At 44.5% G+C, this 115,276-nt stretch overlaps 2 protein-coding genes across 2 annotated transcripts; one reads left to right on the forward strand and one right to left on the reverse strand.

The window, feature by feature from the left end:
* Positions 1 to 10,358: 10,358 nt before the first annotated feature.
* On the reverse strand, positions 10,359 to 46,393 carry fsd1 (fibronectin type III and SPRY domain containing 1). The gene is made up of 13 exons (XM_078423835.1): positions 46,222 to 46,393; positions 37,620 to 37,715; positions 35,153 to 35,284; positions 32,619 to 32,720; positions 29,409 to 29,431; positions 27,366 to 27,487; positions 24,496 to 24,705; positions 23,064 to 23,162; positions 22,676 to 22,835; positions 21,611 to 21,693; positions 18,494 to 18,745; positions 14,300 to 14,388; positions 10,359 to 12,611 (listed from the first exon to the last, which is right to left on the reverse strand). Exons 1-13 carry the CDS (start codon positions 46,237 to 46,239, stop codon positions 12,501 to 12,503), a joined length of 1,497 nt encoding a protein of 498 aa, XP_078279961.1. The 5' UTR covers positions 46,240 to 46,393; the 3' UTR covers positions 10,359 to 12,500.
* A 13,102-nt stretch (positions 46,394 to 59,495) lies between these two features.
* On the forward strand, positions 59,496 to 111,960 carry LOC144607457 (uncharacterized). Its single transcript, XM_078424320.1, has 7 exons — positions 59,496 to 59,554; positions 74,701 to 74,879; positions 76,644 to 76,748; positions 92,793 to 93,149; positions 96,717 to 96,758; positions 108,866 to 108,967; positions 111,800 to 111,960. The coding sequence occupies exons 1-7, from the start codon at positions 59,496 to 59,498 to the stop codon at positions 111,958 to 111,960; spliced, it is 1,005 nt and encodes a 334-aa protein (XP_078280446.1).
* The last annotated feature ends 3,316 nt before the right edge of the window (positions 111,961 to 115,276 follow it).

A 115,276-nucleotide genomic window follows, 5' to 3' on the forward strand; every position in this document is an offset into this window, starting at 1 on the left:
CTGATCACTGCCTGACCAGTTCTCACAATTCACTGGCATGACTTCCAACTAGTAATGCCCTCAATAGGAATGTTTCCTGCAAAGGGTCAAAGCAAGGCAACAATAAATTGAAATTAAATGTTCAGTACTTTTCTTTTGATTTTAACTAGTAAAAAGTGGAGTGCCAATTCATTGGATGTTCTCTAACTCGAGGGAGTTAGATTTAGCTCAAGGGATATGGGAAAAAAAAGCAGGAATGGGGTACTGATTTTAGATGATCAGCCACGATCATATTGAATAGTGGTCCTGGCTTGAAGGGCCGAATGACCTACTCCTGCACCTATTTTTCTATGTTTCTAAAACTCTCCCAAAAGCTTTACTGCATTTGTTTTTCCACTCAGAACTTCAAGTCTGGTTTTAATGCAAATAATGAAGGTGGTCATGTCTAGTTCATTTCATCTTAGTCTAGATACAGCATGAAAGCAGGCCCATCGACCCACCAAGTCCACGCCGACCAGTGATCCCTGTACACTAGGGACATTTCACAATTTTTACCAAAGCCAATTGACCTGTGCATCTTTGGAGTGTGGGAGGAAGCTGGAGCACCCGGTGGAAACCCATGCAGTCACAGGGAGAATGGACAAACTCCACATAGACAGCAACCATAGTCGGGATCAAACCCGGGTCTCTGGTGATGCGCCAACTTAAACTTAAGTTGATTTCAAATGCTCATGTTCAAATTCACTAACATTAGGTGTAAAGTTCAGCTAATTTAATATATTTGGAATGGAAGGGACCATAAAACGACTCTATCAGCACTGGGTCCAGTTCCTTTGATGGGAGAACTGAACCTGGCCAAAGCTTTCGACTAATTTGTGGAAAGCTCACAGATCAGGCATATTTCTCCCTGGAAGTATCTCTTTTTGACCTGCTGGGCCTATCACAAAGGCATCAGTTATACATATAAGCTGGAGGGACTGCAAGAATTCCCACTTCAAAGTGACAGATTTATTGTCTTGTTTCAATTCCTCAGTCAGCAAGGCAGTTAGATTTCCAAGTTTTCTTTAGAAGATTTTTTTTTGACGCCAAAGAAACTCAAAGCTTCATTAAAGCCAATCACTAGCAGAATGTAAAAACATTGCATCATGGAATCATGTCTTATCTAATCGATTGGTTGGTAGATCATCTGAATGAACAGTCAGAGCCACTTGCTCCATGGATACCAATATTAAATACTGAACCTTGGATAAATCATGTCCATTTGCACGCTGATCTCAGATACAAGAATGAGAACAAAGAGGGACCTAGCATAGGGGCACCAACAACATAGAGGGACCATTGGGGACTGTAATGAATACTTTGTAACTTTGCTGGCACCCTATAGGTGGCAACTCTTTAACCTTGTCTATAGTATGCAAAACAAAGAGTTTCACTGATGTGTCAAAACTAAATTGCAAAGCTTCAAGAATACAGCAAGGGATAGGTAGAGTGCCTAAACATGCTTATAACACTCATGCAATGACACTTACTGCAGTCTACTTTTGTCAGATTCTGTTCTCTGTTGTAAAAGGATAAATGACATCGTAAAACAATAAAATAAGGTCGAAAGGGTAACAGGACATTTACTTATCTGTAATGGGGTGGAATTGGGCTGTGTTGCTTCTTTCGGAGGTGCATGATTCATAATTGTTGTAAGGCTATTCGGAAGAAGGAAAAATGCTTAAGTGCTTGCTACAATAAACAACACAAAGTAAAATTCCATATAGATATTCTTGCTATTGAGGGCGTGCAGCGTAGGTTTACTAGGTTAATTCCCGGAATGGCGGGACTGTCATATGTTGAAAGACTGGAGTGACTAGGCTTGTATACACTGGAATTTAGAAGGATGAATAGAGATCTTATCGAAACGTATAAGATTATTAAGGGGTTGGACACGTTAGAGGCAGGAAACATGTTCCCAATGTTGGGGGAGTCCAGAACAAAGGACCACAGTTTAAGAATAAGGGGTAGGCCATTTAGAACTGAGATGAGGAAAAACTTTTTCAGTCAAAGAGTTGTAAATCTGTGGAATTCTCTGCCTCAGAAGGCAGTGGAGGCCAATTCTCTGAATGTATTCAAGAGAGAGCTAGATAGAGCTCTTAAGGATAGCGGAGTCAGGGGGTATGGGGAGAAGGCAGGAACGGGGTACTGATTGAGAATGATCAGCCATGATCACATTGAATGGCGGTGCTGGCTCGAAGGGCCGAATGGCCTCCTTCTGCACCTATTGTCTATTGTCTATAAGTAGATGAATCATTGTTCGTTGAGCAATCTCCTAGATTGTTCTCAGTGATCACTGTATTTGACGCTCTGAAATAAAGTTTTGATTGTCTTGCCCGATCGTATTTTTTAGGTTTTCTTCAACACATGTTACATGGGATAATAAAATATCTATCCATTTTGACATCAATTGCATGAGGTATGTCTTAGTTTGCAGAAATATGGAAAAGTGACATGCTCGCCAAGTTGAGACACAGTCTGTTCTTGTTGATGCAGAACCCCTTACATTACAAACAATTGGGATGGATATTTATTTCCTTTTGAACAAAAATCTTCAAGATCTCCCACGAAAAAGAAAGGATACTATCCAAAATAGGAAGAAAATTCTAAATTTCAAGACGGCTAAAATAGGGGGGGGAAAAAACCTTATAGAAACTGTGGATGTTGGAATCTGAAACAAACAGAAATGCTGGAACAACATAGTCAGACAGCATCTGTGGAAAGAAAACCCAGTCAACCTTTTGGGTTAGTGACTGGAAACCTTAACTAGTTTCACTTACCATTTAGGCTGCTTGACTGGATGAGTTCTTCCAGCATTTCCGTTTTTGTTTTCGATTCCGACATCTAAACTTCAATTATCCAAAACAATAGTTTGCATTTTCCAAGTAATAAATTGACAACTCGACTACCGCCATATAATAGAATGCAAATTTAATGTAAATTCGCGATTTTGCTGCTTTAGAAACAGAACTTCCCATCAATGATAACTTGGTTCTTTTGAGGAACAAAGAGGAGCCAGTAAAAGTTAATTCTCTAACACCGTACCTTGTTAATTCCACAGATCAAAGCCTCCGAAATAGCTTTGTTTTTGCTAGAAAGATAGACTACTTTAGTTCCCCAACCCATTACCTTCTTCCCAACCTGAAAGCTTTTTTAATCATCAATAACAGATGAACTAATTCTCGTTTGAATACTGATCAATTTTCTTTCCTCTTTTTAATCAATGATTCGGGAGCGCTGATTCAACAGATCCCAGATGGTAAATCTAACCCACATGGGTCTCCTTCACCAGGCTTGTCACTGAGTGATGGCAACTTATTCAATTAGTGTCATGGCTCTCAAGCTCCACCTTTCACTCATTATATTATGTCCTCAAAATTCCATTCCTGCGCACAATAGATTGGGGTTTTTTCCACCAGACTATTTAGTTAAATATCACTGGAACAGTAGTAGGTCAGACTATCACTCAAACACGATTCGCAATCTAAATAGAATTTTACTTCCCTGACAATTGCTTTGCATCGTTCCTCCTCAACTCTTGTGTGACTCGCATTTTCAGGTCAGACCCATTTTACGAGAGGTAGACTTTCTGAACACAATGCTTTGTTTTAGTTGGAGCTGGAGTCCGCACAGATTGATACGTTGGCTTACAATAGACAATAGACAATAGGTGCAGGAGTAGGCCATTCAGCCCTTCGAGCCAGCACCGCCATTCAATGCGATCATGGCCGATCACTATCAATCAGTACCCCGTTCCTGCCTTCTCCCCATACCCCCTCACTCCGCTATCCTTAAGAGCTCTATCCAGCTCTCTCTTGAAAGCATCCAACGAACTGGCCTCCACTGCCTTCTGAGGCAGAGAATTCCACACCTTCACCACCCTCTGACTGAAAAAGTTCTTCCTCATCTCCGTTCTAAATGGCCTACCCCTTATTCTCAAACTGTGGCCCCTTGTTCTGGACTCCCCCAACATTGGGAACATGTTATCTGCCTCTAATGTGTCCAATCCCCTAATTATCTTATATGTTTCAATAAGATCCCCCCTCATCCTTCTAAATTCCAGTGTATACAAGCCCAATCGCTCCAGCCTTTCAACATACGACAGTCCCGCCATTCCGGGAATTAATCTAGTGAACCTACGCTGCACGCCCTCCATAGCAAGAATATCCTTCCTCAAATTTGGAGACCAAAACTGCACACAGTACTCCAGGTGCGGTCTCACCAGGGCCCGGTACAACGGTAGAAGGACCTCTTTGCTCCTATACTCAACTCCTCTTGTTACGAAGGCCAACATTCCATTGGCTTTCTTCACTGCCTGCTGAACCTGCATGCTTCCTTTCATTGACTGATGCACTAGGACACCCAGATCTCGTTGAACTCCCCCTCCTCCTAACTTGACACCATTCAGATAATAATCTGCCTTTCTATTCTTACTTCCAAAGTGAATAACCTCACACTTATCTACATTAAACTGCATCTGCCATTTATCCGCCCACTCACACAACCTGTCCAGGTCACCCTGCAGCCTTATTGCATCTTCCTCACAATTCATGGGCACTAATGGTTTTAGAAGACAACTAGACCCGTTGGGCCCAAACGTCTCCTGCATTGGTGCAGCACCCTCTCCTCCTCCCTCCCTCCTCCTCCTCCCCCCTCTCTCCAACCCCCTCAATCCCCCTTATCCTCTGTCCTCCCCCTCCCCCTCCCCCCCTCATCCTCCGTCCTCCCCCCCTCATCCTCCGTCCTCCCCCCCTCTCACTCCAACTCCCTCAATCCCCCTTATCCTCTGTCCTCCCCCTCCACCCCTCCCTCCCTCCCCCTCATCCTCCGTCCTCCCCCCCTTCCCTCCCTAGGGGATAGATTTAAACTTTAAAATGTGAATAACTTTAAAAATATAACACCGATTTCAATGAAACTTCTTCCATTAGCACCAGTCAGTGAGTAAGGTGGGCCTAAAATTGTCATGCTATCGTGTACCGTTTTGGCTGTAGTTCAGGAACAAACAAACAAACGTGCAGCACGGTGGCGCAACGGTAGAGTTGCTGCTTTACAGCGAATGCAGCGCCGGAGACTCAGGTTCGATCCTGACTACGGGTGCTGCACTGTAAGGAGTTTGTACGTTCTCCCCGTGACCTGCGTGGGTTTTCTCTGAGATCTTCGGTTTCCTCCCACACTCCAAAGACGTACAGGTATGTAGGTTAATTGACTGGGTAAATGTAAAAATTGTCCCTAGTGTGTGTAGGATAGTGTTAATGTGCAGGGATCGCTGGGCGGCGCGGACTTGGTGGGCCGAAAAGGCCTGTTTCCGCGCTGTATCTAAAATATGAAAAAATAAAAAATGAATATGAAACGAGAGTTTTAGTATATAGATTATGCAGTTTATTGTATATTCCAGTTTGAGGGATGTCTCCAGCAGTACATTTCTCCCTCTAACCAAATGTGTAAAAGGACAGACTGCAACCATGGGATTCTAGATTTGACATGATTGAAGACTGATGAAGCGAAGCATTACAACCCTAAAGAATCAAGCTGCTATACGGCAGAGAATACCTTGGCTGCCTTCAATTTGTAACAAAGATGAAATGTCCTGCTATAGATCAAATCACATTCAAACTGTGAATGGACTCAGATTATCTGTTCCGTCATTTCAACACGTTAGAGGGTCCACATAACTGCAAGTTGTTAAAGATTTTAAGCGTGATAGAAATAGTGGTGCACTAATATCTCAATAACCAATGTCAAGCAAATGGTGAACAATATCTCTGAAGACTTCAAGATTATATTACAATGCTTTTTACATTTACATTGTTTTGCAAAGAGTAGCCGTTTGAGCAAGATTCAAGATAGCTTTATTTGTCATCCAAATTGGACGAAATTCAGTCACCCACAGTCCAACAACAAAAGCATTAAAATAGGCATTAAAATTACACAACCCCAAAAACACACAAAAAAAGAAACATCCATCAAAGAAACATCCATCACAGTGAGTCTCCTCCAGTCCTCTCCTCACTGTGATGGAAGGCCACAATGTCTTTTCCCTTCTCCTGCCGTCTTCTCTCGCGGTCAGGTTGTTGTGGTTGCAGGCCGTGCCGGACGGTCCGCAGCGTTAACAAACTTGCAAGCTTTTTGCGAAGTAACAAGCAAATTAAAATCTTGCTTTGTGGCAAGATCTGAGCAAGCAATCTTACCAAGATCGCTTAGCTATCTCAACAAAAGTCATATTTCTGGAGTTTTCCTTCAACACAACAATGCCACAGAAGGCTGTGGAGGCCAAGTCAATGGATATCTTTAAGGCAATAGATTCTTAATTAGTACGGGTGTCAGGGGTTATGGGGAGAAGGCAGGAGAATGGGGTTGAGAGGGAAAGATAGATCAACCATGATTGAATGGCAGAGTAGACTTGATGGGCCGAATGGCCTAATTCTGCTCCTAACACATGAACTTACGCCCTTGAGCACTTCAAATCAATCAATAATAGAACAAATAATGGCTAAAGAAAGTTATGGCCAAATGAGAATTTTCAGAATTGGCTTACTGCTGGGCCATGTAGGAGGAAGCAGTTCAAATAATAGCTGTACTCTGCAGAATGTATTGTACTGCAGTGGTATTTGTCCTGCTGGTGGGAAAATAGTATTTTCTTAAAATGCAACAGCATGACGTTCAATGCCTGGCAAATAAATGTGTTTACAAATTGACTATTAAATTATACAGTTCTTTAAAAACATAGTACTCTCTTTTTAAGCCCAAATTAGATAATAGGACAGGCAGACTAACTCCCACCAAGAGAACTGACACCAACAGACAACTTGATTGTTAATTGCAAGAATTTGGCGAGGAGTCAGGTCACTCCAGCTGCGCCCAGTTCCCTGAAAACTCTACTCATCGTGCCTGGTATCCCCATATGATTTACTCATCCAGTAATTGGAAAATTACTAACTGCATCCACATAAAACAATAGAAGATTAAGGTCCCCTTTAATTTTACAAGGAGGAATTTTCTCTTTCCCTCAAAACACTTTCTACAACTAATGATGGGCCTCAGTCGCTGGTTTGCACTTGCATTAAAAAAACTGGTTTACACTTGATTTTAAATAAAATGCAGATTTTGTTTTCAATCTAACTCCATGAATTCAAATAACAGTATATTTAATCAAGTGTGGAGTCTTGAACTCGATTTTCAGCTTGAGGGTGCAATTTTTCCTGCGCACAGACATCTCAGGCTAGGAACACCAGAATTAGATAAGAGTGAGAACAAAGTGCTGGAGCAACTCAGCAGGTCAGGCAGCATGTCTGGAGAAAAGGAATAGGTGCATTTCAGGCCAATGCCCTTCCTCAGACCGAGTCCAAAGAACGGTCTCGACCCTAAACATCACCGATTCCTTTTCTCCAGAGATGCTGCCTGACCCGCTGGGTTACTCCAGCAATTTGTGTCTACGGTGTAAACCAGCATCTGCAGTTCCTTCTAACACAGAGCGAGACCAATTTTAGCTGGCGTCTTCTACAGATGATTGACAGGATTGTTCGGATTTACTTATAAGCCCCACGAAGCAAGATCTGAATTTGACCACAAAGCAGGAGGAAAGAACATGGTGCATTTCTTTGGCAGTTTAAAAATAATTGGTGAATCCTCAGTCTATTCCTAATTATATCTTAGTATACCAATAGGACTGAGGGGTTTGTGATGTCCATTCAAATTTAATAAATAACACACCTGTACAGATGGAGACAGAGCCATGGATATTGGGGGGGGTTGGCAGCGAGGAAATAGAATCTACAAAAGGGAAACCAACAAGTTTGAAAACATTAAGTAATTGTCAATAGTTTGCAACTTCATTTCTATTGCTTCACCATCTCGTCTGTTTTCAAAATGCCCTCAAGTTTGAAAACCTGTGAATCCAATTGACACACCATGCCAGACAGCATCTTAATGCCTTTAGACTTAGTCAGTGTTGTAGATGTGGGTCAAGCTTCCCAATCAGTTACGATGTCAGCACTTGTTATCACCTGGCAGGACTCAATTCAGGTCAGCTAATGATAAGTGTTTGTGGTCTTTACTACTCCAAGCGGGCAACAAATTTGCACCCAGGAACAGCAATAATGAAGAAAAGCAATGAGCAAGTCATTCAGGCATTGAGACGTCAGGTTGGTTTTCACTTCCTTTCACTGCCCATATTAAAGTGACACAGCTGCATCACAGAACATTGCTCCCAGTTGTAGCCACACAAGATAATATTCTACCTGATAAATGTCAACCTCTTTGGCAATTCAGCTGCTTCCCTCCTGCTGCATCTATAATTTAAGAGCCACAATTGTAATCAGGAAGAGGGCCTGAGCTACAGCGAAGGTGAGGACTTTATTCCTTGGAGGGTAGGTGGATGAGGGGTGATCTTATAAAGGTGTACAAGATCATGAGAGGAAGAGAGTTAACGCAGTCTTTTATCCAGAGTAAGGGAATAGGTTTAAAGGTGCGGGGGGGGGAGATATTTAATAGGAACCCGAGGGGCAATTCATAAATATATACACAGTAGATGGTAGGTACATGGAACGAGCTGCCAGAGCAGGCAGTTGAAGCAGGCACTATCACATTTAAGAAACATTTGGACAGGTACATGGATAGGATAGATCTAGTGGGAAAGGAGCCAAACGCAGGCAGGTGGGGCTAGTGTAGATGGGACATGTTTGTCGGCAAGGGCAAGGTGGACCAAAGTGCCTGTTTCCATGCTCTATGAGTCCACAGTCACCAGCTCTCCATTAAAAAACATGCATAAAATTGAGGGCATTTTGAAAACAGACGAGATGGTGAAGCAATAGAAATGAAGTTGCAAACTATTGACAATTACTCACTTAGCTGAGTCGCAACTGGTATTTCAGATGAGAAACTTACTTTGGATCTACCATTGTCTGATAGAACCACATGGAACAAAATGGAAAATGCAATAAACCAGTAGCCCTCAACATAGCAGCAGTCTGTTGTCATGAAATATCATCATTAAGTGAATAAACCATAAGACTTTCAGAGATACAAAGAAAGGGACTTCAAAGTAATTTTAGCAATTCAATAAGAGGCCATGAGTGGGAGTCTTTAATGTTTCCACTCAATGTTGGTCAGTTTCAAAAGTATTTTTTTGTCACGTGCAGTGACAAGTATGGTGATTTTTTTTGCATATAGTTCAGCAGCAATCCTACTATACATTAGGCACAATCATAGCACAAGAGTGTAAGACAGTAGACCACACTGAGTCAGTATGCAATAGTAACCACATTTCAGGTGTCATCTTGTACTCTTCAAGACCAACGTTTAAAAAAAAATGTTGGGAGCTTTAATTTGGCAGTAAAGTTCAATTATGCTGAAGCAGCCAACGTTTCCTCAGTTAGCCAACTGCACGATTGGGGAATGCCAAGAGTTGGGTGGTATCAGTCTCTCTCTCTCTCTCTATGTGGAGTTTGCCCAGTCTCAGATCACATGGGAATCCTCCAGATGCTTATGAAAGCCTGCTCCTCTACAAAAATGCTTGATAGTGTAACTGATAAATTGTAGCCAGTTTTTGGTGGGTGGAAATGGAAAAACATACAGTCGATGCAAGTGAGCGAATGGCAAGGATGTGGAAGAATTCGACTTTTGGGAATGCTGAGGGCCAGTACAGACTTGTGGAACCGAATGGCCTTCTATACTGTATGAAAATATCAGGATATACTGGGGCATGGAGGAAATGTATCAATTATTCCCATAATTATTTATTCACAAAATGCTGGAGTAACTCAGCAGGTCAGGCAGCATCTCGGGAGAGAAGGAATGGGTGACGTTTCGGGTCGAGACCCTTCTTCAGACTGATGTCAGGGGGGCGGGACAAAGGAAGGATATAGATGGAGACAGGAAGATAGAGGGAGATCTGGGAAGGAGGAGGGGAAGAGAGGGACAGAGGAACTATCTAAAGTTGGAGAAGTCGATGTTCATACCACTGGGCTGCAAGCTGCCCAGGCGAAATATGAGGTGCTGTTCCTCCAATTCCCATAAAGTAACTTACGAACACTTACTTTAAAAAAAGTAGAACAGAAAGTATTGGAGTAACTCAGCAGATAAGGCAGCATCTCTGGAGGGAATGGACAGGCAGTGTTTCTGATCTGGACTCTGTTTTTTTTTTCCAAAAGTGCTGATTTCGGCAAGAATAAATCTCCACATGCGCAAGCAAATGCCTTGTATGTCAGCAAGCCATTACTAATTAATGCATGATGCATCACTTGCCAAGGGATCGAGGCAAACTCCTATGTACAAAACACCTGAGTAAATGGTGACTCCGGCCAAAGCAGTAAAGATACCCCAAGAGTCAAGAGACAAGTAACCACTGTGAACTATCATGTCTTTATTATGTGTTGGGCCTTGCACAAACACAAGACGCAAAAAAAACAAAACCTGGTGCAATTAATTTTTAATAGTAAACGTTTAACTCGCGAAATGCTGACTTTTATGTACATTCTACAATCAGATGTTGATGCAAACATATTACACAGAAACCCAAAATGGAATTTTTACAAGTAAAAATAAATACTGATGACTGCGTCTGGTTTCATTTCTCTCTAAAAGATTTAAACACTTAAATTTAATCCTGCAGATTACTTTCAAAGGTCAGTACAATCCTCAAGAATGAAGTTCTCTGACAATTAGCATCTCTCAATTACCCTCTGCATTTACTACCGTTAGTTAGAGGGGCCTTCAGTGTCTCGCGACATGTGTTCCACATTCAAGTTAGCCCCTCGGTGACACGCGTTAGCCCAGCTAAAGCACAACGGGAGAACTCACATCAATACAAGCACAGATCCGACAGAAAGGTCAGGCCTAACACAGCTTTATTTCTATTCATATCACACAGAGCAAGTGCGTCACAAATACCTGTTCCAACAACCGAGGTAGTAAAATGCAGAGAGCGCATTAAAAAGCCATTTGAAAAATACCAACATATTAACCTCCTTTTAACTTGGCCTCAGCTCTGCCATCTGCGGAGATCTGGTACCCAGATGCACAGGTGGCAAATGCCAAGAGTTCAAATCACAACATCATTCACCAAGTGATTCATTTAAAAAAAACCATCTGTATGAAAACCTGTATTATGTTTATACATCGCCAGAATAGATCTTCATATCCAGAGAAACTGTTTTGTTCATTAATGGTCTGAAAAGACGAATCCCAAAAGACTCTGCAGCATGGTTCCCGGCCATTATGGGGGGAGGGGGGGGGGGGGGGGGGGGGGGAGGAACGCATTCCTCGGGTTTAAGCGATCTTGAGAGAGTTTCCCAGTCTGCGACGTGTATGTGCACAAGCCACAACCTGGAAATATCCCCTTGCTCCACTCACCGCTTAACCTTTCTCCTCAAAACAACCATTTCACAGAATAGAATGCATTTTGCTTCAGTAGTAAAAAGCAGCCAGCAGCAGAAGAGCTTAAAGCTTCAAAGGATGAAGCATTCGTTATCTTGCTCAGGAGAGGGGATAAAAAGGGGGCAGAGTAATCCTCCGCAGGCCTCATTGTTCTCAGTCAAGGCGAGTGTTATTTACCATTGGACAATTTTGGAAGTTGTTTTTAAATCGGCTATTTACTGTGAAACTTCAATTTTATAAAATCAAAGTGAATGCAGAGGTTTTATTTGGCTCCTAACTGTAATAAAGGCCAAAGGGAAATGCAAGGCTATACAATCTTGCTTTCCCAGCTACAGAGCAGTTGTATATGAAAAGCAAAATCAGCAAAACGTAGTTAAGTGGGTTTAGAATTTCCTTAGTGATCATGGCTACTCAGGTTCAGCAGTCCAGTCATTATCTGATGCATAATTCACTGTAGGTAACATTCAGTCAGGGGAAGCCAGTGGGCAGAGGTGGGAAATGCTTCTGATCTGTTCTGTTGAGGAATTTTACCGTGACGCCCATTACCTTTCACTGCCTCAGTTCTATAATCCAATTTCCAGGTGGCCATTCCCAGTACCTCGACTTTAAATGAACAGAAGGCACAAGTACAGAATTAGCTACAGTAATTGTATTTAGATCCCAGCTCTGGAGATTTGCTCCTCTCCATTGAATGTAGAGAAACTTGGGCCATGGGACCATCTGTTTTACAATAGGATGCTTCCCAAGGTCAAAATATTTCAAAATGCCAAGTTACCTTTAGAGGAAGATCACAAACTATCCTAATAGCCTGTCCAATGATTGACTGCTACGAGTTTGTCCAGCTTGTCAGTTTTAAAACCATTTCAAAATTTACATCTTACATCAATTTTCTAGTAATTGTTCTCATCAGAAATGAAAGACCAATCACAATATTCAATTTCTGAAGACAGTGCCAGACTCGATAACGTCAAATTTAAGAAGGCCAACTTCCACGCAGTGGTTTGCAGAATCCAAATTTTGAGTCTTCGGTTTTCTTCAAGGCAAGTTTCGAGGTACAGCCTTCGATTTGCATGATACGGTGCAGTTAAATGGAGGCTCGGTGATGATCTCTAGGTTAGGCTAGCATTGGAGCTACTGGTGCCACTGTTACGTTTTTGCAGCGATTTGACAGCACTTGGTACCTGAATTCCTGTTTGCACAATAAAGCTACCGCACCAAACCTGAAGAAAGAGGAAACACACAGGCACAGTCAGTACAAAACATGCAGTAAGAAGAAGTCAATCACGTGTGTTTGAGTGAGTGTGTGTGCGAAGAGATGCAACCCAAAGAAATAGGAAGGGGCGATAGACAGGAGAAAGGCAAGACCGGGCCACCACATAGGACAAAATGGAGAGATAGAGTCAGGGCTGGAGAGATTTCGTTTAGTTTAGAGATACAGCGTGGAAACAGGCCCTTCGGCCCACCGAGTCTGTGCCATCCAGTGATCCCCATCATTAACACTATCTTACACGTACTATGGACAAGTTACAATTTTTCCAAGCTGATTAACCTACAAACCTGTACATCTTTGGAGTGTGTGGGAGGAAACCGGAGCACCTGGAAAAAAACTCACGCAGGTCACGGGAGAATGTACAAACTCCATAGAAACAGCAGCCGTGGTCAGGATCGAACCTGTGTCTCTGGCCCTGTAAGGCAGCAATTCTACCACTGTGCCACCGTACCGATACAGCAAGGAACCCAGGCATTCAGCCTACTGAGCCCGCACCGAGCTACAAACACCTCATTTACACTAAGCCTTCATTCCATCAACTCCCTCACAGCCTCCTCCTCCTCCTCCTCTCACCTACACACTGGAGGCTAATTACAACGGTCAATTGAGTGACTGTCTGTCACATATTTGGGATGTGGGAGGAAACCTACACAGTCATGGGGAGAACGTGCAAACTCCACACAAAGTGCAATCTAATTCAGGGTTGAACCTGGCTTTCTGACACCACGAGACAGTGGCTTTGCTAGCTGCACCACTGTGCCACCTGCTGGTCAACTTAGAGTCAAGTCAAGTCAAGTCAATTTTATTTGTATAGCACATTTAAAAACAACCCACGTTGACCAAAGTGCTGTACATCAGTTCAGGTACTAAGAACGAACATACAATGGCACACAAACATAACAGCACATACATAAACAATTCACAGCGCCCCCTCAGAGGGCCTCAAACGCTAGTGAGTCAGAGTGATACAGTGTGAAAACAGGCCCTTTGGTCCAACTTGCCCATACTAGTCCCATCTGCCAGCATATGGTCCATATCCTTCCAAACCTGTCCTATCCATGTGCCTGTCTAACCGTTTCTTAAATGTTGGGATGGTCCTTGCCTCAACTACCTCCTCTGGCAGCTTGCTCCATACATCCGCCACCCTTTGTGTGAAAAGGCTACCCCTCAGATTCCTATTAAATCTTTTCCTCTTCACCCTAAACCTATGTCCTCTGGTCCTTGGTTCACCTACTCTGGGCAAGAGACTCTGTGCATCTCAACTTGTCAAAGTAATCTGATGATTCAGATAATTTCTGTTTATAACTGGAAGTGAATTTGTATAAATAAAACATCAAATCCAAACTGATGTGCTCCTCTTCTTTAAGAAACATCGTTTTAACAATCACCAAGTTACAGTGGATCAATTGTCAATCATGCCATTATTGGTCTTGCTATAATTTGTCGTAGTGTTTAGCGACAGGGAAGGGAGCTTCTTGATTTCAATTTGGGTCACATCTTCAGATCAACTGGCAATGCAGTAATAGATTACCCACACAATATACAAAGCAGTAATGGGCTTGATTGTGCAAATAATCAGGAGGAACGTGTCCCATGCGTGGTCCAGTAACGCGTTGAAAGACAGTGAGACGCGCTTACCATGAAGGCAGGAAGGACGGGCTGTGTGAACTTCGTCCTAAAGGAATGAATCAGCTGCTTCGTTTTGGCATTGTAGAATGACAGATGACCTAAAACAATGCATAATAAAAATGGTTACAAATTATCCAAGGAACATTTAAAATAACAAAATCTTCTCAACTTAAATTTCAAATTATCACTGACGTTATTCCTCTAAATGCCCTGACCATTGACCTGACATTAAATCGACAATTTTCTATTCCACTGTTTAGGGCCTTATGCTTTCTTTCCTCTACTAAAACATCCTCTATCCCAAGTGTTCCCAACCTGGGGGTAAATTTTGCCTACCATTATTGTTATTTGAGTAAACCAGAGCAAATAAGAGACTACAGGCTCAATGAACCAAAATCTGTAGTCTTCTTTTTGCTCTGGTTTATTTTCACCCACATGTTTAGACCGTAATGTTGTGTCCTTATTGTTTTGATGTGGTTTATACTTTAATCTTAATTGGTAACTTTATGTTTGTGTTGTCATTTGTGAGCGGAGCACCAACGAACATTCCTTGTATATGCACATACTTGGCCAATAAACTTATTCATTCATTCATTCAACTTAAAATAATAATGTTAAAAACAGTATTTTAAAATTTCCCCTTTGTCGGTTGCTTTATTACGGTAGAAGTGTAAACTCAAATTACTGAACAAAGCAGGGTGGGGGTAAATTTACTTTCAAAATGTTGCTAGGGGTAAACGGGGCGTAAAAGGTTGGGAACACCTGCTCTACCCTGTAATCTTTCAAAAGGGGGAAAATGGGCACAAAATTGCATCTCATCGTCTACTTCCATTCACACTGTGACACGGCGGCAAAAATAAACTTCTCGAATACTCATCCATGTTGTGTACTTAAACTGCTGGCATCATTTTATTCCCTCCAGACCCCCCAGTTTCATTACTGTTACAATCCAACTGATATTAGGCAAAATGCAACAAAGAATGGCCACTTTTGAATTTCACGTCTTTAGCATCAATTCTTTGTCACCACTGTTAATCACTCTTTTTAATCATCCCAAGTGCCCTTAGATATATCAACATGCGAGTTACCCATCTTCTTAAGATTACTACTAATTACAAACACAAGAAAATAGGAGTTGGTCGCCAGGTTTCTTACGCCAGCCCTGCCATTCAACATTATCAGGGCTAATTTATGCTGGTGTCAACTCCTCTTCTGTTCCAGTTGCTCATAAGGACATTATGTGTAGAATTAAGCTCTAGAACATGGTGCAGAGTTTTAGGAGTAGAAATGGAAAAAATACATTTTGTTGGATTGAAGCATTTATTGGATGAGGAAGCTGTACACTGGATCTGACTAAGTGATATCTGATTTCTACAACACTGGCAATTGGTGCCCAAAATGAAAATATCTCCAATGTTCAACACTGATATTTCTCACCAAGGTCAGTACAAGATCACATTTCTTTGGCTAAGCAGTAAGATTGCCTTCATCGCCAGCAAAAGCATAGATAGGATGGGACAAGAGGGGTTTAAACGGCAAACAAATTCAGTGGCCCATACAAGGTCCAAATATGGACACATGACAGAGGTAATTGAGTGTGCCTCAGAATTAAAGAGGATTGGCCTTGTATCTTGCTCAAATCTGATTGATCGTTAGACCTCGACAGCAACAGTGCATCTGGTTTTATTTCAGTATGTTTGTACACTTCCACCATGCAACAAATTCACCAGGCATCACATATACCCAACTAAAAATGGCAGCACTGACAGGCCCATCTGTCTTATTACCAAGAAAGGACAGGGAGAGAAAGGCAGAGCATTTGACATTAGACAAGAGTGAAATGCTATCCTCCCAGGTGTTTCACCAAAGCAAGCTGCTTCACAGCATCCAACACAATTAAAGATATTAAAGAACATAAATAATAGTGGGCCGTAGCTAGGCCTTTTATTCATGAATTCCAAATTAAATTGAATTAATAATTGTGTAAAGAAATGAGATTCAGTAGAAAACTGAGGAAATGTGTGTTGTGTGGAGTGATGACCAGTCTCTAATCTAATCTAGAGATCTTGGGATATCTGAAGAACATTTTATTCATGGGTTGAGTTTTTATTTAACTCCTATTAACTCAATCTAATGCCATCCGGTATATTGGTTTATTGTCATTTGTACTGAGAGGTACAGCGAACCTGTTTGTGTGCTATCTGTCAAGTGAAACTACGCACAAGTGCAATCCTGTCACCTACAAGTACAACAGGTAGTACAGAGAATAGAGATATAAAAGCGTGTAAGGATTGTAGTGGATGATAGTCGATCATTTGTAAGTGTATTCTATGCAAGTGTATCCGGTTTTATGCGAGGTTGATATTTGTGGCGCTACGACTGTTTAATGATTGGGTAGGATAAGTGTGAGACAGGATGCGAGGGTGTAGCATTTGTTTGAGTGAACTAATCGTCTGTAGTTTCCTTTATTTAGTAGATACTGCTAGCATAGGTGGTGAGAGCAGGTATCGTGGGGGGTGGCTCTGGGACGCCAGAACCAACTGTTGAGCCTTCCCTTGGTGTTGTGGGCCTAACTCACCGAAATACCAGTGAAGGGAGGAGTCCACTTGATAACTCCAATGATATACTTACATCAACGCAATTAGTTTAGCTTGTTAACATGTAGATAGCTTATTATTACATATGCAATTAGTATTTGTCCTTAGCATGTGTGTGTATAAGCAGTTTAGATACTACTTTGGCTATGGGTTCGGCTTTCTTCGTTGAGTGTTTACCCTATAACTTCTGCTGCCTCAAACGCAAGAAGAAGTGCTTACCCTAGTTTTAAAACACAAGTACTTTGTGTTTTAATAGTAATTTGTGTAAAGGAATAAGATTCAGTAGAAAACCGAGGAAATTATGTCTGTTGTGCAATACCCTGGAGTGATTACCGGTCTCTAATCTAATCTAGAGAAGGATTGATCTTGGGATATCTGAAGAACATTTTATTCATGGGTTGAGATTTTACTTAACTCTTTATTAACTCAATTTAATGCCATCGGGGTATATTGGTATAATACTGTCACATGTACAGTGATGCAGTGAAAAGCTTCATTTTCGTGCTATCCAGTCGTCATATTACGCACGTGTACATCAGGTACAACAGGCAGTACAGAGAATAGAGATTTAAAAGCATGCAAAGATTGTAGTGGATGGTAGTGGAACCCCTTCTATGACCAGCACATAAAGATTCGCTCTGACATCATTCTTGCAATCACAAAACATCAAGTTTGTCTGCATTTTAAACATAATCTAGGTAACTGATTTTGGACGATAGCAAGACATTTAGGAAAATGTAATAAACTAAAGAAAAACTGAAGAGGCACAAAAAAAAAATCATCCATGGAATACACAAACATAATAGTTTAAAGATTTACAATTTATCATTTCAGTTCTCCAAATAATTTTTGGAGGCCATCTATTATAACAACGTGGGAGGGGAGAAGAATTTCTACCTTTTTGCAAATGATGGCCAAAATTATTCTGGAAGAGATGCTCAACATTCAGCCAGCAATATTTAAGTCAGAATTAGACACAAGGAACTGCAAAAGCAGGTTTACAAAAAAAACAAAAAGACACAAAGTGCTGGAATAACTTAGCAGGTCAGGCAGCATCTCTGGAGAACATGGACAGGTGATGTTTCAGGTCTGGAGCCTTCTTCAGATTGAATATTTAAGTCAGATTGAGTAATACATCAGAGTAAATAACCCATCGGAAGAATCATCATGCTTTACCTAACGAAGGTTGAATAAACAAATTCCTCATCAATCAAGATCAGGGGGAAAAAGAAACATTAACTTCTTTTTGCTTTATTTAGAAACATAGAAAATAGGTGCAGGAGTAGGCCATTCGGCCCTTCGAGCCTGCACCGCCATTCAATATGATCATGGCTGATCATCCAGCTCAGTAACCCGTACCTGCCTTCTCTCCATACCCCCTGATCCCATTAGCCACAAGGGCCACATCTAACTGCCTCTTAAATATAGCCAATGAACTGGCCTCAACTACCTTCTGTGGCAGAGAATTCCACAGACTCACCACTCTCTGTGTGAAGAAATGTTTTCTCATCTCGGTCCTAAAAGACTTCCCCCTTATCCTTAAGCTGTGACCCCTGGTTCTGGACTTCCAGCAAGCAAGCCAGCTAGAGATGAGGAATCACAATACCTTCGTTGTAGTTGCAATAAACTCCGACTCTGTCCGGCACGGTGACGTCCAGCACTTTGGCCTTGTTGTTGTGCTTGGCGGTGAAGCTGACTTGCAGCCAGTTATTGAGGTGAAGGCACCAGGAAGCATTGGTCTTTCCCAATTGATCAAATTTGCCCAAGGTCCTGTAGGCTACACCTACAAGGAACGCCTTGCTGTCCTTTTCAAACACAACCTCCCAGTAATGCTGTCCACCATCAATTAGAGTATCCCCTGGCAGAAACAAGGAGGAAAATAACAACTAAATCATCTTTATTGACCTGTAAAAAAATTAAATAATCTGCCTCTTCTCATTTCCACTTAAGTTTTCACAGCATACATAAGCGGTCCATAAGCAAACACCACACAATTCACTATTATCACGGATCACACCGGACACGGATTGCTGCTGTGAAGTTTTCATTACAACATCCTTCTAAATATCCAATAGCATACTTAATTTAAAATAATGCTCCACTTCACTCTACATTACAACAACTTGCTCTGGAAATAATATGAACAATTTGAAATAAAAACAACATTTCAACCTAGACCACAAAGGAGATATACAGCATCAGAGTTGAAGTTGTCAGCATTCAGGCATCTATAACATCAGCAAGTCTGAGACTTGACGTTATCAAGCACAGCTCCACAGCTGGGGTTGGCTGGGGAAGGGGCAGCACTAAATCGCCTTGGATATGAAAGCCTCAATCATTTCAATGGGGATTTGAGGGAGATGGCAAAGGGGAAAGGGCTATTGTTTTTCTGTTAAACCACTGCATTTACTCCAGCACCCTTGGGATAAGATTGGTACAGGACCACAGAGACACAGAGAGAGGGACACAGACGGAGAGAGGGAGACACAGACAGAAGAGGGGGAGAGGGAGAGAGGGCAAGAGAGAGAGGGCGAGAGAGAGAGGGCGAGAGAGAGAGGGCGAGAGAGAGAGGGCGAGAGAGAGAGGGCGAGAGAGAGAGGGCGAGAGAGAGAGGGCGAGAGAGAGAGGGCGAGAGAGAGAGGGCGAGAGAGAGAGGGCGAGAGAGAGAGGGCGAGAGAGAGAGGGCGAGAGAGAGAGGGCGAGAGAGAGAGGGCGAGAGAGAGGGCGAGAGAGAGAGGGCGAGAGAGAGAGGGCGAGAGAGAGAGGGCGAGAGAGAGAGGGCGAGAGAGAGAGAGGGCGAGAGAGAGAGAGGGCGAGAGAGAGAGAGGGCGAGAGAGAGAGAGAGGGCGAGAGAGAGAGAGCGAGAGAGAGAAAGAAGAAAGGACGAAAAAAAAACCTGTGATCAACTTTGCTGGAGAATTGTTCTTTTTAAGTACGGACCACTCTCAAATCATGAAAGGACTGAGAACCATCCACATTTCCCAGTTACCGGAGAGCTCGCTACACTGTAACTGCACAGTTGCCATTGATCTGTTTTGTCCTGGGATTCAATCACTGTCGACCAACGTTAATAAGTTCAAGTCTCTCTGGGACATTCTCAGAAATGCCGCTACTTTACTGTGACAGCTTAAAGAGGGAAATAGAGGAAGTCCTTCCACATGGAATGCATTTGCAAACCTTGGTTGTTTGCAAATGTCTGTCAAAGTATTGACTGCGGATGAGAATTGTCATGTCCCAAGAAATAACCTACTGGGAACAATGGAATAACAAAGGATCTAGTCTACAAGTTGTTACATTGATGATGATCTGGTAAAGGGTTTATATCTAGAGCCACAGGGAAAACATTCCAGTGGAGTTGCTTGAGCAAAAACATTTAAGGAAAATGTGGATAAACATTTAGAAACATAGAAAATTAGGTGCAGTAGGAGGCCATTCACCTTCATTCATTGTGATCATGGCTGGTCATCCCCAATCAATACCCTGTGCCTGCCTTCTCCCCATATCCCTTGATTCCACTAGCCCCTAGAGCTCTATCTAACTCTCTCTTAAATCCATCCAGTGATTTGGCTTCCACTGTCCTCTGTGGCAGAGAATTCCACAACTCTCTGGGTGAAAAAGTTTTTTCTCACCTCAGTTTTAAATGACCTCCCCTTTATTCTAAGACTGTGGCCCCTAGTTCTGGACTCGCCCAACATTGGGAACATTTTTCCTGCTTCTAGCTTGTCCAGTCCTTTTATAATTTTATATGTCTCTATATGATCCTCTCTCAACCTTCTAAACTCCAGTGATCTAAAGAGCTGGGCTGTGTGGAGAATTACTATAGGAACAGCACCGATTTTCAGGCAACTGATGGTCTGGCAAACTTCCTTTAATCCGGACAAAATTACGAGAGTATTGTGTGTAGCACACACTCTCTTGGGATGTGTGCCTCCATCTTGAAAGAGTTAATTGTTTACTTTTGTTCATTGTTCATTCTTTATTTAAGTTTCTGGCAGCCCATGGCACCTTCGAGATACGGGAACGGTATAATTAGTGGGTCGGAGATGAATTGTTGAAATATTATTATGTGACCTGTGTTGGTCCGGCAAAATGGATGATCCTGAAAGGCTCTGGAACGCAAGGGGGCCGGAAAATCGCTGGTGGACCTGCATGGCACTGATCATTAATGATGGGCCAGAGCTCCTCCTTCCAGAAGTTCCATAGGTCACTGGAATTTCTTCAGATGCAAATTTTGTAACAGATTTCTCTCAATGATCGATTTGATTTTCTGAGTCAAATTTAATCAAGGGGATCTAATTGAGCTGAGGAAATCCAAAAACTGGATTACGATTTCCACAAGCAAGCAAGTTTTCTTTGCATTTACCAGGCTCTCCCCCCGAACCATCATTAAATTTGAAAGGGTTCTATACACAGCTAGAAATGGTCCCAATATGCTATGATATATAGGAAAATAACTGCAGGTGTTGGTTCAAATTGAAGGTAGACACAAAATGCTGGGGTAACTCAGTGGGTCAGGCAGCTTCTCGGGAGGGAAGGAATCGGTGACGTTTCGGGTCAAGACCCTTCTTCAGACTATATTATAGCTTTATAACATAAAACTCCTTATTACAAAGAATAAGGATTCTTTATGCTCCAAGAATGGAGCATAGAGGGCTGCCTTTCACTTAGACATTACAACCATCTGGTCTTATAAAACATTAAGTTTAACAATTCATGAACGTACCCAGAACAGTGTACGACTCTGCGGTGAATCGATCCCTGCCACTCCTCGCCGAAGGCATTCTCTTTGGGGACTGAATGATGCTTCTAAATAAAATGTTTTTAAAAAATGGTCGTCAGAAACCCACTGCCAGCATTTGACTTGCATATTGAACCACCACATTCAGCGCTACTCCAACATTACCACGGTATTTAAGATTATTCAGAGTAAAAATTAAATAAACGCAGAGAGCTAATAATCCTCTGCAAATAGAGGTGCTTAAAACTTGACAGTCATGGAGAGTTCCACATTTTGATGCGAGTGGAAACAAGTATCACAACTTGATGGGAATTTTTTTTAAATTGTTCAAAACCTTGAGCAAATTAAAGGAACCTTTAGTATATAAATCGTCATTGGTTGGATTGTTTCTAATAAATATATATTTTTTAAATCACCAAATTTAAGGAGTACACACAAATAACTGTAGAAAAAAGGAATTGCAGATGCTGGTTTATAAAAAAATAAAAATAAAGTGCTGGAACAACTCAGCAGGGTCAGGCACCACCATTGGAGAACATGGATAGGTGATATTTCGGCTCTGGACCCTTCTTCAGATTGACATTTTCAGGTCAGTACCATTCTTAAGACTGGGTCAAATAGCTACCTCCCTCCCCGAGTTACGTCCCAAACTATGACCTTTTCCCCTCCATTTGAACAATTGGTCATTCCACAGTTTGAAGGATGTAGCCAGACTCCCAGAAATGGTCATATTTGCCTTCAATGGAGTCGTGTCTCTCTCTCTCTCCCCGTCCCTCTCCCTCCCTCTCCCGCTTCCCCCTCCCTCCCCGTCCCTCCATCTCTTTCCCCCTCCCTCCCTCTCTTTCCCTCTCCCTCCCTCCCTCCCTCCCTCTCTCTCTCCCTCCGTCTCTCTCCCTCCCCGTCCCTCCCTCTCTTTCCTCATCCCTCCCTCTCTTTCCCCCTCCCTCCCTCCCTCTCTTTCCCCCTCCCTCCCTCCATCTCTCTCTCCCTCCATCCCTCTCCCTCCCCGTCCCTCCGTGTATAGAGGAATATTAATATCTAGTTGCGTACCTTGCAGGGGAATGTGCAGGTGAGGCCGTCCGACTTCGATTTTCCTTTCCTCTAACTTTGATCTCTTGCACCTTTCCCCCTGACGCATCCCATTCCACTTTGTGGTCTTCCACTTTCAAGTTCTGATGAGCAGTCAAGGCGTCTAAACTGAAATTAAACGCTGCGCAGAAAGATAAGCGTGGCGTTAATTGTCAGAAGCAATTACTGCCAAACACTGCAAACCCTATAGGATATATTATCATACATTTCCTAAGCTGGTATTTTGAATGAAAGAGTTTTTTCTCTCCCCATATCTGCATTCTCCACAATGCCTTCCATTTCCCTTGTGGGGGGGGGGGGGGGGGAGATCCATTTAGTATTGCAGGCGAGGATGTGTTGCTATACAAACCATTTGTTTCCAGTGTGACGGTCTCAGAGAACTCTCCAGCCACTGCCTTGTTGCAACCTTTCACCCGAAAGTTGATGAATTTTGTGTCAAATTTCAAACCTGGGATAAGAAATAAAGTGAAACCATGGGTTATAAATGTACTGGCCATGTTCCACTATTCGAAAATTGGAACTGCAAATAACTTAGGGTATACTATCGTATATCTCTCTGGCTAGCATTTTGAATTGTATAATTTATGTCCTTTCTCTGCGATGCCTCATTTTTCACTAGTGTGATTACATTTACGAGTCATTTTTATTAAGAGTCAGGAGAGTTTTATTGTCATGTGCCACAAAACAATGACATTCTTACTTGCTGCAAGAAGATATGTTGTGCACTACTGAAACACAGTAAATAAAAAGTAATTCCTAGCCTGGGTTTGGACTGAAGACCTCAAGGCTCCAGTTGTTGATTATAGTTTGGGTCAAGTTAGCACATTTTACCAGTCAGAAATGAGATTTTTTTTCTCAATTTCCTTGCGCCATATGTCAGAGTCACATAGCACCGAAGCAGGCCCATTAGTCCCCCACGTCCATGCTATCTACTGTACACATCGACACTAAGTCCCTGACATTCTAAGCCTTGGTGGTTAGAGTGCTTGTCTAAATGCTTCTTAAATGCTGCGAGGATATCTGCCTCCACAATCTCTTCAGGCACTGTGTTCAAGATTCCAACCACAGTATGCAAAAAATTTCCCCCTCAGATCCCCTCCCCAAACCAAAGATAACAGAGCAGAGCAAGATAGGCCACTCGACCCTAAAAACTGTAGTATGTCATGGAACCATTTTAGTAGGCAGAAACTTGCAGAATCATTTTAAAAGAAAAATAACAAAAATCTGTGAATTGATAGATGAGATATATTCTGTATCTTTTATGGTATCATCATACATACTGTTCCCCCAAAACACTGATTACACTGTGAGAGGCATAACGGACGGCGGGTTTTGCCTACTAAAATGGCGGCAGTTCCACTCCTTTGCGTACTACACTTCAGTACAGGCGATTTTGACAGAGTGGTGCATCTTGCTCCTCTAGTATCTTTGTTCCAAACCTACCTCCCACCTTAAACCTTTGTGCTCTCGTCTTACATAAACCCATTGTGGTAATTTTTTTATTTTAAACCATTTATCCCCCTGAATTTTATTAACCTCTATGGGCTCACTCACCCCTCAGTCTCCTCCGCTTGGGGGGGAAAAAAGTCCAGAATAACCAGCCTCTCCCAATAACCAAAATATTCTAATGCAGGTTACATTCTGGTGAATTTCCCCTCCATTGTGATCGGGATCAAAAGTTCAAATGATATCCTGGGTAAAGGTTGCACTGACAACCTCACTTATATCCCATGCAAATCATAAGTCAAAGGAGCAGAATTAGGCTTTTTGAATGCGATTACCTAACAATGTGAATTCCATCTCCTTAATGCCCTCTCGTACCATCCAAGGGTGTTCCTCTTTCAGCCGCGGGGCCCCTTCGTGGTTGGTTTTGCGATATTCCAGTACGTAGTGATCGATCTTTGAATCCTCTTCAGGGATTCTCCAGACCACTGTCACACAGTTGTCTGCCACCAGACACTCAGGTGTATCGATTTCTGGAATACTGGGTACTGAAAGAAAATGGCAACAAAGAAAACCGAGGATAGACCATAACTTCATCAACCACGGAGATCTGGTACTCGAGAAACGTCTACATCGACAAGCTTGAAATACATTTGTCCACAGAAGGAATTCTTGTTCTTGAAGCCTAGACAATAAATATTACTGCACAAAGTCACAAAGATTGCCTCACTGCATCCATGCTAATCATCAAAAGATCGTAAGACGTAGGAGCAGAATTTGCTCCACCAATCAATCAAGGCTGATCTATCTTTTCCTCTCAGCCCCATTTACATGCATTCTTCCCATAACCTTACTAATCACGAACCTTGGGGGACAGTAGTAGAGTTGAGGCCTTACAGCGCCAGAGACCCGGGTTCAATCCTGACTACGGGTGCTGTCTGCATGAGGTTGTATGTTCTCCCTGTGAATGCCCGAGTTTACTCTGGGTGTTCCGGTTTCCTCCCACAATCCACAGACATGCGGGTTTACAGGTTAATTGGCTTTGGTAAAAATGGCAAAATTACCCCTAGTGTGTAGGATAGTGCTAGTGTACGGGGTGATCGCTAGTTGGCGTGGACTTAATGGGCCAAAAGGCCTGTTTCCATGCTCTATCTGGATTGCTAAAGTCAAACCTATCAATCTCTGCTTTAAAAATACCCAAATGACCTGGCCTCCACAGCCATCTGTGGCAATGAATTCCACAGATTTACCACCCTCTGGCTAAAGAGATTCCTCATTTCCATTTTACGTACTTTTATTTTGAGGCTGTGCCCTCTGGTCCTAGACTCTCCCACTACTGGAAATATCTTCTCCACATCCACTATCTAGGCCTTTCACTATTTGGTAGGTTTCCATGAGATTTCCCCTCATCCTTCTAAACTCCAGCGAGTACAGGCCCAGAGCTACCAAACACTCCTCATAGGTTTAACACAATCAGCACTTATCTGCACTAATCCTGATATCTTCTCCCTACATTAACATCACATTCCCTTAATTCACATATTCCACCACTTATCTGCACACTGTAGTTGCGATTATACTACCAACCCACAGGAAAGTGGAACACCCATGACCATAGTGAGAACGTGCATATCCATGTCGACAGCACCAGAGGTCAGGACTGACCATAGATTGCTGAGCTGAGAGGCAGCAGCACCACCATTTGTGCCACTGTGCCACTTTACCTTCTCTCATATGCCAATTCACTCCACCCCGGTTTCATTGTTAACAGACTTGCCAACTTAGTGGAATTAGCTGGGCAATGATAAGGTGAAAGAATCCTCTATACTTCAGCTACGTGGAGGACAATTGCACTCCAGTTGGAGTCAAAAATTGTACCTGGGATCCAGTCATACAGTGTGGGAACAGGCCCTTCGGCCAACCTGTCCCATACCTATCCCAGTCCCACGTGCCCACGTTTGGCCCATATCTCTCTAAACCTATCCTATCCACGTAGCTGTCTAAATGTTTCTTAAACATTGCGATAGTACCTGCAAATCTATATGGTTTCTATCCCATGATTTATTCACAAAATGCTGGAGTAACTCAGCAGGTCAGGCAGCATCTCGGGAGAGGAGGAATGGGTGACGTTTCGGGTCGAGACCCGGTTTCTATCCCACAATGGGCACATTAACTAGAATAGAGAACAGGAACATTTGGCCCACAATGTCCGTGCTAAACATGATGCAAAAGTAAACACATGTCTTCTGCCTGCACAAGATCCATATCCACACATGTGCCTATCCAAAATAGACCATACTAACTAAACTTTTGCTAGGAGATTTGTGTACAGTTACTAGTCAATAACAACGGTGATAGTTCATTTGCCAGTTTACCACTTTTTCAAGCAGGAGCCAGACTGAAATAGCAAGTCATTGCAAAGAAACAGCTTCCTGCTCAAAGAATAAAAATAGAAGATGCTGGATATATCCCACAAATTGGGTCCCATGTGTGGGGAAGGTAAATTGAATTAATATTACAGATTCAGGGCGGCATGGTGTCGCAGCGGTAGAGTTGCTGCCTAACAACGCCAGAGACCCGGGTTCGATCCTGATTATCTGTGTGGAGTTTGTGCGTTCTCCCCGTGACCTGCTTGCATTTTCTCCAGTTCCTCCCACACTCCAAAGACGTAGAGGTTTATAGGTTAATTGGCTTGGTATAATTGCAAATTGGCCCTAGAGCGTATACGATAGTGTTAGTGTGCAGGATCGCCGGTCAGTGCGGACTCGGTGGTCTGAAGGGCCTGTTTCTGCACTGTATCTATAAACTAAACGATAATCTTCCATTAGTATAAGAAAATAACTGCAGATGCTGGTACAAATCGATTTATTCACAAAATGCTGGAGTAACTCAGCAGGTCAGGCAGCATCTCGGGAGAGAAGGAATGGGTGACGTTCAGAAGGGTCTCGACCCGAAATATCACCCATTCCTTCTCTCCCGAGATGCTGCCTGACCTGCTGAGTTACTCCAGCATTTTGTGAATAAATCTTCCATTAGTACTGGCCAGCTCTGATACAATCTGAAAAGGTTGGTGATGCAACTTTGTCGACAGAGGGCTGCAACAAGTTGCTTATCTTAGGCTTTATTGATAGAAAGGAGGGTGATGGGGCTGGAGGGAGGGGGGGGGGGGGGAGAGATAAAACAGAAGGAGACACTTATTTCTTCTCACCTGGCAAGAACTTCAATGAACGAAGGATTTTCTGTTCTTGGGAGAAGTCAACCATGAGATGACTCATGTTGTCACTGGCCTTGGCCTTTAAGGACAACCTGAAAGCTGGTGCCATGGTAACACTGGAGAAAAAAAATCCAAGAACCAAGGTTACAAACAACATATTCAGCATTCCTGACCAAAGTCAGTGCGAAAACCACCATGTAGGTAAACTGCTTTGAAATATTCCAAATTTAACGTTACCCATTATCTGTGTGTCAAACATCAAACATCCCAAGATAAAGTATAGGGTGAGGCAACATGCAGTACAATATAGTGAGGACTGGCTATTTGGTGCTTACACTACCTGGCATCCATAACCAGCATCCAATATATTTTTGAAAATAGAATATATTTTGGACCCAATCTCTCACATTCAAGCTGCTTTGGGAAACTGTAAATACATTCCACTTTTACCATCTGTGCTCTTGTTCCTCAATAACATTCATGCAATGAGTGTTTCATGGATTATTTGACTAAATGCACATATTAGTAACATCAAGAGAGAGCTGGATAGAGCTCTTAAGGATAGCGGAGTGAGGGGGTATGGGGAAAAGGCAGGAACGGGGTACTGATTGAGAGTGATCAGCCATGATCGCATTGAATGGCGGTGCTGGCTCGAAGGGCTAAATGGCCTACTCCTGCACCTATTGTCTATTGTCTATTGTCTGATATTTATGAACACATGTTAATGAAAAAGGGTCAAAGATAAACTTTTACAACGATTAAAGTTATTAATTTTAATTGATAAAAAACTCTAATTTGGGTAAACTATGCAAAGCTTTTTCTTTTAAGTATAAACTGGCAGAAACCACACCCATGTGCTTAAATGAAAAATTAATAGAGAAGCAAAGCTCACATAGGTCAGATTTCAAAAAGGTTAGGGGCTCCTATGGAAGTTACCTCTCATCAGCAATGTGACACGAGTGGTCATCTTTAATGGGTTTGTTTTTAGGCATGACATTTAATAACCTTAACACTCACATTCAACTTCATCAGCTGTAAAGACAATGGTCGTGCAAAACCCTTCCGAATACTCCATTCCTTAGATATTTTCCGACGCTTGGAGATTTAATCGTTTTAGAAGATTTTGTAGATAAAATTTAAGCTTGGTTTTAGCAGTTCAAATCCATTTAGTTTCTTTAGCTAGGATTATTTTGTTTTAAAAAACACAGATGTTAAGTTTTATTCAAGTCTTTTGAGTTCACAATATTTTATAATTAAAAACAGACAACTTACCAGCAGTTGCTCACACAAAGCCAGAGGCAAGTAAAATCTAGGCAATATACCAGAATGAAAACGTGCGTATGTATAATTATTCAATTAAAACAGGAGATGGAAATTTTGACTTTTTAGGCCATGGTTCAGGTGTTTAAGGAACTTGTGCAAATGGAAAAATGCTTTAAAGTTTTTGATTGTAGATCAGCTGCATTCAACAATAGTTTAGTTTTGTTTTAGGTTTTAGAGATACAGTGCTGAAACAGGTCCCTCGGCCCACCAACACTACCCTACACACACTAGGGCCAATTTACAATTATACCAAGCCAATTAACCTACAAACCTGTACGTCTTTGGAGTGCGGGAAGAAACCGGAGATCCCGGAGAAAGCCCAAGAGGTCAAGGGGAGAACGTACAAACTCTGTACAGACAGCACCCGTAGTCAGGATGATCGAACCCAAGTCTCCGGCACTGCATGCGCTGCAAGGCAGCAACTCTACCGCTGCATCACCGTGCCGCCCATGATTTACTCCTTTACATATACACACACAAATATTTTTAATTGATATCATTTTGTTAAACAAAGGAAGTACATAAACCGTGATTGTAGATTGGCGCTAACACACTAAAATGGGATCCATCTACACCAAATAGGATTGACTTCTAGAACAAGCAAAAATGCTAGTGGTTTATTAAACACTCAAAGCAAGAAAAAGATTTGTGCAGTTCTTAATTGAAGTTAGATTATTACAAACATGCATCAGAAACAAAAGTATTTTACAGTACCTATCTTTAATCTGTTTGGCAGCCTTTAAAGCAGAAAAGAGAAGAGAGATGAGATCAAACATGCAAATCAGCATAATTATTCAAACACCAGTTAAGCAAAAATGTACATTACTGTTAGGTAAAGCAGCCGCTAACCACAACCAAGCAGCCAGGATCTTTATTCAAAGCATCCAGACTAAACATAGCACTTTAAAACCTCATCCCAATTGTAAAATCTTGGGCACACACACATTTACAACCACAAATGATAAAGCCGAGCCTTAGCTTTGATTAATCCGTTGACTGCCAATTGGTTCATATATCTTTTTTTCTATTTCAAGGTTGGCTGGCTTCGTTTTATCTCTAAGCATTGCGATTTGGAAGCAAACAGTATTATTCGTAACAAATCTACTTAAATACTAATGCTCAAAATACTTAAAATAACTTAACTATTCCAGCAAATGAACCATCTGACTTCAGACCATCAGTCTGAAGAAGGGTCTCGACCTGAAACGTCACCCATTCCCTCTCACCTAGATGCTGCCTGACCGGCTGAGTTACTCCAGCATTTTGTGATACCTTCGATTTGTACCAGCATCTGCAGTTATTTTCCTACACATACTAGCAGATGAAACGTGTAGGAAGGTACGCCGGAGATAGACACAAAATGCTGGAGTAACTCTGGAGACCCAGAGAAGCTGCCTGTCCCGCTGAGTTACTCCAGCATTTAGTGTCTATCTCAACTTTACTAGCTCTGTTTGCCTTTCAACCCATTTCGCTTTCCTGTTTTCTGTTGGAACTCTAAACCCTTCTGGAATCAATAATTGCAACATGTTAAAAGTGTATTGTTTTTCACCACTCTTTTGGGGGCATATTTAAAAACAAATCTTATTGCTTCCAGATTTTTTGAATGTCAATTTTTTTTAAAACAGCCAAAGAAATGAAAAAGATTACCAATTCACATTTTACAAGTAGCATTTAATGAAAAGTGGGAGCAACAAAATACTCTACTTCCAGTAACATTCATCTTAAATAGCATCATCGTTCCTCGGTTATTAAACGCAGCCTTAAGTGAGAAACAAAACTAACCAGGCAAGGAAGATTCTATGTATGGATTAGCTAATCTTGGCTGCGAATGTTAAGACTATTATCAATTTAGCATTCAGGGCCATAAACCAAATCTTTAAGAAGTCATCCAGACTTCCCAAACGTGATGCAATGATTCGTGAAAAATTAATACATTGTCACATTTGCAAAGAAAGCAACATAAACATTGGATCCATCAACAGCTTCTTCTAAACTGAATGCACAAATCTCATACAAAATCTATTTAGTCCGAGTTGGATTTGGCTGCCAATGTCTGGGAGACTGGCAGAGGTGCTGCAATCATTAGAACCACTGCCTCATGGCCCCAGGTTCAATCCTGGCCTCTGGTACTGTCTGTGTGGACTTTGCACATTCTCCCTGTGACTGCATGGGTTTTATATGGATCCTCTGGCTTCCTCCCCCATCCCCACCTACCCCCCAACCAAAAGAAAAAGTGCAGATTGATAGGTTAAATGGTCACTGTAAATTGCACCTAATGCATAGATGAGTGGTGGAGTCTATGGAGACTTGATAGCAACAAGGGGGAGAATAAAATAAGTTAGGGTAGGATTAGAGTAACAATGGGTGCTTGATGGTTGACAGATTTGGTGGGCCAAAGGGCCTGTATCTCTCTTACTCTAAAGCACACCCATCAGGAAACTGATGCAGGCACTTCTGTGAGCAATTTGCCTTAAGGTGCCTGATGATGACACATTACGCATCATCTGTTTCTTGCTGGTCAGCATAAATTGGAGCTCATGGCACAATCTATCACCATTGTTAAATGTAGAAGGAAACTTGCAGCAAAATTTGCAAGGGGTTGCGAACACGTTGAAGGTTGACAGTTCTTTGCTTTGTCTCTGATGTCTTGATTATCTAATGTCTTGCAGTAACATGGGGCCTAATTGGGGTAGATGATTGTATGGTGGTATCACCTCCATTTCCACACAGCTTCTCTCCACCTCATGAAGAGTTTGTTCAAGGATAAATGTCAGCAGCTCAGCAAACACATTGCAGTTGGGAGTTTTCCATTCAACATCCATGGGGACGGTGCTGACCCATTTTAGCGCAATTAGCTCATACAGTGTAGAAACAGGCCCTTCGGCCCAACTTGCCCACGCCGACCAACATGCCCCATCTTCACTTGTCCCACCTGCATGCATTTGACCCTTATCCCTCTACACCCATCATCTCCATGTACCTGTCCAAATGGTTTTAAACATTATGATAGTGACTGCCTCAACTACATCCTCTGGCTGTTCATTCCATATACCCACTGCCTGTTGTGTAAAAAAAAGTTGCCCCTCAGGTTACTTTTAAATCCTAAACCCATGCCCTCTGGTGCATGATTCCCTACTCTGAGTAAAAGACTGTACATTTACCTTATCTATTCCTCTTATGATCTTTTCCATCTCTAGAAGATGACCCCCTCATCCTCCCAGCAATCATAAGATCACACCTCATCTGGGGTATAAATCTTCACGGTACCATTTAAAAAGCACATTTAGAGTCAACACCATTATTTTTTTTAAACTAGGTCTGATTCAGTATTGGTCTCAGCTGCAAGGTTTAGCAATCATATAAAAGGGCAAAATTCAATAAGTTGGCAAGTGAATGGACTCAGTTGCAATTCCTGCCCTCCATAAAGTGATTAGGACAGATATAGTTCACATCCACAACTGACTCTCATTTCACTAACAAGAATCTGGAAGGGCAGGGCAGGGCAGGAACACTGATCAGAATTTTGATTAAACAGTGGCTGTTATGTAACCCCACCCCCCCACAAAATGCCTTGCATTCATGAAAATGTAAAACAAACAATGGCTCAAAAGGTCCTGGGTTAATCTCCCATTTTACGTTAACATATCAATGACATCATAAGCAATTCCCTCCATTGAGAGGATTTATTCAAAATTACAATTCCTTCACAAACTATTTACAAAGTTCTGATATGGGTTGTTCATTAAACTTCATAAATTCTAGGAGCATAATTAGGCCTATCGGCCCATCAGGTCTACCCCACTATTCAATCATGGCTGATCTATCTTTTCCTCTCAACCCCATTCTCCTGCCTTCTCCCCATAGCCTCTGACAAACTTTAATTAATTATGTGAACCAAAAAAAAAGTATGGGAAAAGCAGATACCTGGTTCAATCCATCAGAGTCCGTGTTGTCCAATGTCTGGTTTGCAAACTCCAGAAGTTCTTCTGAATTCTCCAAAGCTTTGGTACAGACCGTCAGTTGGTTCTGATGAGGAGAGGGGTACAAAATAATTGTCAATGTGGGATCCAGAATAACCTGTAACTCAACATATCAGGCAAACCCATCAGTCAGGATTTAAAGTGAACTGCCAAGACCCCAGATAGAAAAGACAAAATTAGCGTTAAGAAAGCAGTTTAGATCTAATCTGACATTTTACCAGAATACATACTTTTAAGCCATAATGTTCCTCAGTTTTCATGAATCACAACTGAATTCCAGTGGGTATCAGCTTGATGGAACTCAACTTCAACTTGGTTTGGATGCAGAGGAGCAAGCCAAATTAGAGAAGTGATTGAAAATCTAAAGGAGCTGCCACAGATTTTGGATATCTGACGCAAAGTGTAGTTCGACAACAGTAGTTTGCAGTTCCAGAGCACCAGAAGTCAGAGTTCCTGACTCCATTGGTTCAAGTGAGTCCGCGTAACCCCAATCTCGTTGTACCCCTGTACAATGACAATAAAGATATACTGTATGGTATTGTATTGTATTGAATAATCAGATTGATATTTGAACAACGTCTTGCTGAAAACCGCCTGTGTCAACAACTTGCTTCAGGGTTGATTTTTTTTTCACTGCTACATTCTGGAGTAAAGAAATAAAGGCACATTTGTAGCTCCCCATTTGTAAACCATGGAAACGTCTGGTAGTTTACAAATAAAGGGCACTAGTGATGTGATCTGTAGTTTGGCACAGCTATTCGTTTGACAGAAATATTGCTGGAGTCTAGAAACAATTGCATTAATCCCACTGTTTTCTCACTGGTCAAGACATTGTGGCGCCGAATTGTAATTGTTTGGGAAGGAATGTTACATGCTGTGAAATCAAACCACAGAAGGATTCAGAAGCAATGGAGACTAAATGCATTTGAGTTTCCATTGTTCCAATCAATAGAATCCTTTATTTAGCATTAGTTTGGCTCAGTGCTCGCATTTTTCCTTCAAAGTTGAAGTACAAAAACCATACTGAAGCATACAAGCAAGTCTATCGAGGATACACCAGTTCCTTGTGTCAACTTTTAAAATGAGGTTTACACACACATATCTACCCGAAACGTCACCTATTTCTTTTTTCCAGAGATGCTACCTGAGCCGCTGATTTACTCCAGCTTTTTGTGGCTATCTTTGGTGTAAACTAGCATCTGTAGTTCCTTCCTACACATTTTATCTACCCATGTAAGTGGCTGTTAAAAATCACATACATTGGGAGATTTCCCAATTTAAAAGGGTCTCGATCCGAAACGTCACCCATTCCTTCTCTCCAGAGATGCTGCCTGTCCCGCTGAGTTACTCCAGCATTTTGTGTCTATCTTTGGAATAGAAATAGCCTGGGCTGATATGCACTACAATTGCATATTTTGCACTAGATGCCAAATTGATCCTTTAAGCTACCAGTTTCGGTCCATGAAGTGGATATGAATGCTTTTATCCCAATGGTGATCCATGCAAACTGTAGAATCCAAAAGCCAGAACAGTTTACCATTCACAGTTCTGGATTGTGCAATGCCTGGGTGAGTGTGTCAGTTCCAAATACCCAAATGGTGTTTGCGATCACCTTAGATAGACACAAAAAGCTGGAGTAACTCAGCAGACAGGCAGCATTTCTGGAGAGAAGGAATGGGTGACGTTTTGGGTCAAGAGCCTTCTTCAGACTGGTTAGGGATAAGGGAAATGAGAGATATAGACGGTGATGTGGAGAGATAAAGCACAACGAATGAAAGATATGCAAAAAAAGTAACAAAGATAAAGGAAACAGGCCATTGTTAGCTGAAATGAGAAGCCAGTGTGACTTGGGTGGGGGAGGGATAGAGATAGAGGGAATGCCGGGGCTAACTGAAGTGAGGGAAATCAATATCCATACCACTGGTGGGTTCCTCCAATTTGCATTTAGCTTCACTCTGACAATGGAGGAGATCTAGGACTGAAAGGTCTATGTAGGAATGGGAAGGAGAATTAAAGCGTCCAGCAACCAGGCGATTAGGTAGATTCAGGCGGGCTGAGAGAAGGTGTTCCGCGAAACGATCGCCCAGTCGGCGTTTGGTCTCGCCGATGTACAAGAGCCCACATCTTGAACAACGGATACAGTAGACGAGGTTGGAGGAGGTGCAAGTGAACCTCTGCCTAACCTGAAAGGACTGTCAGGGTCCCTGGACAGAGTCGAGGGAGGAGGTATAGCGACAGGTGTTGCATCTTCTGCGGTTGCAGGGGTAGGTCCCTGGGGAGGGGTCATCTTAACGTTTTGTCACAGACTGAGCCATGAGTGCAATACCATAATGCAGATAATGGTGGACTAAAATTTTCTAGATGGACATATCAAGATCAGCAAAATAATCTTTGTCACTTTCATGTTCTGAAGGGTCATGATGCTGTCTGCCCCAGCTTACACAGCTGACCCTTCTACCAACAAGATGCCCAACCAACCTGCAGTTCATATGTCTTGCTGGCTCGTTCCTGTTTGATCTTTGTCACCATGTCTTCCTTCAACTCATCAAGGATGTTATACAGTGAGTTATACTCTACTTCCATGTCTCTAAGAGCTCGCTCAGAATTATCCTGAGAAACAAAGAGGGCAGGTTAAAGGAAAGCAAATCACGTGGCATGAAATATTGGTGTGCAAGTTTAGGTACAGACCGTATCTCCTCAACCTAAAATCGAGCAGGATGGAATCAGTATGGGTTCCCCACTGTATCCGACCTAACAGTTCAGGTGAATTAAATGCGAAAGGCACAACTATGGACTTTCATGAAGTCACCAGTGTCGTATCTGAGTGTCAATATTGAAAATTAAGCTTCCCATGTTTTCACATTCTATGCCCACACCATTCAGCCAAATAGCACTCTGGCTGGGCAGGACAAACTGCAAGCCAGTTTGAGATTCTATCCTTCAGATGTAAACTACTCCAAGATCTACTCTGGCATCTTAGGTTGTGGTGCAATGGTATTTCGAGTGGCTGTGATGATGGCTTCTCCAGAATCCACGACACCTATCCCTCGTAAACCAGGTCCAAATACAAATTACTTTTGTTAAATGTCTCTGAATTGATGTTGAATACCACAATATTCAAAGCACTTTCTTATCCACATGGATGTTACATCTCCCAAAGCAACTCATGCCCAACCTCACAGCAAATGTGCAGAGGCTGATCACTGCTTCAGACCTTCTTCAGCGCCTCAGCACAAGACACGGTGGTGCAGCGGTAGAGTTGCTGCCTTACAGCACCAGAGACCCTGGTTTGATCCTGGTTACGGGTGCTCATGTGTACAGAGTTTGTACGTTCTCCCCATGACCGTGTAGGTTTTCTCTGGGTGCTCTGGTTTCCTCCCGCACTACAAAGTCGTACAGGTTTGAAGGTTAATTGGCTTTGGTAAAACAGTAAATTGTCCCTAGTGTGTGTAGGATAGTGTTGGTGTGCGGGGATCGCTGGTCGCCTTGGACTCGGTGGGCCGGTTTCCGCGCTGTATCTCTAAACTAAACTATTGGTTAGTTATTCATTCAGTAATGAGCATAATAACGGAGCCCCACACTGCCCTCAACCTGAAATCCCCAGAGTTTAATAAAATATACACCATGGCCACCTCTGCAGAGTTTTGTTTTTAATAAAGCTTTGTAATCTCTCCTCATATCTTGGATACCTTAAGAGTAATATAATGAGCAACAAGCCAAGCTAATTCTATCTTTTGCGGTCGTTTCGATATCAGGTGCAAAGGGATCAGCATCCCTATCCCAACAAGGATTAAATTAGCATGGTTGTGGACACAATATGCACCATTCACTCACTAATCACAAGGGCCATTTGTTGCTCCTCTTGCTGTCGATATTTGTGGAATGGAAAAATGAAAGCTGCTTTTATGTTATAAACATGTCACGTGGCTGTGATTCCTACAACACTTCCCCTGCACTTGGCTAGAAGCTAAAAGCAAACTTGTCGGGTTTTGATAAAGCTGGCAGCTTTACTTTTGATTCACAGCCACTTGGGCATCCCGTATCATGGGGGTCCTTGCACTTTATCTTTCCCATCAGCAAGTCCTTTTGATTCCTCTCTCCCTCAATTAATGAAAGGGATGCATTCCTAGAACAGGTTACGTTAAACAAAATTTCAGACAAAAAAAAAAGAGTGTTGCGGCCAACGCATTATGGATTATTTCAGTACAGTGCGTTTCTATGAATCGAAAGCAGCGTGCTATTCATGTTGGTACAAAATAACTTTGTTAATTAAAAACACATACCCCGGAGTATCAACGACATTAAAGTGAAAATTATTAAATCAACCATTTGCACATCAAGTAACTCTTATAATTTTGCTGTTTCCTAGGCATTCGTAGTATTGAAATACTACATGGCAACAAGCTCCACACTATTCTTAAGGCAAAGAAATTTCTCCTTATTTGACAGTGACATTCATATTTATGGTCACCAGTGTTGGACACTCCTCATGCGGAATTGTCACACACAGAACTTTTAAAAAAAGGTTCAGGATATTTATAGTATATTTAGAACAGTTATACATTTCAGATTCTGTAGACAAGCAGAAATGGCCATTCCTCATTTGGTTAACTTCTTTGGCATAGTCACTACCCTTCAGTGAATGTATATAGTCAACTTCCAGTATGAACTGTTCCGTACAGTTGTATCACTTGAAGCCCAAGGGATGGTGGCTGGTTAAGGGGGTGAATAAACTGAGTTTGATGAGAAAATAGAACACATTGAAATATAAATATAAACGTTGCTACTATCCATTACCATGTTCAGGAATAATATATTATTGCAAAACCATCACACATTTTACTTCACACATACAAAGCCATCACACATCAAGCTTGGTTGTCAGCTCATGAAGAGTTCAATCGGCAGCTCATCGTAAACATTGAGTTGAAAGAACTAGTGCTACCTCAACATTCTTCAGGGTTTGCTGTAGCTGGTAGACAAAGTTCTGGACCTCTTCATTTTTCACAGCCAGCGTAGTTATAATCTTCCTTAAACACACCTGAGGAAGGTTAAGAGAAGGTTAGAGCTGGAGAAGAATACTGTAAACTCATTTCTAGGTTTCACCGGAGAAAAAAATTGTGATCCACATCTCTTAAAAGAATTGTTTACAGAAGTATGGGACTGCTTTTTATGAAGAGTCTTAAGAGTTTTAGTAATGTTTTACCCCACCCACATTGATTTTTATATCTAGTTATAATTCAACTGTAATGCTATAATTTATCTTTTCAACACTGACATTCGTCACATGGACTTGGTCCAATTACCTTGGTTTCATAACAAATAATGCTGCATGTGGTTAGAAAACTATGCACATGATGATTTACTTTGCTGTTGCTATCCGTGATGGACACCAGTGTTTGCATGACCAAGCTAAATTTAAAGTTGGAAAAATGCTTTGGAAAAAAACCCCACATAATAATTCAAATACTGCCTAGCGAGATTGAGGTGGTAAATTTTGTCCTTCTTGAGTGAACAACGTGAAGCATGCAAGAGCTTCAGGTGCTGTCTAAAAAATAGCCTGCAATGATTCATGAGGACTTGTTCCATGGAATCTGCCAAAATCTTTACTATCTTTAATTGGACTTTACCTTGCACGCACTGGATAGCACGCAACAAAAAGCTTTTCACTGCACCTCGGTACACGTGACAACAGATTAAACCCAAACTAAACCCAACTCGGATGACACTGTGCAACCAATAGGGAAGTTCAAAGTCATGTGGTCGGTCACATGCTAATCCACATCATAGCAAAGACAATTCCTCCATAACTGGAAGAATTGATTAGAATGTGGGGACAATAAGAAAAGTGGGATTAATGTAAACAAGCGGCTGATGGTCAATGGAGCCGATTCTCTGCAGAGATAGATAGATTCTTGATTAGTACGGGTGTCAAGGGTTATGGGGAGAAGGCAGGAGAATGGGCTCAGGAGGGGGAAGATAGATCAGCCATGATTGAATGGTGCAGTGGACTTGATGGGATGAATGGCCTAATTCTGCTCCAATCACTTATGACCTCTGCCTCTTAGTTTCTGTAACTAAATATTACTTTACACCTGAGAAGACCAAAGTTTGTATTACTTATTTTGAATAAAATGGTCTTCATGGAATGTCACTGCCAAGCCAGAATTTATTGTCCATCCAAAACTGATCTCAAGCATGGGGCCAAAGCGCCTTCATGAACTGGTTGTGGATTCAGTGTGGACATTTCCACAGTTCTGCTTGTTGATTCAATGACAAAAGAGCAACTAAACATTTCAAAGGTATTTATTCACAAAATGCTGGAGTAACTCAGCAGGTCAGGCAACATCTCAGGAGAGAAGGAATAGGCGACGTTTCGGGTCGAGACCCTTCTTCAGACTGATGTCAGGGGGGCGGGACAAAGGAAGGATATAGGTGGAGACAAGAAGATAGAGGGAGAACTGGGAAGGGGGAGGGGAAGAGAGGGACAGAGGAACTATCTAAAGTTGAAGATGTTAATGTTCCTACCACTGGGCTGCATGCTGCCCAGGCGAAATATGAGGTGCTGTTCCTCCAATTTCCGGTGGGACTCACTATGGCACTGGAGGAAGCCCATGACAGAAAGGTCAGACTGGGAATGGGAGGGGGAGTTGAAGTGCTCGGCCACCGGGAGATCTGATTGGTTAATGCGGACTGAGCGCAGGTGTTGAGCGAAGCGATCGCCGAGCCTGCGTTTGGTTTCGCCGATGTAAATAAGTTGACATCTGGAGCAGCGGATGCAATAGATGAGGTTGGAGGAAGTGCAGGTGAACCTCTGTCTCACCTGGAAAGACTGCTTGGGTCCTTGGATGGAGTTGAGGGGGGAGGTAAAGGGACAGGTGTTGCATCTCGTGCGGTTGCAGGGGAAAGTGCCCGGGGATGGAATGGTTTGGGTAGGGACGAGTGGACCAGGGAGTTACGGAGGGAATGGTCTCTGCAGAACGCAGAAAGGGGAGGGGATGGGAAGATATGGCCAGTGGTGGGGTCCCGTTGTAGGTGACGGAAACGTTGGCGGATGATTTGTTGGATACGCTGGTGGGGTGTAAGGGGAGAACGAGGGGGATTCTGTCCTTGTTACGAGTGAGGGGAGTAGGAGCAAGAGCAGAGCTGCGGGATGTAGAAGAGACCCTAGTGAGAGCCTCATCTATAATGGAAGCCCCGTTTCCTGAAGAATGAGGACATCTCTGATGCCCTAGTGTGAAACACCTCATCCCGGGCGCAGATGCGGCGTAGACGGAGGAATTGGGAGTTGGGGATAGACTTTTTGCAGGGGACCGGGTGGGAAGAAGTGTAGTCCAGATAGCTGTGCGAGTCAGTGGGTTTATAGTAGATGTCAGTCACTAGTCTTTCCCCTGCAGCCGCACGAGATGCAACACCTGTCCCTTTACCTCCCCCCTCAACTCCATCCAAGGACCCAAACAGTCTATCCAGGTGAGACAGAGGTTCACCTGCACCTCCTCCAACCTCAACTATTGCATCCGCTGCTCCAGATGTCAACTTATTTACATCGGCGAAACCAAACGCAGGCTCGGCGATCGCTTCGCTCAACACCTGCGCTCAGTCCGCATTAACCAATCGGATCTTCCGGTGGCTGAGCACTTCAACTCCCCCTCCCATTCCCAGTCTGACCTTTCTGTCATGGGCCTCCTCCAGTGCCATAGTGAGGCCCACCGGAAATTGGAGGAACAGCACCTCATATTTCACCTGGGCAGCTTGCAGCCCAGTGGTATGAACATTGACTTCTCCAACTTTAGATAGTTCCTCTCTCCCTCTCCCCCTTCCCAGATCTCCCACTGTCTTCCTGGCTTCACCTATATCCTTCCTTTGTCCCACCCCCCTGACATCAGTCTGAAGAAGGGTCTTGACCCGAAACGTCGCCTATTCCTTCTCCCCTGAGATGCTGCCTGACCTGCTGAGTTACTCCAGCATTTTGTGAATAAATACCTTCGATTTGCACCAGCATCTGCAGTTATTTTCCTAAACTAAACATTTCAAAGTCAGGATAGGTGGTGAATTGAAGACACGGCAGCTGCCCTGCACCTGCTATCTTTTTCCATCTCAGTGGCGACGTTCATGGTTTTGGCAGGTCCTCAGGTATCATTGCAGGTCATTTTTTAGATGGGACACACTGAAGCTCTAGCACACCTTTCATGAAGGAGTAGATGCTTACTCTGGAGGAGGCGGCTTTGTTGGACTTTTAATATTATTGCATCCAGAAAAGTCGGACATACCACTCTGGTTTCTGCTGGCGAGTGGAAAGGACACAGGGAAAACGGGGAGCAATACTTCTAGGACGCAATATGCATGCTTTCCTGTTCTTCTGTGACACATGCTGGATGGTTAGGTTTCCGATCAGGCTTTACTGGCTGTGCCTTTCAGTGAAGATAATGTCAATTAATTTCAACGGTAGTAGCTAGATAAGAATCATGCAGCATGGAAAACAGGCCCTTTCGCTTAACTTGCCCACACCGACCGACATGTCCCATCTACTGTCGTCCCACCTGCTTGCGTTTGGCTTATATCCCTCTAAACCTATCCTATCCGTGTATCTTTCTAAATGTTTCTTAAATGTTGGGATAGTTCCAGCATCAACTACCTCCTCCGGCATCTTGTTCTATCCACCGACCACCTTTTGTGTAAAGATGTTATCTCTCAGGTTCTCATTTAATTTTTCCCCCCCACCACCCTCCCTCACTTTAAACCTATGTCTTCTGGCTCTTGATCCCTCTAAGCTGGGCAAGAGACTGTGCGTTTACCTGATCCATTCCTCTCATGATTTTGTGCACCTCTATAAGATCACCCCTCATGCTCCTGTGCTCCAAGGAGTAGAGTCCTAGCCTGCTCAACCTTGCCCTATAGCTCAGGCCTTCTTCTCTGCACCCTTTCCAGCTTGACAACATCTTTCCTATAACATGGTGCCCAAAACTGAACATAATACTCTAAATGTGGCCTCACCACCACCTTTTTTGGCAAAATTATCATGGCCTTGCCATTTAATAGGGCAAACCAATACTGTGCTCACTGCAAGTGGACATGGACTGGCAAATTAGCCAAGGGTCAAACACAAAAGAATCCCATTTCTAAACACACAATGAAAGGACGGCCATTGATGAAGAGGGGAAGATAATTCTCTGCCCCAAGAAATCTGGCTACCATATTATACATCTGAAGTTATTGATCTGCAATACAAACAAACATCTTCTCTGAGTCTAGTATGCCTAGCATGTGGGGAATTTTAGCCTCTCGATTCCCATTAAATTCATTTAAAAAAACCCCACAACATTTAAAAGACATTTGGAATGGATAGGAAAGGTTTAATATGGGCCAAAAGCAGACAGGTGGGACTAGTGTAGATGGGGCATCTTGATTTGCATGGGCATATTGGGCCAAAGGACCCGGTTCCATGTTGTATGTCTTTCTTCATCCACCCATGCAATAAATGAAAATAAAAGAAAAACATAGGTAAAACCAATTTCCATCTGGGCCTATTCATTTGCTTTGCAAGTAGTTACATCCAACTCATTTAAGTATCCATTTTTCTCATTACTGCCGCAGATATGCGGATGCTGAAGGGAATTAAAGGGTTATGGAAATGGGTGCGGGAAGCCAAATGAATGGAGGATCAGCCATGATCTTAAGGAACGTTGGACTAGATATAATGGGCAATGGATTTGTGCCCTTGGAACGCTTACAAACTACTCCAGGCTCTGAAGGCTTAGGTTCAACTCTATCTTTGCAGCATGTTGCCAAAACTCACTATCTAGACTGGCCACCCAAGGGCTAAAATATGCCCTTATATCTCTAACACAACAGAATGTTTCTCAGACTCCTTTGGTTGATGTAGGAGCGAGAGGGGGGGGGGGGGGGGGGTGGGGGGGGGGGGGGGGGGGGAGGAGATTGCTGTGCTCTAACAGTTGGCATATAATACAATATTTACTCACACCTTTTGCAAAAATCATAGAAACATAGAAAATAGGTGCAGGAGGAGGCCATTCGGCCCTCGAGCCCGCACTGCCATTCATTGTGATCATGGCTGATCATCCACAATCAGTAACCCATGCCAGCCTTCTCCCCATATCCCTTGATTCCACTAGCCCCTAGAGCTCTATTTAACTCTCTTTTAAATCCATCCAGTGATTTGGCCTCCACTGCCCTGTGGCAGAGAATTCCACAAATTCACAACTCTCTGGGTGAAAAAGTTCCTTCTCACCTCAGTTTTAAATGGCCTCCCCTTTATTCTAAGACTGTGGCCCCTGGTTCTGGACTCCCCCAACATTGGGAACATTTTTTCTGCATCTAGCTTGTCCAGTCTTTTTATATATCTCTATAAAATCCCCTCTCATCCTTCTAAACTCCAGTGAATACAAGCCTAGTCTTTTCAATCTTTCCTCATATGACAGTCCCGCCATCCCAGGGGTCAATCTTGTGAACCTATGCTGCACTATCTCAATTACAAGGATGTCCTTCCTCAAATTAGGAGACCAAAACTGTACACAATACCAGATGTGGTCTTACCAGGGCCCTATACAACTGCGGAAGAACCTCTTTACTGTACTGAAATCCTCTTGTTATGAAGGCCAACATGCCATTAGCTTTCTTCACTGCCTGCTGTACCTGCACCCCAACTTTCAGTGACTGGTGTACAAGGACACCCAGGTCTCGCTGCACTTCCCCCTTACCTAACCTGACACCATTGAGATCATAATCCGCCTCCTTGTTTTTGCCGCCAAAGTGGATAACCTCACATTGAGCAACAGGGGGGAAAAAAATGTCCAAACATAATGTGCAAAAACATGAGAGGAATAGACCAGGTAAATGCAGAGTCTCTTGCCCAGAGTGGGGGAAATCGAGAACCAGAGGACACAAGATTTAAGGTGAAGGGGGAAAGATTTTATAGGAATCTGAGGGGCAATTGTTTCACACAATGGGTGGTGGGTGTATGGAACGAGCTGCCAGAGGAGGTAGTTGAGGCAGGGACTATCGCAATGTTCAAGAAGCAATTAGACAGGTACATGGACAGGACTGGTTCAGAGGGATATGGGCCAAACGCAGGCAAGTGGGACTAGTGTAGATGGGACATGTTGGTCGGTAGATGGGACAAGTCGGGCCAAAGGGCTTGTTTCCACAATGTATGACCATTACTCTGTAATAATTAAAGCTGAAAATAAGATGGTTTTACTGAGGTTTAAACACCAGTCTCTTCGTACACATCATGCATTTTCTTATGAACAACCAGTGGCGGCTAGAGGGGCCGAGTGGTCATCTACTACACTAATCCGGGTATTTAAATGCCGATAACACTTCCTTTTAGTTGCTCCCACTGAAACGATATTACTTAGAGTTCCTGTGGTCCCTGTATTTCATAAGTTCATTCATGTTCATAAGCGATAGGAGCAGAATTAGGCCATTCGGCCCCTCAGGTCTACTCCACCATTCAATCATGGCTTAAAGATAGGGTTGCCAACTGTCCCATATTAGCCGGGACATCCCGTAATTTGGGCTAAATTGATTTGTCCCATACGGGACCGTCCTTGTCCCGTATTAGGCCCGGGGGCCACTTTAGGCCCGGACGCTGTAGGTCTGGACGCTGTAGTAGGAGGCCCCAGGGCCGCCTAACGGAGTCTGTGTAGCAACCCGCCTCCCGGCCCGGGCGGCCGCCATTGGTGGAGCGGGAGCACGTGGCCGCTGGCTGGGTGAGGTTACGTGGGGCGGTGACGTCACCTTGTCCCGTATTTGGGAGTGAGGAAGTTGGCACCCCTACTTAAAGAGCGCTCTTTTAGAAAGGAGGTGAAGATGAACTTCTTTAGTCAGAGGGTAGTTAATCTGTGAAACTGCCACAGAGGGCTGTGGAAGCCAAGTCAGTGGATATTTTTAAGGCAGAGATGGGACAAATTCTCAATTAGAACAGATGTCAAGGGTTATGGGGAGAAGGCAGGAAAATGGGATTAGGAGGCAGAGATCAGCCATGAATGAATGGTGGAGTAGACTCGATTAGCCAAATGGCCTAAATCTACTCCTATTACTTGTGAATGGGGTCTATCTCTCCCTCCTAACCCTCATAATTTGAGATATTATAAACCACAGAAAATCTGGGTTAAACTCATTGAATATTATTTATTTCAAATCATCATTTCATTAGAAGAGTCAGTTTATCACAAGATCATAAGTGATAGGAGCAGAATTAGGCTATTCGGCCCGTCAAGTCTACATCATTCAACCATGGCTGATCTATCTATCTCTCTCTCTCTCTCTCTCTCTCTCTCTCCCAAGCCCAATTTAATTGCAGATTTTGAAGGAGGATCACACCAATTTTGTATTTTTCCATTGTGATATTACTGCTCTGTATGCTACCACTAAGCATTTTCTTCTCTGATTTTTGTTACAGCCAACTTCTGTCGCCCTTGTTCTCTGTCTGATATTCAGGCTTAATTCTCCCCTTGGAGAATAGGCAGCCGGGAAATGACATTAGGAAACACTCCTTTAAATCCTATAGCTCTTGTTTAATCTGGGGCCTGTAGCAAAAGCCTGCAGTTCAGGCCTTTCAGGCACTAATGATACCAAGTGTCTCTGTTGCTTCCATTTATATCTCGGGTTGGAACAAGCCCAATTATCCCCTTATTTACATACAACATAACTGATGTACTGTTACATCCAAAGCAGCCTCCAGAATTCCAGGAAGGGCAGAATTCAAGCACATTTAGATATGCCCACAACAGAAATATTCAATTAAACAAAAAAATCCCAGCATAATGTCAGAAACAGTGTTGATAAACCCAAGCAATGTTTCGGTAATTCGGATGCCTCTCAGCCATTTTGGTCATGAAATTCTGATTAGGTTGCAAATACAGTGATATTTTTAAACTGGACCTACTGCAAGGAGCCGGTTGGAAAGTCTTCAAATGTTGAGTTCTGGGGGGCACACGGGAACTCGGCCACAGGCAATGAAAACGCTGACACTCATTTCAAACCCAGACCTCAAAAATCGCAAGATGCAACATGTTACTGAACTGCACCAAATTTTTTAAAAAAAAACCCACACACAATAATAATGCAAGGCATTTAAACTATACAACGTATGTAAAAAAAAAAAGAAGCTTATAATATGCCACAAATGAAATATCAATGCACCAAACAGTTGTGCAAATGTGTCCACGTTTAAACAGTCTGTGGCCGACCTATTAAAGCAATGTTTTAACAATCTCCTCTCCCATTTTGGAATCCTGGTCTGCACACTAAAATTAACACATCCCAGTTTCCATCGATATCTCGAATTAGTTTTTAAATTTGTCTTTTCCCGTGGAAATAAGGGCCACGGAATGTTTTGAAATGTATTTTGTGTTACACAGCATTAAAATAGGCACAGCCTCGGATCAGGTCCATTTCATCCCCCTTCCACCCAACCCCAGCCAGCCCCTAGACTAGTACTCTGCAGGTTAAAGACACTCCACTCCACTCCATTCCATTCCATTCCCCTCGCAGGTGCAACAATGTTCCTTTCTGAATGTTACCTTGTTGTGATCTGCCATTGTTGCGAGACCTCCACACTGGGATTCCTTCTCCGCTTCCAGTTAAGGTAGCACTGATTGCAACAACATTGCTCCTGTCTCGCTCACTTCTCCAAACCTCGTCTCTTTTTTTTTAATAGAGCGAACAAAGCACAGAGACTTGACTGGTGGAGAGAGGGGGGGGCCCTGGACTACACAGCTCTACACTGCCACTGGCCCTGCGTAAGTACAGCAGCACGTCTGAAAGCGGATTGTGGGATTTGTAGGAGCGTTGGCGGATTGTAACTCTCTGCAAACATCTCCAGCCTCCAGATGCCCAGGGGGATTGGCAACGCTGTCAACAAGTGGGGACACGGGTTTATTATTATTTAAAAAAAACATAACAAAACACTCCCCAATTCGCCTCTCAAAGAGGCGAAATGTTTATTTTTAAAAAGAGACACACTGATGTTAGTGCCTGTGCTGTAGTTCAAGGTGCAGAGGGAAGGCGGCCTCCACTCAATGGGACATTAGCTGGTGATAACTCAGCTCCAAACCCATTCCACATCCATCCCTGCCGTCCTCCCGTTACCCCCTCCCCTTCTTTCCCCCTCCCCTTCTTTCCCCCTCCCCTTCTTTCCCCCTCCCCTTCTTTCCCCCTCCCCTTCTTTCCCCCTCCCCTTCTTTCCCCCTCCCCTTCTTTCCCCCTCCCCTTCTTTCCCCCTCCCCTTCTTTCCCCCTCCCCTTCTTTCCCCCTCCCCTTCTTTCCCCCTCCCCTTCTTTCCCCCTCCCCTTCTTTCCCCCTCCCCTTCTTTCCCCCTCCCCTTCTTTCCCCCTCCCCTTCTTTCCCCCTCCCCTTCTTTCCCCCTCCCCTTCTTTCCCCCTCCCCTTCCCTTCCTTTCTTCCTTCCCTTTCTCCCCTTTCCCTCCTCCCTCCCTCTCCCCTCCCCCTCTCCCCTCCCCCTCTCCCTTCCCTCTCTCCCTTCCCCCACTCCCCTTGCCTGGTCCCACTCCTCTCTCTCATTCTCATTCCCCCTTTATCCCTCTCCCTGCCTGGGCCTACTCCTACCTACATTCTCTCTTTCCTCCCTTACCCTCGCCCCACCTATCCCACTCCCCCTGCCTGGCTCTAGTACCACCTCCTCTCTCCCTCCTCCTTCCCCTTCCCTGGCCACCCCACCTCCCTCATTCCCATTCTTTCACGCTCCTCCCTGATCGCTCCTCTGCTACAGCAGGCAGAGCAGATATGGGAGGAATACGTGGCCAAATTGCATCTATTTCAATGCAGAGTCTGACTGGTTAGGCGAATGAACTCAGAGAGTGTGGTTCAGTATGTGCGAATATGACATTGATGCTATCAGAGCAACAGCTTTGGATTAGTTTAGTTTAGAGATACAATACCGAAACAGGTCCCTTGGACCAACGATCGCCTGTACACTAGCACTATCTAGGGACAATTTACAATTTTTACCGAAGTCAATTAACCTACAAACCTGCATGTCTTTGGAGTGTGGGAGGAAACTGGAGCATCTGGGGAAAATCCACACAGTTACAGGTAGAACATACAAACTCTGTACAGACAGCAACCATAGTCAGGATCGAACCTGGGTCTCTAGTGCAGTAAGGCAGCAACTCTACCACTGCACCACTGTGCACCGAAAGGACAGAAGTTGTAACTTTACATTTCAAAACATTGTATGTTCAGGTGCTGGGGATACAGAAGTGGGTGGTTGGGGATACTTTTATAAATCAGACATTACAGAAACTGGCCCTTTGGCCCACCATGGCAATGCTGACCATCGAGTACTTATCTCTGTTGGTCCTGATGATAGAGTGGATGTTTCCGCTCGTGGGAGTATATAGGACCAGCCTCAGAATAAAAGGACCTACCTTTAGAAAGGAGATGAGGGGGAATTTCTTTCCCCAGAGGGTGGTGAATCTGTGAAATTCATTGCCATAGACTTTGGAGACGAAGTCTTTGTGTATATTTAAAGTGGAGACTGGCAGGTTCTTGATTAGTGTTGACAAAGGTTACCGGGAGAAAACAGGAGAATGGGTTTGAAAGGGAAAGATAGATCAGCCATGATTGAATGGTGGGTATTTTTGGATAATTGGTCTCTGCCAATTATTTTCAGTGTATAGGGAGTGGATGAGAAAGTGAGATAGACAATAGACAATAGGTGCAGGAGTAGGCCATTCGGCCCTTCGAGCCAGCACCGCCATTCAATGTGATCATGGCTGATCATTCTCAATCAGTACCCCGTTCCTGCCTTCTCCCCAAAACCCCCTGACTCTGCTATCCTTAAGAGCTCTATCTAGATCTCTCTTGAATGCATTCAGAGAATTGGCCTCCACTGCCTTCTGAGGCAGAGAATTCCACAGATTCACAACTCTCTGACTGTAAAAGGTTTTCCTCATCTCCGATCTAAATGACCTACCCCTTATTCTTAAACTGAGATAACATAGAACTAGTGTGAACAGGTGATCAATGGTCAGCATAGACTCGGTGGGCTGAAAAACCTATTTTCATGCTGTATCTCTAAACAACACTAAACTAAACCTCAATTAAATCCCCCCTCAGATTCCTCTGTTCTAATGGAAATAAGTCCAGCCTACCCAGTCTCCTCACAACTGAAACATCCCATCCAATGTAAAATTCTTCTGCATTCCTCTCCAGGACAACAAAGTCCCACCTATAACGTGGCCACCAGAACTACGCACAATATTCCAGCTGTGCCCAAACCAATGGTTTATAAAAATGTAGAGAGACATAAAAAGCTGGAGTCACTCAGCGAGTCAGGCAGCATCTCTGGAGAAAAGGAATAGATGACGTTTTGGGTTGAGACCCTTTTTCAGAAGATAATGATGTAACAAGATGTCCTTGCTTTAATTGTCTATATCCTGGCTAATCGAGCGAGTAGCCTGAAATATCTTCTTCATCACCCTATCCGCCTATGTAAACATGGTCGGAGATCTTTGGACTAGTACACCGGGGTCCCAGTACTTGCTAAGGCCCTATCATTCACGGCAAATGTCCTTCTCTCATTTGACCTCCAAAAATGAATCACTTCACACTTACCAGGGTTCAATTTCATCTGCATTGCCCTGCTGAAATTACTAGCTGATCAATATTCTGTAACCTAAGTCTATCCTCTTCATTATCAGCAGCCCCACCGATGTTCATGTCATCTGCAAACTTATTAATCAGCTCTCCTCTCCCCCCTCTCTTTCTCCCATTTTACTCCTCCCCCTCTTCCACTTCCATTATTTTCCTCCACGTTATCTCCCATTCCTTTCCGCACTGTTCCTTCTTTCCATGGGCCCTTCTTCCACTCTATCCTTGCCCCATGCCTGTTCTTTCCCTTTGTGGTCTCTCTTCCTTTCCTCTATCCTTTTCCTTCTCTTCTCCCTTGCTCTGTTCTCTATTTTTCTCCCCCACCCAATCTGTCCTCTATCTTCCCTCGCCCCCTTCTTTTCCCTCTCCCCTCAATATCGTTCTTCCACTACTCCCACCCCCTTCTCTCCCTCCCCCCCTCTCCTTTCTCTTTCCTCCATTCCCCTTCTCATCCCTCCTCACCCTCTCTCCACATTCTTCATCTTTCTGCCCTCATGCCATTATCAGTTCCACTCCCCTTGCTTCCCCCGGCTTCCAACTAGCAGTAGAAAAGGTCTTAATTCAGAGAAAATCTCTACATTAAATCACAAGTTATTTACAGTTTCCCACTATGTAAATGTGCATCGGCATAGTACATTCAACATGGAACAGTACAGCACAGAAACAAGCCCTTCGGCCCACAATGTCTATGCTGACCATGATGAGAAGATAACACTAATCTCATCTTCCCATCCATATCCCTCTGTTTCTGACTGGGCACATACTACTATTTCCAAGCTTGTGTTTCAAACTTGAGAGAGTGTGACTCTCTGGATAATCTTCCAACTTCCACCCTCCATAAACTTGAGTTAATCCAAAGCTGTGGCCAGTATCCTAACTTGCACCAAGTTCTCTTCATCTACTACTTCTGATTGCATTGTGTACCAACCAACAATTTCTTGATTTTAGCTTTTCATCCTTGTTTTCGCTAAGCTTGCTCACCTACCTCTGCTCTATCCCTACCTCTATAACATATATAACATATAACAACTACAGCATGGAAACAGGCCTGTCTGGCCCTACCAGTCCACGCCGACCATTCTCCCTGACCTAGTCTCATCTACCTGCACTCAGACCATAACCCTCTAATCCCCTCCTATCCATATACCTATCCAATTTACTCTTAAATAATAAAATCGAGCCAGCCTCCACCACTTCCACCGGAAGCCCATTCCATACAGCCACCACCCTCTGAGTAAAGAAGTTCCCCCTCATGTTACCCCTAAACCTTTGTCCCTCAATTCTGAAGCTATGTCCCCTTGTTGGAATCTTCCCCACTCTCAAAGGGAAAAGCCTACCCACGTCAACTCTGTCCGTCCCTCTCAAAATTTTAAAAACCTCTATCAAGTCCCCCCTCAACCTTCTACGCTCCAAAGAATAAAGACCCAACCTGTTCAACCTCTCTCTGTAGCCTAAGTGCTGAAACCCAGGCAACATTCTAGTAAATCTCCTCTGTACCCTCTCCATTTTGTCAACATCCTTCCTATCGGCCCGTTGCGGACATTTCACCGTCCGGCGCAGCCTGGAACATGGCAACGACAACAGCCTGACCGCAGGAGAAGACGGCAGGGGAAGAGAAAAAGACATTCTGGCCTTCCATCACAGTGAGGAGGGGACTGGAGGAGACTCACTGTGATGGATGTTTCTTTTTTTGCGTGTTTTGTGTTGGTTGGGGTTGTGTAATTTGCTTATTTTATTGCTCTTATTGTTGGACTGTGGGTGACGAAATTTCGTCCAAAAAACTTGTTTTTTGGATGACAAATAAAGATATCTTGAATCTCTTGAATCTTGAATCTTGAATAATTTGGCGACCAGAACTGCACACCATACTCCAGATTCGGCCTCACCAATGCCCTGTACAATTTTAACATTACATCCCAACTTCTATACTCGATGCTCTGATTTATAAAGGCAAGCATACCAAACGCCTTCTTCACCACCCTATCCACATGAGATTCCACCTTCAGGGAACAATGCACAGTTATTCCCAGATCCCTCTGTTCCACTGCATTCCTCAATTCCCTACCATTTACCCTGTACGTCCTATTTTGATTTGTCCTACCAAAATGCAGCACCTCACACTTATCAGCATTAAACTCCATCTGCCATCTTTCAGCCCACCCTTCCAAAAGGCCCAAGTCTCTCTGTAGACTTTGAAAATCTACCTCACTATCAACTACTCCACCTATCTTAGTATCATCTGCATATTTACTAATCCAATTTGCCACACCATCATCCAGATCATTAATGTAAATGACAAACAACAGTGGACCCAACACAGATCCCTGGGGTACTCCACTAGACACTGGCCTCCAACCTGACATACAATTGTCAACCGTTACCCTCTGGTATCTCCCATTCAGCCATTGTTGAATCCATCTTGCAACCTCACTATTAATACCCAACAATTTAACCTTCTTAATCAACCTTCCATGTGGAACCTTGTCAAATGCCTTACTGAAGTCCATATAGACAACATCCACAGCCTTGCCCTTATCAATTTCCCTGGTAACCTCTTCAAAAAATTCAAGAAGATTAGTCAAACATGACCTTCCAGGCACAAATCCATGTTGACTGTTTCTAATCAGGCCTTGATTATCCAAATAATTATATATATTGTCCCTAAGTATCTTTTCCATTAATTTTCCCACCACAGACGTCAAACTAATAGGTCTATAATTGCTAGGTTTACTTTTAGAACCTTTTTTAAACAAGGGCACAACATGCGCAATGCGCCAATCTTCCGGCACCATCCCCGTTTCTAATGACGTTTGAAATATTTCCGTCATAGCCCCTGCTATTTCTGCACTAACTTCCCTCAATGTCCTAGGGAATATCCTATCAGGACCTGGAGACTTATCCACTTTTATATTTTTCAAAAGTGTCCGTACCTCCTCTTCTTTAATCCTCCTAATTTCCATCACTACTCTACTTGTTTCGTTTACCTCACATAATTCAATATCCTTCTCCTCGGTAAATACCGAACAAAAGAAATTGTTTAATATCTCCCCCATTTCTTCCGGCTCAGCACATAGCTGACCACTCTGACTCTCTAATGGACCAATTTTATCCCTCACTATCCTTTTGCTATTGACATATCTGTAGAACCCCTTGGGGTTTACTTTTACATTACTTGCCAAAGCAGCCTCATATCTCTTTTTCGCTTTTCTAATTTCCTTCTTAAGATTCCTTTTACATTCTTTATATTCCTCAAGAACCTCATTTACTCCCTGCCGCTTATATTTATTGTATATCTCCCTCTTTTTCCGAACCAAGTGTCCAATTTCCCTGGAAAACCACGGCTCTTTCAAATTATTATTCTTTCCTTTCCACCGAACAGGGACATAAAGACTCTGTACTCTCAAAATTTCACCTTTAAATATCCTCCATTTCTCTATTATATCCTTTTCATAAAACAAAAAGTCCCATTTCACTCCTTTTAAATCCTTTCTCATCTCCTCAAAATTAGCCTTTCTCCAATCCAAAATCTCAACCCTTGGTCCAGATTTGACCTTCTCCATAATGATATTGAAACTAATGGCATTGTGATCACTAGACCCAAAGTGCTCCTCAACACATACCTCCGTCACCTGACCCATCTCATTTCCTAACAGGAGGTCCAACACTGCCCCTTCTCTGGTAGGCACCTCTACGTATTGCTGCAAAAAACTATCCTGCACACATTTTACAAACTCCAAACCATCCAGCCCTTTAACAGAATGCGATTCCCAGTCTATATACGGAAAATTGAAATCACCCACAATCACCACTCTGTGCTTACTACTAATATCTGCTATCTCCTTACATATTTGCTCTTCCAATTCTCGTTCCCTATTTGGCGGTCTATAATACACCCCTATAAGTGTTGCTAAACCTTTCTCATTTCTGAGTTCCACCCAAACAGCCTCCCTAATCGAGCCTTCTAGTCTGTCCTGCCAAAGCATTGCTGTGATATCCTCCCTGACAAGCAATGCAACACCCCCACCTCTTGCCCCTCCGATTCTATCACATCTGAAACAATGAAATCCTGGAATATTTAATTGCCAATCGCAACCCTCCTGCAACCATGTTTCACTGATCGCCACAACATCATACTTCCAGATGTCAATCCAGGCTCTAAGCTCATCCACCTTTCTTACAATGCTCCTAGCATTAAAATATACACATTTAAGGGACCCATCATTTCTTATTCTCAGTTTATTTCTTTTCCCTTCTTTCTCTCCTACATATTGGGTCTGAGTGTTTCCCTTTTCTGCCTCCTGCCTCACACACTGCCTCTAGCTCTGCATATCTCTGTTCTTCTAAAATTTTTGACTTTTGTGCATCATTGATTAACTTGTAGGAAGGAACTGCAGATGCTGGTTTAAACCAAAGATACTAGAGGAGTAAGATGAACCACTCCGTCAAAATCGCCTATAATGAAGTGTAGTACGCAAAGGAGCGTAATGTACGCCATTTTAGTAGGCAAAACCCGCCGTTCGCTATGCCTCTTGCAGTGTAATCAATGTTTTGGGGGAACAGTGTATGTGATGATACCATAAAAATGCAGAATATATCTCATCTATCAATTCACAGATTTTTGTTATTTTTCTTTTAAAATGTTTCTGCAAGTTTCTGCCTACTAAAATGGCGCCGTGACGTACTACGTTTTTTAGGGTCGAGTGGTTTATCTTGCTCTGCTCTATTATCTTTGGTTTAAACTGTAGATAGACATTTAAAAAAATGGAGTAACTCAGCGGGATAGGCAGCATCTCTGGTGAGAAGAAACAGGTGGCATTTTATTAACTCCCCCACCGGCAGAGGTGCCCTGATTTCCTGAGGCTCTATGTCCACAACCGCAAGTTGATGTTTTTTCATCTTTCACATATAATATATGTAGGAAGGAACTGCAGATGCTGGTTTAAACTGAAGGTAGAAACAAAATGTTGGGAGCTCATTTTGCAGTTGTATAAGACGTTGGTGAGACTGCATTTAGAATATTGTGTTCAGTTCTGGGCACCATGTTATAGGAAAGATATTGCCAAGCTTGAAAGGGTTCAGAAAAGATTTACGGGGATGTTGCCAGGACTAGAGTGTGTGAGCTTTAGGGAGAGGTTGAGTAGGCTGGGTCTCTATTCCATGGAGAGCAGGAGGATGGGGGGAGGGGGTGATCTTATAGAGGTGTACAAAATCATGAAAGGAATAGATCGGGTAGATGCACAGAGTCTCTTGCCCAGAGTAGGGGAATCGAGAACCAGAGGACATAGGTTCAAGGTGAAGGGGAAAAGATTTAATAGGAATCCAAGGGGTATCTTTTTCACACGAAGGGTGGTGGGTGTATGGAATAAGCTGCCAGAAGAGGTAGTTGAGGCTGGGACTATCCCATTATCTAAGAAACAGTTAGACAGGTACATGGATAGGACAGGTTTGGAGCGATATGGACCAAGCGCAGGCAAGTGAGACTAGTGTAGCTGGGACATTGTTGACCGGTAGACACAAAATGCTCAACGGGACAGGCAGCATCTTTGGAGCCAAGGAATGGGTGACGTTTCGGGTCGAGACCCTTCTTCAGACCCGAAACGTCACCCATTCCTTCTCTCCAGAGATGCTGCCTGTCCCGCTGAGTTACTCCAGCATTTTATGTCTACCTTCTATTTAAACCAGTATCTGCAGTTCTGTTAGTCGGTGTGGGCAAGTTGGGCCGAAGGGCCTGTTTCCACACTGTATCACTCTATGACTCTATGAACTGAATTTTATTTTTCTCGTTTATTATATTGTTTACAGTGTACTATGTTTAGATATTCTGTTGTGCTGCTGCAAGTAAGAATTTCATGGTTCTATCTGGGACATGTGACAATAAAACACTTGACTCTTGGTGGTGTGTCTCAGCAGAGACACCTGGTGGCGTATATCAGCAAGCATACATTCAGTTGCTGAGACTGGTAACCGTTCTTTGAATATCTCCCAACTTCTGTTAGTTGCCCTGAAACGACCCATTGCAATGCTAATCATTGGCATGATGGTTTTGATTTATTTTTTCGTTAGTCACTCAGAATGTTACTCATGGGAAATCAAGACCAGATAATTTATTGTGGTTCAGCAGGATGTGAGCCCTGACTCTGGAAAAAGTTCTAGAGAAGGAGTTCTAGAGAAGTTCTAGAAAAGGTTAGGAAGGAGCCAGAGAGAGGAGGAGGGAAATAAATGGTAAGTAAAGATAATGGGAAGACAGGAATGTGTGTGAGGGGAAAAGTGAAGAGGGAAAGGGACCGAAGAGAAAGTGGAATTGAAAGTAAGACATACAACATGGCAATTAATCTCCGAGGTTTGGAAACTTTTTAGGATCCAACAGTAAAGGAGACTAAAAGTTCACAAGAAAGGAGAAAATATTTTTTTAGAAAAAAACTTGCATGCAATATTGAAACAAATAGTAATAGTTTCCATGGATATATAAATAGGGAAAAGGCAGATCGGGTAATGGTTGGGGCTCTGTAAAACAAGGCTGGAGAATTAATAACAGGATATAAAGAAATGCTAGATATGTTAAATCAATGTTTTGCTTCATTCTTCATTGTGGAAGACATGGCAAATATCCCTTAACAACAGATGTTGGTTTACAGGAACTGCAGATGCTGGTTTACACCAAAGATGTAAGCAGCTCTCCACCAAAATGTTGGGGCAACTGAGCGGGTCAGGCAGCATCTCTGGAGAGAAGGAATAAGGTCATAAGGTCATGTGATAGGAGCAGAATTAGGTCATTCGGCCCATCAAGACTAAGCTGCCATTCAATCATTGCTGATTTATCTCTCCCTCCTAACCCCATTCTCCTGCCATCTCACCGTAACCCCTGACACCCGTACTAATCAAGAATCTATCTATCTCTGCTTTAAAAATATCCATTGACTTGGCCTCCACAGCCTCCTGTGGGAAAGAATTTCACCAATTCACCACTCTGAATAGGTGAATTTTCTGGTCACCTTTAACAACAGCTGGGTTAGGTTCAATTATCAAGGAGGAATGGAATAATTGGGAGTAAAAATCCCAATTATTAGAGATTTTGCAATAGAGAGACTCACGGAGCTAAAGGCAGACAAATGGCTGGGCCCTAAGATAGACACAAAGTGCTGGAGTAATTCAACAGGTCAGGCAGCATCTCTAGAGAAAACAGATGGGTGACGTTTCGGGTCGGAACCCTTCTTCAGGCTCAGATCGTTCTTCAGGCTGGGACCTGATGGACTCACCCAAGGTTTTTAAAGAAAGTGTCTGCAGCTACAGTGGACCCACTGGTTGAAAACATTTCAATGCTCGCTAAATTCCAGGAGGTTTCCAGAAATTGGGAAGCAGCCAATGTGACTCCCCTCTTCATAAAGGGAGCGAGACAGAAAGCGGTGGACTAAAGGGCAGTTTGTTTAGCGTCTATTGTTAGCGAGATCCTAGAACAAATAATCAAAGTGAAAATAATTAATCATTTGGGAAAGCTGAACATAATCAAAACCTGGTCTTCAATTGCCTTAAAAAAACTGCACCATGTGAATTATTGGGGATGTATGAGATTCTTTAGCTTTCTAATTTTGTTGTGATTTACTCCAATGATCCACCCCTCGATATGTCAAAAGGCAAATTGACAAGGTGCCTTTTGACACCTTGTAGGTTAATTGACTGGGTAAATGTAAAAATTGTCCCTAGTGTGTGTAGGATAGTGTTAGTGTGCGGGGATCACTGGGCGGTGCGGACTTGGTGGGCCGAAAAGGCCTGTTTCCGCACTGTATCTGAAATATGAAAAAAAATATATATATATATAAATATGAAATAATAGGCTGGTGTTGAAATTTTAAGGTATTGGAGGATGTGTGTTAGGGGAGATTGAAAATCAGCTCTCACATAGAAAACAGAGAGTTAGAATAAATGGGTTATTTTCAGGCAGGAAGGATGTAACAAGTGGAGCTTCCCAAATATTAGTGAAGATAGACACAAAATGCTGGCGTAACTCAGCGGGACAGGCAGCATCTCTGGATAGAAGGATGACGTTTCGGGTTGAGTCTGAAGAAGGGTCGGGACCCGAAACATCACCCATTCCTTCTATCCAGAAACGTTGCCTGTCCCGCTGAGTTACAATTTCATAATTAGGATAAGTCTCAATAAAAATAGAACTCAAAATAATTTTATACGCCCACGGTAATTCATATAGTGGAGTCTACTTACTGATGTTTGTCAGAGCAGTGATGGAAAAATTTAGAAATAGTTTTGAGCAGAATGTAAACCTATGAGGTTTTTGTCATCTGTAACTAGTGCTCTAGCAGACCGTCTGAGTTTGTTATTTAATCTTTAATCTATTTCATTATAATGCTAGGCAGAAACCCATCAAATTAATAATTTTGAAAAAATTAAATATAATTCAAAATGTAATATAATCCTCCAATAAGTTGCTTATTTGCATTGTTGAACGTGACAACTGTCAGTGGTTGCATTTAAAGAATCTGATTCCAGTCAGTTGAATAAGAAAATAACTGCAGATGCTGGTACAAATCGATTTATTCACAAAATGCTGGAGTAACTCAGCAGGTCAGGCAGCATCTCGGGAGAGAAGGAATGGGTGACGTTTCGGGTCGAGACCCTTCTTCAGACTGATGTCGGGGGTGGGACAAAGGAAGGATATAGGTGGAGACAGGAAGATAGAGGGAGATCTGGGAAGGAGGAGGGGAAGGGAGGGACAGAGGAGCTATCTGAAGTTGGAGAAGTCGACGTTCATACCACCGGGCCGCAAACTGCCCAGGCGAAATATGAGGTGCTGCTCCTCCAATTTCCGGCGGGCCTCACTATGGCACTGGAGGAGGCCCATGACAGAGAGGTCAGACTGGGAATGGGAGGGGGAGTTAAAGTGCTGGGCCACCGGGAGATCAGTTGCGTTAATGCGGACCGAGCGCAGGTGTTCAGCAAAGCGATCGCCGAGCCTGCGCTTGGTTTCGCCGATATAGATAAGTTGATTTTGGTTGTGATGTGCTTTGTCAAATGCAAACTGCTAATCTACATGAGTATTCTTTGATCTTCGTTTTTGATAATCGGCTATTAGCTGCAGTGTTTCCTGTTATCGACCACCAGTACCTTCGCAGTGAACATTCACATTACATTGTGAACATTGAAACATAGAGAGAGGAGCAGGAATAGTCCATTCAGCCCTTCACGCCTGCTCTGCCATTCAACACGATTGTGGCTAATAAATGATCTCAATACCATCTTTCCACCTTCTCCCTACACCACCTGATGTCTGTTGGGTCTGGGCCTTTATCTATCTCTTTCTAAAAATATCCAGCAAAATGGCATTCGAGCTCTTTTCATAAGTTCATAAGTTCTAGGAGCAGAATTAGGCCATTTAGTCCATCAACTCTGCCATTCAATTATAGTTGATCTATCTTTCCCTTTCAACCCCATTCTCCCGCCTGCTCCCCATAACCTCTGACACCCTTTTGGGAGTTGGGATTTCCTCAGGTTCACCATTCTCTGAGTGAGACATTTTTCCTTATCTCAGTCTTAAATCCCTTGATCTCCCATTTTAGATATATCCAGTCTACCTAACCCCTTCAGACTAGATTCCCTCTCATTCTTCTCTGCACCATTGAGTTGATTTTCTGCGGACATGTTGAAAGTGGTCAATTGAGGATAGGGCAGTGGATGTTGTGTATATTAACTTCAGTAAGGCATTTGATAAGGTTCCATCATGTTAGGCTGATCCAGAAGGTTAAAAATCCATGTGATTCACAGTGACTTGTTAGTTTAGATTTAGAACTGATTTACTCATAGAAGACAGAGTGTAGTGGTGGAAATGTGTTATTTCTAACTTAAGATTTATGACCAGCAATGTTCTGCAGTGATCAGTACTGGAACCTCTGTTGTTTGAGATAGATATAAATGATTTGGATGTAAACGTAGACAGGTTGGTTGTATGTTTGCAGACAACGCAGAAATTGGTGTATTGTGGACAGTGGATACAGCGGGATTACAGATCATTTGTGGATATTGACAGAAGTATGACACATGGAGCTTAATCCAAGCAAGTGTGCGGCATTGCACTTTTAGAGTAAAATGTAATGGGAAAGTATATAGTTATAAATTTCTCTCACGTCATTACCATTATAGTTAATGGTAGGGCCCTTAATAACATTGATGTATAGATGGATCTTGGGGTCCAAGTCCGCAACTCCTTGAAAGTAAAAATGCAGCAAATAGAATGGTAAGGAAGGCTTGTGGTATGCTTGCCATTGTAGGTTGGGCTATTGAGTATAAGAGTCAGGAAGTCATGTTGCAGCTTTATAAAGCAACTTTGGATAGGCTGCATTTTTAGTTTAGAGATAACAGCGCGGAAACAGGCCCTTCGGCCCACCGAGTCTGCGCTGACCAGCGATCCCCGCACATTAAGACGTACAGGTATGTAGGTTAATTGGCTGGGTAAATGTAAAAATTGTCCCTAGTGGGTGTAGGATAGTGTTAATGTACGGGGATCACTGGGAGGCACGGACTTGGAGGGCCGAAAAGGCCTGTTTCCGGCTGTAGATATATGATATGATGATATGATGATTAACACTATCCTACACACAATAGGGACAATTTGCACATACACCAAGCCAACTAACCTACGTCCCTGTACATATGGAGTGTTGTGTGCAGTTCTTTGTTGCCCCAAATACAACAAGGAGGTGAAAGCTTTGGAGAGGGCACAGAAGAGATTTCCAGGCTGCTGCCGAGGTTAGAGGGTATCAGCTATAAGGAAAGGTTGAGTATACTTTGAAGAAGGGTCTCGACCCAAAACGTCACCTATTCCTTTTCTCCAGAGATGCTGTCTGACCCACTGAATTACTCCAGCTTATTGTTTCTATCTTGGACATACTTGGATTGTTCTCGCTGGAGCATTGAAAGCTGATGGGTGACGTGAGAAAAATTTACAAAATTACGAGAGTCATATATAGGGTAGAGAGACAGAGCCTTTTCCCCAAGGAGGACAAAGTTTTAAGATCAGAAGGCGAATGTTTAAAGTAAATGTGCCGTGCAACTTTTTTTACTTAGAGAGCTGTGGGTGCCTATAAAACACAGTCTGGGGTGGTGGTGAAAGCAGATCCGACAGTGGTGTTTAAGAGGCTTTAAGACAGGCACACTAATACGCGAGGGTTGGAAGGGTATGGATGATATGGCAGCATGGTGGCGCAGCGGCAGAGTTGCTGCCTTACAGAGCTTGCAGCGCCGGAGATCTAGGATCGATCCGGACTATGGGTGCTGTCTGTACGGAGTTTGTACGTTCTCCCCATGACCGCATGGGTTTTCTCCGAGATCTTCAGTTTCCTCCCACACTCCAAAGACGTACAGGGACGTAGGTTAATTGGCTTGGCGTATGTGTAAATTGTCCCTAGTGTGTGTAGGGTAGTGTTAATGTGCGGGGATCACTGGTCAGCACAGACACGTTGGACCGAAGGGCCTGTTTCCCCCCTATATCTCTAAACTAAAATAAATGTGCAGGCAGTGGAGATTAATTTAATTTTGCATCATGTTCAGCACCGTGGGCCAAAGGGCATGTTCCTGTGCTGAAAATGTTCCATGCTCTATGTTCTGACTTGGTATTCTAGTTGTTGTTTGTGGTTAAAAATGTTTCATCTTTATTTCAATTCACAGGTGCTGGTGGTTTTCTATTTAAATGGTGTGAGGTTAGGGTTTAGTAGAGAAATTTACGGGATTTGATAGAAACCATGGACTGGTCTAAAATTAAATTAAACGGGTTAATGGCATTACAGGCTTCTTTGTAAAGAGCCTGGGAACACAAAAGGGTGGGAACTGGAGAGTGTCCCGGGAGGGAACAAATACAAATTTACACACGAGGAACAATTTACAGAAGGCAATTAACATATCAACCTGCACGTCCTTGGAGTGTGAGAGGAAACCGGGGTACCCAGAGAAACCCACGCAGTCGCAGGGAGAACGTGCAAACTGTGTACAGACAACACCCGTAGTCCGCATAGAAACCTGGATCTCTGGTGCTGTCAGCTGCGCTACAGTGCTGCCCAAATTATTGTGCACTCTCCTGGGTAATAGTCTTTTTACAGTTAGCCCAAGTTCTGGTTGGACCACCCTTAACCCTGCAATCATAGCAGTGACAAGGTAGTTAGATCATGGAAGCAGATTCATCAGAATATATGTGGGAAATGTCATCTATCGATATTCCCTAGAGATGCTGCCTGACCTGCTGAGTTACTCCAGCACTCTGTGTCTTTTTTTGTAAACCAGCACCTGCTGTTTCTTGTATCTGAATAACCAGGTAATGTAATTTTTTTTGCACAAAATATTATCGTAATTTGCAACTATCTCTAAAAAATAATTTAATTTAATGAATCACAATTGATGCCTCTGTTAGGTTTACAGTCACAGGAGACAGACTAGTGACTGACATCTACTATAAACCCACAGACTCGCACAGCTATCTGGACTACACTTCTTCCCACCCAGTCTCCTGCAAAAAGTCTATCCCCTACTCCAAATTCCTCCGTCTACGCTGCATCTGCGCCCGGGATGAGGTGTTTCACACTAGGGCATCAGAGATGCCCTCATTCTTCAGGAAACGGGGCTTCCCCTCTTCCATTATAGATGAGGCTCTCACTAGGATCTCTCACTTGCTCCCCCGCCCCCCATTCGTAACAAGGACAGAATCCCCCTCGTTCTCACCAGCCAGCATATCCAACAAATCATCCGCCAACATTTCCGTCACCTACAATGGGACCCCACCACTGGCCACATCTTCCCATCCCCTCCCCTTTCTGCATTCTGCAGAGACCGCTCCCTCCGTAACTCCCTGGTCCACTCCTCCCTTCCTACCCAAACCACCCCATCCCCGGGCACTTTCCCCTGCAACCGCAGGAGATGCAACACCTGTCCCTTTACCTCCCCCCTCAACTCCATCCAAGGACCCAAACAGTCTTTCCAGGTGAGACAGAGGTTCACCTGCACCTCCTCCAACCTTATCTATTGCATCCGCTGCTCCAGATGTCATCTTCTTTACATCGGCGAAACCAAACGCAGGCTCGGCGATCGTTTCGCTCACCGCCTTCGCTCAGTCCGCCTTAACCAACCTGATCTCCCGGTGGCTGAGCACTTCAACTCCCCCTCCCACTCCCAGTCTGACCTTTCTGTCATGGGCCTCCTCCAGTGCCATAGTGAGGCCCACCGGGAATTGGAGGAACAGCACCTCATATTTCGCTTGGGCAGCTTGCAGCCCAGCGGTATGAACATTGACTTCTCCAACTTTAGATAGTTCCTCTGTCCCTCTCTTCCCCTCCCCCTCCCCAGTTCTCCCTCTATCTTCCTGTCTCCACCTATATCCTTCCTTTGTCCCGCCCCCCTGACATCAGTCTGAAGAAGGGTCTCGACCCGAAACGTCACCCATTCCTTCTCTCCTGAGATGCTGCCTGACCTGCTGAGTTACTCCAGCATTTTGTGAATAAATACCTTCGATTTGTACCAGCATCTGCAGTTATTTTCTTACACTCTGTTAGGTTGGGGCACTAAGGGATGTGGAATTAAGATGCTTGGATTTTCTTTTAGAGATATAGTGAGGAAACAGGCCTCTGGCCCACTGAGTCCTTGCCGACCAGTGATCTCTCCGTACACTAGCATTATCCTACACAAAAGGAAAAATTTACAACAGCCAATTAACCCACAAAATTGTACGTCTTTGGAGTGTGGGAGGAAACCGGAGCACCTGGAGAAAACCCATGCAGGTCACAGGGAGAACGTATAAACTCCATACAAACAGCATCCGCGGGCAGGATCGAACCCGGGTCCCTGGCGCTGTAAGGTAGCAGCTCTACCGTTGTGCCATTGTGCCGCCATTGTGGGTGGAGTTACCAAACAGATCAGCCGCAATCTAGAAGAAAGGTAGATGCAAAACAATTGGAGTTTCAAGGAATAAGAAGTGATCCATTTCTGGGAAGAATTGACAGTCTCAGGATACAGTCGCAAGGCTGTTTCCTGAGACTGAAGAATCCAGAGCTAGGGATCTTATTTTTCGGATTGAGCATTCGGGTGAGGAGAACTCATTACTCTGTGTTATAAATCTTTGGAATTCTCCATCCCTTGCAGCTGGGGATGCTCATTCACTGTCTCATTCTTCTGGGACAGAAGAAACCTTGGACACAAAGAGAACAAGAGAAAGGAGATTTAGGATTAGCCATGGTCTTAGTTAACAGAAGGTCGGGCTTGAATAGCGTACAGCTTTTTTTTCCATTTCTGTTCTCAATCAGGGTGAACGTTCATTCGGTTTACTATTGTGCAGAGGGACACAGAAGATTGAACAAATGCAATGCAGCATAAAGTGTGTGCTTGCAAAAGCATAAAACACCGTTGAAACCGCCCGATGACAATTTATTTTCTGTGTGTGAATATTGCCAGATATCTCAGCGGAACATTGTGGCAGGAAAAAGGAAACTCTGATACATCAAACCTATCAAAAGAGGGTCATTTCTTACAGAGGGTGATGTTATCTGACCGAGAACAATACAGTAAACTCGAGCATTGATAAGAAAACAACTTTTCCATTTATTTCTGGAGCGGGTGTCAAACAGAAGGTAATCTAACCTGATGGATTTATTCAGAAGGATGTTCACATTGCATATCTTACTGTCTGCAGGTAAGACCCTAAGTACATTTAAATTAACAACCAATTTATATCGAGTGGGTCGACAATATAAATCAAGATAACTTTTCATACCTGACGGCATTTAGATTAATTGCTCCAACTGACTAGATTATTGTGCAAACATAAAGGGGCAAAGAGGCTTTGTGGTGACGAATCACAGAATCATGAATTCAATGCAATATGAATAAATAATGTGAAACTCCATTCAGTTTAAAAGTGATTTATTGTAATAGTACTTTCTACTAGCCATGTATTCCAGACGGCATACTGTTCATTTGTCAAGTAAGCCCCGGTTCTCACAGTGACCATAGGCAGGTAACAAAACTGCAATTTTTAACACACAATAAGGGGCAGCTTCAGATCTGATTTTGAGGTGCCTGGCTGAATTTTGTTTTTTGGTGTGTATCAAATGATATTTATGTACGTTATTTCTGAATATCTTTAAGTAGGAGGATATTGGACTTCAAGGGATATAGAAGGAGAGAGGAATGCTGCATTGAGATAGAGGATCAGCCATTACTGCTATAAATGGCAGAGCAGCCTCGTATATCTTCTCAGCACTTTTCAATACCAAGGATTGTCACATACTTTATTTACCCTCATTTAATGTCCGAACAAACTGATGCAAGCGACACACTTTGTCTTGCTTTGGAGCCATTTTGCATCAAAACTGATGGTGAGATGGTCAAACGTGCTTACGAAGATTCAGAAAGCAGATTGCGACCAAAACCAAGCTGAGCTTAGACAGAGAAAAGATAGACACAAAATGCTGGAGTAACTCAGCGGGACAGGCAGCATCCCTGGAGAGAGGAAATGGGGTGTCGTTTCGGGTTGAGACCCTTCTTCAGAATGAGAATCAGAGGAGAGGGAGACGAGAGATATGGAAGGGTAAGGTTTGAATACAACCGATCAAAGCAGGCGGTGATAAGGAAATGTAAAATGGTTCACTGTTAGCAGAGGGGAAGGTGACAAGGAGGCATACAATCAGTAAAAACAGAGAAACATTGGCAAAAGTGAACTCTTTGCCATTCTCTTTGAAATTTATATGAAATATCCATGATAAGTACATTTGACAATAAATTATATTTAATATACTATCCTTGAAATCAGAAAAAAAATCAGTCACATAAGCTCAACTTGCAAACTCCTCACAGACAGCATCCGTATTCAGGATCGAACCCAGGACTCTGGAGTTGTGAGGCTGCAACTCTAGTGTTGTGCCACCGTGCCTCTTTATATTAAATATAACTAACTATATTAAATATGTTGTATTAAAACAAGTACATGTTGTATATTAAAAACAAGTATTATACCTTGGAAGAACATTAAAAAACATTGTCTTATGTAGTCATGCTTTCCCTGTTTCCCAAGCATTCAGACTTCCACTTGTTCTATCTTCCTGTGTTTTTTAAAATGTTCTTCCAAGGTATAATACTTGTTTTTAATATGCACCATGTACTTGTTTTAATATAACATATTTAATCTCTGGAGTTATATTTAATATAGGGAAGCACGGTGGCACAACACCAGAGCTGCAGCCTCACAACTCCAGTGACCCGGGTTCGATCCTGAATACGGATGCTGTCTGTGCAGAGTTTGCACGTTCTCCCTGCGACCGTGTGGGTTTTCTCCAGGTGCACCGGTTTCCTCCCACATTCCAGGTTTGTAGGTTAATTGGCTTCTGTAAATTGCCACCAGTGTGTAGGATGCGAAAGTGGGACAACATAGCACTAGTGTATGGGGATCACTGGTCGGCGTGAACTTAGTGGGCCGAAGGGCCAGTTTCCATGCTGTGCCTCTAAACCAAACTGAACTCCAAACTAAACTAAACACCATTCCCCTTTTATACGTCCCATTCACTGCAAATGGAATATTCTCCTCTCAGCTGAGAGATTGACTCTCACTCTTCATTCAGTAGAGTGAATACTCAACACTCAATTGAGTATTGGAAAGAGTGACATACAAAGGGTGTCAGAATGGGAAGACCATAGTTGAGTGTGAGATGAAGAGGAGATAGGAACAGTTGATGAGGAGGTGAATATCATGTCCACAAAGTGTGTAATTTCGAATGGTCACTGGGATGGTGAGTCTGTCATGACATTTGGTTCCATGACTTTTTATAACTTTAATCCCGGCCTATTTGGAGCTCATTGTTCTAAATAACATTTCTCACCTGCTGTAAATATCAACCTTTCACTAATGGGAGCAAAAAACATTGTAACATTAAATAACCCTCCCTTCTGGTAATATGGGCAAAAATAGCAAATTGGAGGTCAGTTATCCTGATCAGTAGTCAAAAGAATGCTGGAATGTATTATTGATGAAGTATATGGTAACAGATCATTAGAACATGCTAATACAAGGGAGAAATTATGTTTGACAAATGTAACAGTTTTGTTATGAGGATGTAAGATAATGGGGAACTGGGTGATATATTGGAAGGTTCCATGCTTGGAGATCAGGAATGTGGGATGAATAAAATGGGATTAGTGTAGAATTAGAGTTGTGAGTGCGTAATGTTTGGTGTGGACACAAAGGCACAAAGGGCCCATTTCCATGCCGAATGCCTTTCTGACTCTTTATTTCTGACTTGTAATTTATATTAATGATTCACATTGAATGGGTCGGGTGATAAAGAGCTGTGTGGGAACCGGCAGGAGAGGAAAGTAAAATAAATCTGGATAGGGATATCAACATTTCGAATGAATTGTCAAAGAGGAAGCAGATGGGGAATAAATTGGGGAAATGTGAAGTCATTTATTTGGTTTAGAAAAAATGTAAATTCGTTTTAAATGGTGAAAAGTCTTAATGTGCAGAGTACATTAGACACAACATTAACAGTGGCACTGAAAGCGATTAAGGAGGCAAGTGGGCTGGTGTACATTAGGAAGAAAGTTTTAATGTAATTGTACAGGGCATTGGTGGGATCTTTGAAGTGTAGTGTTATTCCTCACAATGAAGGAAGGATTAGCTGAGATATTATTGCATGGTGGTGCAAGCAGAAATAACGACACATCTTCTTTCAACTTTGGTTGCCCCTGAAACCCTAAGAGGACTGAGTACACAACCATCACACACTCCAGTGCAGTAATGAAAAAGGAAAGCACTGTTGTAAATCTTTGTTTTAAATTAAATGTTAAACTGATGCTCATTTCTCTGTCTAAAACTTTTTCAGTCAGAGGGCTGTAAATCTGTGGAATTCTCTGCCTCAGAGGGCAGTGGAGGCCAATTCTCTGGATGCTTTCAAGAGATAGGTAGAGTTAAAGATAGCGGAGTCAGGGGGTATGGGGAGGGGTACTGATTGTGAATGATCAGCCATAATCACATTGAATGGTGGCGCTGGCTCAAAGGGCCGAATGGCCTACTCCTGCACCTATTGTCTGTTATCTATTGTCTATTGTCTCGATGTATACAAAAGATTAGTTGTTTAAAAGAGGAATGCAGAGAACTCTTCCGATGAATATCTGGTGCTGCAAAAATAAGAGGAATTCAGTTTTGATTTTGAAAGAGAAACATTCACAAATCTTCGCATTCCCTGATTTTAGTAACAATGCTGGTGTTCCAGGCTGTTGCTGGTGTAGCACCCAGCTCTGGAATAATGAATGGTGTCTTAACTTAATTGTTTTCAATAATGATTTACATCAATTTTTTTTACAGGAACTACGTGTCTCACTTCATACAAATTTATAAAATATCTTACTTTTCTCTTGAGTATTTTACACTGAGATCAAGTGGTGTACAAGATAATTCTTTGAACTGTACACCACCACGATTTCTCTGACACTTATTTTCTCACCTCTGACCAGTGTGGAGTGGTGGAACACACATTTTTTTTTAATGCAAACTGAATCTTTCCTCTCAATGTCTGTGTAGCAGATGCTGGAGATCAAAAACAAAACCAGATATGTTTTAAGCACACAGATCAGCCAACATCTTGGGAAAGACTGAAGATCCTTCATAAGTTCAAGGAAAGGGAGATAAAAAGATAGACACTAAAAGCTGGAGTGGCTCAGCGGGTCAGGCAGCATTTCTGGAGAGAAGTTCTTCCCAGTCTGAAGAAGGGTCTCGACCCGAAACGTCACCTATTCCATTTTTAGATTTTTAGATTTAGATTTAGATTTAGAGATACAGTGCGGAAACAGGCCCTTCGGCCCACCGAGTCCGCGCCGCCCAGCGATCCCCGCACATTAACACTATCCTACACACACCAGGGACAATTCTTACATTTACCCAGTCAATTAACCTACATACCTGTACGTCTTTGGAGTGTGGGAGGAAACCGAAGATCTCGGAGAAAACCCACGCAGGTCACGGGGAGAACGTACAAACTCCGTACAGATGGCGCCCGTAGTCAGGATCGAACCTGAGTCTCCGGCGCTGCATTCGCTGTAAGGCAGCAACTCTACCGCTGCGCCACTGTGCCGCACGTTTTTTCCAGGGATGCTGTCTAACCCGCTGAGTTACTCCAGCTTTTTGTGTCTATCTTTGGTTTAAACCAGCACCTGCAGCTCCTTCCTGCACAAGGGAGATAAAACATTTGTTTTAAGTTACAGAGCGGTGGATGTGGGAGTCGATTGGATAGAACAAATGGAGTGACTCTTGATTGAATGAGACCAAAGTTTCTATGGTGACACATGGTTAATGATGCTATCCGGCTGATATCATAGAGCAAAGTTAGAAAGAAGGTGAATACAAACAAAATAATGTAAATGCGGTGAAATGCAGAGTGGAAGAAAATGCCAGGTAGGTCAGTCAATGTTAATGGAGGGAGAACAACACACCAATTTTCCAGGCAGATTTGACCATTCTAATACAAACAGAAAAATTAAGTTGCCTGAAAGTGTATTCAGGTACATAGAAACATAGAAAATAGGTGCAGGAGTAGGCCATTCAGCCCTTTGAGCCAGCACTTCCATTCAATATGATCATGGCTGATCATCCAAAATCAGTATCCATTCCTGCCTTCTCCCCATATCCCTTGATTCCGTTAGCCCTCAGAGCTATATCTAACTCTCTCTTTAATACACAGATACTTGTGATGAGAGAGCAGCAAGTATGTTGTTGAGATAGATGGTTAGGTATTATTGTTTTGAATGGTAGAACTGGTTCAGAGGGCCAAATGACAACTAGTTTAATTTAGTTTAGTTTAGAGATACAACGCGCAAGCAGTCCCTTTGGCCTACTGAGTCCATGCTGGCTGGCGATCCCCGTTACGCTAGCACACACTACACGCTAGGAACTATTTACAATTTTTACCGAAGCCAATTGACCTACATATCCGCTGTTCCAGATGTCAACTTCTCTACATCGGCGAGACCAAACGCAGGCTCGGCGATCGTTTCGCTCAACACCTTTGCTCAGTCCGCCTTAGCCAACCTAATCTCCCGGTGGCTCAGCACTTCAACTCCCCCTCCCACGCCCCGTCTGACCTTTCTGTCATGGGCCTTCCCCATTGTCATAGTGAGGCCCACCGCAAATTGGAGGAACAGCACCTCATATTTCGCTTGGGCAGCTTACACCCCAGCGGTATGAACATTGATTTCTCTAACTTCAGATAGTTCCTCTGTCCCTCTCTTTCCCCTCCCCCTTCCCAGTTCTCCCACTGTCTTCCTGTCTCCAACTACCTTTGACCCGCCCCCTCCCCTGACATCAGTCTGAAGAAGGGTCTCGACCCGAAACGCACCTATTTTCTATGTTTCTATGTTTCTATGTCACCCATTCCTTCTCCCCTGAGATGCTGCCTGACCCGCTGAGTTACTCCAGCATTTTGTGATACCTTTGATTTGTACGTCTTTGGAATGAGGGAGGAAACCGGAGCGCCCGGAGAAAACCCATGCGGTCACAGGGAGAACATGCTAACTCCGTACAGTCAATAGACAATAGGTGCAGGAGTAGGCCATTCAGCCCTTTGAGCCAGCACCGCCATTCAATGTGATCATGGCTGATCATTCGCAATCAGTACCCCGTTCCTGCCTTCTTCCCATACCCCCTGACTCCGCTTTACTTAAGAGCTCTTCTAGCTCTCTCTTGAATGCATTCAGAGAATTGGCCCCCACTGCCTTCTGAGGTAGAGAATTCCACAGATTCACAACTCTCTGACTGAAAAAGTTTTTCCTCATCTCAGTTCTAAATGGCCTACCCCTTATTCTTAAACTGTGGCCCCTTGTTCTGGACTCCCCCAACACTGGGAACATGTTTCCTGCCTCTAACGTGTCCAACCCCTTAATAATCTTATAGGTTTCGATAAGATCTCCTCTCATCCTTCTAAATTCCAGTGTATACAAGCCTAGTCGCTCCAGTCTTTCAACATATGACAGTCCCGCCATTCCGGGAATTAACCTAGTATTGCACCCATAGTCAGGATCGAACCCGGGTCTCTGGCGCTGTAAGGCAGCAACTCCCCCACTGTGTGACCATACTGCCCCTAAACTGATTTCTATGCTTTCTCTGATGGAAAGGCGTTATACTCTCATTCAATGACATACCTGAATCAAGGAGAGACCTAAAATGCTAGAGTAACTCCAATTTCTGTGCTGCATGACTCTAGATCTTTGTTTATTGTTAGTCAATGTTTATGATTCTTATTTGCTGGAACTACCACTTAGCAATTTATATAAAAGGCCTGCACGCAATACAGCAATAAATATGACATATTTGCGATTGATATCAATCCATCAGCAATAATTTAATTGATGATCAAATCAAACCTTCATCCGAGAGTTGATTTCCCAGTTTAGACTATCATAGTGACCCACTATGATAAGGGTGGCACGGTGGAGCAGCGATAGAGTCGCTGCCTTACAGCGCCAGAGACCCGGGTTCGATCCTGAATCTGGGTGCTGTCGGTACGGAGTTTGTACGTTCTCCGCGTCACCTGCGTGGGGTTTCTCCAGCAGCTCCGGTTTCCTCCCACATTCCAGAGATGTACAGGTTTGTAGGTTACTTGGCTTGGTAGCATTATAAATTATCCCTAGTGTGTGTGTAGGCCAGTGTAAGTGTTGGTCGGGGATCGTTGGTCGGCATGGACTCAGTGGGCCAAAGGGCCTGTTTCCGCGCGCTGCATCTCTAAACTAAACTAAAACTAAAGTAAAGCTGTAGAGTTACTGCCTCACAGCTCCAGCAACTCAGGTTCAATGCTGACATTAGCTTTTGTCTATTGGGAGTTTGCATATTCTCCCTGTGTCTGCGTGGGTTTCCTTCAGATGTTCTGGTTTGGTTAAACGCCCCCTAGGCATGCTAGTGGGTAGGCTAACTGGCCACTGTAAATTGCCAATGGCGTTTACTAGAATCAGTGGGGAGTTGATGGGGAGAATGAAATGAGTGTAGGATCAGAGTAAATGAGTGTTTTGATGAGTGTTGCCTTGGGATGGGTGGGCCAAAGATCCTGCTTCTGTGCTATATGACTCCCTGACTCTATGACTTATTCATTGTCAGCTCAGTAATTGGAGAATGAATTGGACAAGCGGATGTGAATAAAGATCAATGAAATTCATTGCTGACTTGTGAAACCCAGCACATGGAAAGCGAAAAGGACACTTTGTGATCACTGCTGCATTAATGGTTGTGCTGAGAGATCCAGGGGCCTCAGTACACAACAGGAAATAAATGTAGAATATCATCAAAGGTAGACACAAAATGCTGGAGTCACTCAGCGGGACAGGCAGCATCTCTGAAGAGAAGGAATGGGTGACGTTTCGTGTCGAGACCCTTCTTCAGACTTCAAAAATCTGAAGAAGTGTCTTGTCCCGAAACGTCACCCATTCCTTACTCCAGCATTTTGTGTTGGTGTAAACCAGCATCTCTCCTTACTATACAATATCAACGCATTTGTTTAGCATTTAATATGTTCTTTATCTCAAGCACTTCACATGAGAGAGATAATTTTAGAAAGAGAGAGAGAGGGAGTGGGGGTTTGAGAGAGAGGGAGGGAGGGAGGGAGGGAGGGAGGGAGAGAGAGAGGGAGAGAGAGAGGGAGGGAGAGAGAGAGGGAGAGAGAGAGGGAGAGAGAGAGAGAGAGAGAGAGAGAGAGAGAGAGAGAGAGAGAGAGAGAGAGAGAGAGAGAGAGAGAGAGAGAGAGAGAGAGAGAGAGAGAGAGAGAGAGAGAGAGAGAGAGAGAGAGAGAGGGAGAGGGAGAGGGAGAGGGAGAGGGAGAGGGAGAGGGAGAGAGAGAGAGAAAAAAAATGAATTTTAGAGAGAGAGGAAGGGAGGGAGTTTTAGAGAGAGAGAGAGAGAGACTCTACACTGAGGGTGGTGGTGTTGGGGTTTATCGAGAGTGATAGGCAAGACCAATTGAGATGTATATAAAGAAGATAACTTTAAAATCAACTAGACGGGCGTGGACCCGTTGAGTCTAAATCTCTCCTACGGGCGCTCCCGCGGGCCCGGCAACCCTCCCCCAACCGACGATCCATGGACCCATTGCTGGGCGGGGAGTGTCCCCCGGGCCATGGGCGGGCGAGGGGGGAACAGGGAAGGGGAGAGGGAGCCACTCACCTCGGCCCCGTGTGGCCAGCACTGCAGGCAGAGCGAGCCGTGGACCCGAAAGCTCTCCTGCAGCTCAGCGGCGAATGGCGGCGACGGTCATCTTGTTGGACGCTCAAACGCCACACTGCACCATGGGAGCTAGGACGGGCGCCGATCCTCCCGCTGGTCCTCCCTGCGGGGGGGGGGGGAGCACATTTATTAAAGTTTATTACGGCAATTGTTTTTAAAAAGTAACAAAATTGAGACCGTATTGAGACCGTGGGGGAATGGTGAGTAGGGTGGGCCCAAAAATTGTTGCGCTATCGTGTACCATTTTAGCTGTCTTTCCAGAACAAATATAAGCACAAACCCACATACAAGATGAGAGTTTTAGTAATATTTAGATAGATAGATGTTTTGTTTAAACAGGAGCCAACTGAAGATCACGAAGCACAAGGGTGATGGTTGAATAATATTTAGTGACATTAGTCAGTGAGCGGCAGGGTTCTGGTAACTTTAAATTTATAGGCAGTGGAGTGTGTGGCTGGCGAGGAATGCATGGGCATAGTCATGTCTAGAGGTAGTCAAGCCATTGCTGAGAGTGCAGAGCAAATGGGCAGAGGCAGGGCTGGAGTTGGGTGACATCGCTGAGGACATTGAACAGTGGAACATCCATTTCTCTAACAAAGGATAGCGAGGGTCTAGTTTAGTTTAGTTTATTGATATTGTCACGTGTACCAAGGGACAGTGAAAAGCTTTTTTTGTTGCATGTTATCCAGTCATCAAAAAGACTGTACATGATTGCCATCCAGCGTGTACAGATACAGGAAAATGAGAATAACATTTAGACAATGGACAATAGGTGCAGGAGGAGGCCATTCGGCCCTTCGAGCCAGCACCGCCATTCAATGTGATCATGGCTGATCATTCTCAATCAGTACCCCGTTCCTGCCTTCTCCCCATACCCCCTGACTCTGCTATCCTTAAGAGCTCTATCTAGTTCTCTCTTGAATTCATTCAGAGAATTGGCCTCCACTGCCTTCTGAGGCAGAGTAATCCACAGATTCACAAATCTCTGACTGAAAAAGCTTTTTTAGTGGAGGATAAAGTCCAGTAAAGTCCGATTAAAGACAGTCCGAGGCTCCCCAATGAGGTGGATGGGAGGTCAGGACTGCACTCCAGTTGGTGATAGGATGGTTCAGTTGCTTGATATCCTGTTGGGAGGAAACTGATGTATCTGGAGATGTGCGTTTTCATACTTCGGTACCTGTGAAAGGGTTAAAATCCCACGTGTAAATTATTCCTAGACAATTTGCACCATCCATTTTATTAGTTGTTCACCTATCTCAGTCAGGGTATAAAACGTTGATGCTGTGACCAGCTTTCTCAAACACGTAGCTGCCAAATATTCAGTAGGAATATCGTTGGTGGCCGCCTAACAGAATGATAATTGACAATTTTCTTTTTAAACGAACTTGTACATGGAGTTAGAAAGAGCTTCTGCCGGCCATTGCTTGCCCTCATGCCTTCACTTGGTTGCTGCTCTTCAAATGTTACTGACGTGCATCGTGGTTTAAACAGAATTAAGTTGTACCGCAATTGGAATGTAATCTCCAGTAATATCTTTGCAGATGTGTGGGTGGAAAGCAAACTGATTCTTTGATCTGGGCTCATACCACAAAAATCCCCTCTGCCAAAGGTATGAGCATCCTCATTAACTCGGGGAGATGGCACACAGGCCTTCATTACCTTCACGTTAGCATAAAGACCACAGCTGCTACTTCCATATTTCAGTCATGCAAGTACTCAAATGGGCTCTGAGAACCTGCATGGAACTGCCTTGCAACACTCTCTGCGGTTGGTATTTTTATTTGGGCAGCAGATCTCATTTCTAATTGCTTACGTAAAAATACTGCCATTACATCCTGAACTTGAGTCTGACCTGATTGTATGCATGTATGATACAATCATGTAAGAAGACCTGAAACGTCACCTATTCCTTTTCTGCAGAGATGCTGTCTGACCCGCTGAGTTACTCCAGCTTTTTGTGTCCATGTCTCATCTGTTTGGACAGCATGCAAAGACAAAGCTTTTCACTGAACCTCAGTACCTGTGATAATAATAATCCTAAACTTAATAACAACCAGCTGTGAGCTGCAGGACTCTGCCACAGTATTAAAAAGTGAAGTACAGTAAGTACTCATTTTAACGGACCCCTTTATAATGGATTTTGGTTGTAGCCGACTGACCAGGGACTCGCGGCACCTCCTCATCCGTTTAGAGCGCAGGCTTCCAAGGGCTTCGGCTCGACTCGCAAGGTGCATCAGCAAGCCCTTCTTCACACCGCATGGTCCATTTGAAGCGGCTCACGTTGTAGCCCCTGGGGACGCCGCCACCGACAGGACGCCGCCACCAACAGGTCACGATCGGTCACCGCGGGGCTCCCTCCCCTCTCACCTGCTGTTGCTTCTTCCTCTTGACTGCTGCCGCCTCCCCCTCCTCCTCCTGTCATTCTGTCCACTTGGCCTCTCCCTTCCTTCCACTCCCTCCCCTCCACTGCCACCTCCACCTCCTCCTCCTCCCCTGGAGTCGCCGATATACTCCACCTTGGAAGCGGCAGCAGAGGTGAGAGGGGAGGGAACCCCTCGGTGACCGAGTGTATCCTGTCGTTGGCAGCGGCCTGAAGAAAGCGCTGTCCCCAGGGGCTACAACGTGAGCCGCAAAAACAGCCATGTGAACCGGTGAAGAAAGGGTCGCTGGTGCAGAAGGTGAAACGACCCAAAGTGCTGGAGTAACTCAGCAGACTGAATCAGTTTGAAGAAGAGTCCCAAAGTCACTTATCCATGTTCTCTAGCGATGCTGCATGATCCACTGAGTTACTCCAGCACTTTGTGTCTTTTTGTGTATTAACCGCCATCTGCAGTTCTTTGTTTCAATTACAATAGACAATAGGTGCAGGAGGAGGCCATTTGGCCCTTTGAGCCAGCACCACCAATCAATGTGATCATGGCTGATCATTCTTAATCAGTACCCTGTTCCTGCCTTCTCCCCATACCCCCTGACTCCACTATCCTTAAGAGCTCTATCCAGCTCTCTCTTGAATGCATTCAGAGAATTGGCCTCCACTGCATTCTGAGGCAGTGAATTCCACAGATTTACAACTCTCTGACTGAAAATGTTTTTCCTCATCTCCGTTCTAAATGGCCTACCCCTTATTCTTAAACTGTGGCCCCTGGTTCTGGACTCCCCCAACATTGGGAACATGTTTCCTGCCTCTAACGTGTCCAACCCCTTAATAATCTTATATGTTTCGATAAGATACAAGCAATGATAATACCTTACTCGGTTATAATGGACAATCGTCAATAACGAACATCATTCCCCCCCCCCCCCCACCCCCACCCCCACTCCATATGGTCTGTTATAACGAGGATTTACTGTATTTCAGCCACTTCAAAAGAAAACTGTTACCTTTAAAAAAAAGATAGATCACAAAAAGCTGGAGTAACTCAGAAGGCCAGACAGCATCTCTGGAGAAAAGGAATAGGTGACCTTTCGGGTCGAGACCCTGTTCACCTGTTCCTTCTCTACGGAGATGTTGTCTGACCCGCTGAGTTACTCCAGCATTTTGTGATACCTTCGATTTGAACCAGCATCTGCAGTTCCTTCCTACATAATTGTAAAGAATACTGCTGGCACCCTCTACCGCAGAATATTCGGAGGTGACGGAAATGTCGGAGGATGGTGTTTCATTTAATTTAGTTTAAAGATACATCATGGAAACAGGCCCTTCGGCCTACTGGGTCCACGCCTACCTACGATCATCTGTATAGTTCTATCCTAGGGACAATTTACATAAGCCAATTAACCTGCGCACCTGCAAATGGGGGGGAGACTGGAGCACCTGGAGAAATCCCACACAGTTACAGGGAGAATGTGCAAACTCCAAGCCGACAGCAACCATAGTCAGGATCAAACTTGGATCTCTGGTGCTGAAAGGCAGCAAATCTACCGCTTGCCCCCCCCCTCCCCACCCCCGTCCTGGTGTTCAGCTGCATGTTCATTGATTCTCCTCCGAGGACCATCTGGGGATAGGTTCAGTGAATGCTTCCTTGAGCTGTGCAGATACTTGTAGAATATGTGAGATTGTAGAACAACCCACATTCTTCTTCCTTTGGTTCAGAGTCGTCTTCGGTGTTCGTCACCTACTGTGCACCAGTTATGTGGTTTGCATTTGTCAGTGACCTGACTTCCTCTGTCAGTGACCTGACTTCCTTCACCTTGTGTGGTGAGCATGTGAGGGCTGAGTTCCTGTGAACCTGGGTTTGGTGATGAAATGGAGGAGACCCACTTTGGCACTCCTGTTGCTGATTAGCCCCTTTGAACAGGGGCTGGGTAGAGTGGATGTGGAGAGGATGTTTCCACTAGTGGAAGAGTCTCGGACCAGAAGTCATATAGCATCAGTATTAAAGGATGTTCCTTTAGGAGTGAGATGAGGAGGAATTTCTTTAGTCAAAGGTGGTGAATCTGTGGAGTTCAGAGCCACAGAAGGCTGTGGAGGCCATCAATGTATATTTTTAAGGCAGAGATGGATAGATTCTTGATTAGTACAGGTGTCAGGGGTTATGGGGAGAAGGCAGGACTACGGGGTTGAGAGGGAAAGATAGATTAGCCACGATTGAATGGCGGAGTAGGCTTGATGGGCCGAATGGCCTAATTCTGCTCCAATTACTTATGAACTTCTGAACAGCACATCTAGCGGGATCAGAATGAAGTGATATCTCCTTGATATCTGCACAGGCAAGTTCCAGAACCATGGAATGACTTAAGAGTCAAATCCATTTCTGACATCAGCCATTTGCGATAAGCTTCCCCTCAGAAACCACAGGCAGACTAATCTGCAAGGGCATTATTTCAGAATGAGACAAAATCACAGGAGCTTGCCAGTGTAATGAAATACTCTAACAGTGTTTCAGTAAGCTCTGTGCGAGAAATCCTCCAAATGAGAAATCCTACCAGAACTCATGAAAAAAAATAAAATCTGAAAGCCTCAAAATAATGAATAATATATTCATCTTTTTCTCACATATTTGCCACTAAATATGATTCACACCAAAGTCAAAGCCTTCTTTTGATCGGCTAAATTCTGATACCTGCCCAATTTTATTATTCTTTTTTATTATTTATGAATCAGTCTAAAGAAAGTACCTGACAGGAAACGTCACCGATCCATGTTCTCCCCCCTCAACTCCATCCAAGGACCCAAACAATCTTTCCAGGTGAGACAGAGGTTCACCTGCACCTCCTCCAACCTCATCTATTGCATCCGCTGCTCCAGATGTCAACTTCTTTACATCGGCGAAACCAAACGCAGGTTCGGCGATCGTTTCGCTCAACACCTTCGCTCAGTCCGCCTTAACCAACCTGATCTCCCAGTGGCTGAGCACTTCAACTCCCCCTCCCACTCCCAGTCTGACCTTTCTGTCATGGGCCTCCTCCAGTGCCATAGTGAAGCCCACCGGAAATTGGAGGAACAGCACCTCATATTTCGCTTGGGCAGCTTGCAGCCCAGCGGTATGAACATTGACTTCTCCAACTTTAGATAGTTCCTCTGTCGCTCTCTTCCCCTCCCCATTCCCAGTTCTCTCTCTATCTTCCTGTCTCCACCTATATCCTTCCTTTGTCCCGCCCCCCTGACATCAGTCTGAAGAAGGGTCTCGACCCGAAACATCACCCATTCCTTCTCTCCTGAGATGCTGTCTGACTTGCTGAGTTACTCCAGCATTTTGTGAATAAATACCTTCGATTTGTACCAGCATCTGCAGTTATAGACAATAGACAATAGACAATAGGTGCAGGAGGAGGCCATTCGGTCCTTCGAGCCAGCACCGCCATTCAATGTGATCATGGCTGATCATTCTCAATCAGTACCCCGTTCCTGCCTTCCCCCCATACCCCCTGACTCCGCTATCCTTAAGAGCAATATCTAGCTCTCTCATGAATGCATTCAGAGAATTGGCCTCCACTGCCTTCTGAGGCAGAGAATTCCACAGATTCACAACTCTCTGACTGAATTTCAATTTTGCAGTTATTTTCTTACACTACATGTTCTCCTGAGATACTGCCTGACCTGCTGAGTTACTTCATATAGGAAAATAACTGCAGATGCTGATTCAAATCGAAGGTATCACAGTCTGAAGAAGGGTCTCGACCCGAAACGTCACCCATTCCTTCTCTCCTGAGATGCTGCCTGGCCCGCTGAGTTACTCCAGCATTTTGTGATACCTGCTGAGTTACTTCAGCACTTTGTGTCTTTTTTTTATAAACCAGCATCTGCAGTTCCTTGTCTCTACGTTCTTCTTGTTTTTTAATCATTCTAGTTTTATTTTCACCTCTGGAGGTTTAACTGCCATGACAATGTTGGTGGTTACTCTCCCTACTGTCCAGGATGTTTACAGAATACAGTTAAAGACAATGTCCACTGTAATAACCTCTGTTGTAGCAACAAAGAGAAGAGGGCATGTGTCATCCATCTGTGTGCAGCCATCTTTAATTTTCTCCACCTATCCACATCTGCTGGCCAAATACTGGAAGACCAACACTGCTGTAGCCAAAGGCAGACAAATCGAATGAGTTGCACAGATCGATACTGTATATAATATAATCTTGCCAGCATTCTGCAGATCAGGTAGCTTGCAGAATAGAGGCAGGTATTCACACAACTTGGAGGTCTGCTCAGTTAAAGAGAATGTTGCAAATGTTCAGTTGAATTCTTATATGTGGCTTGGATGTTACAACTTTGGTTCTTACCTCAAAATGGCCTTCCTGTGTTGGGTGCACTTGGGTTTCCTTTAGGGAAACCATTTGTGAGAAGGTTCACAACTTTTCAATTCTGTGTGCGTGCGTGTGTGAGTGTTTATGTGACCACCTTCGAAAATGTGCTATCCACAAACCACTGAAACTCACAGACGGTGTACAAGCTCCAGAAGTCAAGCTCCTCCAGCTGATAACATCTCCTGCACAGGTATCTCTCCAAAAGAAACTGGATCACAAGGTCATGACCTCCTTAATTAACTCGGTTTAACGCGAGAGCTATTTTGAAAGCCGTGAACTTGGGTGGGATTTAAAGCATCCTTCCCCAGCCGATTGCATTTATCTTTAAAAAAGACGTGCATGAAAGAATCCAAAAAAATATACAAATGTCAGTGCTGATGGGCTGTGCAGAGGCCAAAGCTGCTGTGGACTGCTAAGTGTAACTCACAGATCCTGGCCTATAGACCAAGCAAAGATACTAGAGAAGCAAGACAGACCACTCGACCCTAAAAACCGTAGTAGGTCATGGCGCCATTTTAGTGGGCAGAAACTTGCAGAAACATTTAAAAAGAAAAATAACAAAAATCTGTGAATTGATAGTTGAGATATATTCTGCATTTTAATGGTATCATCACACAAACTGTTCCCCCAAAACACTGATACACTGCGAGAGGCATAGCGAACGGCGGGTTTTGCCTACTAAAATGGCAGACGTTACGCTCCTTGGCGTACTACACATCAGTGTTGGCGATTTCAATGGAGTGGTCCATCTTGTTCCTCTAGTATCTTTGGGACCAAGTGATTGTTGCTGATTACATGGACTTGATGCTGCAAGTGATCAGAGGTGCCATGTTCATAAGCTCAGAAGGGATAGAATTAGGCCATTTGGCCCATCAAGTCCACTCTGCCATTCAATCATGGCTTTTCCTGTTATCCCCATTCTCCTGCCTTCTCCCCATTACCTCTGACAACCGTACTAATCAAGAATCTATCTATCTTTGCTTTAAAAATATCCATTGACTTGGCCTCTGCAGCCTTCCATGGCAACGAATTCCACAGATTCACCACCTAAAGAAATTCCTCCTCATCTCCTTCATAAAGGAACGTCCTTTAATTCTGATGCTATGAGCTCTGGTCCTAGACTTTCCCACTGGTGGAAACATCCTCTCCACTTCCACTCTATCCAGGCCTTTCACTATTTGGTAAGTTTCAAATGAGGTTCCCCCTCATCCTTCCAAACTCCAGAGAGTAGAAGCCCAGTGACATCAAACGCCATCGCACACACCCCACAGAGGGGAGACCTGCACATTGTACTTCCTCTCTCCCAAGCCGATATCCCATAGTCCGCTCTTCCCCACTCATTCCCTCTCAACATCATCATCAATCAACATCGATGATTGCGTTGCCGCCCATTCCACATCGGAGTCAGGAGGGGACGTTGCAATCGCTTTCCATTTTGCTGTGTTCCTTACAAAAGTGGCAATCCCCGTGGGTGTCGGTCTCGGTGTAGGCGGCCAGCGTATAACCAGGGATCTTCAGGTGGGAGCTGACACTTTTGTGAGTCTCTTGGAGCAGGATTGCAGAGACTTTGTGGGTCTGTAGCAGATGTTCAATGATGGTGGTCTTTGCCTTGGTGAGGCCGTCCGCATTCAGCTGCAGCAGGGTGATGCCATCCGGTTCGACATCCGTAGGTGCCCGCCCTTAGAAGGGCGCATGCTCCGGGTTGGCGCCAAGCTGCAGCGATGGAGGTTGCATTTGGGCTGCAGGCTGTTTTATCTGTTTCTGCTGTCTCTGTTTGTTGTCGTTCGCCTGACTGGGGTCAGTTGACAGGGCTCACCACGGGGTGGTCGACAACATGAGCCGACTGCGACGCCTAAGAAACGGAGTCCCCCAAGGCTCGGTTCTGGCCCCCATGCTCTTCAACCTCTATATCAGCGGTCTGCCACGCACGACCTCGCGCCAGTATGGGTACACAGATGACTTGGCCCCACTGCACTCGGACAGGAGTTGGTCAAATGTTGAGGATGTGCTCTCGGCGGATATGGAACTTGTCGCGGGCTACCTTAAGATCTGGAGACTAAAACTGAGTGTGGCAAAAACCACCTCAACGGCCATTCACCTGAACAACAAGGAAGCTCAACGCCAGCTAACCGTCACCCTCAATGGGTCACCCCTACCCTACAACCCATTTCCTACATACCTCGGGGGTGAAACTAGATCGGCAGCTGACCTACAAGCACACCTTGAAGCTCTCCGTGCTAAAGTCTCGGCACGGAACAACCTCCTGCGTTGCTTGGCCGGATCGTCATGGGGCGCCAGGACATCTACTCTTAGAACTAGTGCTCTTGCACTCGTGTACAGCGCCGCTGAGTACGCCGCCCCAGCATGGTGCCGCAGCGCTCATACCAGCAAGGTAGACGCCACCCTCAACGACAGCATGTGGATCATCACTGGCTGCCTACGCCCTACTCCGACGGATCTTCTGCCGGTGCTCGCAGGTATCGAACCCGCCAAGCTTCGCAGAGAGTTCTTCACTCATAGGCTGGTGTGCAAGGCCCCATCGGACGCCAAACATCCTTTGCACCACCTCGCCCAGGATTCACAGCAACAGGGACATCAACGCCTGTCGTCTCGTCACCCTTTCTCCCGTCATGCAGCGACCCTCTGTGGCTCCGGGTTCAACATACTAGGAGCATGGAGAACCAGCTGGGAACAGACATCGCCACCTCCTCAATTCACCGTCGCACCGAACACCACAGCCCCACCCGGCTCGGACGTGCCCCGCAAAGAGTGGGTCGACCTGAACCGGCTCCGTACAGGGGTCGGCCGGTTCAACGCCAACGTGCATCGTTGGGGGGTGCGTCCATCAGCAGCCTGCGTGTGTGGAGCAGACCAGCAAACAGCGCAGCACGGCATTTTCGACTGCGCTGTCCTCCGTCCCCCTGGTGGAGGGGTAGACCTCACGGCCCTCGACAACAGCACATTGCACTGGCTACATCGCCTGGAGGGCGTTACATAACTTCTGCTACCTCAAACGCAAGAAGATCAAACAACGGTCTGCGTGCAGATATATATTTAAAAGCAAAGGGTTGGTACACAAATATTCTGGCTGATTATATTTGTAAACTTTGTTTATTATATTGCATTTATTTTTGTAAGATTTATAATAATATTATTTAATGTATTATTGCTATAGTTATTATTATGACTACAAATAATATTATTGTATAAGGTTTTGGTTGGTCAGTCACACCCCACATTACTTTCAGCTTAGTTTAGTTTAGTTTAGAGATACAGTGCGGAAACAGGCCCTTCGGCCCCCCGAGTCCGCTCCGACCAGCGACCCCCGCACATTAACACTACCCTGCACACACAAGGGACGATTTACATTTATACCAAGCCAATTAACCTACAAACCTGTACGTCTTTGGAGTGTGGGAGGAAACCCTCGTAGCGTACAAACTACGTACAGACAAGCCCCTTAGTCAGGATCTGATCCGGGTCTCTGGCATTGTAAGGCAGTTGCTCTATTGCTGTGCCACCGTGCCGCCAGTAATTCCTCCCTGATATTGTTGCATTGGGGATGTATTTTGTGTAGCGCAGGGTCCACCAGGGGACACAAGATAACAGCATGTTGAGTTACCTGTTACTGTGATTGTCCATGAGTAAAAAAAAAGTAAAGAAACACATCTTTAACCTGACTATTACCCACAATCGAGAGTGACCGGAGTATTTAGCACCACAAACATAGGGATACGTAATGAGCAGGTTGTGTGGTGATGGTGGTCAAGTGGCCTTTCGATCACCCGGAACATTCACTTCATTCATCTGCGACACGATATGGCGGCAGCACAGGTGCAGCGGTAGAGTTGCTGCCTTGCAGCGCTTGCAATGCTCGAGACCCGGGTTCGATCCCGACTACGGGTGCTGTCTGTACAGAGTTTGTACATTCTCCCCGTGACCATGTTGGTTTTCTCTGAGATCTTCGGTTTCCTCCCACACTCCAAAGACATTATAGGTTTGTAGATAAATTGTCCCGAGTGTGCGTAGGATAGCGTTAGTGTACGGGGATCGCTGGTCGGTGCGGACTCGGTGGGCCGAGGGGCCTGTTTCCACGCTGTATCTCTAAATTAAACCAAACAGTGCATATCTTTTGTAAATTGTGCTATGGGAACTTGACCAGACTTCTTAAATAGCATATTTCAAATCTACATCATGTTGACTTAGAAATATACTGCCAATACTTCGTTATTCCCAAGCATATTCCTGGAGTCCCTATCCAAATCACTGTGAGACCCCTTTCACCATTTAGACAGCACTTGTTCAAGAAGGCAATTCACCACCATCAGTTTCTCAACTACAATGAAGGTTGGACAAATAAACGTTCACCTTGTCAGTGAAGCCCATGCCTTGTGAATGAACGAAGAAAGGTTCATTAGTTCTTTGGTCCATCCATCCATTTCTTAAAGTGGTATCATCATCAAAATATTTCTATTAACTAATATTTATGTGACGGCAAAAATAAGCAGTTCTTTAAAGAATCAGCTCTTTGTGGAAAGCTTCACTTGAATAGGAAAGATTTAGAGGGACATGGGTCAACTGTTGGTAATGGGACTAGCTTAGATGGGTCAACTTGCATAGACGAGTTGGGCTGAATGGTCTGTTTCCATGATGAATGACTCCATGAATCGATGAAAACAATTCAAATAAAGATTTCTCCTTCTTGGAAACAGAGGATCTCTCAGTCCGCCTGGACCTACCTGAACTCTCGGTTGCCAGGCACTTTAATTCCCCTTCCCATTCCCACACTGACCTTTCTGTCCTAGGCCTCCTCCATTATCAGAGTGAGGCTAATCATAAATTGAAGGAACAGCAACTCATATTTCACTTGGGCAGCTTACAGCCCAGTGGTATGAATATTGATTTCTCTAACTTCAAGTAACCTCTGCACCCTCTCTCTCCATCCCTCCCCCACCCAAGTCGCACCAGTTTTCCGTTCTCACTTAGCAAACAGCAAACAATGGCCTATTTCCTTTACCATCGTTACATTTTTGCATATCTTTCATTCATTTGTCCACCGGGTGGCACCAGCAATGGCTGCCTTGCCAACAGTCTGTCTCGTCCCTTCCTTCTTTGTTGTTTTTTAAGTATGTGTTAAATGGATGTTTTAGTGTTCTTTAGCTTGTCTTCTGTGGAGGGTGGGAGGGGGGGTGTTGGAGGAAACTTTTTTTAATCTCTCACCTTGATGGAGATGCAATTTTTTTCCGTATCGTATCTCTGTCTGCACTGCAGCCTAACATCGTGGAGTTGGTGGCCTCCACTGGAGACCGACTTCGGGAGCTCCAACCGTTGGAGCTTACCATCATGGAGCTCGCAATCCTTGTCAGGGATCGACTATGGAGCTCCAACTGCGGGAGCCTGCGGACTTTAACATCGTGGAGCTCGCGGTCACTGGTTAGGGACCGGCTTCGGGTGCTCCAAGCCGCAGGAGCTTCGACCGCCCCGACGCAGGAACTTCTATCGCCCCGACTGCGGATGGTTCGACTGCCCCGACTGCGGGAGAATAAAGAGGAAGAAGATTGGACTTTATTGCTTTCCATCACAGTGAGGAATGTGGGGAAGCCGCTGTGGTGGATGTCTATGTTAACTCTTATGTAGCTGTGTGTCTTGTTGCTTTTCTTAGTATGGCTGTATGGTAATTCAAGTCTCACTGTCCCTTAATTGGTCCACGTGACAATAAACTAACATTTGAATCTTTTGTATCTCTCTACATCACTGTCTATATCTCTCGTTTCCCTTTCCGCTGACTAGTCTGAAGGGTCTCGACCCGAAACGTCACCCATTCCTTCTCTCCTGAGAAGCCGCCTGTCCCACTGAGTTACTCCAGGATTTTGTATCTCTCTTTGATAGATTTTACTTGTACATGTACAGCATTGCATTAGAGTAACATGCAGTGGGGATTCAGAAATAGGCAACATTTCATTGATTTTTCTGTGAAACTAAGCAGCTGAAAATCCATATGAGCCTAGTATGAATGCAAAACAATACAACTATAAATTGGAATTACTGATTGTCAATTCCTAAATCTCCACTATGTTCCTTTATCGGTGGATTTCTGTACAGAGGAATAAAATTGTTTAAAACTTGCTGTGATTTTGAAAATCCAAGCCCTGTAGATTATGTCAAAGATGGCTTTTATGTTTGTGGGATAAGTATTCTAAGATATTTTACCTCTGAGGCAGGCAGGATCAAAAGCAATCTGCTTCCATTAAAGCAAAGAGTAACCAGGTGCATAGAAGGGCTACACATCACTGATCACAAAGACTTGAGAGAGCAAGGTTACAAATCACGGTCTGTAGCACAGACCTTAACATGCACACATTTCTGGTAATGGCCTAAGCATAGGCAGATGTACTCTAACCATTCAAAAAATAGTTGCTTACTCCGACTCTAAACACACACACACGCACGCACGCACGCACGCACGCACGCACACACGCACGCACACACGCACGCACGCACACACACACACACCCCCCCTCCCTCTTTCTCAACACTCCTCCTTCATTGCCCTGAGTAAAGAGGTCCTTCTACAGTTGTACAGGGCCCTGGTGAGACCGCACCTGGAGTACTGTGTGCAGTTTTGGTCTCCAAATTTGAGGAAGGATATTCTTGCTATTGAGGGCGTGCAGCGTAGGTTCACTAGGTTAATTCCCGGAATGGCGGGACTGTCGTATGTTGAAAGGCTGGAGCAATTAGGCTTGTATACACTGGAATTTAGAAGGATGAGGGGGGATCTTATTGAAACATATAAGATAATTAGGGGATTGGACACATTAGAGGCAGGAAACATGTTCCCAATGTTGGGGGAGTCCAGAACAAGGGGCCACAGTTTAAGAATAAGGGGTAGGCCATTTAGAACGGAGATGAGGAAGAACTTTTTCAGTCAGAGAGTGGTGAAGGTGTGGAATCCTCTGCCTCAGAAGGCAGTGGAGGCCAGTTCGTTGGATGCTTTCAAGAGAGAGCTGGATAGAGCTCTTAAGGATAGCGGAGTGAGGGGGTATGGGGAGAAGGCAGGAACGGGGTACTGATTGAGAGTGATCAGCCATGATCGCATTGAATGGCGGTGCTGGCTCGAAGGGCTGAATGGCCTACTCCTGCACCTATTGTCTATTGTCTATTGTCTGTAATTCCTACCTCAGAATCCTTCTCGATTCAATGATTCAAATGTAGCGCGTCGATAAAGGCAAGGAGCCAGGTATTTCGGGAAGGTATATTTATTGTATCGTGGGTCTCAGACGGGTCTAGTCTGCCGGAATGGCTTGGCGCCCAAACCTTGTCCTTATATACCTGAGTCCAGGACCGCCTCCCGGGACTGGTCCATTCCCGTGCCGAGGGGTCGGTAGTAGTATGGCCCGACCCTTGGGAGCCGCCACAGTACCCCCCCCCAGATCCGGAGGCACGAAACGCACTGGTGGTCGCCCAACCCGACCGGACCGCGTACGGTAATCGGTCGACAGAGGGGCCGGCGGAGGCACAGTTGGAGGGACAGGCGGTGGGACCCGCAAAGGGGGGCGACCTCGTGGCCGAGGCTGGGCCACCCGCACCGGTTGGTCGATGTCTAAGTGGGCCGGCTTCAGGCGGTCAATTGACACGGCCTCCGGCCGGCCCCCCATGTCCAAAACAAAGGTTGTCTGTCCGTGCTCCAGCACCCGGTACGGGCCTTCATACGGCCTCTGGAGTGGCGCCTGGTGGGCGTCACGGCGCAGGAACACAAAGGCGCAGTCCTGGAGGGCCGATGGCACGTAAGGGCGGAATGTCCCATGGCGGGACGTCGGCACGGGTGCGAGCTTGCCAACTCGCTCTCGGAGGCGATGTAGGGTGGATGAGGGCGGTTCCACTCGCCCCGGCAACGAGGGCACGAACTCCCCGGGCACCGTGAGCGGAGACCCGTAGACGAGCTCCGCTGAGGATGAAGCCAGGTCTTCCTTGGGGGCAGTCCGGATGCCCAGCAAAACCCATGGTAGCTCGTCCATCCAGTCGGGGCCGGCGAGTCGCGCCTTCAGCGCTGCCTTCAGCTGCCGGTGGAACCTCTCCACCAAGCCGTTTGCCTGCGGGTGATAGGCCGTGGTGTGGTGCAGCCGCACGCCCAACAGGTGGGCCATGGCCGACCACAGCTCGGAGGTGAACTGTGGCCCCCGGTCCGATGAGATGACCACCGGCACACCAAAGCAAGCAATCCAGTGCGCGGCCAACGCACGAGCGCATGTGGCTGTAGACGTATCAGCCAGTGGTATGGCCTCCGGCCACCGCGTGAAGTGGTCCACCACCGTGAAGAGGTGGGTGATGCCCCGGGACGGCAGGAGCGGGCCCACAATGTCCACGTGCAGGTGGTCGAAACGGCGGCAGGGTAGACCGATCCCTTGGAGTGGCGCCCGGACGTGGCGTTGAATTTTTGACGTCTGGCACGGAATGCAGGTGCGGGCCCATTGGCCAACCTGCTTGCGCAGACCATGCCACATGAACCGCACAGCTACCAATGAGATCGTTGCCCGGATGGATGGGTGAGCCAGCCCGTGGACCACGTCGAACACCCTCCTGCGCCACGCGGCCGGGACGATGGGGCGCGGCTGATCAAGGCAAGGAGCCAGGTATTTCGGGAAGGTATATTTATTGTATCGTGGGTCTCAGACGGGTCTAGTCTGCCGGAATGGCTTGGCGCCCAAACCTTGTCCTTATATACCTGAGTCCAGGACCGCCTCCCGGGACTGGTCCATTCCCGTGCCGAGGGGTCGGTAGTAGTATGGCCCGACCAGTGGGAGCCGCCACACAATTATACTTTATTCTCACGTGTGTATCTAGGTACAGTGATATTCTTTGTTTTTGCATACAAATCCGGTAAGATCATACAGCAGGCTTACCAAGGCACTGCACAAAGAGTCGCCACGTTTCTGGCGCTAACAAAGTTTCAAAGGTTCTTTGTATTGTCTTTCCGCTGACTGGATAGCACGCAACAAAACCTTTACACTGTACACTGGTACACGTGACAATACACTAAACTTAACTGAACTGAACTGAACAGCGGTGAACCAGGACCGCTGCTGCAAGTGGCCGCCATCGACGAGGTCCCTCTTCGTTCTCGGCGGCCCCCCACCGGCCCTTCTTACTTCTCCTCTCCACCCCCCCCCCCCCCCACCCAAGTCACACCAGCTTCTCATTTTCACCCAACAACCAGCTAACAATGGCCTGTTTCCTTTATCGTTACATTTTTGCATATCTTTCATTCATTGTTCTTTATCTCTCTACCTCATTGTCTACATCTCTCGTTTCCCTTTCCCCTGACTAGTCTGAAGAAGGGTCTCGACCCAAAACGTCACCCATTCCTTATCTCCAGAGATGCTCCCTGTCCCACTGAGTTACTCCAGCTACCCTCTTAGTTCTCGGCGGCGAGGTAAATGCTGCAGAAGGTTAGGATGGAAAGAATGAGTATTCATATTTGGTATCTCCTATTTTCTTATGATATAGGAGGCCATTTGGCCCATCAATTCTATGCTGGGTCAGGGAGCAATCCCATGCCTCCACAATTTTTTCCCTGTAACCTATTCTTCTCAAAGATTGAATAGGTTGCCGGGAAACATTCTGAAGGTGTTAATTCTAATTGCCCTATCACTACAAGTAGTCAACACTAGATGTCCTGTATTAATCTTCACCTGGAGCGAGCAAGCTGACTCTCTTTGTTTTATTTTTATAAGTGAATGCCTTTCTGTAAGTCAGTGGCAAAATCCTTTTTTGGGGAATGCCAGACAGAGAAACCAAACCACTTTGGAGGGCTCTTCATGTGAAACATGTCTTGTTTTAATTCATGTAACAAGATACCAAGCATTTAAGTTGCAGATGTAAACATATCATATAAACATGAATTTATTAATATGTTGTTTCTGTTCACATTGCTAGCAAACAACAGTAAGACATCACTGTTTTTCATATTTAAGATGCAGGGAATCAGAATTTGTGGTTTTATATATCGAGGGCATTAGCAGTTAGACATCATTTGTGGCCTTTATCGTACCCAGAGACCCAATGGAAGTGTAATGTGAATCCACATTTGTAGGCACTCCAGCACTACTGGCAGAGGTGCTGCCTCCAAGCTTCAGTGACCCAGGTTCATTCCTGGCCTCCGGTACTGTCTGTGTAGAGTTTGCACGTTCCCCCTGTGATCGCATCCCAGGTCTCTGCCGCTGTAAAGCATCAACATGATGCTTGTGCCCTGCAGCCCGCCAATATTATATCTTTTGCAGGGAACATGTGTTTTGAAAACAAATGACGATTCATTACCATACAGATATCATTCGGTCACTGAGTTATTGAGATACCCAAAGCTGAATCGTCTGGAATAATCTTGTAGCTGCCAGTTGTGATGTGGCAAACTGGGTTTTGTGGCAATTATTTGATGGGTGTGTTAAGCTGTCCTGTGATATAAGGTTGCCAAATTTCATCAATAAATTGTTGCCTTTCTCAGGCTGCTGGCTTAGAGAGCCAAATGTTTGTCAGCCCGCCGAAGGGAGTTGAGATAAACGGTGGGACTTGCTCTCTATCTGTCCCTCCGTGCCACATTAGGGACTCAGAACTGTGCGAGAGGGACCGGATATGTACGTTGTGCACTACTAATGAACGTTTTCCTGATCACATGCAGGACCCCAGTGAACTTAGAGGAGAACGGGGAATGAAAAAAACAATGAGTTTAAGTGGAGCAAGGAATTGGGGCCCTGGTGTGCTAAATGCTGGGCCATCAGGTGTTCTGAACAATGGGATAGTGTATGACGAGAGGTTTGCTGTCTTGGCCATGACACAGTTAATCTCCTACATTCAAAGGTTACACTCAAAGGCTCCAGTTTATGTCCGAAGCAGCTGTTGCTGGAGAGAGAAGGGAATGAAGACTAGAATAGAAGAGGAGATCATCGCTGGGAATGAAGCTATTAACTATGTCAGATTAGTTTACTTGATAAAACTCCTATCTCTTGGACTGAAAATTGTTAGTTCAATATCATTCCTCAGTAAGCTGTTTTTTTGTTAGGCTATCTGTTGAGCGAGACACTGATAAAGTCATGCCTTCCTTTCTCACTGTTCAGATGGATGTTAAAGAGCCCATGGCTCTGTTTTTAAGAAATGCGGAGAAATATCCTGGAAAATATTCCTTCCCCAGCTGAAACACAGTCTGATCACTTATCTTAGTAAGCCCGGATTCAGTTCAGTTCGATGAATTAGGGTAGAGCAGAGGGATCTAGGAGTGCAGGTACACAGTTCCATGTAAGTCGCGACACAGGTAGATAGGGTGGTCAAAAAACCTTTTGGCACATTGGCCTACAATCAGTCAGAGTATTAAGTATAGAAGTTGGGAGGTCATGTTGCAGTTATATAAACTGTTGGTGAGGCTACATTTAGACCACCATGTTCTATCAGTTGAATGGTGGCGCTGCCATAGCAGTTGCGGCTTACCTGCGGTCCATTTGTCTTTGTGTTTTTGTTGTTTTTTTGTCTTAATTGTAGTTGTGATGTGGTGTTTTTGTGTTTGTGTACTATGTGTGTATGTGGGGGGGGAGGGGGGAACTGTAAAATTGTAAATAGGTGTCCCTTCCGAACGGAGACCCGACCTTTGTTTTCTGGGTCGGGTCTCCGTTCCCGCTGCGGCCTACCATCGGCCCAACTCCTGGAGCTGGCGGCCTCCAGGGCTCCGGTTCGCAGAGCCCGCGGACCGGACTAACCATCAGCGGACCCGGCCGTCCTCGGAGGCTGCGGGAGCGGCTGCGACTCGCCTTAGGCTCGGGCCGCGTGGATGCCGACATCGGGAGCTCCGGCAGCGGCAGCGTGTTCGCCCGCCCCGGATCGCGGGGCTTGGGTCGCGGGCATTTCACCGTCCGGCGCGGCCTAAAATAGGCCGCGGGATTTTTCTCTGCTGGGCGGGGGCTTCAATGTCGGGAGCCACGACCGCGTCGACTTGCAGCAACAGCAGCAGCGTGTTCGCCCGCCCCGGATCGGACTTATCATTGGCGGAGCCGGCTGTCTTCGGAGGCTGCGGGAGCGGCTGCGACTCGCCTTAGGCTCGGGCCGCTGCGGACCATCCGGCGCGGCCTGCAACCACAACAGCCTGACTGCGGGAGAAGACGGCAGGAGAAGGGAAAGACATTGTGGCCTTCCATCACAGTGAGGAGAGGACTGGAGGAGACTCACTGTGATGGATGTTTCTTTGATGGATGTTTCTTTTTTTGTGTGTTTTTGGGGTTGTGTAATTTTAATGCCTATTTAGTGCTTTTGTTGTTGGACTGTGGGTGACTGAATTTCGTCCAATTTGGATGACAAATAAAGCTATCTTGAATCTCTTGAATCTTCAGTTTTGGGCACCATATTATAGAAAAAATGTTGTCAAACTTTAAAGGGTGCAGAGAAGATTTATCAGGATATTGCCAGGCCTCAAGGGCCTGAGCTACTGGAAGAGGTTGAGCAGGCTAGGACTTTATTCCTTGGAGTGCAGGAGGATGAGGGGTGATCTTATAGAGGTGTACAAAATTATGAGAGGAATAGATTTAGTAAATGCACAGAGTCTTTTACCCAGTGTAGGGAAATCGAGAACCAAATGACATAGGTTTAAGGTGGAGGGGAGAAAGATTTAATAAGAACCTGAGGGGTAACTTTTTTACACAAAAGGTGGTGGGAGTATGGAACAAGCTGCTGGAGGAGGTAGTTGAGGCAGGGATAATTGCAACGTTTAAGAAACATTTAGACAGGGACATGGCTAGGATAGGTTTAAAGGGATACTAGACCAAGTGGACCCGTTGGGCCCAAACCTCTCCTGCATTGGTGCAGCACCCTCTCCTCCCCCCTCCCCTCTCCCCCCCTCCCGCTCCCCTCTCCTACCCCTTTTCCCCTCCCCCCTCCATCCCCCTCCCCTCCCCATCCCCTTCCTTCTCCCCCTCCCTCCACCCCATCCCCTCCCCCTTCCCCTCTCTCCACTCCATTTCCCTCAACCCCCTTATACCTCCCTCCACCCCATCCCCTCCCCCTTCCCCTCCCTCCACTCCATCTCCCTCAACCCCCTTATCCTCCCTCCTCCCCCATCCCTCCCTCCCTCCCTCCCCCTCCCTCCCTAGGAGATAGATTTAAACTTTAAAATGTGAATACCTTAAAAAATATAACACCGATTTCAATGAAACTTTTTTCATTAGCACCAAAGGGATGACGGTGAGGAAGGTGGGCCTAAAATTGTCGCGCTATCTTGTGCCGTTTTAACTGTAGTTCAGGAACAAACAAACAAACAAACAAACGAGAGTTTTAGTACATAGATGGGCCAAATGCAGGCAGGTAGGACTAATGTTGATGGGACATGTTGGTCTGCGTGGGCAAGTTGGGCCGAAGGACCAGTTTCTACGCTGTATATTAAATAAAATGGGGCCTGTCGTCCATAAGCTGTTTGATGACATAAAAAAATGAAGTCTTTAACTCGTGCACATTTACTTTCTTTCAGCTGCAAATGATGGGAGCCTGCAGGTTATACAATCCCCGCCATACCTCAATGCAACGGAGGGGGACCAGGTTAACATGACTTGTCAGATTATTAGCTGGAATACAGAGCTAAGAATAGAATGGAATAAAGAGCAACCAGAGGGAAAGACATCATTGCTCACTTCCAAGTGGAACAGGACCACATATTACTTAAATTACTCTGAAAGAATGGAACATTTTTGCAATGAAACCGCCAGCTTACTGACTATCTCTCGCGTAGAATTAAATGACACTGGGCAATATATCTGTCAAGCAATTATCGAGACTCCTCCACCCGTGTTTACAAAATCAGGCAATGGCACTTATCTGCAAGTACAAGGTACATATTCTTGAATAAACAACATTATGCAAGCTGTTACAATTCAATCAACTTATCTATATGTGATCATATATGGGAATTAAAAGAGCCATTGGTACACAGAGATTCCGTATCAGTTGTGCGGCACTCTGTGTTCAAGGCACAGAGACGCCATGCTTCAATGCAATCTCCTGGGAGAGATAGGAAACCTGCAAACATATGAACTACGAAGATAGACACAAATTGCTGGAGTGACACAGTTTCAGTTTTGTTTATTGTCACATGCACCGAGGTTCAGTGACAAGCTTTTGTTGCGTGCTAACCAGTCAGTGGACAGACAATGCATGATTACAATCGATCCATTTACAGTGTACAGATACACGATAAGGGAATAACGTTTAGTGCAAAGCAAAGCCGGTAAAGTCCGAGCAAAGATCGTCCGAGGGTCGTCTGAGGTAGATTGTGTTTCAGGACTGCTCTCTAGTTGTGGTACTGCCTCTCCCGGAGATACTGCCTCTCCCGCTGAGTTACTCCAGCATTTTGTGTAAACCAGCATCTGCAGTTCCTTCCTAAACATATGAACTAGGATCGTCGCTCAGCCCCTTGACCAGATCGCAGCTGATATGATTTTTACCTCGGCATTTCCGCCTACTGGTAGCAACAATTCACCCCCTTGATTATCAAATACCTTCCAATCTCTGCTTCAAAGACTCACACCTACCCTTGAAGAAGAGAGCTCCAGAGACTCAAGGCCTGGTGGGGAAAACAAAATGGCCTCATCTCTCTCTTAAATTGGTGATCTCTTATTTCTATATGTGTAGGGAAAAAACTGCAGCTGCTGGTTTAAATCGAAGGTAGACACAAAATGCTGGAGTACCTCAGCGGGACAAGCAGCATCTCTGGAGAGACACACAATGGTGTACTAACTCAATGGGAGACACAAAATAGTGGAGAAACTCAGCGGGTCAGGCAGCATCTCAGGAGAGAAGGAATGGGTGACGTTTCGGGTCGAGACCCTTCTTCAGACTGATGTCAGGGGGGTGGGACAAAGGAAGGATATAGGTGGACAGGAAGATAGAGGGAGATCTGGGAAGGAGGAGGTGAAGGGAGGGACAGAGGAGCTATCTAAAGTTGGAGAAGTCGACGTTCATACCACCAACTGCCCAGGCGAAATATGAGGTGCTGTTCCTCCAATTTCCGGTGGGCCTCACTATGGCACTGGAGGAGGCCCATGACAGAAAGGTCAGACTGGGAATGGGAGGGGGAGTTAAAGTGCTCGGCCACCGGGAGATCAGTTTTGTTAATGCGGACCGAGCGCAGGTGTTCAGCGAAGCGATCGCTGAGCCTGCACTTGGTTTCGCCGATGTAAATAAGTTGGCATCTAGAGCAGCGGATGCAATAGATGAGGTTGGAGGAGGTGCAGGTGAACCTTTGTCTCACCTGGAAAGACTGTTTGGGTCCTTGGATGGAGTTGAGGGGGGAGGTAAAGGGACAGGTGTTGCATCTCGTGCGGTTACAGGGGAAAGTGCCCGGGGTTGGGGTGGTTTGGGTAGGAAGGGACGAGTGGACCAGGGAGTTACGGAGGGAACGGTCTCTGCGGAATGCAAAGAGGGGAGGGGATGGAAAGATATGGCCAGTGGTGGGGTCCCGTTGTAGGTGACGGAAATGTTGGTGGATGATATGTTGGATCCGCTGGCTGGTGGGGTGGAAGGTGAGAACGAGGGGGATTCTGTCCTTGTTGCGAGTGGGGGGAGGGGGAGCAAGAGCGGAGCTGCGGGATGTAGAAGAGACCCTAGTGAGAGCCTCATCTATAATGGAGGAGGGGAAGCCCCGTTTTCTGAAGAACGAGGACATCTCAGAAGCCCTAGTGTGAAACACCTCATCCCGGGCGCAGATGCGGTGTAGACGGAAGAATTGGGAGTAGGGGATAGACTTTTTGCAGGGGACCGGGTGGGAAGAAGTGTAGTCCAGACCCTGAAGAAAGGTCTCGACCCGAAACGTCACCCATTCCTTCTCTCCCGCGATGCTGCCTGACCCGTTGAGTTACTCCACCTTTTTGTTTCTACTTATTTCTATACAGTAATCTTTAGTTCTAGATTCTCCCTAATGGGAAATATTCAAATATCCTCTCTAGATTAACATCAAGATCACTCTGGATTATTCAATCAAATTCCTTCTCTTTCGATTTAGTTTAGAGATACAGCGCGAAAACGGGTCCTTCAGCCCACTGAGTCTGCGTCGACCAGCGATGATCCCGTACACTTACACTATTTTACACATTCAGGACAATTTACAATTTGTTTTTACCGAAGCCTCTTAACATACAAACCTGTACTTCTTTGGAGTGTGGGAGGAAACCGGAGATCCCGGAGAAAACCCACGCAGGTCACGGGGAGGTAGACACAGAATGCTGAAGTAACTCAGCAGGACAAGCAGCATTTCTGGAGAGAAGGAATGGGTGACGTTTTGGGTCGAGACCCTTCTTCAGACTGATGGTCTTCAGAGTCTCCCACTGAGATACTCCAGTATTTTGTGTCTACCGTTGAGTTACTCCAGCATTTTGTGTCTCTCCAGAGATGCTCGTTGTCCCGCTGAGTTACTCCAGCATTTTGTGTCTGCCTCCGATTTAAACCAGCATCTGCAGTTCTTTCCGACACAGGCCACGGGGAGAACGTACAAACTCCGTACAGACAGCACACATAGTCAGGATTGAACCTGGGTGTCTGGCATGGTATGGCAGCAACTCTACCGCTGCCTTTACCACCTCACTCTCCTAGATACCAGTCCACAGGTCTTCCCTGTCAACTTACCCAATTCAAATTTGTCTTGTGAATCTTTCAACTGCTTTAAACATTTACTTCCTTCCTTAAATTTGCATGCCAAAACTGTGCATGGTCCTCTAGATGAGCTCTCACCGAATCCCCATGTAATGTTCTTTACTACTGTTTTCAATTCCCCTTGCAATAAACAATTAGGTTCTGTTAGCTTTTCTAATTACTTGCTGCAGCTGCATACCAACCTTTTATGAATCATGTGCTCGGGCCCTCAGATCCCTCTACACCTCAGAGCTCTGCAATCTCTCGCCATCCAGGTAATGAGCTTCTGTTATTTTTCCTGAGAAAAATTCAACTTTGCATTTTTCCACATTTATACTCCAATCGCCAGATCCTGGCCTATTTATACCTGTTGTATCCTTCTATTTGTATGACCTATTACTAATACGCTCTCCTATCTATCTTTATGTCAACATTACATTTAGCAACCTCGACTTTGGTACCATCCTCTAAGTCCTTTATATATAAATTATAAAATCTAAAGAGGAACATTTTTCAAAACTTCCTCTCTGTCCTTGGGGGGGGGGGGGTTTGAAACTCCCGTAGTAGATCATGTTGATCCTTGCTTCTATTTGTAAGCTATCCAAATCTTTTAGGACCAGCAAGGTGCAAAATTATTCTCTCATTAAATAGCATTCTCTTTTCAATGCACTTCCCTAATGGGAAATGTTACATGAGAAAATAGTTCTTCCAATAGTGTACTTAGTTTAATTAATATTCATTTATTTAACAATGCATTTATTTATTATTCCAGTTGGCTTAAAAGAAAATGCAATATCAAACGGCAGCGCATTTGGTACGTATCGTCTTCTTGATCATTTATACTGTGTTTGAGTTCTTCAGATTGTGTGAGGATTCAGCCCACATTATTTAGAAAATCTATGCACTGGTACAATGACTGTAATCAAGGTCAGGAAGAACTAGTCAGACTGTGTCAAGATCAAAAAGTGATAATTGAAGAGGCGCACCCTGAGAAATTAATGGACTTCCTCTGGGCGGCACGGTGGCACAGCGGTAGAGTTGCTGCCTTCCAGTGCCAGAGTCCCGGGTTCGATCCTAATTATGGGTGCTATCTGTATGGAGTTTGTGCATTCTCCCCGTGACTGCATGGGTTTTCTCCAGGGGCTCTGGTTTCCTCCCACATTCCAAAGACGTACAGGTTTGTAGGTTAATTGTCTTTGGTAAATTGTCCCTAGTGTGCAGGATAGTGCTAATGTATGGGGATTGCTTGTCAGCGCGGACTCGGTGGGGCAAAGGAACTGTTCCCGCACTGTATCTCTAAACTAAACCAAAATGACTAATATGATCACTTGAGAATGAAGACAAAGAAATTTAGGGTTAAGTCAGGCAACCAAAAGAAAAACTCTACAGTACAGCTTTCACTGACAGCAAATTATATTAGTAAGCCCTTATCAGAATATTATAAAACTGGATTAATAGTACAAGCATTTACCTGAAATGTTATTCCCAACAATGGCATATGGTATTCTTTGTAAAGGGAAGTAAACCAAATAAAAAAACATTTAAATAATTTTAAGCTAAGATGCAGTCAACGTTTGTACATCAAACTAATGTTATATAAAAGATAGACACAAAATGCTGGAGTAACTTAGCGGGGCAGGCAGCATCTCCGGAGAAAAGGAATAAGTGACGTCTCGGGTCGAGACCCTACTTCAGACTGTTATATAAATTTGGTGATAACTATGGTATGCAGGGAGTAACAGTCCAATCCTAACGGAGCAAATTAGAATTCACCATATCTGTTAATCTGAAAACATGGATGCTCGAAGGTCTTCATTTGGACTCAATTAATCCATCAATATTTCACTGGGAACTGAACGTCAATTTAATCTAGTCTGGGCTATGTGGAACTCTGGCCCCAGGCAAAATGGTTATCTCTTAATAATGCAACTCCTGCTCCTCTGCTACCTGCATCTCTCTTACACCTGTAATATCTGTACCTTGGAACATTGAGCTGCCAGTCCTGATCTCCGCCCAGGCACGTTTCTGTTATGGCTGTAATAACTCACTCCCAGGCACCAATCCACACCCTGAGTTCATCTGCCTCACCTGCCGGGCTACTTGGATTAAAATAAATGCAGTTTTTGTCGATTAGATCTTCGTCTCTCCCTGACTTGCCCCCTGCCTCTCCACTCTACTGAACATATTAATACCTATAACAGGCTCTGTTTCCTCAAAAACATAGAATATAGAACAGTACAGTGCAGGAAGGAACTGCAGAAGCTGGTTTAAACCAAAGACAGACACAGAATAGACAATAGACAATAGGTGCAGGAGTAGGCCATTCAGCCCTTCGAGCCAGCACCGCCATTCAATGCGATCATGGCTGATCACTCTCAATCAGTACCCCGTTCCTGCCTTCTCCCCATACCCCCTGACTCCTCTATCCTTAAGAGCTCTATCCAGCTCTCTCTTGAAAGCATCCAACAAACTGGCCTCCACTGCCTTCTGAGGCAGAGAATTCCACACCTTCACCACTCTCTGACTGAAAAAGTTCTTCCTCATCTCCGTTCTAAATGGCCTACCCCTTATTCTTAAACTGTGGCCCCTTGTTCTGGACTCCCCCAACATTGGGAACATGTTTCCTGCCTCTAATGTGTCCAATCCCCTAATTATCTTATATGTTTCAATAAGATCCCCCCTCATCCTTCTAAATTCCAGTGTATACAAGCCTAATTGCTCCAGCCTTTCAACATACGACAGTCCCGCCATTCCGGGAATTAACCTAGTGAACCTACGCTGCACGCCCTCAATAGCAAGAATATCCTTCCTCAAATTTGGAGACCAAAACTGCACACAGTACTCCAGGTGCGGTCTCACCAGGGCCCGGTACAACTGTAGAAGGACCTCTTTGCTCCTATACTCAACTCCTCTTGTTATGAAGGCCAACATTCCATTGGCTTTCTTCACTGCCTGCTGTACCTGCATGCTTCCTTTCAGTGACTGATGCACTAGGACACCCAGATCTCGTTGAACATCCCCTCTTCCTAACTTGACACCATTCAGATAATAATCTGCCTTTCTATTCTTTCTTCCAAAGTGAATAACCTCACACTTATCTACATTAAACTGCATCTGCCATGTATCCGCCCACTCACACAACCTGTCCAAGTCACCCTGCAGCCTTATTGCATCTTCCTCACAATTCACACTACCCCCCAGCTTAGTATCATCTGCAAATTTGCTAATGGTACTTTTAATCCCTTCATCTAAGTCATTAATGTATATCGTAAATAGCTGGGGTCCCAGCACCGAACCTTGCGGTACCCCACTGATCACTGCCTGCCATTCCGAAAGGGACCCATTTATCCCCACTCTTTGCTTTCTGTCTGTCAACCAATTTTCTATCCATGTCAGTACCCTACCCCCAATACCATGTGCTCTAATTTTGCCCACTAATCTCCTATGTGGGACCTTGTCGAAGGCTTTCTGAAAGTCGAGGTACACCACATCCACTGACTCTCCCCTGTCAATTTTCCTAGTTACATCCTCAAAAAATTCCAGTAGATTTGTCAAGCATGATTTCCCCTTCGTAAATCCATGCTGACTCGGAATGATCCTGTTACTGCTATCCAAATGCTCAGCAATTTCGTCTTTTATAATTGACTCCAGCATCTTCCCCACCACTGATGTCAGACTAACTGGTCTATAATTACCCGTTTTCTCTCTCCCTCCTTTCTTAAAAAGTGGGATAACATTTGTTATCCTCCAATCCACAGGAACTGATCCTGAATCTATAGAACATTGAAAAATGATCTCCAATGCTTCCACTATTTCTAGAGCCACCTCCTTAAGTACCCTGGGATGCAGACCATCAGGCCCTGGGGATTTATCAGCCTTCAGTCCCATCAGTCAACCCAAAACCATTTCCTGCCTAATGTGGATTTCCTTCAGTTCCTCCATCACCCTAGGTTCTCCGGCCCCTAGAACATTTGGGAGATTGTGTGTATCTTCCTCAGTGAAGACAGATCCAAAGTAACGGTTTAACTCGTCTGCCATTTCTTTGTTCCCCATAATGAATTCCCCTGCTTCTGTCTTCAAGGGAATGCCGGAGTAACTCAGCATTTACATTGTTACATAGTAACAATTGCAACCAAGTTACATTGGTGAGACAATGCAGTGGGAATTGGAATTCCCACTACAATGGGAATTGGACTGAGAGATTGTCAGCAGGTCAGGCAGCATCTCTGGAGAGAAGAAATGGGTGACATTTCGAGTTGAAACCCTGAAGAAAGGTCTCGACCGGAAACGTCACCCATTCCTTCTCTGAAGAAGGGTCTCGACCCGAAATGTCACCCATTCCTTCTCTCCAGAGATGCTGCCTGTCCCGCTGAGTTACTCCAGCATTTTGTGTCTATCTTTTGAACAATGCAGTACAGGAACAGGCCCTTAGGCCCACAAAGTTTGTGCTGAACATGATGCCAAGCCCAATGTTTATCTGCCTATAAGTAATCCATATCCCTCCATTCCCTGCATATCCATGTGCCGTTCCAAAAGTCTCTTAAATGCCTCCACCACCATCCCCTGGCAGTGCATTCCAGGCAATCACCACCCTCTCATGGAGTCATCCGCTACACTGTTAGGGTCCTGCCCTGAAAAACTAGCTTAAACTCACCTGAGCAGCACCAACAAATCCCCCCACCAGGAGATTGATGCCCCTCCAATATAGGTGCAACCCGTCCCACGGCAAGGTGGCACAGCGGTAGAGTTGCTGCCTTACAGCGAATGCAGCGCCGGAGACTCAGGTTCGATCCTGACTATGGGCGCCGTCTGTACGGAGTTTGTACGTTCTCCCCGTGACCTGCGTGGGTTTTCTCCGAGATCTTCGGTTTCCTCCCACACTCCAAAGACGTACAGGTATGTAGGTTAATTGGCTGGGCAAATGTAAAAATTGTTCCTAATGTGTGTAGGATAGTGTTAATGTGCGGGGATCGCTGGGCGTCGCGGACCCGGTGGGCCGAAGGGCCTGTTTCCGCGCTGTATCTCTAAATCTAAATCAAAAAAATCTTGCACATGTCCCCACCTTCCCTGGAAGAGAGGCCAGTGATCCACGTACCTGGATCCCTCCCCCTACACCTCTGTTATCCTTGCGTTGGTCCACACCACTACCACCTTCCTGTGGCACAGTGAGCAATCCTGAGATTACAAGCGTAGAGGTGCTGCTTTTCAACTTACTGCCTATCTTCCTAAATTCTCTATGCCTCACCTGATCTGTCTTCCCACAAAGGTACCAATAGGTACCAATGTGGACCACGACCACTGGCTGCTCACCCTCCCCTGTCCCGTGCCTGCTCTGAGACATCCTTCACCCTGGCTCCAGGGAGGCCACACACCATCCTGGTGCCTGACGAAGGGTCTCCGCCCAAATATCACCTGTTCCTTCTCCCTGTCCCGCTTAGTTGCTCCAGCATTTTGTGTCTACCTTCGATGTAAGCCAGCATCTGCAGCTCCTTGTTGCACACTGTAATGTATTCATGCATATTCATGTGCCATGTTAATGAGTGGGCGTTCCTTGAGCTAGGAATGCTGGGTAAATAAAGGCTGGTGTGATTCAGGCAACTAACGTGTGAGTGTACTTTATCTTTATGCCGTGTTGAACATAACAAAATTGGCGACGAGGACGGGATTGTGGAGGAGACTGAGTTTGTTTTGCATAGCTTTTGTACTGCTAAGTTTTAGGTGCTTTGCTACACCAGAACAGGCAGGAAATCTGAGCTCGTGCAAAGAAAAAAAAACCTCTCCTCATTCCTTTGTTTAAAAAAAAAAGAGAGGGACAAAATGGCGGCATCCACGGGCTATATCGGAAGCCTGGGCATCTTTGACAAAAGTAGAGAGCCGTTCAGCTCCTATATGGAGAGAGCAAACATGTTCTTCATGGCAAACAACATCACGGAGACCAGTGGTGAAGGAGAGGTAGTGGCTGAAACAAACAGGGCCGTTCGTGAACGCATGAAAGCGATTCTGCTCACGGTGATCGGACCTGAAGTGTACGGCACACTCGTGAATATCCTTGCGCCCATAAAGGCAAAAGATGTGCCTTTCAGTGATATTATAAAGAAGTTGGAGGAGCACTTCAACCCAAAGCCTCTGGAAATTGCAGAAAGCTACAAATTCGGCACGAGAAACCAGAAGCAAAACGAGACAATTAGTGAGTACATTGTTGCCTTGAAAAAGTTAACGTTGCACTGTAACTTTGGAACCTTTCTTGAACGCGCACTACGCGACAGATTTGTTTGTGGTCTAGTGGACGAACGAATTCAGTCCAGACTCATGAGCACTCCTGATCTTACGTTTGAGATAGCATGCAAGATTGCTACTACGATGGAGATGGCATCAAAGAATGCTCGCGAGTTTCGTTCACCACATACTGCAGTGGCCGTGTATACTCACAAAGCAGCGCCTAGGGCCAAACTGAAACCGAAATATGGCGGGGAGCCGAGTGCAGCCAGTTGTTATCGTTGCAACGGTAATCACCCATCCCAATCCTGTCAGTTCAAAACAGCTAAGTGCTATAACTGCCAGAAGAAAGGTCATATCGCCTCAGCATGTCGGGCCAAGCTTACAGTGGGAAACACACGACAACACCAGAAAGGAGTTCACAACTTAGAGATGAACCCGGATGTCAATGAACTTGGGTTGTACATCATTCATGCAACTGATGTCAATAAGCCTACAACCAGCCAAGACAAGGACTTTCGAATTAAACTATTGGTTAATGAACAGTTAATTGATATGTGCATTGACACGGCAGCTGACTGTTCGGTCATGAGCAAAGACTTGTACGAAACAAAGTTCTCACAGACACCATTGTCCGAGAGTAAGGTCAAGTTGAGAACCTACTCCGGCGAAGCCTTGGAGACGTGCGGACAAATGGATTGCAAAGTTCAGTGTAATGGACAGTCAGTAACACTGCCCATCATAGTGGCCAGCTACAGAAATAAACCAACCCTCCTTGGAAAGGATTGGCTGCGTAAAATAAAATTAGACTGGAAGAACATTTTCAGCATTGATGTGTCCAAAACATGTCTTGAAAATGTCGTTAGCAAACACGCTGATATATTTGCTGACAGTTACACGGGAATAACAGGATACTCTGCACACATTCGACTGCAGCAAGATGCGACACCTGTATATTATCGACCAAGACCGGTACCATATGCGCTAAAGCAACAAGTGGAGGAAGAACTCAACAGGTTGGAGCGGAATGGAGTACTCGTGAAGACAGACCAGAGCAACTGGGCAACGCCAGTTGTGGCTGTGCTTAAGGCTGACAAAACTGTTCGACTATGCGGTGACTACAAAGTCACAATCAACCAAGTTGTTGATGACGAACAGTATCCTTTGCCAACCTCGCAGGATCTGTATGCAGAACTTAGCGGAGCAAGAGTCTTCACTAAGCTGGATTTGTCTCACGCTTATGCCCAACTCAATGTTGACAAAGAAAGTCAGCAGTGCTTGACCATCAACACACATAAGGGCTTGTATTCATACACAAAGCTGCCCTATGGTGTGAAATCTTCCCCGAAAATCTTTCAGTCCGTCATGGACAAAATGTTGCAAGGCATTCCGCACTGTGTGTGCAACCAGGATGATCTACTGATATTCACAGTGGGCATGGAAGAACATCTGGAGATAATCGAGCAAGTTTTCACACGATTGAACTGCCACAACGTAAAATTACGAAAGAGCAAATGTGCGTTTGCACAATCAGAGGTGATCTACCTTGGACTCAAAGTAGATTCCAACGGACTGCGCCCAGTGAAGGCGAAAATTGAAGCAATTGTGAATGCTCCAACGCCCAACAATGTGACAGAGCTACGATCATTCCTTGGGATGGTGCAATTCTATGCACGATTCCTTCCAGATTTAGCAACCGTGCTAAAGCCACTACATCATCTGTTACAAAAGGATGAAAATTGGATGTGGGGAAAGGAACAACAACATGCATACGACATCTACAAGAAAAACCTGACAAGTGACAAACTCCTTGTTCACTACGACACGACGCGCGAGATGAAACTTGCTTGTGATGCTTCAAGTTATGGTGTAGGTGCAGTGATTTGCCACGTAATGGATGACGGACAGGAAAAGCCTATTGCTTTTGCCTCCCGCACCCTATCACCAAGTGAGCGCAACTATGCACAGATAGAGAAGGAAGCACTCAGCATTGTGTTCGGAATCAAGAAATTCCACCAGTTTCTTCTTGGCAGACCATTCACCCTTGTGACTGATCACAAACCACTACTCACGATACTGGGTCCCAAGTCAGCTATACCTTCCATGGCGGCATCAAGGATGCAGCACTGGGCAATTCTGTTGTCCCAGTATGACTACAAGGTGGAGTACAGAAGCTCCAAATGCAACGCAGTCGCAGATGCGTTGTCCCGATTGCCCCATGAGAACTCTGATGTGGGAAGCGAGAACTCAATCTACACACTGCAAGTCATAGATGAAGACTTTCCAGTGACTGCAACAGAAATTGCAGCTGAAACAGTGAAGGACACTGTGCTGAAGAGTGTTTATGAACAGACATTGAATGGTTGGACTGAAGTCGAGAGTGGATCAAACTTGGAACTGAAGCCTTTCTATAATCGACGACACGAATTATCATGCGAGCAGGGATGCATAAAGTGGGGTTATAGAGTGGTTGTACCAGAGTCTTTAAGAAACAAGATTATGTACGAACTTCATGCCGAACATCCTGGCATAGTTAGCATGAAGTCAATTGCTAGAAGTTTTGTGTATTGGCCTGGTATAGACAGTGACATTGAGTCACTGGTGAGCAAATGTAGCGTGTGTCAAGATTGCCGCAGTAAACCACCAAAAACACCACTGCAACCCTGGTCATGGCCAAGTAGACCGTTTCAGAGTTCACGTAGACTTTTGTGAAAAGGGTAATGATAATTTTCTGGTGCTAGTAGATAGTCATTCCAAATGGATTGAGGCTAAGCATATGGGGTCAAGCACTACTGCTGAGCGTACCATAGACGAGTTGAGATCAATTTTTGCATGTCATGGTTTACCAGAAGAACTTGTTTCTGATAACGGACCTCAGTTTCGTTCAGAACAGTTCAAACAGTTCATGCAGCGTAACGGGGTAAAACACACACTTGTTCCTCCATACCATCCAGCCTCCAATGGGGCGGCGGAAAGGTCTGTTAGAGTAGTCAAAGAGGCTCTCAAGAAACAGGTTTTGCAGGGTAGTTCAAAGCTCAGCATGAAACATCGTTTGGCTAGTTTCTTGCTGAAGTACAGAACTTCACCACACACAACTACGGGTTATTCACCTGCAGAACTGTTGATGAAGAGAAGGCTAAGAATACGCCTAAGTCTAGTTCAACCCAATTTGGCCTCGAGAGTTGAGCAAAAACAGTTAAGTCAAAAACACCACTTTGACTTCCACAAAAAGGAGAGGAACTTCAAGCCAGATGAGCAAGTTCATGTGCTCAGTCCTCCCAACAAGTCCAGTCGAGACAAATGGGATGTTGGGAAAATAGTGGAAGTGTGTGGAACAAAAAGATACTTAGTGGATGTTGGAGACAAGATCAAAAGTGTTCATGTGGATCAAATGATTCCAGCCAAAGACGAACCGAAAACTGAGCATGAATTCCTAATCCCTGAGTATTCATCTGAAAGTGAGTTAGAAAAGACTATTGTGGTTGATACACAAAATTCAGTGAGTACAGATAAAGAGACAGACTTCTCTAGTCAAGGTCAGCGTACTAACATAGAGCCAAACAAGCTAACAGTTGAGTCTACACGTACATCTGTTATGCCTGTTGCACCTGTTACTGTTAAACGATCAGGCAGGAACCGCAAACCAGTAACTAGGTTAAATTTGTAAATATGGTTAAAAGTATTGATGTAAATCAAGTATCACAATACCAAAATTGTAACTGAGTACTTGGATTTAATACTTTAAAAAAAGGGAGAGCAGTGTAATGTATTCATGCATATTCATGTGCCATGTTAATGAGTGGGCGTTCCTTGAGCTAGGAATGCTGGGTAAATAAAGGCTGGTGTGATTCAGGCAACTAACGTGTGAGTGTACTTTATCTTTATGCCGTGTTGAACATAACGCACACCATCCTGGAGCCTTGCTTGCAACCACAGAAACATCTATCTACATCTCTGACGACAGAGCCCTCTATCACTATTGCTCGCCTAGTCTTCGCCTTACCCTGCTTTGCAGCGGGTACCACTGACACTGTTGGCTGCGGCTAATATTCCCCTGAGAGGCTGTTACCCCCCCCCCCCCCACCCCCCATCCTAACTGGTATACTTGTTTAAGAAGAGGATAGGCACTGGTGACACCTGCACTCTGCCTTTCTTTCCAGCAATCAGGTGAAATACAGAAAGTCTAAAGTACCAAAGTCACTACGGGGAGACAATGCAGTGCTTGTTACAATGGGAATTGGACTGAGAGATTGTTAATTTTATTCCATCTGAGCTTCACCTAAATATTTCAAAAAAATCTGTGCCATTTCTGTAATTGATACACTCAGGGCTGACACTCATTGATCTGCGCTCAGAGTTTCACACTGATAAACTCTTTAGATATGTTATAAGGGATCCACCGTAGCAGCCTCAGGTTAATCTCATTTATCTTGGAAGAAAGGTTTTTTTCCCAGAAGCTTCTGTTATTTCATGCAAGTTAAATTATTGATTGAAGCTTCCTCTTCATCTTATGAAGAGGTACTCGGTGTACAGATGCAAGCTGACACACTGGGAAGGTGCTCATCTTTACATTATGACCTGTGTGCCCACACTGTCTAAAATGGCAACCTGGAGATTTGTGTCGCCTCGGATCACCTTCAGGGTTGACGAGGGTGGGGCTGTTTCTACTGAATCTATGTCGGTTCACACTCTGATCCATCCCAGCATGGGACTTAAATCTTGATAGGGTCGTGATTTGCCTCGAACCAAAGCTTTGTCGGGCCTGTGAAGTGCCGATCACAAAACCACTGCTTACTCAAAAGAATAAATAGATGGATAGTAGACAAAGCTCTTGGGGTGGGGACATCTATGATCGGGAAGCCCCAGTATCTGACTCGACAAGAACATCGAACACTACAGCACAGGAGCAGGCCCACAGGATCTGTGCCAAATATATAATGTCAAGTTAATCTCCTCTGTTGACATGTGATCCATACCCCTCCATTCCCTGTATATCCATGTTCCTATCATAAAGCCTCTTAAATGCCATTGTTACATCTGCTTCCACCACAATCTCTGGCAGCACGTTTCAGGTACTCACCAATCTCTGTATAAAAATCTTGCCCCCTACATCTGCTGTTAATAGACAATAGACAAAAGGTGCAGGAGTAGGCCATTCAGCCCTTCGAGCCAGCACCGCCATTCAACATGATCATGGCTGATCATTCTCAATTAGTACCCCATTCCTGCCTTCTCCCCATACCCCCTGACTCCGCTATCCTTCAGAGCTCTATCTAGCTCTCTCTTGAATGCATTCAGAGAATTGGCCTCCACTGCCTTCTGAGGCAGAGAATTCCACAGATTCACAACTCTCTGACTTAAGGGTTATGGGGAGAAGGCAGGAGAATGTGGTTGAGAGGGAGAGATAGATCAGCCATGATTGAACGGCAGATTATACTTGATGGGCCGAATGGCCTCATTCTGTTCTTATCACTGATGAACATCTCCTTTAAACTTTCTCTCTCTGACCTTAAAGTTATGCCCTCTAGTTTTTGACATTTGCACCCTGGGGAAAATGTTCTGCCTGTCTGCCCATCTATCTCTTTCATAATTTTATACACTTCTATCAGGTCTCCCCTCAACCTCTGACATACTGGAGAAAACAATCCAAGTTTGTCCAACCTCTCCTTATAGCTAATACAGGCAGCAATGTGATTAACTTCTGCACTCTCTCCAAAGCCTCCACATCCTTCCTGTAACAGTGTGACTAGAACTGTGCATAATACCACGAAATGCAGTCCAACCTATAAGGCTGCAACATGACTTCCTGATTCTTACTCAAACAGGGGCTCTGTCATTGCACTAACAGGTCAGAGTTACATATTCTGTAAGGTCTTGTTGATGTTTTTTTTGGCCTAGAAAGACAAAATCATTCATGATATAATTTTTCTTCAACAACAGCTCAGTTCCACCACAGCAACCACATGTTTTGATAAGGATTATGTCGAGAAGTCTGTACCAAACACAAAGAATTTTACAGAATTTAACACTTACGACGAGTTAAGTCTGAAAAATTGACATAACCAACAAATAAAAAATGGCTGAAGTTTAGTCTCATTAATGTGGAGTTAATTGTTGCAAAGCACGTATAATTAGTCGCCAATACTTTCACATCTGTTTAATGTTGGTGGCCAATAACAGAGTGGCATGGTGACAGGGCAGCACGGTGGTACAGTGGTACAGGTGCTGCCTTACAGCGCCAGAGACATGGGTTCGATCCTGACTACAGGTGCTGTCTGTACAGAGTCTGAACGGTCTCCCCATGACCCGCGTGAGTCTTCTCTGAGTGCTCCGGTTTCCTCCTGCACTCCAAAGACGTACAGGTTTGTAGATTAATTGGGTTCGGTAAAATTGCAAGTTGTCCCTAGCGTGTCGGACAGTGTTAGTGTGCGGGGATCGCTGGTCGGCCAGGACCAGGTGGGTGAAAGGGCCTGTTTCCGTGCTGTATCTCTAAACTAAACTAAAAAATAAACAACTCCTTTCCAAAGCTGTCCAGACTCAGGCTGAGCGACCACAAGCTTATACCTGCAGAATTATATGCATATGTGCCTCGAGATAAATCTGAGTACGTTACAACAATTTATTATCGTATAATTATCTGTAAGGATACCTGATAACTTCAATGTAAATGATGGCAGAGAATGATACCTGTGTTCTGTGTCACAGGTACAGCAACATGGATCTTGATCGGCTTGTTATCATCTTTGGCATTAGTTATAACAGTTCAAGTTCTTTTTCTGACCAGAAGATTCTTCTGTCCCGGAGAAGGTAAGGGATACCTGAGTGCGTTAAAACAGAAGTAGTAAAATATACTGATGACGCAAATAAAATGGAGGTACGGAAGTTGTGAGAAAGTTACCTTGTCAGGGTAAGGCGGCATTAGTGGCAGAAGAAAGCAAGGAGGAGATATGCCAGCTGCTGACAAGCCTTGACCAGGGGTCACTGGGAGATGGGAAATACCTTTAGATTGTGTAGGAAGGAACTGCAGATGCTGGTTTACACCGGAGATAGACACAAAATGCTGGGGCAACTCAACGGGGCAGGCAGAATCTCTGGAGGGAAGGAATGGGTGACATTTCGGGTTGAGACCCTTCTTCAGACTATTAGATTGTCGGCTGGACAATGTGTTGCCATAAAGGGGAGCAAACAAGACATGGGTAATTGTAGAAGCACTACTCCCAATTTCATTCTACATGAATTGCAAGAGATTCTTCACGATTTATTATGGTAGAATGAGAGAGAGAGGCCAGCCAGTTATCATATTTTTCCTATTAAATAACTCTCCTATTGACCTTACACTTTATTCATTGTGATTACTTGAAATTTGATCTTTACACACGTACCCAATTTCCTTTCAAAGTAATTGTTGAATCTGCTTCTATCACCCCCGCTGCGCTCATCGTTGTAATGACCTTGAATATATCTTGGAAACAATAAGCTGCAGCAACTGGAGGACTGCAAGATACTTACAGATGGAGGAATCGTTCTGTTCTAAATTGTCTTTCTCCTTTATAATTATCTGGAGGTTTTGTGGTTACCATAAAAAGTGAAATGACTGATTTACATCATAAAATGACTTCTCATTTTCAAAGCAATAATGTACTCAGTGTAATTTGTTGCGAACTATAATCACGGTCTCAATAATCTGGGATGCCTTGGAACAGGAATTTTCTAAGGCGCCCATTAGGGCAGCAGTTAAAGGATGATTTGGGCAATTTTATAATTATGTTATAATAATTAAATGCAACTTACAACCCAGCGGTATGAATATTGATTTCTCTAACTTCAATGAACCCTTGCATCCCCTCTCACTCCGTCCCAACTCCTCCCTAGTTGACGTACTGGTTTCACTCTCGTCCTGTTGAGTTTCACTGCCTGTATAACTTGTTATCACCTACCATACAGACAACAACGGACCATTGTGGGTTCCACTTTTCCTTGATTATCGTTGCTTTTTGCATATCTTTGTTCTATGTGCCTTCTATATCTCTCGTTTCCCTTTCCCCTGACTCTCAGTCTGAAGAAGGGTCTCGCCCCAAAACATCACCTATTCATTTTCTCCAGAGATACTGCCTGACCCACTGGGTTACTCCAGCTTTTTGTGTCTACCTTTGGTTGAAACCAGCATCAATAGTTCCTTCCTCCACAAAGGGTAATTTGCTCCTAGTTAGATTGAGTTCGAGATACGGTCTTTACATAAAATCCTGGATTTTCCAATTGGTGTTTCCCACAGTACGGCTTTGTATGTCATTTATTTTATTGTATTACAGCCCTTAAGAAAGTGACATAAAAGTGATAAGAGGGAGCTTCATCATTAGAAATTCTGGTCATCAGATCAAACATTGGGTTGTTGCTCTGTTAACCTACACAGGCAGCTGTACGCAGTCCATAATAGATTCTTCCAGGAAGCCGATGTAAATAAATAATCATTCTTTGCTTCTGGTTTCCAACCCCAGTTTTGAATTTTGGCAATCCTGATTTGCCTCTCTGAACATACTTCCCTTGCTCCTCATTCGTAACTCTTTCCTTGGTCCTCTTGGTCACATCGCATCTCAAACGGTTTACTTTCCTACCTAATAGTATTTTCTTACAAATGGTGGCGCCCATTCCTATCAATTCTTGGGTTTGCAAACCAAAATGAGTGCCATAAACCACAAGGTATCTCTCCCACCCTGTTCACAGAGTCATAGAATGCCAGAGTCATCCAGCAGGGAAACTTGCCCACACCGACCAACAAGCCCGACCCACACTAGTCCCACCCAAAGATACTAGAGGAACAAGATAGACCACTCGACCACTCGACCCTAAAAACCGTAGTATGTCATGATGCCATTTTAGTAGGCAGAAACTTGCAGAAACATTTAAAAAGAAAAGCAACAAAAATCTGTGAATTGATAGATGAGATATATTCTGCATTTTAATGGTATCATCACACATACTGTTCCCCCAAAACACTGATTACACTGCGAGAGGCATAGCGAACGGTGGGTTTTGCTTACTAAAATGGCTCCTTTGCGTACCACACTTCAGTATAGGCGATTTCAACGGAGTGATCCATCTTGATCCTCTGGTATCTCTGGTCCCACCTGTCTGCGTTTGGCCCATATTCCGCTAAACCTACCTTTGATCCTTGATGGTTTCCTGCCCTTTTCAGTCTTCTCAATTAAAACCAAGATATGCTGAAAAACGCTGATCTCTATACCATGAAAATCAAGAAACTGCAGTTACTGGAAATCAGAAATAAAACCAGAAAGTGCTGGAATCATTCACAGTTAAAGCAGTAACACTTTGGAGAGCAAAACACAATTAATATTTCAGGTTAAAGATTTTAAGTTAAGCTACAGCGGTTTTTCGGCTTGACTTGCTAAGTTTGTTCCTCGTAAGCTTTGTCCACAAGTTTTTCTGCGCTCTAAGTAAGGGTTGAACTCCTTTGTTATCGGTGCCATAAATGAGAGATGCTTCTGAACCTCATTGACCTGCAATAGCTAATCTCTCCCCAAATGCTGCCCGACTTGCTGAGTCTTTCCGACACTTTACGTTGTATATTTTCTGCATCCTTATGTTGGAGCCAGGCTTACCTGCATCTTTCTCTTTGGACAGGGGATCCGACGTATGTCAATGTGGAATTTAGAAAGAAGGGAGGCAAAAACGGTCAGCCCACAGAACAGAGAAACGCAAGAGACTTCGCCTCAGGCAGATGTGGAGACCTGAAGACATCTGCGCCTGGACTGCCGTGCACACGGGAAGGAGATTTGAAATGACTGAACTTTGAACGACCATGGTGACCATGGTGAAAGATCTGAGCTGTTCCAAACAATGGGAAACAGCACAGCTTTGCATCTGTCTATTGATTCGGTGGATGGCTGTTTAAACAATGTCCAAACCACCTGGTATGTTATTCGCTGTGCTTGGGAGGACAGGAAGCGATGATAATTTCTCCTTTGACACCCCTCCCCTGCGTCTTGCTGCACAGGAGGTGGAGAACAGCGAGAGGAGTTCCTGAGAGACCTGTCATGTTGGTGGTCGATGGCAGTAGCTACTGTAGGAGAGATCGTGATCCTGGGTTTCCATCCCAGGAATGGCAGCTTCCTTGGACTATGTGCTGTTACTTCCTGTAGGAAGGGAGTTACTGGTAAAGGGACGGAATGTGCATGAGCCTTCTGAATGCAGTACATACGCTGAGAAGGACAGATAGAGTCATAGAGTCATAGGGTGATACAGTGTGGAAACGGGCTCTTTGGCCCAACTTGCCCAACCCGACCAACATGTCCAACAACATTAGTCCCACCTGCCTGCATTTGGACCATATCCCTCCAAACCTGTCCTATCCATGTACCTGTCGTTGCAATAGTCCCAGTCTCAACTACCTCCTCTGAAGTTTGTTCCATAACACCCACCAACGTGTGGCCTCACCAACGTCTTATACAACTGCAACATGACCTCCCAACGTCTCTCCTCAATACTCTGACTAATGAAAGCGAATGTGCTAAATGCCTTTTTGACCATCTTATCTACCTGTGACTTCACCTTCATGGAACAATGCACCTGCACTCCTAGACCCCACTGCTCTACAACACTCCCCAGAGCCCTACCATTCACTGTGTAGGCCCTGCCCACGTTAGACTCACCAAAATGCAACACATCACCTTCACACAGATGTGAATGGAAAATGTATCCCGAGAGTGATGTGAGGAAGAACACATGAGAAGAATATTGTCATATAGAGAATAGATCTTCAGAGTTATACAGCACGGAAACAGGCCATTCATAGGTTCATAGGTGATAGGAGCAGAACTAGGCCATTTGGCCCATCAAGTCTACTCCGTCATCCAATCATGGCTGATCTATCTCTCCCTCTCAACCCCATTCTCCTGCCTTCTCCCCATAACCTTTGACACCCGTAGTAATCAAGAATCAGTCTATTTTTGGCTTAAAAATATCCATTGACTTGGCCTTCACAGCTTTCTGTGGCAAAGAATTCCACAGATTCACCACCCTCCTCATCTCCTTCCTAAAGGAAAGTCCTTTAATTCTGAGGCTATGGCCTCTGGTCCTAGGCTCTCCCATTAGTGGGAACATCCTCTCCATATCCACTTTATCCAAGCCTTTAACTATTCAGTAAGGTTCAATGAGGTCCCCCCTCAACCTTCTAATCTCATTCGGCCCAAGTCGTCCATGCCGACCAAGATACCCCATCTAAGCTAGTCCTAATTGCCCGCACTTGGACCATATCCCTAAACTCTTCCTATCCATGTACCTGCCCAAATGTCTTTTAAACTATTGTGCCTGCCTCAACTACTTCCACAATGCACAGTTATGGTGAGGTACGAGTACAGTGAATACCTTGCTTGCAGTAGCACCACAGGCACATAGACAGCCAGACACACAGTCATAAATTACATGTCAAAGTACACGTACATTTTGCAAAACAGTAAACGGAAATAAAAAGAGTGCAAAATAAAAAGACACATTTAGAAAAGACCATGAGTCGGTGGTAGTGCAAGTAGTGTCTCGTGCTGTTCCTTTGCCAAGGCAGGATTAGGGACGTGTAGGTGAGCTCAACAAGCTGATATGTAGGAAAGTTGCTGTTCCTGAACCTGATGGTGTGGGACTTCAGGCTTCGGTACCCCATTGTCTAATGGTTGTAGCAATTCTTCCCAAAGTCCCATCAACTCTCTTGAGATTCCACCACTCACCTACACACAAGGGGCAATTTAAAGTGGACCTTAGTTAACCTACCAACTCTCATGTCTTCGGGACGTGGGAGGAAGCTGGAACACTTGGAGGAAACACATACAGAGACAGGGAGAATGCACAAACGACTTGCAGTTAGAGGTCAAGTTGGAACAGCACCGCTGGCTATTTGAGGCAGCAGATTTTGATTCCTTCACTGTCTCTGCTTGCGTTATTTATAATTATTGTTAGAACAGTTCATAATGATATAATTCAGCTAAAAGCTCAATTTCCAAATGCATGGTGTTTAATGGGATGAGACCACATTGATTCAAGAAGTTAAAGATGCACAAAAACATGAAGACTTGATATAGTTTAGTTTAATTTAGAAATACAGTGCGGAAACAGGCCCTTCGGCCCACCGGGTCCGCGCCGACCAGCGATCCCCACGCAGCAGCACTATCCTACACACAAGGGACAATTTACAATTTTATCAAAGCCAATTAGCCTACAAACCTGTAAGACTTTGGAGTGTGCGAGGAAACCGGAGCACCCGGAGAAAACCCACGTGGTCACGGGGTGAACATGCAAACTCAGTACAGGCAGCACCCATAGTCAGGATTGAACCCAGGTCTCTGGCGCTGTAAGGCAGCAACTGTACTTTAGCAGGTTCAGCTTTTGTGAAGTATAAGTATCAATATTATCTGATAAAAGTCAGACATTTCTATTGGTGCTCCATCTACCAATTTGCTTCAAACTGAGGTGCCAAAGCGTGTCTCGTGGTGATCCATGACCTTCCCATGTGCACTGGTGACATTCCAAAATGAGTGCCCTTTACAAGTAATTCAACAGATCTGAACATAAGAGATGAGATATTGCCTTATACATCCAAGCACCTTCTTTTCAGCTATCAGTGATGTTCAATAACTTTATCACACACTGAATATATATACACACTGAATTTATTTTTTTTCTCTCTCTCGTTTATCATATTGTTTGCAGTGTGCTATGTTTACATATTCTGCTGTGCTGCAGCAAGTAAGAATTGCATTGTTCTGTCTGAGACACATGACAATAAAACACTCTTGACTCTTGACATTTGTGGAGTGAATGCTCACAGGAGTTGAAATCCTGGTTATCACCAGCAGAGGGCCCTCAAATGCCACAGGAAACAAAATCACCTCTGCAATGTCCTACTGATGAAGTTAAAAAAAGACTTGTATTTTCCTCAATTTCATGGTTTCAGGTGCTTAATGGCCAATTAGCGACCCTTAAAGTATTCTCAGTGCTGCGATGCTGGAAACATGGTGGACTATTTGAGCACAGCAAACACCCACAAATGCAAAGCGATATTCTGATCCCCAATTTATATTGATTGAGGATCAATATAGTCCAGACACCAGG

This window comes from Rhinoraja longicauda, chromosome 28 (genome assembly GCF_053455715.1).
Source record: "Rhinoraja longicauda isolate Sanriku21f chromosome 28, sRhiLon1.1, whole genome shotgun sequence".
NCBI lineage: Eukaryota > Metazoa > Chordata > Chondrichthyes > Rajiformes > Arhynchobatidae > Rhinoraja > Rhinoraja longicauda.

Excerpts from the sequence above, each read along its gene's own strand:
- fsd1 (XM_078423835.1), bottom strand. Across the intron at positions 21,694-22,675 it reads CCTGCACATTCCCCTGCAAG|AAGCATCATTCAGTCCCCAA; the intron begins GTACGCAACTAG and ends CATTTTATTTAG. Across the intron at positions 14,389-18,493 it reads TTATTGCAACTACAACGAAG|GTCATCTGTCATTCTACAAT; the intron begins GTATTGTGATTC and ends GCATTGTTTTAG.
- LOC144607457 (XM_078424320.1), top strand. The coding sequence starts at position 59,496 with ATGGATCTTGGGGTCCAAGTCCGCAACTCCTTGAAAGTAAAAATGCAG. Across the intron at positions 59,555-74,700 it reads AAAATGCAGCAAATAGAATG|CCGACTGACCAGGGACTCGC; the intron begins GTAAGGAAGGCT and ends TTTTGGTTGTAG. Across the intron at positions 96,759-108,865 it reads ATCAAACGGCAGCGCATTTG|GTACAGCAACATGGATCTTG; the intron begins GTACGTATCGTC and ends TCTGTGTCACAG.